This window comes from Suncus etruscus, chromosome 6 (genome assembly GCF_024139225.1).
Source record: "Suncus etruscus isolate mSunEtr1 chromosome 6, mSunEtr1.pri.cur, whole genome shotgun sequence".
NCBI classification, from domain to species: domain Eukaryota; kingdom Metazoa; phylum Chordata; class Mammalia; order Eulipotyphla; family Soricidae; genus Suncus; species Suncus etruscus.
Genome location: NC_064853.1, coordinates 69,501,840 through 69,633,336, shown reverse-complemented (window position 1 = coordinate 69,633,336; position 131,497 = coordinate 69,501,840). Strand labels below are relative to the sequence as shown.

The following is a 131,497-nucleotide window of genomic DNA, read 5'->3' as shown; positions in this document are numbered from 1 at the left end:
TCCTTTTTGAAGGCAAACTGAAACAAAGGCATATGATATAGTAGAAAACTAGCACAAATTAAAAACAAATTGCAAAACATACTCAATGGCTGAGCACTTAAGTAGTAGTCTATGGCACGCAGATGCCTTACCCAGAATATCTGTGGAGATAAACATTAGACCATACAATCAGGCATAATTAAATAAAAAATGAATAACATGGGGCTGGAGCGATGACACGGCAGTAGGGCATTTGTCTTATACAACAACAACACAAGACAGATTCAGGTTCGATCCCCAGGCATCCCATATTGTCTTAAACTTGCCAGGAGTAATTTCTGAGTGCAGAGCCAGGAATAATCCCTGAGTGCCACCTGGTGTGGCCCAAAAACAAACAAAAAAGAATAACTTAAAACATTTGTTAAGACATTATCATAATGAGCACTGTATTATGAGTCCAATGGAACATGTCACTGTAATGTGAAACTAGGGCATCCAACCTATATCTCCAAGGACCACTGTGAACAAAAACATTAAAAGGTTATATAGGGCAGGAGTGGTAGCACAGTAGCAGGGCAATTGCCTTCCTCACGGCTGACCTAGGACAAACCTGGGCTTAATCCCCAGTGTCCCATATGGTCCCCCAAGCCAGGAGCGATTTCTGAGCTTAGAGCCAGGAGTAACCCCTGAGCGCTGCCAGGTGTGGCCCAAAAACCAAAAAAAAAAAAAAAAAAAAAAAGCTTATTAAGACACTAAAGCATTCTAATAGTGAGCACTGTAATGGGAGTTCATGGCTTCCAAACGCATTCTGCACCTGTTTCTGTAGGTAAAAGCATTAGAACATTATTATAGACATCTACAAAGATGAAGTTAGCTAAACACTTGCTTAATGTAAATAGCTGTATGCGTTGCTGCAGGTCTCTTTGAAGTGTAAAAAAGAATATCAGTTGAATATTTCACAGATATAGTGGATATTTCTGAAATTTCTTGATCATCAACCTCTCAAGTAGTGTGTATTGGGTCAGAGGGGAGAGTCTTGTGGTCAATTGTGTCTATTTGTTTTGGGTCACACCTGGTGGCCCTCAGGGGTTACTCCTGACTCTGTACTCAGAAATCGCTCCTAGCAGGGTTGGGGGACCATATGGGATGCTGGTATTGTTTTGCACCTGAGTGTCCTATTAAAGTCTTTCTGCAGTTGTGTAGGGCTCTTCTTGGGGAGGGGGAGTAAATTCAGGAAAGTTAGTGAAAATAATGTTTAAGGATAAAAGATTCATCAGTGGTGTGCCTCTTTTCCTGTATTTTAAGAATTGAGTTTTGAGGGTTCTGTGAGCAATTTCAACTATGCATTGTCCTCGTGAATTATAGGGGACTCCAGTGATATGTTTGATTTGCCATCTTTACAAAATGATTAAAAAGTTTTGCTAGTGTAGGCAGGGCCACTGTCTATTTTTATGGATTGGGGGACATCCATGACAGAAAAACAATGTAATCAATGACAGAAAAACATTATAAAATGAAAGTGGAAACAGCTTTTGCTCTTTTAGAAGTCAGTGTTTCTCAGGAGAAATCTAAATATGTATCAACAACCACATGGAGTAGGGTTTCTTTGGAAAGAAGTCGACATGTGTAATATTCATTTGCCATATTCATTTGTCTATAAACCACGGGGTCGGCTCCAGCTACATGTGTTCTTTTATTCAAAGGCGAACAAATGGTACATTTATAGATTGTTTGTATGGCTGGCCTCCATGGACTATGATAGTTCACATGCAGGCAGCAGGTGTTTATTTGTAGCACTGCATGTTCTTCTACAAGTGACTTGAATACTGGCCTGGCTAAATGGTCAGCAGTTTCATTTCCTTGAGCCATAGGCCCTGAGAGGCCTGAATGGGCTCTTATGTGAGCAATGAAGATTGACTCAAACCCTTTAGTAGAAGAGCTTGTACTTGCTGAAGTAATTCCTCAACCACGTGGTTATAGGCATATGGAAGCAGTGACAATCCCAGGGAAAAGTTCTTCCACATAGGCTGAATCGCTTGCTACATTGCATGGCTCTAAAATATGTAATAGTAAACAATTTAAAGTAACCAATTTCATTTGTTGAGTGTACTTGTAATTTGTAGGTACTGTTGTGGTCAGTGAAGAGTCAGTGATACTGCTTTTTTTGTTTTTTTTTTTTGTTTGTTTGTTTGTTTGTTTTTGGGCCACACCCAGTGACGCTTAGGAGTTACTTCTGGCTATGTGCTCAGAAGTTGCTTCTGGCTGGGGGGACCATATGGGACACTGGGGGATAGAACTGCGGTCCGTCGAAGGCTAGTTCCTTACCTCTAGTTCCAATGCCCAGCCCCGATACTGCTTTTTTTTTGATGATGACCTATCAATGTAATAGCAGTAGAAGCTATTAAGAGATTAGCAGAAGCATCAGGATTTGTACTTCTGAAACTCTCTACTAGGCTTAACATAAAGAAGTAATAAAATTTGAGCTAAATAAATTTTAACCTTTTTTAAAAATTCATACTATGGACACAGAAACAAGAACTATTATTACTCCATCATGGTCAGAACCTATAATTCCCAGATGAACAGAAATACCTTTAAGAATCTGACTTCTTCTCCCTATAATCTAGTGTTTCTCAATTATTTTCTGCCATGCCCCCTTAGAAAGAAGAAAACATTTTTCGTGCCCCCGCCCCATGCAACTGTAAATAGTATCTTTAGCTTTTCGAAGCGGGGTTTGAAGCAGGACACATCAACTCTCAGCTTCAGAGACATACAGAGACATAAACATGGGGCTAAGCTTGTTATGACAGTGTTTGCCCAGGTTGAATGCACCTGCCTTTACGGAGCCCCACCCGCCTTGGGGGGGGGCGCACCCCACTATTTGAGAACCACTGCTATAATCAAACCTGAAGAAAGAGCCCTTTATGCCAGATCTTATTTCGTAAGGTCATCAAGCTGGTATTATGGTTAATTCTTCAGTGCAGGGAATATCAAGGACACAGCTTCCTGAAGTGGCAAGCTTTGATGAATTTAAGCTGTGGCATTCTCTTGGGCCAGGTTGCAAAGTTGAATTGGTTTTGTTTTTGTTTTTTGTTTGCTTGCTTTTTGATTTTTGGGCCATACCTGGCGATGCTTAGGGGTTACTCCTGGCTATGCACTCAGAAATCGCTCCTGGCTTTGGGGGCCCTTTGAGATGCCGAGGGATTGAACCATGGTCTGTACTAGGCTAGCACAGGCAAGGCAGACACCTTATCCCTTGCGCCACTGCTCCAGCCCCAGGAAGCTAATTGTTGATGAAAAAGTTCCCTGTTTTTGTGGGGCCTGGGATTGACTCCTGACCCAGTTTCCCAAGACTGGATGATTATATCTGGGCCTTGAGGAGGGTGGGTCCAGGAGCCAAAGCAGAAAAGGGTGGCTAAAGTCTCTACATATATGTCCTATTTTCCACAGTTAAAGTATCTGACCTGAATTCATGGGTTGATTTTCAACCTCTTTCCCAGTTGTGGTACATGATAGAAGATGAGAAACAATCTCTAGCCCAGTGGAATCCTTTGCCTCACCTCAGGCAAAGTCTAGATGGTCTCCTCAGGTGGAGTTCATCGTGTCCTCAACAGGATAATTATACCCATTTTGGTTCCCTGGATTTTGCCTCTGTATTACATAGATTGATAAAGGAGCAGTTGAAATGCATGTCCCAATATTCCTACAAGCATGTAAAAATCCCTTGACATCTTCTCTCTCCCTAATATGACATAATATAGCCTGACAAGTTTCATTGTCATTTTCAAAGGCTAACATTTTCATCAGGACCCATCGTACTACCGTTGTCTTTTTCTGCCTCCAGATAGTCTCTGTCAGTTTCTCCAGAAATTTTTCAGATGGCTCAGAAACTCCATGGAAAATCTATGTATAACAAACTGCCCTTAAATTTGGCATCAGCATCAATTCTTTCCCCCAGGCCTTCAATGTGAGCTCTCTGATGAGTTCCAAAACAACAGCACAATGTGATTTTTACCTGCTTATTTGTTTCTGAGAACATCCCTTCTCCTATTAACAGCTCATAATACAATTGAATTCCTGCAACCATCTTTCCATAGAGATCTAGGCTACTAAGCTTAGTTGTTTTTTGTTTGTTGTTTTTGTATACTAAGCTTAGTCTTATCTCTTTCAACAAACCACATTTTCCATTGTAAAAGTTGGGAAGCAGTCAGGCAGGTCATAGCCACAGTATTAAAGTCCTAATGGGTTCAATACCCATTGTCACTCCAGGTAGCAAAGAATTAAACACAAAAATGGAGAAAGTGGATCATACTCCAACTTTCTTAATTTGACCAAGATATTTCATATTTAAACCCACATAGATTGAGGTTTAATTGTTTTTTCCTGATAGGAAGGAGTTGGGTCTGTGTCTGTTTTAGTACCAAATTCTCAGGGTTCGCAGTAGGAGGAGAATGGGATTCGCCCCACAGTCTCTATGGAGTTATGGCAAGGGTTGGGTGAGGGTAACCTTATAGATTTCTGACTTAGAATCCAACTGGGGAGCGGAGAGATAGCATGGAGGTAAGGCATTTGCCTTGCATGCAGAAGAACAGTGGTTCAAATCTCAGCATCCCATATAGTCCCCCGAGCCTGCCAGGAGTGATTTCTAAGGGTAGAACCAGGAGTAACCCCTGAGTGCTGCCGGGTGTGACCCCCCCCCTCCAAAATAAAAAAGAATCCAACTGGACTGTCGCTATCTCATTTTCAGTATTTGTTTCAATTAGTAAATCAATGTCAGCCAGTGAAGCGGCTGGCAGCTCCTCTGGCTTGGTGCCAGTGGAGGTGAAGGGTGGCGAATTACCAGCCTCAGGACTTTTGGCTTGAGCACAGGTGACTGCTAAAAATAATCTTTTGTTTTCTGAGGTTGGAGACTTTTCAGAAACAGTAGGGAGCACTTCAGAAACAGTTGAATGCATTTCAGAAACAGTTGGAGCAGTTTCAAAGAAAGGTTGGCTCTAGTTTCTTGCGTTTCATGATAGGGATAGACTATTTTGCCAAGAATAATCACTAGTAGAGTAATCAATATATAAATTTACATCAGTATGTTTTATCTAGACTTTTAGAATAAAGAAGGTAGCAATATATATGAAGGGAGACCAGGGTTCCTCAACCCAAAGCCAACAGACTGCCATAATCTTGAACCAAATAGGAGCTAAATTAAAAACCCACGGCAGAAAAATCTACTTGAGAAACCAAGCGACTACACCAGGAAACATCGCACCAGTCCATAGACGTGGTCTCTGTTCCGGCCTTTGTTTCACTCACCATCCCTCAAGTGCAATCACCAACTCTTTCCCTATAATACAATTTTTTTCTTGAAACTGTTACACCATTCATTAGCTGGCAGGTGACATTCAACAGTAGAAACTCAACATCTCTGAGCTGGAGAGATAGTACAGGAATTAGGCACTAACCTTGCACACTGGTTCTTGTTTCCATCTGTGGTATAAGTAGTCCCTGCAGACTCCTAAACCTTGAACCGAAACCTTGGCTCTGGGCAAAGCTGGGGTGTTTTGAGCCAGACTTGAGGCAAGATAAGTGTCCCAATAAGCCTAAATTTCTCTTTTCTGCTTCCTGTGTCCCTGAAAAGCCAGCCTACTTGTGAGATGGAACTATTTCATGCCAACCCTTCTAAGAACAGTTGTTCTGAATAGACACTGGTAGGATGGAAACTTGCCTGCAACTTCCCGTAGCCAGCCCTACTTGTGCTGGGGGGGGGGGGAGGTTGGGGAAAGCCTGGGATTCCCTTTAAAATCCTCCCTGACACCCACCTCACTGGCCTCCTGGGATAGCCCTGGAGCCTGGGAGGAAGGAAATAGAAGGCTCTTGGGGCCCAAGCCCCTCACACCCCCCACCCCCAGGCTTGATAAAAAGGCCTCCTGTTTTGTTATTTTTATTTTGTTTTTTTTGGGGGGGGCACACCTGTTTGATACTAAGGGGTTACCCCTGGCTATGTGCTCAGACATTGCTCCTGGCTTGGGGGGACCATATGGGATGCCGAGGGATCAAACCATTGTCCGTCCTAGGCTAGTACTTGCAAGGCAGTTACCTTACCTCTAGCACCACTGCTCCAGACCGTTATTTTTATTTATTTTTGTTTTGGGGCCACACCCATTGACACTCAGGAGTTACTCCTGGCTATGTGCTCAAAAATCGCTTCTGATTTGGGGGGACCACATGGGACATCGGGGGATTGAACCATGGTCCATACTAGGCTAGCACTTGCAAGGCAGATGCCTTACCTCTAGCACCACTGCTCCAGCCCCGTAGCCCCTGTTATTTTTTTGTTTTGTTTTTTGTTTTTGATTTTTGGGACCCCTGTTATTTTTAAACTAAAAGCTGTCCCATAAAAGAAACACTTAAAAACACTAGAGACTAAAGAAAAAGTAAAGGAGATAAGTCATCTATCTACCTTGCATGCAGTTGACTTCCAGTTTGATCACTAATATGGCTCCCCAAGAGTGAATTCCAAGCACATTCGGGGTACTGGTAGTACGTGGGGGACCATATGAGATGCAGGAGATTGAACCCAGTTTGACCAAGTGCAAGGCAAATGCCTTATCTGCTGTGCTATCACTCCAGCCCCCATAACTCCACCTCTTGGTGACAGGAGTGACTGAGAATTCATAGCCATTAACCACTCAGAGTTACCCCATTTCCAACTTTACTACCCCATATTTCTCTAAGCGTTTCTGAATTTTCTTTTAAAATACAGGTTATGGGGTTGGAGATACTATTCAAAGAGTTGTGTTCATTCTTTGAATGGGGGAGACCAGGGTGTGATCCAATGGCACTACATAGCTTCCCCAGTGTATCTCACGAATCACATGGAACACAGAGCCAGTGGTAGATACCAGCAAAGTCAGTCACACTCCCTTCCTCATAAACACTTCTCTCTCCTCCCCCCATCTCTCCTTGTAGAAGTAGATTTTGAGTCTTGCTTCACCTCTCTCTGTCTGTCTGTCTGTCTCTCTCTCTGGAGATTTTGGGTTACAGCTAATTCTCAGAACCTAATAGTTTATGGCCCAGGAGTGACCATTGGCAATGCTCAGAGGACCACAGGCAGTGCCAGGGTTAGGGATTCACATGAGTCATGCCCATTGCGTGCAAGACAAATTTCATACCTCATGCTCTCTAACTCATATCATGTGCTTTTCTCTGCTTTAAATTAACCATTTAATTTTTAAATAAGGTTTTCATTCTTTTATGTATCAAATAATGTTTATAAAATTATATGTATATAAAAGTTTATTTTTTGGAATATGTATTTCAGTACCACATTGTCTTGATTATTATAGCTTTATAACATAAAGTTTGAGAAATGGAAGCCCCCTCCCATATTTTTTTCACCTAGGTTTGCTTTAGCTATTGGGGGGAATTTCATTATTCCATGAATGTTTGTTTAATTATTTATTTTTGTTTTATGAGGGCCACATCTGGTGGCACTCAGGAGTTACTCCTGGCTCTGCAATCAGAAATCACTCCTGGAGGCTAGGGTCACCATATGGGATGCCAGGAAATAAACCTGGGTCTGTCCCGGGTTGGCTGCCTGCAAGACAAACAACCTACCACTGTGCTATCACTCAAGCCCCTTTATTCTATGTATATTTAAACAACGTTATATTTTTTTTATTTGGTGTTTTGAAGGGCTACAACTAGCAGTTCCCAGAGCTTATTCCTGGCTCTATGCTCAGAGATCATGCCTGATGCAGTCAGAGGACCATCTGTGGCCAGGATCAAACCAAGGCTTGTATTACACCAGTACTGTCTTCTGGCCCAACCCTCATATTCTTATCCTAAAGATTTTTCCATGGTTTCTCTTTCATCAAGAATAAAACATAAATTTCTCATCAGGGTAAGCAGTATCCTACCTGAGCTGATTCTTGTTACCTTTCCCAGAACCTCTTTTTTTTGGGGGGGGGTCACACCCGGCAGTGCTCAGGGGTTATTCCTGACTTTGTGCTCAGAAAACGCTCCTGGCAGGCTCAGGAAACATATGGGATGCCGGGATTCGAACCACTGACCCTCTGCATGCAAGGCAAACACCTTACTTCCATGCTATCTCTCCAGCTTAGCTCAGGGCCTCTTACTTCATTCACATCAGCCTCTGCTATTTCTCAAAGTTTCTGTCACATTCCTTTCTGCATGGACTGTTCCTATGCTCAGCTACCATGGATTTCTGCATGACCCTCTCCCTCCTCTACTTCTACAGATGCCTAATAATACTTCATTCATTGAAAGGGCCTTCTTTCTCTCAAATAAACAAAATAATGCAGGAGCTGGAGCAAGAGTACAGTGGGTAAGGCATTTGACTTGCTTAAGGCCAACCGAGTTTCAATCCCATATGTTTCTCATGCTCATCAGGAGTGATTCCTGCGTATAGAGCCAAGAGTAACCCTTGAGTATTTCCTGGTATGGCACAAAGAAAAAAATTTAAAAAAAACACAGAGTAATAAAGTATTATATTCCTATGATTATGTAATTACATTTAGCTCCACACCACAGTATCATGAATTTATTTCAAGTAGGTGCTATCTCACCTAAACATTTAATACTATCACATCTATGGGAGAAGAATTTTGTGTTGAATGCTTTGTCCCTACTATAGAGTTAGCAACAAGGCAGCTGTTCGGCTAAGATGTGTAAGTGAGGGCCAAAGAGCTGGCTCAACATGCTGACTCTGCTCTGTATGCAGATGTTCTAAATTTATTCCTCAGCACCACTGGGCTCCCCAGAAAAATCACCAGGAGCAGCCTGAACACCACTGAGAGCAATCCTAAGCAGTAGCCCCAGCACCAGCTGGCATAACTTCAAACTGAAAGAATTTCTATATTCAATGCATTCCAAGCACGAGAGAAAAGACCCAAATAGCAAAAACCAAGTTGTACTAAAAGCCATGGATACTAATGTACTATATGCAGATGTAAAAAGACAATCCCAGACCATTGGTGCACAAAGAAGTGATTGGAAAAGGCAGGCAAGATGCCTCCGGGATAGATCACCTGTCTTGAATGCATGAGGTCCTGGATTCAGTGCCCAGCACCCCCCTCATGTTCCTATTTTACTAGGAAAGTGTGTGGGGTCCAATAGAGACTCAGTCAAGATGACACAGAAGGCTTAGGAGCCAGGACCCAGACTTGAATCACTGGGTCAAGTTCAATAAAGCTTCCTGTGTTTTCCTCTGAAAGATGACCTTTCTCTTCTTTTAAAGAAAGCAATTTGTCTCCCAGTTTCATAGTGCCAGCTGGACAAAATGAGCCAGATTGAAAGGTGAAGCATCCTTGCCTATTGTGAGGTCTCTTGTTTTATTTGGGGCCACACTTGTTGGTGCTCAGTGCTTACTCCAGGTAGTGCCCACGAATGATAGGTAGTACCAGAGATCAAAAAAGGCAGGCTGCATACAAGGCAAGAACCTTAATCTCTATTATCTCTCTAGCCCATAAATCCTCTTTTTAACACCCAAATATTAGTTAGAGTACTTTCTGAAAAGGGTAGAAATTTCAAAGCTGTTCTCCTTAAGCAAGTGCTTCCATGATAGCAAGATAGAGACATATTACCTCCATTCAACCACAAAAGAGTGAATGGATCCTTACTTTTGTTCCATTTCTGAGAGCACTAATTAAAGACTTTCTATTGTGTTGCATTAAATTCTGGAGTATGAGCAGGCCTTGCATTGTGCTGCCATAAGCCAAATAAAGACTCTTTTTTGCATAACATAAGTGTCCAATTCTATGTTTTAGTTTTTATTCAAGTTCCTCGAATGATTCTATTTAAGTAACATGTATTTGGACAAAGGCAAGCAGTGCTCCAGTAAAGGATTCATCTCAGAAAAGAACAGAGGGATTCACAGAACAATGTGATCTCAGCTTTAAAAAATAAACAAAACCGTGCTCACTTCGGCAGCACATATACTAAAATTGGAATGATACAGAGATTAGCATGGCCCTTGTGCAAGGATGACATGCAAATTCGAGAAGCATTCCATATTTTTTTGAGCTAGAGAAAGAAGAAAAAACAAAACAAACAAAACCAGAAGAAATGTGAAATGGTGCTTGCACACTCTACACTAAATTTCTATTGCATTTTCTTCCTCTACTTGGTGGTCATCAGGGGTTTTTAAAATGCACAAGTCTTCTATTTTCATCTCCATGATTAGCATTACCTTGAAGAAAAACACAGGCTGGGCCCAAGAGACATTAAGAGGCCAAATCTTATCCACAATGGCGCTTCTAATAGCCACAGAGATCATTCAAATTTAGCATCACCAAATGGATGATTTAAGTTTATTTGCTTAAGCAATGAATGAATAATGAGACAGGCCAGGCCACAGTTTTCTTTCTCCCTTTTTCTTCTTCTTTGTAATTGTCATGAATCATACATTCCAATTTTCCAGTTTGTGCTTCAGTTAAAATCGCATCAGCCCACTTAGATACTTCAATCTCTGAGCAGTCTGCCAGTTCCCTCTCTGAGAGGACAGTTGTGACTCACAACACAACCAAGAGACAGAGCCTCTGATTAGCTGCATCTCTCAGTGTTTTGCTCCTTCTAAAAAAGACTTTTCCAAAGTCTAGATACATCCTAAGACGATTTAGAGACAATGTCCATATTAGTCATGCCTGTCATTTTAAGACTATAGGGAGTCACACATCCAACTTGGTGGCATGCAAATCTTGCTGAACACTAACCATTTGGCAGGTTGAGTGTCAGTCACATGGACAATAAGGCAAAAAGAGGATTAGTGTGAATGCACTTACAGTTCTGGAAGCACTGATGCTGATGGATGTATAGATCAGAGGTGATCAAACAGGCAATTCAATGGTGTGTGTGTGTGAATAAAAACAATGGTATAAAATAAAGTAAAAAAGTTTAATGAAGATAAATGGCAGGAGGTGGTCCTTAAAGATGTTATCTTAAGAAGTGTGCATTTCCAGTAGTGGATGAGGGTCTTCTCTAATTCCACTGATACTGCATAACTCCACTGGTTGAAAAGTTATATGCACCCTATCTTTACAACAGCAACATTCACAACTGTCAAAACACGGAATCAACCTAAATTGATTCCAATTATTTTTGGAATTGAGTCATTCTATCCAAGAATGGCTAAAAAAAAAAACCTGCTACATATTTGCTAAATGGATTATTATTTTTCATCTTTTGATGGAAGGTGACATCTTGGAGTGGAAGAAAAGTAAGAGTATACTTCTCATGTGTGGGAGAGCTAAGCCTCACCATAAATGACCCCTGAACACAGAACCATGTTCAGTTCCAGAGTACCACAATCAGGGTCCAAAAGAAAACAAAAACTGAACCAAAGTAAGATAAAATCTTACCTTCTATAACAATATAGTGGAATGTGAAATGATTGTGAGAAGCAAAGAAGTTATAAAGTGACGTTTATGGCTGGCCTCACTGATATGTAGAATATACCGTATTTTCCGGCGTATAAGACGACCCCCTATTTTTGCAGTTAATACATAGGTTTAGGCCTATATTCGCTGTATCAGACAGAACATTCCTGTGCTGCAACTGTATGTACCACAGTGAGCCAATCACAACAAGCAAAGGTTCAAAGGTTATACTGTAATAGACTTCCTCTCTGACTCTGGCCAATCTGAGCAGGCTTTTTACAGTGTAGATTCTGGTCCAGAACATTGTCTAATTTGCATGCATCAAAAGCCTGCTTGGATTGGCTGAGTTAGAGAGGCGGTCTGAGCAGCCTTGCAGTGATTGGTGCAGGATCGAGTTGGAAAATTCGTTTTGTGGCAATATTTAGACAATTTTCATTTAGCGGCATATTGAAACATTTTTCGGGATATACTCGGCGTTTAAGAAGACCCCCGATTTTCGGCTGACGTTTTTTTGTTTCAAAAGTCATCTTATACACCGGAAAATACGGTAACCAGAAGATTAATTTGGTAGTGAACGACACTGAAATATCAGTGGCAGGTACTGTGAGTCTCACACACACACACATTTACCTTCATTTAAATTTTTTTACTTTATTTTATACCATTGCTATAGAAATGAAAACATAACAAAATATATATCCCTAAAGAGTTGGCAGAGGGGCTGGAGAGATAGCCAGTGGTAGGCGTTTGCCTTGCTTGCAGGACAGGGTGGTTCGAATCCCGGCATCCCATATGGTCCCCCAAGCCTGCTGGGGACGATTTCTGAGTGTAGAGCCAGGAGTAGCCCCTGAGTGATGCCTGGTGTGACCCAAAAACAAACAAATAAAAGAGTTGACTGATTAGAAATATGTTAATATACCACAATCTATATGACAAATCTGAAACTCTATTTTTCTTAGTTGGCTTTTAGGTCACACCTGGTCTTGTGAGATTAGAGATTACTCTAGTTAAAGTTTACTCTTAGGGTTTACTCCTGGCTCTGCACTCAGGGATCATTCCTGCCAGTGTTCAAGGAACCATATTTGATGCTGTAGGTAGAATCTAGGATGGCCATGTGTAAGGCAAATGCCCTATGCATTGTACTACTCCTTCAGCTCCATCCAAGACCCTTTTAGGACAGTGTCTGTTCTGGGGCAAATTGAAATTGGACACTGCTCTACACAGGCAGGACTTTTCTATGATGTTTGCTCTCTCATATGAAGCACGGCATGGTACAGCCTTGTTTTGATTCTGAATTGTAGACAATAAGTAGGGGTGTGTATTAAGCGGCCAAAGCAGCATAGACATGTAGAGGAAGAATCTGCTTTTTTGGGGGAAGGGAATCATTGATTTAAAGTTAATGGCATGTCATTTTAGTGAATATGTAATTTATCTTATTCCTCCATCAAGAACAATTTCTAATTTCACTTTCTTCTGATTCTTGCTTGACTCCCTGTCCAAAGCAACCATATTTATCTTTCTATCCTAAGAAATTGGTACTTAAAAATAAATCAAACTGGGGCCGTAAAGATAGCATGGAGGTTAGGCATTTGCCTTGTGTCCGAAGGATGGCGGTTCGAATCCCGGCATCCCATATAGTCCCCCATGCCTGCAGGGGCAATTCCTGAGCGTAGAGCCAGGAGTGACCCCTTAGCACTGCTGGGTGTGACCCAAAAAACAAAACAAAACAAAAACAAAAACAAAACAAAACAAACAAAAATTAAATCAAACTATTCATTTTGCTTATTGCTACTAATTTTTAAAATAATTTTTATATTATTTACTTTTAGTTTTTGGGTCACACCAAGTGATGCTCAGGCGGGTCTGCACTCAGGAGTAACTCCTAGTGGTACTTGGAGGACCAAGCATATGTAGGCGATCAAACATGGGTTGACCAAGTGCAAAGTTAGAGCCCTACCCATTGTGCTATCTCTCAGGCTGCTGCTAATAAATCTTAAATGTGATCAAATCTTAACTCATCATCTATTGAAGTTCCTTAAGAGAAAAATATACCCTAAAACTCAAAAAGTTAAGCTATGAGTATCTGGGAAGTTTCTCCAGATGGTCTTAATTCATCTTGATTTTCAATCTAAAAACTGGATTGTGTTAACAATATGGAGGTAGGATAGAAGCATCTACAACTCTAATATAATTGCACTTACAAACTAGTGAGATATTGAGAAACCTATTGGCAATTTTCTTTTTCTACTTTAATTTCTCTCACAAAGACTCTTTTTAGACAATATCTTTTCAGATGTAAATGGAAATTTGAGTTCATATATTTGCCAAAATAATTTTATATCTCCATGATTTCTTTTTTTCAATCAGGAATTTCAGCCAGGGCACTCCCATTAGTATTTGGAGCCTGTAACTTTGGCCAGGAATCAGGTCTCTGCTTAAGACACACCTTGACAAGAGGATTAGATGTTCTAGTGAAAGGCAGATAAATGTCACTCATGTCACTATAAATAAGTCTGGGACTGCTTATCAGCATGTAGGGTTGAGGTCTTACCTTCAACACTCCTAAGTGCTGGCTTTACACCTTATTATCCTTTAAATGAGGTCTTTTCCATCCAGTCCCCTCAGTTATACTCCCAGAGGGAATTATTACCATTCAATTCTTTGAAATGTGAGCCTTCTGTCAACTTTCTGTCTTTTGCTTTACGAGACAATACAACCTGTTGGTCTTAAATGGAAATCTGCCAGAATTTTCTCAACTGTCATATTAGGAGATGAAATGTTGTAGAACCTTTTCAGAGTGTGGAATTTTGGATGTATTTTCCTACTTTACAAGCAAATCATGTTCCAGCAGGCTTTGACTCTTTGGGTTATATTTTAGAGCATAGGATTTGTCATCTAAATCCATGTAATAACAAGTATGGATTTAGATTTGTAGTTTTGCTCAAATCCTTTTTTTTTTTTAAACAAACCTAAGTTTATACAGCTAAAGGTTACTAAAAACATCAGTTGCAGTTTGTACATTTTTACATATATAGAAAATTTCTCAAATAGTATGAGGAATCCAATTTTCAAATTATTTGACCAGACTGTTTTTCATACATTGGGATACATAACTCATGCTTTATGCCTTTCGTTAACTTACAATGTGAGCATAGACTGAAAAAGTATAAATTTCAATAATTTTTAATACATTTATTACTAGGTACAGATTTAAACCTCACAAATGTGTCTTTCACTGAACCCTCCTTTCTGTATATATCTTTTTAAAAAATACCTACATTGTTGTTTTTTAGTCAATGTTCAGGACTTAACTTCTGGTTCGATGCTCAGGTATCACTCTGGAGGGACTCAGATGATCATATGTGGTGCTGAACTTGTGTCAATTATGTGCAAGTCAAGAAGCCCAACCTACTATTTCACCAGGCCTACAATTTCTTTCCTTTACTTTCTTTTGGGAGGGTGAGGAAGGGGGAGAAACAGTCAGCTGCACTTAGGGGTTAATCCCGGCTTGGCACTCAGGGATCATTCCTTAAGGGACTTGGGGACCATAGAGGTTGCCATCCAGGCTACCTGGGTTGGCTGCATCCAAGAAAAGCACTATCTCTCCAGCCCCAAATACCTGCATTTCTGAACTATATCTCAAAGCTCAATAAGAAAAGAACTCACATAAACAATGGCTTTGTGTATTTGCTATTGATGCTTTTTTTTTTTTTTTTAAATAAGAGAACTACATTTGGTGACATTCAGATAAATTTAGGTAGCCAAGAGTACTTAGATCTGAACAGGGACAGAGAGATACAGGAGGTAAAGTTGTTTTAAAAGAAGGAGACATAAGAAGAAAGGGCCAGAACAATGGCACAACAATAGGGCGTTTGCCTTGCACGTGGCTGACTCAGGACGTACCTGAGCATCTCATGTGGTCCCCCAAGCCAGGAGTGATTTCTGAGCACATAGCCAGGAGTAACCCAAGTGTCATTGGGTGTGGCCCCAAAACAAAAACGAATGAACAAAAAACAAAGAAGAAAACAAGAGTAAGTGCTCCAAAGAGTTTTACCATGTTTGGAAGGCAAAGTACAAGCATAGTACATAGGTGCTCTCTTTGCATGTGATCTACCCAGGTTTGATTTCTGGAATTTACTTAGTTCCCCAACCCTGCCAGGAGCAATCCCTGAGTGCAAAGCTAGATTAAGCTGAGCACCCCCAGGAGTGATCTGTAAATACAGAGCCAGGAGTAAGCACTGAGCACTCCCAGGTGTGGTCCAGAATGAAAAAAGTAAGAAAAAAATTAACATCACATAAAACACATAAATATGTATCAAGAGAAACCAAACCTGAGGCACAGCAGGTGTTTGTTTGCTTTGCACTGGGTTTGATCCCTAGCATCCCATATGGTCCCCCTGAATCTGCCAAGAATAACCCCCAAGTGCCACTGGATGTGGCCCCAACATTATTTTAAAGAAAGGGCAGAGATACAGCTCTGTGGTAAAAAATGTGCCTTGCTTGCACAAGGCCTTTTTGATTGAGCTCAGACAGGGTTGAAAATAACTAAAAGTAGTTTGAGTTGCTTTACAAATGAAAATAGTATAGGGATTCTGGGAAATAGTACAGGAATTCTATTTTAATTCTCAGCACCATATGGTCTCCCAGCACCTCTAGATGCAGTCCTAAAGGAGCCCTGCATTGACTGTTGGTCTAATAACCACCAGTAGGGGCTCCCACATCTCTAGAGATAGTGCAAAGGGCTGAAGACAAGCTTGGAGGCCTAGATTCCATCAGGGAATAAACAAAGCATGCTGGGAGAGGACACTCAAGCAATGAAGAATGTGACCCAGAACCAATCAAAATGAAAATATTATTCTTGTATAAAAGCACCCAGAGTAAAATGTGACCAAATATCTGAGTACTGTGTCAAAATGACACTACACCATCACAACTATTATTATTTTTTTTTGGATTTTGGGTCACAGCCAGCAGCGCTCAGGGGTTCCTTGGCAGGCACAGGGGACCATATGGGATGCTGGGATTCAAACCACTGTCCTTCTTCATGAAAGGCAAATGCCTTACCTCCATGTTATCTCTCCGGCCCACAACTATTATTTTTAATATACCATGTTATTTGTAATGAATTTTGCTAAGAATATGGGGATATTTGGGGGGGGGGGGCACATCCAGTGGCGCTCAGGGGTTACTTCTGGCAGGCTCATGAGGGCCATATGAAATGTTGGAAATCAAACCTGGGTGGGCCATGAGAAAGGCAAAACGCTCTACCTGCTCTGCCCAGAACATTTGGTAATTGAAAAGAACACTTTATAAGAAAAAATATTTTTTGTTTTTGGGTTTTTGGGTCACACCTGGTGGCACCCAGGGGTTGCTTTTTGGTTCTGCATTCAGGAATTATTCCTGGTGGGCTCAGAAGACCATATGGGATGCTGAGACCAAAGCCAGGGTGACTGCATATAAGGCAAATGTCCTACCCGCTATACCATCGTCCAGCCCTGATTTAAGAAAGTTTCTTTCAAAGATTCTTTTCTATACTTGTGACATTAAAATAAGTTGATGAATGTTTATAAATATTTTGGTTTCTAAATATCTTATCACTGTAGGCTTTCCTTTGTCCTCCAGAAGTCTAGATTAGGATGCTCCAAAATAAAATGGTATGGACAGTTCATGGCAAATTTAGAATTGAGCAGCCATATGACTCAGCAATTCCACTTTGGGTTATCTACCTTTAGGCAGATATCCAATAATGCACACCATTATTCATTGCTGCACTTAACACAACAGCTAAAATATGGAATCAACTAAGTGTTTAATGACAGATGAATGAATTATGAAGATATGGTTTATAAATACAGTGAAATACTATGCAGTTACAAAGAATGAAATGCAATTTGCTGCAAAACTGGTTGGAGCTAGAAGATATGTTGAGTGAAGTCAGAAGAAGAAAAGAAGAAGAAAGAAAGAAGAAAGAAAGAAGAAGGAAGGAGGAGGAGAAGGAGAAGAAAGAAGGAAAAGAAAGAAGGAGAAGAAAGAAGAAGAAGAAGAAGAAGAAGAAGAAGAAGAAGAAGAAGAAGAAGAAGAAGAAGAAGAAGAAGAAAGCTCCAGGTTTGAGTAAATGGGCATAAATACCTCTTCTTCAAGAACTCTATTCTCTTAATAACAACGAAGCACCAGAAGTCGTCAGAAAACAAAGGATAAAATATAGTTGGTGCAAGGAGAGAGAATGAAAAATGGCCTTTCTTGGACTGAAGCTAAGTATTTATTTAGCTGCTCTATACCTGGCTTTCTCGCCTATTAGGAAGATATTCCCGTCAAAAAGACTCCAATGTCGATGAGAACCCCTTACCGAACTATCACGTTTATGAAGTTCAACTCAACTGCTGGAGAGGAGCTACTCACATTTACTTTACCTACTCACACAAGGTTGACCGAGAAGAGGAAAAGCTGGCTCGATTCCGTCCTGGAACCATTTACAGCTAAATGCTCAGCCGCCTCTGGTGCAAAACACACAAAAAACAGAGGCAAGCACCTTGGCACAAAGGGGAAAGAACCAGTGAGTTTAGATACTTGACTCCCATTGGGGCATTCCTGGAGCCTTGGGAAGGGAGGGATTCCACTCCAGGAGAGCCCGGGGACCGGAGCAAGAGGCGCCCGGGGGTGGGGTTCTCCCGCCGCCTCCTCCAAAAGTTGAGCTCCAGGGAGTAGTGACAGAGTGAGCGCCGCAAGGGCAGGCCAAGCGCTTCCCGCCAGGTCTGAGAACGCGACAACCAAACAACCTCACCAAGCCACTTCCGGGCTCCACCGAGCCCAGCGGGCACCTATTATTTCCCGACTTCCCCCGCGACGGGACCGCGACGTCACTTCCGGCGCACGAGATCACGTGGGCGGAAGTGCTCGAACTAGCGGCAGCGGCGGCGCTTCCCGTTCGTCTCCTAAGTTACGTCCGTCCGCCCGTCCGCTCGTCGGGCCATGGGAGTCCCGGCCTTCTTCCGCTGGCTCAGCCGCAAGTACCCGTCCATCATCGTGAACTGCGTGGAAGAGAAGGTGAGGGGCAGGAGGGGCGCTCTGCGGGGCTCGCCGGCTCGAGGAGCGCGGTGCGGCACGTCTAGGCCGCAGCCTGTCGGGGCCCTGTGCGTGGAGGCGCGTGTGGCCGCCCCTTGCGGCCCCCGGCGGTGCCACCCCGGCCGTCTCGGGTTCCGGGCCGTGAGCGGGGCCGAGCGGGCGCGGGCCTGGACGGCTTTGAAGCTACTTGGCCGCGACCCTCTGGTTCCTCTGGACGCGCCCTGCTCGCCCCGCCCACAGCTTTGTTCGCCCAGGCTCGCGCGTTTTTGGAGTTTCCGCCTGGGGTGGGGTGCACTTTGGGGCCCTGTGGAACCCCCCCCCCCCCGATTCCTCCGCCCCCTCCGCTGTCTATGTGACGTCCGAGCTGGCGGCCTGCACGCTTTGTTGGTCCCGACCCTCCGATCGGTTACTGTCATGCTGAGGTCCGAGTTAGACGCGTCCCCTCTAAGGGTTTGACAAGTCCAGGACCCCAAAGCAAAGTCTCCTCCTACTTGCCTCCTTCTCTGGGTGCTTACACCACCGCAGCAGATATTTTTAAGGGGATTTTTTTTTTTTAACAATTTCGGCCCAGGCTTGAACAAACTACTAGTTTGTTTGGCGCTTCGCATGTCTATGTAGACAAAAATTATTTTTGAAGTGTGCCTTACCTTCATGAATGATCCCCCCTCCTCCTCCTTTCAGCTAGCCTTGGTTTATTTGCCGTCCAGTGATTTGTCTTTTTTTTTTTTTTTAATGATTTAAGGATTGCAAAGTTATTCATGATTGGATTTCAGGCATACAACGTTTCGACATCGATCCCTTCCTTCCCCAAGGGTCCACTTCCCCCCACCCATAGGGTCACCTGTGGACCCCACATTTTTGCCTCTCCCAACCTGTGTCTGACTCTTTTCCGTTTTGTACTGTGGTTTACAGTACTTAGTATTACTGATAGGATTCAAACCTATTTTTATCACCTTTCAGCACCACTTTCTTCTCTTCCCGCCACCATAGTCAGTCCTCCCTCCCTGCTCTATTCCCCAGCCTCCCCCCCCCTAAACAGGCATGTTTCCAATTGAAGACCAGTTCTAATGTTCCTTGATTCCATGACCTTTGTTATTTTACCAGTATTGCTCTATATGCTACATGTGAGAGAGATTATTTTGTGTCGGATTTCATTCACACTAACTTCACTCCTTAGCCTGATGTTTTCCAGATCAACCCATGTAGCAGCAGATTGCATGGTTTTATGTTTTCTTATGGCTGAGTAATATTCCATTGTATATTGGTATCATAGTTTCTTTATCCAGTCATCTGTACTTGGACACTGAGGTTGTTTCCCGATTTTGGCTATTGTGGGTAGTGCTCCAAGGGACATAGGGATGCTAATCTCTTTCACATTTTGTTTTTGGGCCCTTGTAGTATATTGCAGCAAATGGAATTGCTGGATCAAATGGAAGTTTCATTTGTAGTTTTTTAGGAATGCCATTTTATTGTTTGCTTATGAACTTTATATTCTGTTGCACATATTGGTAAATTCACCCAGTGCTTTTTTTTTCTTTCTTTCTGTTTCATTTTTGCTGTTGTTTTTTTTTTGTTTGTTTGTTTGTTTTGTTCTTTGGAGCACGCAGAGATTACTTATGACTCTGCTCAGAAATCCCTCCTCAGGGGTCTGAGCAATACCTCAACAGTAGAGCGTTTGCCTTGCATGCAGCTGACTTGAGTTAATTTCCCAGCATCTCATATGGTCCTCTGAGCCTGCCAGGAGCAATTTCTGAGCGCAGAGTCAGGAGTAACCACTGAGTGCTGCCGGGTGTGGCCCCCAAACAAAAACAAAAACAAAAAGAAATCTACTCCTGGCAGGCTCGGGTGACAATATGGGATGCTGGGGATAGAACCTGTGTCTTTCCTGGGTCAGCGACATAGGGTCCCCAGAGCTAAAAAAAATCAGAATGATATTTTCATTTTTTTTTTTTTGTGGGGGGTTAAATACCCTGAAGTTTAATTGCTTGTTCATATGGTGGCTCTGTCTTTAACTTAAAGAACTGCCTTCCAAAATTTTGGTCATTTTGATTTCTATTCCTACCAACAATCCCTTTTTCTCTTTGCCTTGGACAACACTTTTATTACTGCTTTGGTTAGTACAGATACATTTTGGCAGTCTTTGTATTTTCATATTTCTCTCTTCCATGATGCTGCCCAAGTTCTGGTTTTTGTTTTTTAGTAGATTGGGCTCGGGGCACATCATTCCCTTCAACCCTTTGGGTGAGGGATGTGCCCTTTTATCTTTAAACATTTCTTTTGCTCAGATTGAAGAAACATATTTTGTTTTATGCTTCTTGGTTAACAAGTCCTTTATTGGATTTTATTATTAATTTTATTACACACAAAAAAAGTTTTTATCCTATTAAGTGAGTGAGTAAAGCACATATCTTACTTGCATGAAACCTGGGTTTACTCCCTGGCTCTGTAAAAGTGGATATGAGTTTTCTGAATTTGTCTACTTTAGTACACATGAAACATGCTTATTAGGTAAATATAAAGTTTGAGTCTGAAAATTAGTTTTCCTTAGAACTTTGAAAGTTTTGTCTTTCAGTATTCTAGATGGTGAGAATATTCTAGATGGTGAGAAGGTGAACATCAATATGATTTATTTAACTGTAATTTACATAGTGTTTAACATGTACCAGACTTGCTCTGTGCTCTTATTGATTACTTTATATTCTCATGATAACCACATGATTACAGTTGCTTATTGTTGTTATTATTCATGAAGAAATTGAAGCACAGGGGGATTAAGTGATGCTTTCAGGTCACTTTTCTAATATCCATCATCAAAATCAGTCTATATCCTTAATTTCTGAGTTCTGAAGTCTGTTTTCATTATTTTATAATGTTTTTCTTTTGTTGTAAGGCTCTTTATCCTTGGTAGTGTAAACTTTCAGGATTGTGTGCTTACAGAATCTTTTTTTGTTTGTTTGTTTTTGGTTTTGGGGTCACACCCGGCAGCACTCAGGGGTTACTCCTCCTGGCTCTGCGCTTGGCAGGCTTGGGGGACCATGGGTACCGGGATTTGAACCACCATCTGTCTTAGATCTGTTGCATGCAAGGCAAACACCTTACTGCTGTGCTATTTCTCTGACCCCATTATAGAATCTTTTTTAATTTAAATTAGTTTTCATAGGTACTTGGCTGACTGAGACTATCATTTTTTTCAGTTAAGTTCTTTAGAGTGTTCTCTCTGCACTTCCCCACCCCAATTTTTTCTATGCCGCCTTTGATCTGGAGACTGGTTCACCTAGATTGCTTTATTATTTTCCCCTCTTTTTCTCTTTGTTCCTTTCCTTCTCCCTTTGCAACTTTATTGACTTAGTACCTACAACAAACCTCACTTTGGTTTTGATTTTGTTTCTGGGTCACACTCAGGACTCTTGTAGCTTTATGCTCGAGGATCACTTCTGGTGATAAAAATTCCCTTTAGAGAAAATGGTTTAATATGATGGGTGATATTATTTAAGGGATAACCCCCCCCCCCTAGTTTTTCCCAGAGAGGTTATATCAATTTACATTGCTTCTAGCAGCACATGAGCATTATTTTAGTTATAACTCTTGCTTGTGAAAACTACAGACATGTTTATAATCATAGTGCTTAAAGACACTAGTATAAGAAGAGAAATTAAGGGCCAGAGAGATAGCACAGCGGTAGGGCGTTTGCCTTAGATGCAGGACAGTGGTTTGAATCCCGGCATCCCATATGGTCCCCTGAGCCTGCCAGGGACGATTTCTGAGCATAGAGCCAGGAGTAACTGCTGAGTGATGCCGGGTGTGACCCCCCCAAAAGAAGAGAAATTAAAAATAAATCTTTAGTCCCTTTTCTTTTTTTTCTTCTCTTCCTCTTCTTCCTCCTCCTTTTCCTCCTCTTCTTTTTCTTTCTCCTCTTCATTTTCTTCTTCCTCTTCTCCTTCCTCTTTTTTGTTTTTCTTTTCTCATTTCCCTCTTTCTCCTCTTCTTCCTCTTTTTCTTCTTCCTCTTCCTCTTCCTCTTCCTCCTTTTCTTTTTCGTCTTCCCCCTCCGCTTTTTTTTTTAAATATTTTCTTTTTTTTTTATATTTTATTTAAACACCTTGATTACATACATGATTGTGTTTGGGTTTCAGTCATGTAAAGAACACCACCCATCACCAGTGCAACGTTCCCATTACCAATGTCCCAAATCTCCCTCCTCCCCACCCGACCCCCGCATTACCAATGTCCCAAATCTCCCTCCTCCCCACCCGACCCCCGCCTGTACTCTAGACAGGCTTTCCATATCCCTCATACATTCTCATTATTAGGACAGTTCAAACTGTAGTTATTTCTCTAACTAAACTCATCACTCTTTGTGGTGAGCTTCCTGAGATGAGCTGTAACTTCCAGCTCTTTTCTCTTTTGTGTCTGAAAATTATTATTGCAAGAATGTCTTTCATTTTTCTAAAACCCATAGATGAGTGAGACCATTCTGCGTCTTTCTCTCTCTCTCTGACTTATTTCACTCAGCATAATAGATTCCGTGTACATCCATGTATAGGAAAATTTCATGACTTCATCTCTCCTGACAGCTGCATAATATTCTATTGTGTATATGTACCACAGTTTCTTTAGCCATTCGTCTGTTGAAGGGCATCTTGGTTGTTTCCAGAGTCTTGCTATGGTAAGTAGTGCTGCAATGAATATAGGTGTAAGGAAGGGTTTTTTGTATTGTATTTTTGTGTTCCTAGGGTATATTCCTAGGAGTGGTATAGCTGGATCGTATGGGAGCTCGATTTCCAGTTTTTGGAGGAATCTCCATATTGCTTTCCATAAAGGTTGAACTAGACGGCATTCCCACCAGCAGTGGATAAGAGTTCCTTTCTCTCCACATCCCCCAACACTGTTTATTCTCATTCTTTGTGATGTGTGCCATTCTCTGTGGTGAGAGGTGGTACCTCATAGTTGTTTTGATTTGCATCTCCCTGATGATTAGTGATGTGGAGCATTTTTTCATGTGTCTTTTGGCCATTTGTATTCCTTCTTTGTCAAAGTGTCTGTCCATTTCTTCTCCCCATTTTATTCCTCTTCCTTTTTTTCTATTCTTCTTCCCCCTTTCCTCTTCCTCCTCTTCCTCTTCTTTTTCTTACTCCTCTTCCTCTTCCTCACACTTCCTCCACCTCTTAATTTTCTCTACCTGAGTCTCTGGGACTCCAATGACTCTTATGTTGAGTTTACCAAAGACTTCTATTTTCATCTGTTCACATTTTTTGAGTAGTTTACTCATTGTCTATCATTTGCCAATCTCTTCTGCTGTATGGAGTTGATCTGCATCTTATCCTCTGACTCACTGACCCCATCCTCAGCTGCTGTACTCCCTTGGAAAGGCTTTCCATTGAGATTTCCATTTCTTCTACTGGTTTTTTCAGATCTGTTGTTTGAGTGGAGTTTTCTGAGTTCTATCACTATGGTCTGTTCAGCTCGATCTATGCTTGCTTTGAGTTCTTTGAGCATCCTCCATATTAATACATTAAACTTATCTGAGAGGCTTTTTAGGTCATCCTCATTCTCTATGCATGGTGTTGTCATGTATTGCTTCTCCATTGCAACACTTGTATAATGATTTTTATTATGTGCTGTACGGAGTTTGTCTGACTGCACCTTATTGAGTGGGGCTCTTACCAGGTTTGGGCCCTGGAGTGTTCCAGGCATCTTCTTGTATGTGTTCCATGGCATCTTCTTGGCTGTCTTGGGCAGAAAAGCAGACAGGGAGCAAGGCAGCAGTCTTTTATCGCTGTGAACACTTAATGTGATGAAGCAGTTTAGACATTCTAGTGCAGTGTGTAATATAATCTCATTGTATTTTAATTTGTTTTCCCCTAATAACTAAGGATGACTGTGTTTGTTTGTTTGTTTGTTTTTCTTTTCTGCAGTTTTGATTGTGGCGCCAAACCCCTAATAACTAAGGATGTCTGTTTTTTTTTTTTTTTTCTTTTCTGCAGTTTTGATTGTGGTGTCACACCGAGCTGTGCTCAGGCCTCACTCCTAGCTCTGTGCTCAGGGATGGCTTCTAGTGGGTTTAGGAGACCATACGGGATGCTGGGGATTGAACACAGGTCTGTTACATGCAAGGCAAACTCTCTGTCTGCTGTACTATCTGGCCTCTAATATATTTTTTATTTTCTTAGAGTGTTTTGGCCACACTGGCAGTCAGTCAGAACTTACTCCTGGCTTTGCTTAAGGTCACTAGAGGACCATACACATTTGCAGGGATCAAACTAGGGTTGGCCACATGCAAGACAATGCCTTAATCTTAGTACAATAGTTTATGTAGTTTGGTGAGTGTGTGTATGTGTATATATGTGTTTGTGTATAAATATATATATACACCAAAATAATATATTATACATAATATTATATATTATGTATAATATATACCAAAATTAGCAAAATTAGCTGAGTATATATGTATATATATGTATATATATATATACACTCAGTTAATTTTACTTTAAATTTTCTTGAGAAATTTTACATTGTCTCCAGAAATTATCTTTTGTTGTTTTTGGGTTACACTGGCAGTGCTCAGGGGTTACTCCTGGCTCTGCACTCAGAAATTGTTCCTGGCAGGAATGGGGATTTGAACCACAGTCTGTTTCTGAATCAGCTGCATGCAAGGCAAATGCCCTACCACTGTGCTATCTCTCTGGCCCCTTAACATTTTTTTTAACTTAAAAATCCTATAAATATGGGGCTGGAGAGATAGCACAGTGGCATTTGCCTTGCAAGCAGCCGATCCAGGACCTAAGGTGGTTGGTTTGAATCCCGGCGTCCCATATGGTCCCCCATGCCTGCTGGGAGCTATTTCTGAGCGGATAGCCAGGAGTAACCCCTGAGCGCCGCCGGGTGTGACCCAAAAACAAAACAAAACAAAACAAAAATTCTATAAATAGGGGTCGGTGAGGTGGCACTAGTGGTAAGGTGTCTGCCTTGCAAGCGCTAGCCAAGGAAGGACCATGGTTCGATCCCCTGGCGTCCTATATGGTGCCCCCAAGCCAGGGGCGATTTCTGAGCGCTTAGCCAGGAGTAAGCCCTGAGTATCAAATGGGTGTGCCCTCCCCAAAAAAATCCTATAAATAGGGGGCTGGAGAGATAGCATGGAGGTAGAGTGTTTGCCTTTCATGCAGAAGGACAGTGGTTCGAATCCCGAATCCCAGCATCCCATATAGTCCCCTGAGCTTGCCAGGAGCGATTTCTGAGCATAGAGCCAGGAGTAACCCCTGAGTACTGCTGGGTGTGACCCAAAAACCAAAAAAAAAAAAAAAAAAAAAACCAAAAAAACACACCAAAAATCCTATAAATAGTGGTTGCTCCTGGACATAATTTTGACAGCACACTCATCACCATTGTACCCTTTTCTCTTCCATCCCTCTCACTCAACCAACTCTGTGTCCGTCAGTTTCCTCCTTACCTTGCCTTTGGATCTTTGTTGCTGCCTCTGTTTATCTTTAAGCTCCATATATTAGAGAAATTACTCTTTTTATTCCAATATTTTTTAATAACTTTATCTTTTTGATTACTTGGAGGACAATTTTTTTTTTGCACAGATATTCTTTTATAGCATTTCCCATTTTCCCTTTTTTAGGCTGTTACTGGTGTTGGTTATACAACTGAGTCACATGCATGCGACCTCTGTAGATCTCTCCAACCTTATTTATTTATTAATTTTGGTTTTTGGGTCACACCCGGCAACGCTCAGGGGTCACTCCTGGCAGGCTCGGGGTACCATATAGGATGCCAGGATTCGAACCAATGACCTTCTGCATGAAAGGCAAACGCCTTACCTCTGTGCTATCTCTCCAGCCCCTCTCCAACCATATTTTAATTTAATTTTTTTAATTTCTTTTTATAAACATCATGTTGACAAACGTGATTATAGTTTGATTTCACTCTCTGAGCACAGACTAGGTAGGAGTAAACCCTCAATATAGCCCAAAATCTCCTCTGTCCCTGCATCTCCTCCACAGTACTAAATGAAATAATTACATTCTGTTGTAATGTTCCCTTTCTCATTCCTTATACTGATATTTTTGTCATTTCTCTTTGATGCATTATTCAGCTACTAATTGATCTTGCCTGATTGGTTTCACTGATTTTTTTTTCCTTGAAATCCTACTGTAATATTTTGGGGAGGGGGTTTGGTTTTTGGGTCACACCCGGCAGTGCTCAGGGGTTACTCCTGGCTCTATGCTCAGAAATTACTCCTGGCAGGCTCGGGGGACCATATGGGATGCCCGAATTCCAACCACCGACCTTCTGCATGCAAGGCAAATGCTTTACCTCCATGCTATCTCTTCGGCCCCAAAATCCTACTCTAATTTTTTTATTTGAAAATTGTTTATGTTTATTTGGGGTTTTGCTTGCTGTTTTTCTCCCCTCTTTTTCTGTTTTCTCTCTTTTGTCACTGTGGTGCTCAGTTATTCCTAACTCTGCTAAGTCCTGGGAGGATGTGGGGAACCAAAAAGGGTGCTGGGGATTGAGCCTGGGTCAGCTGTGTGGCAAGGAACGTACCTTATTTGATTCTCTTATTGCTTCCACCCCATATTGTTTCGTTTTAAGGGTGAATATTCCATTGTGTATGTATATATATATATACATATATTTATATATAGTTTTTGGTTACACCATTTATTTTTGACTGCTCTGAATAATGTACCATGAAAATTGGAGTGCAGATATTTATTAGTACAGTAATATGATCTTTGCTTTCAGGGTTTTTGTTTAATTCTGTTTTTGTTTTATCTGGTCTATACCTACAAGTGAAATCGCTCTATCATAAAAATAATCTTTATTTAGCGTTTTGAGGAACTGTTAAGCTATTTTTCCATTCTCTGCCTTATGTGCATTTTTTTTGGGGGGGGGGCACACCCTGCGGTGCTCAGGGGTTACTCCTGGCTGTCTGCTCAGAAATAGCTCCTGGCAGGCACGGGGGACCATATGGGACACCGAGATTCGAACCAACCACCTTTGGTCCTGAATTGGCTGCTTGCAAGGCAAACGCTGCTGTGATATTAACCTTTTATGAGATGGGTATTGGGTAAATACTTTTTCCCATTCCATGGGTAGTCTTTGTATCTTATTGTTACCTTTGAAGTGCAGAAGCTTCTCAGTTATGTAGTCCCTTTGTTTACTCTCCTTCCATTTGCTTGAACAGTGGTGTTTCCTCCTTGAAGATGTCTTTTATTCTCAGTGTTCTCAAGTGTTTTGTCTATATTTTCCTCTATGTACCTCATGGTTTTAGATTTGGTAATTAAGGTTTTTAATCCGTTTTGATTTGACCTTTGTGCATGGTATTTAAGAGAGGTCTGAGTTCACATTTTTGCATGTAATTGACCACTTTTTCAAACACTTCTTGTTGAAGAGACTCTCCTTCCTTCACTTGATTGTATACCTTGGGAACAGTTTCAGAAAACTCAAGTCTATTCCATTGATTTTGAGGGTTTGTCTTTGTTTCAATACCATGCTATTTTAGTGACTGTTGCTTTATAGTACAATTTAAAGTTGGGCAAAGTGATTCCTCCAATTTTCTTTTTTCCAAAGATTGCTTGAGCAATTTTGTGCTTTTATTGTTCCAAATGAATTTCAGGAGTGTTTGATCCACTTCTTTGAAATATATCATGGGTATCCTTAGAGGAATTGCATTAAATCTGTACAATGCTTTGGGAAGTATTGCCATTTTAATAATGTTAATCCTCTCAATTCATGAACAGGATATGTTTCCATTTCTTTTGTTCTCTTTTATTTCTTGAAGCAGTATTTTACAGTTTTCTTTGTATAGGTCTTTCACTTTAGTCAAGTTGACTCCAAGTACTTGATTTTCTGAGGTACAATTGTGAATGGGTTTGTTTTTGTAATGTCTTTTCCCCTTCTTTATTTATATATATAAACACCATGGATTTTTGAGTGTTAATTTTGTAGCCTGCCACTTTACTATATAAATCTATTGTCTCTAGAATCTTGTTTGTTTTTGGGCCACACCCAGCAGCGCTCTGGTTATTCCTGGTTCTGAACTCAGAAATCACTCCTGGCAGGCTTGGGGACCATATGTGTTGCTGGGGCTTGAACCTGAACCTGGGTCCATCCCAGGTTGGCCACATGAAAGGCAAATGCCCTACCACTATGCTGTTGCTCTGGCCCCATCTAGAAGCTTTTTTGTAGAGTCTTTAGAATTTTCTAAATAAAGTATCATGTCATCTACAAAGTGAGAGCTTGACTTCTTCCTTTCCTCTCTGGATGCCTTTGATATCTTCCCCCCCCCCCCATGTTGAATAGAAGTGGCAAGAGGAGACAACTTTGTCTTGTGCCATATCTTAGAGGAAAGGCTTTTAGTTTTTCACCGTGGAATATAATATTTGCCATGGACTTGTGGTAAATGGCCTTGACTCTTGAGAAAAGTTCCTTCCATTTCCATCTTGCTGAGAGTTTATATCATGAATTGGTGTTGGACCTATTCAAATGCTTTCTCTGTTTCTATTGATTATATGATTTTTATTTTTCCTTTAGTTGATATGGTATACAGATACTCCTTGCTTATGACCAAGTTCCTTTTGGTTGTTAAGCGAATTGGTCGTTAAGTGAGGAAATACATGTACTGTATACAGTAGTACAGTATATGCATAGTACTTGACAATACAGTATTCTGAATAAATAAAATAACGAGAAAGATCAAACTGAAAACTTCCACTTGTTTTAATTTGCATAGATTGTGTAATTTATACACAGTACTACAATGTATTACAGGACATAAAGTTAGTAAAGTAGGTACATTAAAGCACCAAAAACCACTGTACTGTACTGTACTGTAGAGTGTACAAGATAGAAAAAAGATATTTAAAATAAAATAAAATAATGGTGAAGAGATGGTCGTAAGTGCGAGTGGTCTCTAAACAGGTAGGTCGTTAAGCGAGGAGTATCTGTATTACCATTGCTTGAGTTGCATATGCTATACTCTTGCATCTCTAATGAATTCTACTTGGTCATCATGTATGACCTTGATGAGCCCTTGGAACCTATTTACTAGAATTTTGATGAGGATCTTTGCATCTGTGTTCATCAGGAATATTGGTCTGTAGTTGTGTGTGTGTGACATCTCTCTTTTTGATATCAGGTGATGTTAACTTTATAGTAACTATTTCTTTTTTTTTGTTTTGTTTTGTTTTGTTTTTGGGCCACACCCGGCGGTGCTCAGGGGTTACTCCTGGCTGTCTGCTCAGAAATAGCTCCTGGCAGGCACGGGGGACCATATGGGACACCGGGATTCGAACCAACCACCTTTGGTCCTGGATCGGCTGCTTGCAAGGCAAACACCGCTGCGCTATCTCTCGGGGCCCTATAGTAACTTTTTCAAAGTGTTTCTTCAATTTCCTAGAAGAGCCTAAAAAGGATTAGCAGTAGGTCCTCTTTAAAGGTTTGAAAGAATTCACTAGTGAATTCATCTGGGCCTGGGTTTTTATTTTTGGGAAGCTTTTAGATTACCATTTCAATTTTCTCAGTAGTGATAGGTCTGCTCATATATTCCAGATCAAAGAGTCCAAGAATTTATTCATTTTTTCTAGGTTCTCTTGTTTTATGCATAAAGTTTCTCAAAATAATTTCTGATTACCCATTGAATTTCTGTAATAATCTCCCCCTTTTCATTTTTGTTTTATTTTTGGACCACACCCAATGACACGGGTTACTCCTGGCTATGCACTCAGAAATCGCTCCTGGCTCTGGGGACCATATGGGATGCTGGGAATTGAGCCCAGGTCTGTTCCGGGCAGCCATGAACAAGGCAAACCACCCTACCGCTGTGCTATCGCTCTACCCCCCCTTTTCATTTCTAATTTGTTTTACTAAGTTTTTCTCCTTGTGAATCTTGCTAGTGATTTATCAATCTTGTTTAACATTTTTTTTTCAAAGAACTAACTTGCTTTCATTGATCTTTTGAATTTATTTTTGGCTTTCCAGTTCATTAATTTCTTCTGCTCTTTGTTATTTTCTTCTGTCTGCCTATATTTGGTTCTTTTTGTTATCTTTCCAATTTTTTAAAGCTCTCCTTTTAACTTATTTAGGTAGGCTCTTTTTTCCTTTCTGATGAAAGCTTGCAAAGCTATACCTTTTTTTTGTTTTGTTTTGTTTTTGGTTTTGGTTTTTGAGCTACATCTGGCAGCGCGCAGGGAGTTACTTCTGGCTCTGCACTCAGAAAGAGCTCCTGCAGGCTCAAGGGACCATATGGGATGCCAACGATCAGACCCGGGTCCTTCCTGGGCCAGCCGTGTTCAAGGCAAACTCCCTACCCCTGTGCTATCACTCCAGCTCCTGCAAATCTATAATACATCTTTTGCTGTGTCTCACAAATTCTGATAATTTTTGTCTTTATTCTCATTGTTTACAGGAATCTTGATTTTCTCTTTGATTTAATCTCTAACCCACTGACTATTCAGTAGTGAGTTGTTTAATTTTCAGGTATTAAAAGTTTTTTCTGTGTCTGTAATTCACTTCTGATATCAGTGCATGGTGATCTGAGGGGGTAGTTGATAGAATTTCTAGCCTCTTGATTTTATGGAGGTATGTTTTCTAACCCAACATGTGGTCTATCTTGGAAATATCCCATCTGAGTTGAAGAAGAATGTATATTCAGCTTTCGGGGGGTGGAGAGCCATGCATATATACAGGTATATCTATGTATACTGGCTTCCTTCAGAGCCAGTATATTCTTGTTGAGTTTTAACCTGGTTGACTTGTCAAGGGGTAAGAGGGTGGTGTTGAGTCTCCCACTATTGTGCTATTATTGATGTCTTTATTCAAGTCTATCAGCAATTGTTTTAAATACTTTGTTGGCTCCTCATTGGGTGAATTTGTTTAAGAGTGTGATTTCTTCCTGCTGTATATATCCCCTGATTATTAAGAAATGACCATCTATTGTCTATTCTAATCTCTTTAAACTTAAAGTCTGTGTTGTCTGATATTAGTGTGATTAATTTGATATTAGTATGTGATTCCCAGCCTTTTTAAGGGAGTTGTTTGCTTGAATGATTGTCCTTCAACCTTTGACTTTTAATTTATGCTTGCTCTGACTACTGAGATGTTTCTATATTCAGCAAAATATTGGATTCAATATTTTGATCAATTTTGCCCCTTTCTGTCTCTTAATTGCTGTATTAGGTCCATTGATGTTGAGAGAGATGATTGTCATGGGATAGAATGTTACCTTTTTTTAGGAATTTGGTGTTATGTTGGGATCAGCCTCACTTTAAAGTAGATCCTTCATGGCCAGAGTGATAGCACAGTGGTAGGCATTTGCCTTACACGTAGCCAGCTGGGGAAGTACCTGGATTTGATTCCTGGATCCCATATGGTTCCCTGAGCCTGCCAGGAGTGATTTCTGAGCTCAGAACCAGGAGTAATACCTGAGCAATACTGGGTATGGCCTAACAAACCAATAAATAAATAAATAAATAAATAAATAAATAAATAAATAAATAAATAAATAAATAAATAAAGTAGAGCTTTCAGCTCTTTTAAGATCAATCTTGAATCTGTAAAGTTGTTGAGCTGTTTGTTTATCTGTGACTCTGCATCTTCCTTCAGACCTAAATGAAAGTCTGGCTGGGGGGAAGTATCCTTGGCAGTACATTCATTTGAGGGTTTTTTTTTTGTTGTTGTTGTTGTTTATTTGAGTTTTGTCACTATATCTTGTCACTGCCTTTGGGCCTTGAGAGCTGCTTTTGATAAGTTTGTATAGTAAGGATTCCTCTTTGTTATTTCCCTTTTTAATCTTGTTGTTTTCTGTATTCTATCTCTATCTGGTTTGTTTTTTTTTGTTTTGTTTTTGTTTTGTTTTTAGGCCACACCCGTTTGACGCTCAGGGGTTACACCTGGCTATGCTCTCAGAAATCGCTCCTGGCTTGGGGGGACCATATGGGATGCTGGGGGATCGAACCTCGGTCTCTCCTATGATAGCGCTTACAAGGCAGACACCTTACCTCTAGCGCCACCTCTCTGACCCCCCTATCTGTGTTTTTCATTATTGTGACTAGTATGTGCCTTGGGGTGCTTTTCTTTGGATCTCTTTTTGCTAGTACTCTTTGGACATCCAGGATGTGGTTGCATGCACTCTTTAGTTCTGGGAATTTCTCAGTAATTATGTTTTGACTATTGATTCTTCCTGTTGGTTTTTTCCTGGGTCTCTAGGACCCCAATGATTCTTATATTGTCTTTTTATCTTCCTTCCTTCCTTCCTTCCTTCCTTCCTTCCTTCCTTCCTTCCTTCCTTCCTTCCTTCCTTCCTTCCTTCCTTCCTTCCTTCCCTTTCCCTTTCCCTTTCCCTTTCCCTTTCCCTTTCCCTTTCCCTTCCCTTCCCTTCCCTTCCCTTCCCTTTCCCTTTCCCTTTCCCTTTCCCTTTCCCTTTCCCTTTCCCTTTCTTCTCTTCTTTGTTTCTGGGCCATACCTGGTGGTACTAAGGGGTTTTATTTCTGGCTCTGTGCTCAGAAATCACTTTTGGCGGGCTCAGGGGTTTAAATGGGATGCCAGGGATCAAACCTAGGTTATCCTGGGTCAGCCACATGCAAGACCAATGCTCTGCTGTCTATGCCATTGCTCCAGCTCTTATTCTGTTTCTATATAGTTTATTTCAGAGTTCTATCGTTGTGTGTTCACTTTTCTTTGAGGATTTTTTTTTCCTTGTCTCTTCTGTTTTATGGAGGTATTACTCACCTCACCTTCTACCTCATTGATTTTGTTCTCACTGGCTGTTTACTCTGCTGATGAGGCTTTTCATGGGGTTTTTCATTCACCTAACATTCACCATGTTTTTCAGCCCTGTTATTTCTGTTTAAAGTTTTTTTCATTTCTACTTTCATATCCTCTTGAGTCTTCTAGGCTGTCTGTTTCATTTCTCTAAGTTTGTTGAACATTCATAACATTTCCTCTTTAAAGTCCTGATCAGAAAAGTTCTGTAGGTAGCTGGTTTTTGGGTCTACAAAACTAGCATCTTCAGTCACAAGATGTGGTGGGTTCTGTGGAGTTCATATTGTGAACTTTTTTGTATGGTACTATTGTTACGTGTTGCGATGGGGCTCCTGCTGAGCGAAGTGGAACAGCAGTGCTCTTGTGGTCTCATGTACCTCACATGAATACAAACTGGGGCTTTTTTCCCCAAACGCCACCTACAACTGACAGCCTCTGCTTGTGGGTTCGTGTACCTCAGTTTGATTCAAACTGACGTGTATTACTTTTTTTTAATTTTTAAAAAAATTTTTTGCTTTTTGGGTCACACCCAGAGTGCTCAGGAATCACTCCTGGTTATGCATTCAGACATCGTTCCTGGCTTGGAGGACCATATATGGGACGCCGTGGGATTGAACTGCGGTTCATCCTAGGTTGGTGCATGAAAGGCAAACGCCCTAGCCGCTTGTGCCACTGCTCTGGCCCCTGATGGTTTTTGTTTTGTTTTGTTTTTTAAACTTTGGCAATTACCTACTGCTGCTCCTCCTGGTTGCATACCTCACCCCAACTCCGCCCCCTACCAACTAGCTGCTTTGTCAAGGTTCATGTACCTTAGTTCGATTCAAACTGACTCTTTTTAGATCCAAACCCTGGCTACTAATTTTGGCTGCTCTTTTTTTTTTTTTTTTTTTTTTTTTTTGGGTCATACCTGGCAGCACTCAGGTTATTCCTGGCTCTTTGCTCAGAAATTGCTCCTGGCAGGGCTCAGGGAACCATTTGGGATGCCGGGATTCAAACCACCGCCCATCTCCATGCAGGACAAATGCTCTACCTCCATCCTACTTCTCTGGCCCCCTTTAGCTGCTCTTGATGGTCACAATCTCAGCTTGATTCAAACTGGGCTTTTCCCCCAAAAAACTGCCCACATCTGAGAGGCAACTGTGTTTGGGTTCATGTACCTCAGATTGATTCAAACTGAAATCCTGACTTTCTACAGCTTACTGGTTTTTTTTTATGGGGGGGAGGGGTCACATTGGTGGTGCTCAGGACTCGCCTCTGGCTTTGTGCTTAGGGAACATTCCTGGCAGGACTAAGGGTACCATGCCGGTTCCAGGATCAAACCTGGTTAGTCGTGTGCAAGACAGGCACCTTCCCTGCTGTATTATCTCTGGCATCACTATCGCTTATTTAGTGACTAAAGGTTTTGCGCCTTCTCCTGTTTTGCTTACTCTCCACCTTAATCTCTGTAACCATCACCTATTTCCTATATGCATGAGCTTGACTTTTTTATTTTTCCTTTTTGTGGTGCTAGGGATTAAACTCAGGGCTTCACATATACAAGTCAAGTGTTTTACCATTGAGCTTCATCTCTGATGATTGTTTGTATTTGGGTGTCATACTCAAGTGATACTCCTTTCTCAGTGTTCAGGGTTAATTTCTGATAGTTCTCGGAAGATCTTTTAGTGCTGGGGTTTGAACCTAGGCAGAGCATGTTTTCCAGCCCTTTGAACTATCTCTCACCCCCTCTTTTTTGAGTCCATGTAAAAGTCGCATCTTCCTAGTTTCATTTAGCACATTCCCTCAGGAATATAAAGATAAAAGAACCAGGAGTATAAATATAAAGATAAAAGAACCAGAATAATAGTACAATGAGTAGGGCAGTTGCCTTGCATGTACCCCAATAAAATAACAATTTCTGAATACATACAGAAGCATCGTTTAGAATAGCAAAATATTTATATCATTCTCAAAAACATTGTGTTGAATGAAAGCCATTAGCACAAGATTTCATCTATATGAAAAGCCTAGAGTAGGGTCAGAGAGTACAGTGGAAAATATGTTTGCCTTGCATGTGCCTGACCCAGGTGAGATCCTTGTCCACTGAGCCTGCCAGGAGTAATCTGACTGTAGACCCAAAAGTAAACTCTGAGCACCACTATGTGTAGTCCCGAAATGGAGAAAAATAAAAACAAAACTAAGCTTAGAATATATAAATGAATAGACAGATGAATTAGCTTTTTTTTTTTCTTCTTCAAGAAAACGTTATTTATTGGTTGATTTATTGATTGTTTTTTGGGCCACACCTGGTGGCGCTTAGGGATTATTCCTGGCTCTGTGCTCAGAAATCGCTCCTGGCAGGCTGGGGGACCATATGGGATGCCGGGGGAAATCGAACCAAGTCCCTCCCTAATCGGCCTTATACAAGGCAAACGCCCTACTGCTGTGCTATTTCTTTGGCCTCTGATAAATTAGCTTTAATTTTGGGCCAGAGCAATAGATAGCACAGAGGGTAATGCATTTGCCTTAGACATAGCCAACCAGGCTCGATCCCTGGCATCCCATATTCCCCAAGCCTGCAACTACTGAGTGCCTGTGGGTGTGGCCCAAAGCACCCCATCTTCCAAAATTAGTTTTAATCTAAGAATAGTATAAAGGAAAGTGAGATAGAAAGTGACATAAATGGGTACACTTATTTAGCAAGTGATGAAAATGAGTGTTAGCTAGTAGTCATTATTGTACAGCTATGTAATGTATGCATATTATAAACTATATACATTAAGCAGATGGACATATGAACATTATGCTATATAAATTATTCAGTAATGCAGCTAAATAAATGGGAACTTTAATTTGAAAAATTAAAAGGAACCCAAGAATGAATTCATAAGCTGCACTACTGCTACTATACATGTAGTGGAATGCCAGATATACGTGAGCATTAAGGATATAGTGCTAGATGGTTACATATATTGAGCCAAAATAAGGCGAGTTGCAGAGTTAGAGATACTATGCCACTTTATGTTTGCTTTTTCAGTTTTTTTCAAGGAGTAAAATAACATTTCACAACTAAAATATAACTTAAAGTTCTTGATTTCCATTCCAGGAATGAAACTAGTTCTTACTGAACCTAATGGGTCACTTTTAGATTTGAATAATCAAACTGCTTATAATTATTACTTCCTTGTAGGCAAAAGAATGTAATGGTGTAAAGGTTCCTGTTGATGCCAGTAAACCAAATCCAAATGATGTGGAGTTTGATAATCTTTATTTGGATATGAATGGAATAATACATCCCTGCACTCATCCTGAAGACAAGTATGTAGCTTTATTTGGGGTTGGGGGGTCACTGATTGCACAAATTACAGAGGAGTTCTGTTCTACAATCATATTGTTTACTTGTCTATTTTAGACCAGCACCAAAAAATGAGGATGAAATGATGGTTGCAATTTTTGAGTATATTGATAGACTTTTTAATATTGTAAGACCAAGACGACTTCTTTACATGGCTATAGATGGAGTGGTAAGTATAAAATAATTTGAAGTCTCTGATTTTGTTTTTGCTGAGTTCCCACCATCTAAAACAGAGATTCCCAAACTTATTTGTCACTCCATCCCTTTTCAGGAAAAGCAAAATCAATCAGTATTCTAAGTACTCTACAAATCTACCATTTTTTATTGTACAAACAGGAAGTTCCCTTGGCTCTGACTGACATCCCTGACATCCTCCACATCCTCCAACCCCAGTGACAGACACACACACACACACACACACACACACACACACACACACACACACACACACACAAAGTTCCCTTGGCTCTGACTGACACCCCCCACATCCTCCACACCCCCCACCCCAGTGATAGACAGACAGACAGACAGACACACACACACGCACATACATACACACGAAGTTCCCTTGGCTCTGACTGACACCCCCCACATCCTCCACACACCCCATCCCAGTGACAGACAGACAGACAGACAGAATACATGTTGCCAGAGGCAGATCTGGGAAAGAAGCCTTCGCCCCCAGTGCTGTAGATTTAACCCAGTCAGTGCCTGATCAATATAGAGCATGCATTTTGCCATTGCATTTAATCATCAACCTCTGCTCTTGCTTTTGAAAATTTGTCATTCATAGGAAAGAGACATAGATATCTGAATGAGATTAGTTTTTTATAGGTATACTTACAGAGCACTAAGGGAAGAGGGAGTTTAGATGATAGAGGGGAAATGACATTCCATCAATTCTTGAAAGTTGGAGTATACTTGGAGATTGGCATGCAATATGGGGATGGATACCTAGGGGTGGGGGGGACTTACTCTGTTATTTTAGTTAAATACATTTTTCTCACTGACACTTTTGGACAACTACAGAGATTTGTAGTAGAAAGGGAATTAGTGTGATGATTTGAGAAAGTCTTCCTTACTTGCCACACTCAAGAGTTGTGTTCATCCTGTAGGAAGCATGCTGACATACTAATAGATTATAAATGAACAGTAAACATATGTCATAGTTCAGGAGACATGAAGGTAAACTATAATCCTGTTGTTTATTTATGTACAAATAGGTATCTCTTTTATATTCAGTTACCTTAATTGGCCAATGAAATAACTTTGAAAATACAGTCAGGTTTGGGTCCAGAAGATTGAGTTTTTTCTGAAGTTTCATTTTTTTCTCAATAAAAAAAGTTTACTAACTGAAAACCTGAAAATTCTTTAAGAATTTAAAGGATTAAGGAAACAGGAATGCATATTAATGGAGCATATTCTAGTTTACATGCAGCCAAATGTTTTGAAGAAAATATGTGACGTATCTAGTTTGTCTTTGTTTTTACTCCTACTTCAAAATATGTGCATATTTTATGTGTATACACATATATGTATATCTATATATTATATATAAGTATTATATACTTACACATATATGTACATATGTATATTTAACACATTAAAATTTAAATGTGGATCTTAGAATTTGGTACATTAAAGATGGTTTAATTTTAGAGGAAAAGTAACTCTTAAGGGGCCAGAGAGATAGTACAGCAGTAGGGCGTTTGCCTTAGACGCAGAAGGACAGTGGTTTGGATCCCGGCATCCCATATGGTCCCCCGAGCCTGCCAGGAGCAATTTCTGAGCACAGAGCCAGGAGTAACCCCTGAGCGTTGCCAGGTGTGACCCAAAAACCAAAAAAAAAAAAAAGTAACTCTTAAAAGAATAAAAAATGGGGCCGGCGAGGTGGTGCTAGAGGTAAGGTGTCTTCCTTGCAAGCGCTAGCCAAGGAAAGATCATATCGCGGTTCCATCCCCTGGTGTCCTATGTGGTCCCCCCCCAAACCAGGGGCAATTTCTGAGCGCTTAGCCAGGAGTAACCCCTGAGCATCAAACGGGTGTGGCCCGAAAAACCGGGGAAAAAAAAGAATATAAAATAGGGTTGGAGAAATAGCATGGAGGTAAGGTGTTTGCCTTGCAGGCAGAAGGATGGTGGTTCAAATCCCAGCATCCCATATGGTCCCCTGAGCCTGCCAGGAGTGATTTCTGAGCATAGAGCCAGGAGTAACCCCTGAGCGCTGCTGGATGTGACCCACCCCCCCCCAAAACAAAAACATAACATAAAAAGAGTATAAAATAATTTAAATATTGACAGTATTTTTAAAATACTCCAACTCCTGAAGTCAGTATAGTACTTTTAAAACTATAGAATTTTTTTTCATTCACATTTTTGATTATTTTAAAATACATTGGACTTGTGAGATGACTCAAAGAATTGGAGCACATGCTTGGCATGCAGGAGCCTTAGGGTGGGTTTTGGGGGGCACACATCTAACTGAGCTCAACTTTTAGGTTTTCTGTTTAATTTCTCAATTTATCATGAAAGGATTCTTAGTTATGTTGCTTACCTTTTCTATTTTAATGTATTATATAAAGCAGTCAAAATAATACAGATTTAGTTATGAATATATTAAAGAGTATTATGTAATTATAAAATGGCTATTTTCAGGCACCACGTGCTAAAATGAACCAGCAGCGTTCAAGGCGCTTCAGAGCATCAAAAGAAGGAATGGAAGCAGCAGTAGAGAAGCAGCGAGTCAGGGAAGAGATTCTGGCAAAAGGTAAACATTATGCATCTGGAAATCAGATGTTTTATAAGATGTATAAAAAGAGATGAAGATAGATGAGGTTTTGATTTTACTAGAATTCCATAACACCCAAGGAAAATAAATGTTCACAGTTGAGGGAAAGTAGTTAATGTGATCTTTCACTCCCTCAGTAAGTTGATTTCCAAATGCTGTAGTTAAAGGGGAAGTGAGTGGAGGAGACTGTAGGGAACAGATTGCCAACCCCTTTCAGGTAAGTGTAGCTGTGCAGCTACCTCTTAGTTATCTGTAAAATAAAAGACATGAGTGTTTCTTGAGGATCAGGGAATATTAGCAAGTGCCTGGCCTGGGTTTGAGTTCTGATACCCCAACTTCCTCTTCCCCCACTCCTCCAGTATCTATACCTGTGTGAGCCTGATGTTTCCCCCTACAATCCCCCCAAATCACAGGGCCCAGCAGTGCCAAATTCTCAAGTATACTCTCACTTCAAATTAGAGGCCACAATCACCTGGATTGTTTCACCAAGCACCAATAGGGAAGTTGTCAAGAAACTACAGCTCTGGGCCGGGAGAGATAGCACCAGCGGCGTTTGCCTTGCAAGCAGCCGGTCCAGGACCAAAGGTGGTTGGTTTGAATCCCGGTGTCCCATATGGTACCCCATGCCTGCCAGGAGCTATTTCTGAGCAGACAGCCAGGAGTAACCCCTGAGCACCGCCGGGTGTGACCCAAAAACCAAAAAAAAAAAAAAAAAAAAAGAAACTACAGCTCTGTAAATATTTTCTGCAATTTTGGGAGTTTGCTTATTACTGCTGCTTCTCCTTAGACTTAATATATAAAGAACCCCATAATATAATCCAGATTTATATGCTTTTATCAAGTCATGCTTGCTTTTAGTGTGGGTCAGGGGTCTCAAACTCAATTTACCTGGGGGCTGCAGGAGGCAAAGTCGGGGTGATCCTTGAGTGCAAAGTCAGTAGTAAGCCGTGAACATTGGGGGTGTGACCCAAACAACTAAAACAAAACAAAACAAAAAAAGATTCCTCTACGGCAGGGCCACAGAATGTTGTACGGAGGGCTGTTTGCGGCCCACGGGCCGTGAGTTTGAGATCCCTGGTGTAGGTTGATATAATAGGCTATATGAAATATATTGAGGAGTCATCAAGAAGTGAATTTACCAGTGATATTTAAGTAGAAGTTGACTAAATATTGGAAGAAGAGAAACTGGTCAGGAGTCTCTTGGTGGACCTGCTGGGCCAAGTTTTCTGCTAAGATCCCAGTGTATCGATGGTGTGTGTGGTGGTATGGTGATTTGCTTTGCTTAATTTTGTTAAATTAGGCAGTGTGATAGATCAGTAAAACCACGATTTAGGTGGTAGGATATTGTACTTGGCAGTTAGGGGAAAAAGCAAATAGTCAACCGAGGCTTCAATTATGGCAAGCTTCATTTTAATTTGCTGAAAGTATGTGAGTATAGTTAATTTAGCTTCATCTTGTAATTAGTACTCAAAATCGGATTGTCTTTACCGTATTTTCTGGCGTATAAGACGACCCCCTAATTTTGCAGTTAAACATAGGTTTAGGCCTATATTTGCTGTATCAGACAGAACGTTCCTGTACTGCAACTGTATGTACCACAGTGAGCCAATCACAACAAGCAAAGGTTCAAAGATTATACTGTATTAGACTTCCTCTCTGACTCTGGCCAATCTGAGATGTCTTTTTAGTGTACATTTGGGTCCAAAACATTGTTTAATTTGCATGCATCAAAAGCCTGCTTGGATTGGCTGAGTTAGAGAGGCGGTCAGAGTAGCCTTGCAGTGATTGGTCCCTTATCATAGGCACCTTTTCTGGCAATTCCCTGGTGGCATCAGTTAATCTCCCCCACTACATGAACCAAACAACACCCCATCCTCAGACCCTAGCACTGAACCACCAACACGGTTAGCTGGGTTTTTGCCAGAAGTGGCCCCCAGATCTCCTGAGTACTGTTTGGGAGCCCCCAAGAGATTTGGAAACTCTGTGGCCTAATTTTTTTTTTGTTTCCTTTAGCGGCACATTGAAACATTTTTCAGGATATACTTGGCGTATAAGACGACCCCTAATTTTCGGTTGACTTTTTTTGTTTCAAAAGTCGTCTTATGGGCCCGGAGAGATAGCACAGCGGTGTTTGCCTTGCAAGCAGCTGATTCAGGACTAAAGGTGGTTGGTTCGAATCCCATATGGTCCCCCGTGCCTGCCAGGAGCTATTTCTGAGCAGACAGCCAGGAGTAACCCCTGCGCATCGCCGGGTGTGGCCCCAAAACAAAAAAAATTTTCGTTTTATACGCCGGAAAATACAGTAATTTTAAGGGTGTTTTATCTTTTAAAGATATATGTTTTTGTTTTTGTTTTTTGGGCCACACCCAGTGGTGCTCAGGGGTTACTCCTGGCTGTCTGCTCAGAAATAGCTCCTGGCAGGCACAGGGGACCATATGGGACACCGGAATTCAAACCAACCACTTTTGGTCCTGGATCGGCTGCTTGCAAGGCAAATGCCGCTGTGCTATCTCTCTGGGCCCCATATTTGCATTTTAAAAAAGAAAAGGAGCTTGTTTGTAATAAAATGGGAGCTTGGGGTTTTTATACCCCCTACCTGGTAAATTTAAAACTTATTAAACAATATTCTAAGGTTTTTTTTAAAGTAACTTGGTACATTTGAATACCTAGCCTGTGTGTGTTTGTATGCATGTACGTGTATGTTTGTGTTCACTGCTGCAGAGGCATTAGGAAGAACATTTTAATATTTTATATAACAATATAGTATCATTTGTATACTGTATTGTTTGAAAGTCAGTTTAAATTTAATTAAATTTGAGAGAAGGAATCTTTATTTTCTTATTCCAAGAGAAAAATATTATTCTTCAGAGGACAGTGTCTCTCCTTTTGTATTTCACATTGTTGTTCTGACATAATTAAATATTTTATCTCACTTTTTATGGAGGAAATAAAACAGTGCTTCTTTTTTGCTAGGTGGCTATCTTCCTCCAGAAGAAATAAAAGAAAGATTTGACAGCAACTGTATTACACCAGTAAGTAGTCTTATACTTAGCTAGCTATAGCTAACTCTTAAATGATAGGTTAATTTATTTTCTTCTGTCGTTTTAGGGAACTGAGTTCATGGACAATCTTGCTAAATGTCTTCGCTATTACATAGCTGATCGTTTAAATAATGACCCTGGGTGGAAAAATTTGATGGTAAGTTTCACATTTTGATACTTCAAAAAGATTAGGGTGATCATCTGAAATCTCCTTTTGATATGACTGATGTTATTTGACTTTTTTTCCTCTCTGAAAATGCTACTTTACTGTCAAAAGAAAGGAAGATTTCAGGATTATAGGAAATGGGATACCTTGCATGGTCCAGTTTTAGATAGTTGAATTTTCTTGTGCCAATTTTGCCCTTTTACAATCATCACTGTGAAATCTTAAATTGAACTCATGATTTTAATGTATATATGAGAAGGAAATTTTTTAAAATAAATCTTTCCATTACTAGAAATCAAAATACACCAGGATTAAAGCTTATGGATGATGGGGCCAAGGGGTAGAGGAATAGGGACAGGTAACTCCAAAAGAACTGGAGTGCATACTTTGCATGTGGAGTACTGGGTTCAGTCCCTGGCACCGAATTTGTGTTATACTGGGAAGTGGCCACAAAACTTAAAGCTCTGTGCTCTTGGCATTAAAATAAAATTAAACAATTTTTGGGTCTAATTATAGATTCATAAATTTGTTTACCATTAGATCTGGTAGATTAAGTTGTTAATGACTAAATTTTTGATATAAACATTTTTCTTGTGGTGCAGAAACTTAGCCTAATGCATGTTAGACATGCATTCTTTTTTGTTTGTTTTTGGGTCAAACCCGGTGGTACTCGGGCCACTCCTGGCTCTGTGCTCAGAAATTGCTCCTGGCATGCACAGGGGGCCATATGGGATACCTGGATTCAAATCACCATCACTCCTGGAACGGCTGCATGCAAGGCAAATGCCCTACTGCTGTGCTACCTCTCGAGCCGCTAGACATGCATTTTAACCTTTGAGTTAGCTCCCTGTCCAACATTTCATGTTTGAAAAATTTTTAGTCAATCAGTATAACAGCTTCTGTATCTAATATGTGTACACATGCTCACCTTATAGGGAAAATGTTCCAATTACATTTTTGTTCTAGTTTCATCTATTTAATGTGTTTTCTATTGAATTTTTGTGTTAGAAAATTTGGAATAAGTTAAAAATTTTAGAACCTTTTTTTTAGGTTATTTTATCTGATGCTAGTGCTCCTGGTGAAGGGGAACATAAAATCATGGATTACATTAGACGACAAAGAGGTAAAGCTCATTTATAAATATTTGATTATCGTATTCCCCATTATCCTGAAGGGAGATGTTTCAAGATCCCTGATGGGTGCTTAAAACTATGTACCAAAGCAAAGTATCATACCAAGCCTTTCAGATGCTGTTTTTTCCTGTAATACATGCTATTATTAAGTTTATTTTATTTTATAATTCAACAGATTATTTGACAATAAGTTAAAATATGTCTCTCAGTGTGCTGTAGTAAAAGTTCTGTGAAAGTGGTATTTGGAATTAACTGAAACCGGAGTAATGGGGTATATACTGTATTTTTTGCTCTATAAGACACACATAGTTTTTAGATGCTCTGGGTGGCATTCGCCCTTTAAGACACTCTTGAGTGTCTTACGAAATGAAAAATATGGTACTATATATGTTCTTTCTTCTAAAAAAAAAAGGAGAAAAAGATAAGACATCATTAAAGATAGTTTAAAATATATTATTTTTGTATTTAAAATTTATTCATATGAACACATTTTCTTTTTTCTTCTTTAGCCCAACCTAACCACGACCCAAACACTCATCATTGTTTATGTGGAGCAGATGGTAAGTTTCTTTCATGGAATTTAATTCTTTTGAATTAAACTAGAGTAAGTCAGTGATTTCTTTGATAGTAATTGAGTATAGAATGTAGTTTAGAGTATTCATGATTATGTGGAAAATATAATTATATCATTTTATGTATGAAAGGGAGTTGTATGATCTGTGATCATGTTTATTTATATTTAACTATCAAAATCTTTAAAATCGTTTAGTATTGATGAACATACTTTAAAATAAACAATGTTGGGGCCGGAGAGATAGCATGGAGGTAAGGCATTTGCCTTTCATGCAGAAGGACGGTGGTTCAAATCCCGGCATCCCATATGGTCCCCCAAGCCTGCCAGGGCCGATTTCTGAGTGTAGAGCCAGGAGTAACCCCTGAGCGCTGCTGGGTATGACCCAAAAACCAAAAAAAAAAACAAAAAAAAAAAAAAAACAAAGAATGTTCCTTTCTGTGTGGTAGACTACATTTTAGGCCCTGATATTCAGAATACATTTTGTTGGCTGAGAACTGCTAGGAAGTTTAATCTTTAGAGCATTTTGTTCATGTGCTTATTTGGACTATGTTGGTGTCTTGTATGTTAGTAAGATCTTTGGACTTTGGTAAGGGTCTTCTAAAAGTGCCACTTGTTCTGTCTTTATTGATTGGCAGCTGATCTTATTATGCTCGGTCTTGCCACTCATGAACCCAACTTTACCATTATAAGAGAAGAATTCAAACCCAACAAACCCAAACCATGTGGTCTTTGTAATCAGCTTGGTCATGAAGTCAAGGATTGTGAAGGCTTGCCAAGAGAAAAAAAAGGAAAGGTAAGAAATTTGAGATGTATTTGCTTGCTTTTAAAAATTCATTTTATTATATTTTTATTGTGTTCTTGCTTTGTGTGTTTGTGGGTTTTTGGGGGTAGGTGGGCTCATTCTTCAAGATTCTTAGGGATTACCTTTGGCTCTGCACTAAGCAGTTATTTTTGGTGGTGCTAAAGGACCATATGGGATACTAGGGATTGAACCCAGGTTGGCCACATGCAAGGCAAGTACCCTACCCATGTACTATCTCTGGCCCCATATTTTTATTGTGATGAAGTATATATAACAAAATATATGTTATATATATTATATGTTATATTCTCTGGTTCCATAACAAAATATTTTAAGTATTTAAAAATACACAATTTGGTGGGCCGGAGAGATAGCGTAGAAGTAAAGCGTTTGCCTTTCATGCAGAAGGTCATTGGTTCGAATCCCGGCATCTCATATGGTCCTCTGAGTCTGTCAGGAGTGATTTTTGAGCGTGGAGCCAGGAGTAACCCCTGAGCGCTGCTGAATGTGAACCAAAAACAAAACAAAACAAAAATATACAATTTGTTGGTATTTATAAGTAATACTACGTAATATTATTAAGTCTATTAAGGATGCCTCCTTTTTTATTTTAAGGGCAGAGTACCTCCCACTTGATGCTCAGGGCCAAGGATCCCACTGATGATTCTTCGCTGACTGGGCCTGGGGATTTAATGCAAGAAATTGAGAATACGATGTTGTTCTACCCTGCAGTGCCAGGGATATTAAGGCCACCCTGGTGGCACTGGGTGCCTTCAGCATCATATTAAGTGGTGCTTAGGGATTCAAAGCTGGGTGGGAACCTCCATTCTTTTTTTTTTTTTTTTTTTTTGCTTTTTTGTGCCACACCCAGTGATGCTCAGGGACTACTCCTGGCTTGGGAGACCATATGGGATGCCAGGGGATCGAACTTTGGTCCATCCTAGGTTAGCATGTGCAAGGCAAACGCCCTACCGCTTGCATCACCACTCCAGCCCCTGGAAACCTCCATTCTTAACATGCTCCTTAACTGCTGTGCCATCTCTAGCATGCAAGAAGCACCATTTGTAAAACAAATGGCAAAAACTGTAATTAGATTTCTACCTAGTTATTTTTTTACCCTCACAGACTTGTATCTTTTAAAGTGTAGAAACCTGGGATTCAACCCCCATATCTGAGAGTTGGCCTGAGTCAGGTATAACAGTCCCCCACCCCTAATCCTTGATAGTTTTCAATTACGACTAGTTTCTATCTATTTGGGTTCACTTGTTTATATGCAGTCCCCTTTAAAGGAAATAGGGCACTTATAAGCAGCAACCTGCAACCTTGGTTTTCTCTCCAGTACCATATGTGGTCCCCTGAGCATCTTCTGGTGTAGGAAAAAAAAAAAAAATTAAGGTGGGACAGATTCTGTTTGATTTAAATTGGAGCTTCTTGAAAAGACATATTGAATAAAAATATTAGGTAAGAAATGCATGCTTTCAGGCTAGGGATGTGGTACCCTGATGAAGTAGATAAACTCGCATGTATGAGATCTTAAATTAATCTCTGGCAGACTAAAAAAGAAATAAAATAAGTTTGCATTTGCATTTTGCAGCACAATAACATAAAGATCTATGTGTTCATATGTTTATAGAGGAAGATCTGTGAGCATATCTGTCTATCATGATAATTCTAGGACTTAGGTAGAAACTAGAGATCAGCAAATTGTTACTGGATTTGACCTGTGAGTAAGAGTATTTGTAATAGGTTGTAAAGGAAAGCAAAATGGCAAAGTACTTAATAGAAGACACGTGTCCTTTACTTGTTAACACCTTTTACTATCTGACTAATTATAGAAGACTGCTTAGGATTCTGGATAGTTTATATATTTAAATGGTTTTTGTTTGTTTTGGGGCTACACTCTGTTGTGCTCAGGTTTTATCCTAGCTCTACATTTAGAGATCACTCCTGGTGGTTATTGGAGGATCATATGAGATACCAGGGATTAAGCCTGATTGGCCATGTACAAGGCAAGCATCCTACCTGCAGCACTATCTCACTGGCTTTTAAATGATTTTATTACTTGCTCTTTAGTTTTGTTGTTGTTGTTGTTTTTAATGTGTCTTTTTTTTGTTTTGTTTTGTTTTTGGAGGTGACACTTGGCAGTGCTTCTGGCTCTGTGCTCAAAGAGTCGTTGTGCTGGGAATTGAACCATGATTTGCTGTATTCAAGTCAGTCTCCCCAGCCCTGTAAATTAGTTTTTTAATTGAATACATGTGAGGTGAAAATGGGCCTTGCTTTAGAAAAAGCCATAATGCTTGGAAAATTTCTGTCTTCAAGAGTAGCCTTCTCTAATCTTGTCTTATCCTTGCAGCATGATGAGCTTGCAGACAGTCTTCCTTGTTCAGAAGGAGAGTTCATTTTCCTCCGTCTTAATGTTCTTCGTGAGGTATGTAACGGTTGTCATTGACTTGGCGTTCTAAAGCACGGAACCTTTTGATAACTTTAACGTGAGTATTCCTTTTCTGGTTGCAGTATTTAGAAAAAGAACTCACTATGGCCAGCCTGCCATTTACATTTGATGTTGAGAGGAGCATCGATGACTGGGTCTTCATGTGCTTCTTTGTGGGAAATGACTTCCTTCCTCATCTGCCATCCTTAGAGATTAGGTATGTGTGCTTGTATGAGTATGTATCCTGTTTTACCTCTCCAGTACAAACAGTTTCTGATGTGTGCTATTTATTTCCCGGTGGCAGGGAAGGTGCTATTGACCGTTTGGTTAACATTTACAAAAATGTAGTACATAAAACTGGGGTAAGTTCACTCTTGAATAATTAAAAAAAATTAGTATTTGTTTTTATCAGATGATCTTACATTTATTTTATCACTTACAGGGTTACCTTACAGAAAGTGGTTATGTCAATCTGCAAAGAGTACAGATGATCATGTTAGCTGTTGGTGAAGTTGAGGATAGCATTTTTAAAAAGAGAAAGGATGATGAGGTAAAGTGCTTCTCTTGCAGAAGCTAAATTATTCCTGTTCCTATAGGCTATGATGGTACTGTGATCGTATATTTAAACTCTTTGAGTACAATTGTTAGATCATTACAGATTTATCAAACACCACTATAATTATGAGTAGTTGGAGCATGCTCTTTTTTTTTTTTTTCGTTTTTGGGCCACACCCGGTGATGCTCAGGGGTTACTCCTGCCTATATGCTCAGAAATTGCTCCTGGCTTGGGGAACCATGTGGGGCGCCGGGTAATCAAACCGAGGTTCGTCCTTGACTAGCACAGGCAAGGTAGACGCCTATCCCTTGTGCCACCACTCCGGCCCCTGGGCATGCTTTTTTTAAAATTAGTGTTGTGACCACTTTTTTAAAATAAGCTTTGTAAACAGCATGGTTTACAAAGTTGTTTATAATATAGTTTATTTGGGCATTCAGTGTTTCAACATTAATTCCACTACCAGTGTGACCTTCCCTCTACTTGTCCCAGTTTTCCTACAGTCCTCCAGGCCTGCCCCATGGTAGGCACAAAATAATTTTACTTGTTTGTTTTTTTATTTTAAATTATCTTATATTGGTTGTTATGACAAAATGACTAATGGGATGATCAAAAAATAGTTCAAACTATAAAAGGATATTTGTAAAACTTATTATATCTCACAATGGAATTATTAAAGGTCATTGTCTAAGGATTTACTGAGCTGTTTGTTGCTAGTTGAGCCTTCTGTGTTACTGTTTTTATTCATTGAATTTGGTTGACTTTTTTGCTACATTTTGTCTGATTTGCTTTGCTCCTATTGGGCTGTCAGCATTATGGAATTTGGAGGTATCATACACTTGATGAGCTCTAGGATCTGTAAAAGTGGGCCATTTCTCATCTCACACCCCTTCCCAAGTGGCCCCAGAATTTTCAGCCTGAAAACTGGTGTGCCTGGAAGTTTCATCTTGGCACCTTCAAAGATTAGTCATGAAGCAGTAAAATGGGGCTGTGTTATAGCAGCCACTAGTGGGATGTGGTGTTGGACCTGCTGAATGTTATTTTATAAAGGTTATATAATTCTTGTTGTGTAAAACTATCTATTACATTGTTTGAGTTGCAATGTAGTTTTGCTCTTTAGATTTTAGGCTGTACTGGTGGTACTATAAATAGACTATTCACAGTTTTATTTATTCATATTCATAGTTTTGGGGACTGTGTAGTACTTGGATGGAATCTGGGTGTCTGCAAAGCATGCGCTCAGCTCATTGTGTTTTTTTTCCCCCCTCTAATATCTTGTGAGTGAGTATCTTTTTTTCTTTTTCTTTTTCTTTTCTTTTTTTTTTTTTGTTTGTTTTTGGCTCTTACCCAGCAGTGCTCCAAGGGCTACTCCTGGCTCTACACTCAGAAATTGCTCCTGGAAGGCTTGGGGGACCATATGGGATGCTGTTCTTCTGCATGCAAGCATGCAAGGCAAACACCCTACCTCCATGCTATCTCTCCAGCCCTAGTATCTTTTTTTTTTTTTTTTTTAAATGCTGGGATCCAACCCAGTCTTCTATTTGCAAAGCATGCTTCTTACCACTGAGCCACGTCCTGATTCCCCGTCACAATTTTTAAAGTTCAAATCCAAACATTTGGCTAAGCAGTAGGATAGTAAATTTAGGGTTCCAAGACTACAAGGATACCTGGATTGAATAGTTGCTCCCATGTTCTTTCAGAAATACTTATTCATGCTCTGGACCTTAAGCTTTGGAACTTAAATTCTGTAGGAATTCAGAGCTGGATTATTTTAAATAGGGGACAGGGTTATAACTGAGTAAGAAATTTAAACATAAAAGAAGATAGCAAAGCATTTTTTTTAAATGCATGGAAATTATTGCGTAAAATAGGATGAGTGCTTAGGTGAGAAGTCCAGATTTTTTTTTTTCCCCTTTTTTGTTTGGGACCACATCCAACAGTGCTCAGGGGTTACTCAAGGCTCTGCACTTAGGATTCACTCCTAGTGGTGCTTAGACCATATGGGATGCTGGTGCTAGAAACTAGATTGCCCACTAGCACCCTACATGCTATACTCCTGCTTCAGCTCCTTTTTCTTGGGATTTTGGGCGCTTGCTTTATTTGCTGGTACCTTTCACTTACATAATAAGCATTGGCAAGGGCTGCAGTGATAGTACTGTGGCCAGGGCAATTTGCTTTGTAAACACAAACCTGGGTTTGATTCTTCAGCAACCTTTATGGTTCCTGGAATCATCCAGGATTAATTCCTGAACACAGAGCCAGAGTTACACCTAAGCACTGCTGGGTGTGGCCCACCAACAAACCAAAAATGTACAAACACTAGGGATAGAGTTGGGATGGGGAAATAGTAAAAGTGGGGTTTCATTCTGAATTACTAGATTTAAGGAGCTACAAGACACTTAAGAAAAATCCATCAAGGCAAAGTCTTTTCAAGAGATTTGAGACCCATAAAACGATCGTCATACTTTGTCATAAGTGAACTGCCAAGCCGTGGTGACTGGTATGGAGTCAGAGCACCCTCAGAAATATAGTCACAGTCCTAGAGAGAAGGGAGAAAAAAATCCCTAGAGAGAGAAGCTGCTGGGATTGTCTGAGATGATTAAGGTGGCTGATTTAGGAAGCCTAGAGCAGACCTGGTCAAAGAGAGTGAGTAGCAATGGGGAGAAGCAGTGACTAGGTTTGTAGCCTATTCATGAGTAAAGGGAATTCTTTGAGAAATTTTTATTAATAGTCATGACTTTCCTAAGTAAATAATATTAAATATTTCAAAGCATGTTAGTATTAAAACATGTCTGTGTTGATAAGAGTCTCTATTTTCTACAACTTTGTATACTGAGAGATTTCTTCTTTGGACATAATATTTAGCAGTGAATTGACTGAACATTCTGTCCAAAGCTTCTTGGTCATTTGTGATGGTAAAACTTTGTAATGGTTGATTTGAGATAGTTAATAATTACTAGAATATGTTTTTAGCAGTTGCAGTGGCTCTAGTTGATACATAGTATGTGTTGTTTGGTATAAAAATTGCCTGGTTTTAGAATGGTCTTCTATTGTTAAATCAGCAGATTTTGTGTCATGAGGAATTGGTGATAATGATTATTGGAGAGTGATGTATTATATATATCAATAAGTAGAAGTTGAGTTTCTGATTTAAGTTTTATATGACAGGTAGAGATGACATTTTTGGGTTTTGACTTTTTGGTGTCCTTACATCAGATAATTCTTTTAACAGGGTTAAGAAATTAGTGGGGTAATTTATGAATCCTCAGATATTTTATGGGAAAGTATCTGGGTATTTTTTTTCCCTTAAAAGTGTGTCTATACAAAAACCAAAAAGGGGGGGGGTACCTTGGAGAGATAGCACAGTGGTAGGCTGTTTGCCTTGCATGCAGCCAACCCCAGACGAACCCTGGTTTGATTCCTGGCATCCCATATGGTTCCCCGAGCCTGCCAGAAGCTGTTTCTGAGCACAGAGCAAGAATAACCTCTGAGTGCTACCGGGTGTGACCCTAAAACCAAAAAAAAAAAAAAAAAAAAAGTGTCTATGAAGAGGTTTTCAGAGGAATTCACAACATAAAAATCTTAAGATAATGACCATCTTATTTTGTTTATATGTATTTACACCCTTAAAAATATTTAAGGGTTGGAGAGAAAAATAAATCAGTGGACTAAACACATAATTTTCATGTGGGATACCTGAGTTTGGTCTTCATCACCACATGGTTTTGGAAGCATTTAGCCTGAAAGTAACCTCCCAAACAAAGCTAACAAACGAAGTATGTATTTAACTGACAAGCAGAATAGATAATAGAAAGGATGGAGCACGTTATTGTCATAAAAAATGGATCAATGGATCAGTTAGATCAGGTATTTATGCTTTTTAATTTTATGAGCTTTCTGTTGCCTTTTATTTGGTAATTATTCATTTTTACACAAAATTTTCTTACTCACCTTGTGCCAAGTAGTACTTTTTCTGTTACTTATACAGCAACAACAACAACAACAAAATGACAAAAATTTCTTTTTTTAAACTTTATTTTATTAATTGATTAGTTTTGGGGTCACACTTGATGCTGCTCAGGGGCTACTTCTGGCTCTGCACTCAGAAATCTCCCCTGGTAGGCTGGGGGACCATATGGGATGCCAGAAATTGAATTGGGTCTCTCCTGGGTTGGCCACATGCAAGGCAAATGCCCTACTGCTGTGCTATCTCTCTGGCCTCGACAAAAATTTCTGACCTCGTGCAGTTTAGGTTCTGGATGAGATGGGCAATAAGCAAAAATTAAGTAAACTGTATAATGTGATTTGTGTCATGAAGAAACTAAATCAGGCAAGGAAATATCTGGGAAAGTGGAGATGGGTTCATTGCAGTTCCAGAAAAGGTTTGATAAAAGGACTCATGGTAGAGTTTCTTTAAATAAAGAAGTACAGAATGGGAGGAATTTTAACTGCAGATCTTTGATGGTCATTTCCAGAACTCTAGGGCAGGAACATAGCCAAGATGTTCACAAAACAGTAAGGGGTCAGTGTGGCGAAAGTAGAGGAAGTAGAGTGAAGGTAAAATAGGTGAGAAATAAAATGTAGAGAGGTGGTTGGACCCCAGGGGTCTTAATAAGGACTTGAGCTTTCATTCTGCGTTTGTTAGTGGAGAGTTTTGAGTATGAATGACAAGGCTTAACACATATTAAAGATCATTCACGGCCATATTGAAACTAACTACATGTAGGCAAAGATAAACAGGGAGTCCAATTAGGACTCTGTTGCCTAATTTTAGGAGGCACTGTTGCCAGGATTTTAGAGCGCCAGCATGAGATCCATGGAGATAAGAGCTAGTTAGATTCTGTGTTTTGAAGGTAGAACAATGGGATTGACTAATAGATTAATTGCTGTGTATGAAGAAGGAATCACATCAACACTTAACCTAAAACAGTTTGTGCACTTAGAAAATGATCTGAGTAGCAGTGAGGAGCAAGACTGGGAGGTACAAAGATAGGAGGAAGATTCCATTTTGGAAGCACTGAGGGTATTGAGTCGAAGTTGGTCCTGACTGCAGAGTCATCATGTAGCTGTGTTTACAGCCTTTAATCTAGTTGATTGCTCTTGGGTAAAGCAGAAAAGCAGTGATGTCCCAGAGTTGCCCCACCTGAACGCCACCATTTGAGCTGGGAAGTTGAAAAGCTCAGATAAGAGCGAGTGAAGAGAGAGCTGGAAGAATGCAGTGCCTTTGGTGAGGAACATGATTTCAGAAGGAAAGAATTCTGTTTGGATTAAAAATCAGCTAGTGGATTTTTAAATCACTAATGACTTAGATAAAGGAAGTTATATTAGAGAAAGGGGCTAAGATGATGTTTTTTAATCTTGTGGGTTTTTTTTTTTTTTAAGTTGGGGGTAAAGAGGTCACACCTTGCTGTATTGTACTTAGGGGTTATTCCTGATTCCACTCAGGTTATTCCTAGTGGTGCTCTGTGTACCATTTGAGATGCCAAGGATTGAACCCTGGCTGGCAGTATGCAAGGCAAATGCCCTACTCACTATGCTGTTGCTCTCTGGTCCTTTGTGTTTGTTTTTTTTTTGTGTGTTTTTTTTTAATTAATTTATTTATTGGTTTTTGGGTCACACCCAGTGGTGTTCAAGGATTACTCCTGGCTCTCAGAAATCGCTCCTGGCAGGCTTGGGGGACCATGTGGGATGCTGGGAATTGAACCTGGGTTCATCCTGGGTTGGCCATGTGCAAGGCATACACCCTATCACTGTTATCTCTCTGTCCCAATTTTAGCGTAATTGTTGTTTGTTTGGACCTCACAAGTCAGGTAATGCTGGGAATTGAATCTTGGTCAGATTCATGCTAGATATCCTAAACTCAACTCCCAGAACCATATATGGTCCCCCAAGCCCTCTCTGAGTTATTCCTGAGCACAGAGCAAGGAGTAAGCCCTGGACACTACTGGGTGTAACTCAAAGAACAACAACAGAAAAACCCAAAACAAAACAAAAAATTTAATCTCCAAAACAAAAAAGGATAATCTACTAATAGGAAAAAGGTCAAAAAAGGAGAAATGAGAGAAAAAAATAAGGGATTTGAAGGATCCACTTAGGAAGTCTACTTTTGACTGGTAAGAATATTTTCTAGAGTTCTAAAACTTCTGTTTGAAAATGGCTTATCAACGTAAATAAGAAAATACTTCAGCGTGATTATTATATTTTAGAATAGGATAATAGAAATAAGATTAAAATCACTTTTTTTTTTTGGTCCCCCAATTCACAATACAGACCAGGCAAAGGGCCTGGGTTGAGGTGCATATGGTCTGTATTTACTGTCCCTCCTCTTTCTATAGTCAGTATAAAGAACACAACCTGTGGTAAGAATTGGGAGACCTTATCTTTTCTTTTTTTTGATTTTTAAATACACACACACACACACACACACACACACACACACACACACACACACACACACACACACACACACACAAACATAAAAAATCCTTCACCAGTGCAACATTCCCATGACCAATATCCCAAGTGTCCTTCCTCCCCACCCCACACCAGCCTGTACTCTAGACAGGCTTTCTACTTTGTGTTTTGTTTTGTTTGTGTTTTGTCCTTTGTGTTTTGTTTTGTTTTGGTATTATAGAAAGTTCAGGTAGCCAGTCCTGTATTAGCTCCTCTCCTAGAAAAAAAAAAAAGCCCAAATTTCAGAGCTACCTCATTAAGGTCTTATTGCCATTGCAATCCTGATTAAAAGGATAGAGGTTTGGTAAGTGGGATGGTGGTTAGTGAACCATAGACTCTTAAACTGTCTCCAGAAACTTGAGCATGGGAGGAGTGCTTCCGAGAGCAAAGTTGTTTCTGAGTGGTCCAATTTAGTAAACGGAACAAGGTCAACCCCAGTTCTGTTCACACTGTTTTCATTTTCAAAATGAATCCCCAGTGGTGGCCAGATCCTTATCCTGTGAATTAAATTAGTCCAAGTAAGCGCATCCATTTGAATTTTCTTCCTTCCTTTCCTTTTCTAAGGAAAGAAAAGGTTCTCATAGTGCACACTTCTCAATCTTTTTGTACTTGCATGCAACAGAGTTAAGCACAAGCCCATTTTAGTTGATAGTGCACTTTAATTTTGAAAGTTGACTTATTACTAACTATATTCAGGTACAGATGAATAATTTTTTGTTTTCTAATTTCTCTGTATTGAATTGAGCATGTATTCACTCCAAAGTAAAACCAAGTGGTGTTGCCTTGATTCTTTCCTGGGATGATATTTTATAAATATAAAAAGAAATTGAAGACCAGATTGTATTTAAATTTATCTTAGGGTGATCTCTTTGCATCTAAAGTTCTGATGGCAGCACTGTGTATATTTTACTGCCTACGTTTAATTATATATCAGGGTTCCTGGTGTTTTCCTTTAAAACTAAAATTGTTTCCTGAATCATTCCTGTAATATTTAACTCTGACATTTTTGTGTAATTATTTGACAGAATATATGGATTTTATACTTTTAGGACAGTTTTAGAAGACGACAGAAAGAAAAAAGAAAGAGAATGAAGGTGAGTTTTGATTCATAAGATTGGCAGTAGCATCTCTTTATTTGAGCATAAGATGTTTATGACAGTAATTTTAGCTTATCCAGTAGGACTGGTTATAGCTTCCTTTTTATCTTAAGAAAGAATTTTGGTGTTGATTTTAAAGAAATCTTTTCTACACTCTGGGCCTAAAAGGAGCAGGAGGTGGTATTTTACTTAACTTAATTTTTTTGGTTTTGGTTTCACACCTGGCAGTACTTCAGGGTTACTCCTGATTCTGCAATAACAAGTTATTGCTGGCAATGCTTGGGGACTATGTGGGATGTTAAGAGATTGAATCTGTCAGCTACGTGTAAGGCAGACACCCTGTTCTCTGTACTCTCTCTCTCTGACCCCAAGAAGTAGTTTTTAATTCTTTAAAAAAATTTTTTAAAAGCGATCTTATATAGTTTTGTAATTTAAAAATCCCATTTTGAAAAGTTACTATACTTATATATACACATTATTTTGGGGTTAATCATGGCATTTTACATCTTATGATTTCGAGAAGATATCACCACTGACTCCTTTCTAAATTCAGTTCTGTTTTTGTCTGGTATGCAAAAGGTACCATAATCTGGTCAAATTCTTGTGACCCAACTTTTCCTCCTGCTGTGTTTAAACAGACCATATTCCTCCTTACTTAAAAGTCTTCATTAAAGCCTCTGGATGGATTCCTGATTACGTCTTTCTTTCCTATTCCAGATAACCTCACCTTGTTTTTATCCTGGCCCCATTTAATTATCCTTTCTTTGAATTCTGGTGCCTTTTGAGTTTGTGATACTTGTTTCCTTACTTATTTCCTTGTTTATTCCTTTACTTATTCCTTGATTTATTTTTTGCCATTTTATTTTGAATTTTAAACCCATATAGCTTCTTACTGTTTTTAGATTTGAGTAATGTGGGAACTTAGGGAAAATATTTCATCTCTCGCAAATTCAGAATCATTTAGATTAGAAGGGGTAACATTTTATTTTTCTTTTTTAAAAAATAATGCTGTATTCATTAACCAAGGCTTCTACTTAAAGCATGTTAATATCATGGAATAAATTCTAGTGGAAATAGAGTATAGTACATTGAAGGACAAGTAAAAGTTGTATTTTCTAAGTATAATAATTTCTAATTGTTTTGTTTTTTGGGCCACACCCGGTGGTGCTCAGGGGTTACTCCTGGCTCTGCTCAGAAATTGCTCCTGGTAGGCACAGGGACCATATGAGATGCCGGGACTCATACCACTATTGGTCCTGGGTAGTCATTTACAAGGCAAACGTCCTACCACTGTGCTGTCTCTTCGGCCCTTAATTTCTAAATTTAAGTCAATCTCCTCACCTTTTTTCCTGCCAGAGATCAAATTCAGAATCTCAACTCAAAGGAGATGTTAGAGTTCTAGCCCTTTCCTGAATCTTTACATTAATACTAATTATATATTCATATAACTTACTCATCTGCAATAGTATTTTTGTCTGCCTGAAATTGTCTTGAGTGGTTTTTTTTGAGATGAAATAAATAAAATGGATTATTAACCTGAGACTTGTGGATTCTCTGTATCAAAAGAGCACATGTTAATTATGTTTACAATAGTTATTAAATATTAGATACTTATTGCTTATTGTATGCATATCAATAAGTAGACCATACATATTGGTAATCTAAATGTCTAAGTAAATACAGTGATGTCTATATTATTTTTTTCTTGTCATTTTACTGTCTGTGGTTTTATTTTTATTTTTACATTTACTTTCATTTGCTAGAGAGATCAACCAGCTTTCACTCCTGGGGGAATATTAACCCCTCATGCCTTGGGTTCAAGAAATTCACCTGGTTCTCAAGTAGCCAGTAGTCCAAGACATGCAGCCTATGAAATGAGGATGCAGAATAATTCTGTAAGTGTCTTTTATGTAGCTTTCTATCAGATGACTCTTGCATTTGTTTGTAAACTTTGTACCTTAACCTGGAAGTGTGGACTTTTGTATAATACTTGTATAATTTATAATTTTTTAACTTGAGTTTTTTTTCTTAAATGACTAAAGATGTGTAAAGAAAAGAATATTCATGTAAATATACAGTTAAGTACCTGCATTTCTTCTGTTATGTGATTAGACCATAGAGCATTTCCCTTCCCAAAAGGTCAAATGGTGATACTGAAAGCATCATACCGAAAGGGGAATATGCAAAATGTATCATAGCTGAGGCAAGGAAGGAATATACTCCTTCTTGCCAGATAATTGCCTCTTTCCTTCTAATGATCAGTTAAGTGTATGTTGCCGAAATGTATTTTTCAGTCTATTAAATACAGGTAGTTTTCACAACCTAAACTCATTCTCCACTCAGCAGCTGAATACATACATGTTTTAAGGTATCTCTGGCTATCCAGAGTTTGGTTGCTTTCTATTTATAAGCTGCTTTGTCTTATGGAATTCTCCTTGTTTGAATTTTGAAATCAAAACTGCTCATACAAATCCACTTGGCCAGCAAAACCGAATTCTCTTTAGTAGCTATTTGTTAGAATAGTTCAGTGCATTATCATACAATAACAGAGGCAAAGAACTAGATCATGGACTATCACTTAAAAGATGGCAGATTGTCAAAGCTATGACTTAATTTTTTTGTTTTGGGCCACAGGGCTTATTTCTATCTTTGCATTGGGGAATCACTACTAGTGGTGCTGCTCAGGGGACCATATGGGTGCCCAGTATCAAACAAGGAGTGGCTGTTTGCAAGGCAAGCGCTCTACCCACTGTAATGTTGCTCTGGCCCCAGCAATTGCTTTGCTTGAGATTAGTGGTATGAGAGAAAATAGAGGGAGGGGGAATACTATATAAGATTTAAAACCCCCCCCTCCCATTTTTGCTTACCAGGTAATGCTTACAAGGTCACTTTACTATCTGGAGGACAATAACATGTATATTCATTTGGAAAAGGAGAAAATTCCTTTTATCCTTCTGGGTTTTTCATGAATGATGATAGAATAACAAGATTAGAGAATGGTGAGAACCCCAAATTAAGTTTCTATGAATAGAAAGCCCACATAGACTTGAGGGATCTGAGGCAGAAAGGTAAAGAGTTATATATGGTATTCTAGCTAGATAATGGGAATAGAGGCTTAGAACTTCGTGGGGAGGAGAGCAGGGTAATGTCCATGATGAAAAAGACTGCTATGTTATAAACATAGGCTATGCATGACAGTTCTTTCTAGTAATGACCCTTCTGTGTGTCACTCCTCAGTTTAGATTCTTTGAGGCATTTGAGTGAATGGTTGCTGCTTTTGATCCTGCAGCACCTCAGTCCTGCAGTTGATTTCACCTTAGAGTAATCTGCTTGAAAAAATGGCTTATTTTGCTAGAAGAGTTAGGATCTCAGATTTAGAATGTTAGAGCAATTAATTCTATTCTCTAGGTGCTGCAGCCTGAAATTCTTTTGTGTATATGTTGTTCTCATTATTTTTGTTTTGTTTTTATATTTTGTCTCATTTTTTTGGTTTTCATTACACCATTAACAGTGGTATTTGGAAGGCCAGATGAAGGAACTTATTAATATGAGAGACACAAGTAAATAGAAAAGGTGATGAACACCATTTGAGTATGGTAGCTATAATCTTCACAGAGAAAATTGATTAGTTTCCTTAAATACCATGTTAATGTCAGAATGCCTATTTTCTCAAAAAAATTTTTTTATTATAACAGTGATTTACCAAATTGTTCATAATACAGTCATGTCAGCATTAAATGTTCAGAAACTAGTCCCACCACCAGTGTGACTCTCCCTTCATCAGTGCTCCAGTTTCCCACCTATTACCCTAGCTCGCCCCTTGTAGTCACAAACACATTTACTTCATGTTTTTGTTACAACACAAAGTTAAATGGAATTACCAAAACTTAGGTCGAGTCAATTTGAAATAATTGTTATAGCTCTTCATATTACTAAAGTCAATCATTCATGGGGCTATGGTTGGTACTAGTGATTCTTCTGTGTTACTGTTCAGGCTCACTGAGTTTGGGAGAGTTCTGTGAAACTTTCCCATCAAATTTTTGTGATAATACTGGACAGATAGATACTACTATGAAATTTTGAGGTGCATAGTACTGGACCCTGAGGTCACAGGGTTCATTCTATAGGCCTGAAACAAAGTTGGTGGTATGGCAGTTTGATAAGATTAAATCGTGGAACTGGGTTATTTCTGTCAGAGGGTATCCAGTGTAGTCCTGGCTGCTGCTTTCAGACAGGAAGGGCACTCTGTCCCTAGCCCTTCTGACAATGTCCCAGAGAGATCAGCCCTGACCAGACTCCCATCATCTTTTCTGGAGCTTAGAGGAGGAGCTGGACTTTTTTTCCTGCCCAGAAGATGGCAGGTTTGGGCAGAAGCTCCTGTGAGTAAGAGATGGAAGATGGGGTGTCTTAGCCTGCCTACATTCCACCTGAGAAAGTTTAGCTACTCTTACTGAGTTCAGTCCCAGAGCTGAACCATTTCTGTTGAAGGATGTTGGGTGTCAGAGTGCCTATTTTTTCATCTCAGAGACAATAAGTTTAAACTTTTTCAGCTATGATTGCATTGAGAAAGGTTCAAATATTACATTCAGTATGTATCTACTGATGAAAAATAATGTCTACCAAGGGAGTAGGAGTGGGAAGATTGTTGATTAGGTTGCTTATTTGATCCTGTCAAAATCTCTTGACAAAATTATTTCTGTGGGTAGCTTTGCCTACAGGGATATCTGTGGCCAGTTTTAATTTGGTAAATTGTCTATACGAACAGTTTTACACACAGAAATTTGGAAGAATTGGTATGACTGGCACGTTTAGGAATGAATGCTTATCTTAGAAAAAGAGCAGAGGAGAATTTAATTTAGCACTAGGAGTAAGCAATTCTATTTTCTTTTATTTTTCCCTCTTACCCTTGACTGCACATGATCTTCATTATCTAAAGATATAGTTTATGGAGCTAGGGAGTTAATTCAGAGAACTGAAGCCCTTAGTTTGGTCCCATGTTATATGCTGTCCACCTCATGAGGATTCATGGGGCTGTGGTTGGTGCTAGTGATCCTTCTGTGTTATTGTTCAGGCTCACTAAGCTTGGGAGATTTCTGTGTAACTTTCCCATCAAATTTCCTGTGATAAAACTGGGCTGATACTACTATGAAATTATAGCTGTTGTGGCCCTTGGGGACACCCAGCAGTGTTAAACCTGGGGAGTGCCACTTTACTGTGCTTGAGCACTGAACTATTTGACCTACACAGCTGAGCCTGATGTGCCCTCTGTACCCCTAAGGTGCTTCCCCCATCCACCTCATCCCCAATGAAGACATTTTTTTATATATTTTATTTTTTTTTATCAATTTAGGAATTTTTCTTTCTGTGAAACATAACTATTTAAGAGGATTTATATGATATTACCCTCATGATTCAAATGAATTCGTGTGAGTCTCTGAAAAATAATAGTGATGATTATTAAATGGTTAACATTTATGTTCCAGCCAAACAGCATGCTGTGGTTGATATTTCACACATGTTTTTGCTTCGTTCTTTTAATAACCAGCAAAGGGCTACAATAGTATGATCTCCATTTGAAGTTGAAGCTGACAGGAATTAAATGAATTTCCCAAGGTTGTATAACTATAGATTCAATTTGGTGTCTCAAGACTCAGGTCTGCCTGGGGCCAGGGAAATAGTTCATTGGGCTGGTTCAGGCTGTGGTACTGCATGGTTGTGCCCTGGTTGTGATAGCCCTTTCCTAGTGGCTGTTCTCCAGCACTGCCATTGGGGAAGTAGGTCCCTAGGTTCATTTTTTAATGATATTTAAAAATGTACATCTTAATTTCCAATTAGTAAAGTCTTCCCAATTTTTTCACAATATTGACCATAATTATTATAATATGTATTTTTTTTTCTTTTGTTTTTTGTTTCTTTTTGGTCATACCCGGCAGTGCTCAAGGGTTCCTCCTGGCTCTACACTCAGAAATTGCTCCTGGCAGGCTCAGGACTGTATGGGATGCCGGGATTTGAACCACCGTCCTTCTGCCTACAAGGCAAACGCTTTACCCCTAGGCCAGTGGTCGGCAAGCTGCAGCTCATGAGGCACATGCGGCTCTTTACACTTTTTAATGCGGCTCTTCTGTGCGCTGGGCGGCAGCTCCAGAAGTCAGGACTCTGTTCCTAGCCTTTGTCAGTGCACGCCCTGTGTGGCTCTCAAAATAAATCTCAATCATGGTTTTGGCGAGATTTGGCTCAGTTGAAAGAAAAGGTTGCCCACCACTGCAGTCTATGCTCTCTCTCTGGCCCCCATAATATGTATTTTTTAATAAAAAATTGTTAGCTGTCACTTTCCTTACCATGAGCAATCTTTTTGCAAAGGTTTTAATTATTGTATTAAAATAGCATACTAAGCATTCAATTTAAAGTTTTTTTTAATTTATTTGAAATTAATTCAGTATACTCATAAGGAGGAAAATATTAACATGGGAAGTCATTTGATATAAAAGTAAAGTTGCATTTTTTGTTTTAAATACAAGTCTACATACACACATGCGCGCACCCACACATCACAACCAAGGGCTATTCAAATTTTGATGACAATTTATTTACGGGCCCCTGAGCAATAATACTTCTTAGGTAGGGTGTTTGCCTTGTATGCGGGTGACCTGGATTTGATCTCTAGCATCCTATAATGGTCCCTTGAGCACAACTGGGAGTGATTCCTGAGTAAAAGAGTAACCTTGGGCATTCCTGGATGTGGCCAAAATAAAATAAGCAAACAAAATAAAACCAATATTTATTTACTATTGATTTATAGTGCTGTATAAATATGGGGAGTGTAGCTCTCTGTGTGTAAAAGCCACTCCCACCATTGAAGTTCTAACTCGCTACAATTTCAGTTTTAAAAACTATCAGGCCTCCTACCATGTTCATTGAGTTAGGCATAAAGGAAGGTAATACTCAATTTAAGTAGTATCCAGATCTTTAGATAACTAATAAAATCTATAATCTCTCTAAGATGACTGATACTTTGTATATTGAACTTTTGAGAATTATAAATAGCTGGCAGAACCTCAGACTATTGCTTTCCAGTGTGGTTATTGTAAATCCAACACTGCCATTTTCAATCAGCTAGTATTGTTAACTATAATAGCCTTATTTTAAAATGTATTATTACCATGAAGAATGTTGGTCATAGCAGTTAGTTGCATTTTCTCATATGAAATTAATAACTAAATTCTTCTACAATGTCATAATTTTCTGCAGAGTCCTTCAGTGTCTCCTAACACAAGTTTCACTTCTGACGGCTCTCCGTCTCCACTAAGAGGAATTAAACGAAAGGCAGAAGACAGTGACAGTGAACCTGAGCCAGAGGATAATGTCAGGTGAAGCCATTTTTTAGTAGTGCTTTGTTAGCAAATTGCTGAAATAGATGCGGCCTAATTAATGTTATTTAGCTTAGAACAGCAGTGCCTTCAGATGCTTGCCTGTGATCTTTTTATCCACCAGTAATTAATGTGGAGAGTTAGAACAGTCAGTAAATTCCAGTGAGATGTATAAGCTATAGCTGTTAAATCTAAGTATCCAGATTAGTATGCGCACAGGTTTTTGTCCTCCAAGCCACTTTTCCCTCTGAGACCAGGCACTAGATAGGCTAGATATGAGGTGTTTAGCTCTGATTATGTGATCTGAATTTTACTGTTTCGAGATTAAATTTTCAAGCAGCTTAACCTAGAAAGTTCAGTTGCACTTGATTACTTAATACAGTTTGCTTTAATTTTCTCAATTGAAAAGATTCTTCCTTAAAATGAAATATGCTAAAATCATTCTTAAGAGATAAATGTGTACGTTTATTAAAAACACATACTTACATATTCACAGTTATATTTTATAATAGATGTTTCCCTTTAGCTGTGTATTTAAAATTTATAGTAATAGACTTTGATTCTTTATCCAAAAATTGGAGATCATTATATAATGAGATCAAAAGCTTCAGGTATAATTAAATCCAGATTTGTACCATGGGTTTCACTCGCAAAAGATTCCCCATTCTCAATAGTAGTAACTCATCAAGAATTTAGCAAAATTGTATATATCAAAGTTAAGCAATAGTGCTCAAAGCTCATTTCTTTTATTGAATATAGACACTGTGTTTGTATTTATGATTAAAAACTTCACAAGTATCATGTGTGGCTTTGTCTTGCAAATAACACCCTTTGAACTTCTATTCTGAGATTTATATTGATTTGTTTTATCCTGTCTGTGCCTCTGTAATTCATTCTTCCTCCTAAGAGTAAAATTTTTGTAGTCATTGTGCTTAGAACATGATATCATTCATGCGATTTATGACATTACTGATTAATGTTGGTATCAAGATAGAAAATGTTTCTATCAAGAAATACCTTTGGTTCATAGCATTTGTTTCATTAATATTTCTGTAAAATATAGGTAGTGCACTTTATAAATAGAGGGCATTTTAGTCAACATTTGTGATTTCCATGTGTATGTGGGAAATTAAAATCGCCAAGGTCAGTTTTTAAACATGGCTGCAGTTAATTTGTTAGAGCTGGTATGTAGTAGTAGAAAACAGTTTTTAGGATCAGAAAGATACGCATGCAACAGAATGAGCAAATGCTTTGCATTCAGAAGGATGAGATTTGAGCCTTTCCCTACTCTCTACCCCCCCCCCCCCCCCCCATGATTCCCTTCCATTGCCAGGAGTGACCTCCAAACACAGGGAGTAGCTTCTCAGGCCTCTGGGTATGAACCAAAAAGCAAAAACGGAAGAAAAGTAAAGACCCTTCCTTAATGGAGAATCTTTTGAGTTTTGGGTTTGTCCTGATTTTTTGGTTTTAGTCTATTGGCTTTTTATCTAGTTTAAATCTGTTTGTTTTTTTTTAAGCCAGTCAAATTGAGCAGTGGGGGGGTTATATACCAACTTCTGTGATAATAATGTTAATAAGTTCTGATAAACCACTGCCATTGGACCAGCCTTTTTTTTTGTTTTGTTTTGTTTTGTTTTGTTTTGTTTTGTTTTGTTTTGTTTCTTTGGGTCACATCTGACAGCTCTCAGGGGTTACTCCTGGCTCTATGCTCAGAAATCGCTCCTGGCAGGCTCGGGGAACCATATGGGATGCCGGGATTTGAACCAATGACCTTTTGCAAAGGTCCGGCCCTTTTTTTTTTTTTTTTAATCTTAAGAGAAGTGAGTACTTTCTGTATTTTGTCATATACTTTAAAATTGTTCTTTGCACTGTATTTTCAATAATTGATAATAATTTGCTTATTTGTTTCCCAGTTTTATCAAGACATATATCCAGGGACAAGTTAGATTGGTGCAGGGGCTCGTTAAGGTGCTTGTCATGCATGCAGCTAACTATGGTTAGCTCACCAATATCCACTTAGCCTCTCCAGCACCACGAGGAGTGATCCTTGAGCACAGAGCCAGGAGTACCTTGAGCATCGATGATGTTGCCAGAAAAAAACCATATATATGCATATGCATGTGTATATGCTTATGCATACAGTATGAGTGTGTCAGCTTTACTTAAGCCAACAACTCCTAAGTGAAAGAGGAGATAAGTCCCAATAGGGAGTCTAATAATAAGGAGATAAGTCCCAATAGGGAGTCTAATAATAGTTTAATTTGTTACAAGCCTTTTTTTTTTTTAATTTTGGGGGGTAGGTGGAACTCTTCCCAGTAGTGCTCAGGACTTACTCCTGGCTTTTTGTTCAGGGATCATTTTTAGTAGTTCTTGGGGACCATCACGGGTAACAGGGATCAGACCTGGGTAAGCAAGCTACATACTCATTTGTACTGTCTCTAGCTCTCAGTTTTATTTTCTAAAATATTACCTGAGTCTCACAGGAACTTTGATTCAGTGTATAAGGCCCTTGGTCAATCCCAGGCATTGCAAAACAAAAAACAAAACACATTTTTTTAATCCTATACAAATCTTTTTTAAAAGTTGTTTGACTATACATGATTTAGATACTGTATATATGACTTTTAGGCTCTGGGAAGCTGGTTGGAAACAGCGGTACTACAAGAACAAATTCGACGTTGATGCAGCTGATGAGAAATTCCGCCGGAAAGTTGTACAATCTTATGTTGAAGGACTCTGCTGGGTTCTTCGATACTATTACCAGGTACAAAAAGGGATAGTTTCTAAATCTAATCATTTTAGGAGATAATTTCTGTAATAATGTGAATTATTGAGTTATAATATGAAATTAAGTCAGACTTGTTTTACTTGTTAAAGTATCCTATTTAGAAATCCATTACCCTAAATAAAGAAATATCCTATTTAGAAATCCATTACCCTAAATAATTGCTGTATATTTTGATGTTTCTTAGAACTAATTTATAAACAAAGCAATTTTTTGTTGTTAATTATTTTAGTGTCAAATAAGTACTTATTAAGATTTATTTTTTTAACATCGGAATAAAAATAAACAGTATTGGGCCGGAGAGATAGCATGAATGTAGGGCATTTGCCTTACATGCAGAAGGTCGGTAGTTCAAATCCCAGCATCCCGTATAGTTCCCCGAGCCTGCCAGGAGCGATTTCTGAGCGTAGAGCTAGGAGTAACCCCTGAGCGCTGCCAGTGTGATCCAAAAATCAAAACAAGGCAAAACAAATAACAGTATTGGTTATTTTTGCAAATACAGTATACATTTTTTACAAATATAGTATGTTTATGTTGTATTTATAATGATTGACTCAACAAAATAGACTTCTACTCATAGAATTTGAGTTTTTTGTTTTTGTTTTTGGGCAACACCTGGCAGTGCTCGGGTTACTCCTAGCTCTGTGCTCAGAAATCTCTCCTGGCAGGCTCGAGGACCATAAGGGATGCTGGGGACTGAACCCGGGTCCGTCCCAGGTTGGGCTGCATGCAAAGCAAATGCCCAACTGCTGCGCTATCGCTCCTACCCCAGGATTTGAAGTAAATTTGAGTGATACAATTTCCCCTGTACAATGCAGTCATGTTATGTGAAGTACATTCCAATTGAAGTAATCTATTGACTTGAAGCTTTTGATAATTGAGATTATCAGATTTGGTAGATTTACTGGTTTTGTGCTTCAAAAATGGAATAAGTTAAATTTTACTGTAATCTGGAAATAAAGTTTGTTAATAAATAGAAAATAACCCACTAAGTATATTTTTACTAAAATACAAATTCTAATTTCGTGTTTCACTTGATTTCAGTAAACTAGATACATTTAAGACATATCAGGAACATTTCTATAATTTTCTTTTGCCTTACTTTGGTTTCTTTGATAGACTTACTTAACTGTTACTATAGTAAAGAGAAATAACATTCATATATTCTTTATGAAGATGTAAGGAATGATAATAGTAAAGTTTGGGTTTTTTTATTCTGTTGTACTGTTATTTTGTTTAGCCCCTTTACATGCTCAGTCAGTTAGCTGCAAAAGCCCTTCATTTCATTTGATGAAAGTATCTGTAGAGTTGGAATGAAATGTCATCAAGCACCTTTTTTTTTTTTTAAGACAGGTTTTGTTGGAAGGTACTGAGGTAGGGAAGGAAGAGAGTAACACAGTCGAATACTTTGACTTTTCCAAAGGTGGAGCTAGACTACCATGAAAGTAGGAAAGTGTACATCTCAGTAGGGTACATATGGGCAACATGTTCTTCAGCAACATGTGCATAGGATGGCAGCACACTTGGGCACAGCACCAACACATGGGTCCAGGGAGCACTAGTGCCTCAAGCACATCAAGGATAAAAATTTTACTAAATTGTATTTAGTATTATTAAAGATGCTTTTTATTTTTTATATCAAGGAGCTATTAATATGAAATTTGAATTTAATCAAAAGAGAATATCAGAACTATTTTTATAAAGAATATTATTGATTAATAATTAATTTTGTGGGCTTTAAAAATATGGAGACCATCATTAACACATTTTTTTGGTTTTATTTTAATGATTCTAGGGATGTGCTTCTTGGAAGTGGTATTATCCATTCCATTATGCACCATTTGCTTCCGACTTCGAAGGTATTGCAGACATGCCTTCTGATTTTGAGAAGGGAACTAAACCGGTAAGGTGGACTATTTAGAGCCATAAAATTTATAGAACTTTGAGTTGGATAAAAAATTGTCTTACCTTAAACCTTTTTTTTTATAGTTTAAACCTTTGGAACAACTAATGGGAGTATTTCCGGCTGCAAGTGGTAACTTTCTACCTCCTTCATGGCGGAAGCTTATGAGTGATCCTGTGAGTGTCACTATTTTGAATCTGTTTGTAACTTGTATTTGTCATATGTTCTACTATTAGTCAACAGTAGCTTTTGCATGTCATAGTTAACAGTAAAGTATAAAAAACTAAAAATAAAAGCATTTTTTGTATGTATTCAACTACATTTTTTGTGCCCTGATTTTCTTATGACACATACATATCTATAAATGAACTTGAAACCTCATCAGGCCTAAAAACTTAAAAGTTGTCTTTACTTGATAACAGCAATGTGTAATCTTTGTTTTAAATCTTTTTCTCCCTGATATAGGATTCTAGTATAATTGACTTCTACCCTGAAGATTTTGCTATTGATTTGAATGGGAAAAAATATGCATGGCAAGGTAAAATTTAGATATTATCTATTTGGTTAAAAAGTATTTTTTGACTAAACTAAGATATGATAATAGGATTTAAAGAATTTATATAATACATTTTTAAAAAATTACATGTGAAGATTTTACTTTTCATCCAGTCTGAAACTAGCACTGATTAATACTAATTTTACTGGTATAATTTCAATATATGGTAAATTGGATTGAAATTTGTACTTTTAGTTTTCATTTCCCTGTGAGAAGATTTGGGATTTACTACTTGTCAGGAACTCATTAATACCTTTGAGGTTTCTGAGAGATGAGGAAACATGGTAATATTTATGTAGAAATTTACTTATACTTTTTTTTACCCCACCCCCCAAGATTTACTTATACTTAAGTTTTCTAATTTTAGTTTAAATATTTTTATTAATTGTTACTTTAAAATGTTCTTTTAAATTTCCCTGACCACAAACTTTGCAAGAATGATGATATCAAATACAAAACTGAGATGCTTGTAGTTTAAAAAATAGTGATAATAACTGACTGTAAAATAATAAAATTTAAGAGTTGTCACTCTGAAACTGTCCACATTCTTGATTCGGAGTGTATAATTCATGTCTTTGCTTCATGAGACCCTCTCCTTTTTTTAGAGAAGCCTCCTTTTTTATTCTCGCTTAAGTTTTTTTTTTTCTCCCTTTTAATAAAGTTTTTAATAAGAGCCCCTTTTAGAAAATTTCAACCTCACACCATATACATTTTGGTGTAATAAGGATTTGGTTCTAAAAAATAAGCAAGCACATAATAACGGGTGGCGAACATGCGGCTCTCGAGCCACATGCGGCTCCTGGCCAAAATGAATTCGGCTCTTTGCCTCTTATCATTCTTTTGTATACTGTGGCTCTTTGCCAAGCTTGGATTTTGTTCTGCTGCTTCTGAGGAGAGATCTCCTAGTGCATAGTCCTGCCCCCAGGCTGCGTCATCCTGTCACCCATCCCTCGGAAACAACTGCACGGGCCAGCGAGGGGGGACCCGTGTGTCACATGTTGTGTTTCTTCTGGCCATTAGTTCTGAGTGTGGAGGACGCAGCACACCCTCACCATCACTGCAGGATTTTTACCCTCAAAATGGCAAAATGCAATATGTGTTTAATAGATTATTGTTAAAATTAGATGCTTTTGTGTGAATGTTTGTCTGTTTTGGCAGGTCACTGCATGGTGTGGCTCTCTGACTCTCACAGTTTAAAATTTTGGCTCTTTGTGTCAACAAGTAAAATAAATGGCTTCAAGAAATCATGTGCAAAATAATAATTTACTAATTAAAAACGATAGATATTTCAGGATTGACTTGGTTTATGCAGTGAAGAATATCTACTACATTAATGGCAAATGCAACTCACTGGTGCTGTGTTTTTATATTCTATAGTCTCGTTACGTTATATGTAGATGGATTGTTGTTTTTTTTAGTGTTAGTCACTGTGAAATTACAAAAAGTTATTCCTGGTTGGCTTTCAGGCATATAAAAATTGATTCAACACCTATTCCTTCACCAGTGTCTACTTTTTACCCAACCATGTGTGTACCTCCTCACCCACTTATCCTCCCATCCATCAGTCTTCCTCTATGACAGACACTTTTTTAAAATAAAAGTTTTGCAGTGTAATTACCAGTACTGTGAATGATGAGATTTCACACATAACACTTGATCAAATTAAACACTTCTCTCCACCATAGTTGTAACTCCTCTCTCTTGTACTGTTCTTCAGCAGACCCACAAATGGGATGTTTCCTACTGATTACTAGTCTCATGGTCTTTGTGTTTGGTTATTTTAAGATGTAGAAGATGCATAATTATTAGAATAGAGTAGGGGAGAGAGGAGGCAAAGGAAAATGCAATGTGGTAGGATAAAATTAAGAATAAGGTAATAAGTGGAAGTGTTAACAAAAGATGTAGTGACATTGGTTTCAATTTTTTCTTTATTTTTTTTCCAAATTTTTTATATCATGACCAGTATTCATTTTTTGGTATTTAAATTATAGCCATAGGCTATATAAATGATAGCCATACCAGTGGATATTGGATATGTTTAAAAAATTTTTTTTAAATACTCTACTCATGGGCCATCCCCACCAGCGCTCTGGTTACACTTGGCTCTATGCTCAGAAATCACTCCTGGCAGACTTTGGTCCTGTATGGGATGCTGGGAATCAAACCCGAATCCATCCCGGGTTGGCCACGTGCAAGGCAAATGCTCTACTGCTGTGCTGTCTCTTCAGCCCTAAGGATGTGTTTTAAATTTGTATTTACCTAATGATGATTAGTCATCATAAATAAGTTCATAGACTACTAAACTGTAAACTTTATTGGGGCTAGCTGATAACAAACATCATGGATAAGGCACTTTATTTGCACATGGCCAGCTGGGTTTGATCCCTACCATCCCATATGGTCCTCTAAGCCCACTAGGAGTAAAGAGCTAGAAATATTCCTGGCATTGCTGTGTATAGCCCAAAAACTAAAAACAGAAACACAAAACTTTTTTTTTTTTTTTAGTATGAATTACTAGAGGAAAGAGATCTACTTTGTTAAATTCATTTATTTTATCTTGTTGGCATTTGACATTACATGAGTCTTTACAGCTCTTTGATATTTGTATGTGTTGTGGAAATGGTCGTAAAGTAAATCTGGTTAACATCCACCATTACTCGTGGCTACAAAGATTTTTTTTAAATGAGAACTTTTAAAATCTACCCATTTCATCTACTTACAGATATGCAGTATGATATCATGCAATAGAATGTGTAATATATTATGTTTATAGGATGCTCCTATAAAATGCTTCTTTAGAGAAGCATTTCTTTAAATTCTTTACCTACTTATGAATTAGTTGTTGTTGTTGCGGAACGATAGACGTTTTTGCATTATGGACACTAGACTCTATGAGAATTATGATTAACATACATTCTGTGAGTTATCCTTTCATTGCCTATAGCTATTTTTCAACCTGTACAATTTTGTCATTTTGATAGTTTATCCATTGTGGTGTTAATATCTGTTTTTAGTTTGTAACAGTTGTCTAATCCAGTGTCATTACTACACTTTGTTTTCTTCGAGTTTTATTTTAATTTCATAGAATTAAGTATGATCTATTTTGAGTTATTTTTTGCTTTGCGTGGTATTATTCAGCAGTGGAGAATAAACCTACTCACTCCTCAGTATGAACCAGCTAGCTCTCTTATTGAAAGCACATTTGTTTATGTGAGGGCTTATTTTCTTAGCTATGATCCTTTGGTCATGGATCTCTTCTTATATTAGTACTATAATTAATATGATATGTTTGGTAGTAAATTTTGAAATTGGGAAAGTATTAAGTCCTCCAAATTTATTTTCAAGATTATTTTGACTTGAGCTGGAGCAGGTAGCACAGCAGATAGGGCTGTTTGCCTTGCACACGGCTGATTCAATACCCGGCATTCCTTATGTCCCCCAAAGACTGCCAGGAGTGATTTCTGAATGCAGAGCTAGGAGTAATCCCTGTGTGCCACCTGGTGTTGCCGAACCCCCAAAGGATGATTTTCACTGTTTGCATCCCTTGGAATGCCAAGTGAGTTATAGGAGAGAGAGAGACTCATCACTTTTTATTATTCTTATATTTTATGTAAATATTTTTGTGTATTAGACTAGCAAGAATGCATATTTTGGGGATAAAATTTAGTTCTAGAAAATTATTTCTCTATGTATGACTTGTTTGTTTATTTGTTTTTGGGTCACAACCAGTAACTCTCAGGGGTTACTCCTGGATATGTGCTCAGAAATCACTCCTGACTTGGGGGACTATATGGGATGCCGGGGATAGAACCAGGTCTTTCCTGGAATGCCCTACCACTGCACTATCACGCCGACCGCATTTCTTAATCTGTCTTTAAAAATTATTGAAAGTGGGTTCCAGAGAGATAGCATATAGCATGGAGGTAAGGCATTTGCCTTTCATTGGTTTGAATTGGAGGTCATTGGTTTGAATCTCGGCATCCCATATAGTCCCCAGAGGCTGCCAGGAGTGACTTTTGAGTATGGAGCCAGGAGTAACCCCTGAGTGCTGCCAGGTGTGACCCAAAAACCAAAAAAAAAAAAATTATTAAAAGTACTGATTAAAATTAAACATTACCTTAAGTTGATAAGAGATAAAATGTATATAGGAATGCATTTGTTATATGTCCTTATATATAAAAGCCGTCATTTGATTAGTGACAGATTTAAACCTAAAGTCTGATACTAGAGCTCACTTGTAAATCCTCTGTATCTACCATTACTTTTGATCTATTTCTGGGTTAAGAGCATTAAATGACCTAATGTTTGTAGCACAAGAACTAAGTATTCATCAAAGTTGTTAGTGATAGTTGTGTGTTTTGTTTCATTTGTGAAATTTTTCTATCAGTTCACTTAATCAGCTAGTGTTATTTGGCTATAAAGCACTCTTTTCTAGGCAGGCCAGAAAGGCCGATTTGTTGCAAAGTAAGTTCAATGCTGTTAACACTGCAAGTTACTTATGAGTTGGACTTAATTTATGTGTTGCTATGGTTGGAAGAAAGTCTGATTTATTAGCTTCTCAATCTAGAAGATGGAAAACAAAATATAGCTGGTGTTTTTCTTGATTTTAAGTATATGATTAAATATACCTTTAAAAACACTCATGTTTTTTATATTTATTGAAATAGCTGGACTTAATATATTAATATCCCTGAAGTTGCTTTTTAGGCTCTTAAAATTCACATAGAGAGCTAGGGATTTGCCTTTCTTAACTCATTTAGAGAGTCCCTACAGTTGATTCCCAACATTGGAGGGCAAAGAAATATATGTATGTGTGTATGTATGTGTTATATTTTATTTTTATTTTCATGTTTGAATATGAGCGGAGTCCTAGTGGTGCTTGGATTACCAGGCTTCTAGCAGTGCTGGATGTAGAAACTAGCATTGTGTGCTGGGAATAGACTTTAGGACCTTGTACATGATAGGCAAGCTTTACTATTGAGCCATATCCCCTGTCCCCCCAAAGAAACCCCCCCTTTTTTTTTGCTAGGGGTGGGGGATGCAGAGGTTTGGGGTCACACTAGGTAGTGTGCCTAAGTGCCAGGCCTTAGTCCTGGCACTGTATACAGGGGTCACATAGGGCTTGCAGGGGTCTCAAACTTGCGGCCCACCGTACAACATTTTGTGGCCCTGCCGTAGAGGAATCTTTTTTTGTTTTGTTTTGTTTTTTAGTTGTTTGGGTCACACCCCACAATGTTTAAGGCTTACTACTGACTTTGCACTCAAGGATCACCCCGACTTTGCCTCCTGTGGCCCCTAGGTAAATTGAGTTTGAGACCCCTGGGAGGGATCATATGGTGTGTCAGGTTTAAACTCGAGTCAGGAAACATTCAAGTTTGAATATTTATTTTGACTTTTTTTTTTTTTTTGGTTTTTGGGCCACACCCAGTGATACTCAGGGGTTACTCCTTGCTTTGTGCTCAGAAATCGCTCCTGGCTCGGGGGACCATATGGGACACTGGGGGATCAAACTGTGATCTGTCCTGGGTCAGCCTCATGCAAGGCAAATAAATGCCATCACTCCTTCCGCCCCTATTTTGACTTCTTAACGTACGATAGCATTTTCTTTGAATATATGTTAGCTGAATACTTGAAAATTTTGAAAAGTATTTTATTTCTCATTTAATCACAGATATAGCACTTTTGATTAGCAGTAGTTTCAAAATTATTTAGCAAATTTGCTGTCGAGTTTTTTCTTAAAAGTTTTGATGTATCCAGTAAACTGAGAATGTGTGTATATAAATATATATGTGTGTGTATATATATATATGTATATATATATATGCTTGAAGAACTTCATACAGTTTTCTAGTAACAGATTCTCTATTACTTGTATACCACTTTGAAAATTATATATGTAGAAACAAAAAAATCAACCTTCATTCCATATAAGTGTTGAGGGCAATACAATACACAGATTGAAAATAAATAGCTGTTGTGTTTATCACCCTCCACCAAGGAAGTTATTTAAGCAAGTTTCTAAACTTTTGTATTGTTTTTGATTTTAAATTTTTATTACACAAGTGCAGGTATAGAAAAAAATATTCCAAGTATTCTAGTTGAACAAACTGATTATTTTATAGTTGAATGATCTCTTTTAACAAAAGCCACATACTAGAAAGATGAAAGGATAAGCTTAAGCCCTTGGGAGATTAACAGACTTGCCTATGTTTATCATAGTGTAAGAAAGAGGAACATAGAGTCCAGGTGGCCACTTACTCATTTAAGGGTTTCTTCATCACAGAGTTAAGGATTAGCAGACATGGTTTTCTATAGGTGCCATTTTAAGTTTAAGAATAGAGAATATGTAGAAAATAAATTTTTTACCACCCTGTGTAAAGAGTTTGCACCCAAGTTTTGGCTAGAGTTCAGTGCCAAAATGCTTTTATTCTAGGAATAATATCTAAGAATGTGTATTTATAACCAATAAGTTGGAATTTAGGTTAATGTGTGCTTGTTTTCCCAGGGGTTGCTCTATTGCCATTTGTAGATGAACGAAGACTTCGAGCTGCCCTAGAAGAAGTATACCCAGACCTCACTCCTGAAGAAAGTAAGAAACAGGTTTCTGGTCTGCCTTGAATCTGTAATGTTGACACTACATTTCCTTAGTGAATTTTGTCTAGGACTTCCGTTGTTTGAGATTTTATTTTTAACATCTGTCACATTTCCCACAGTGGAGGCATGAATCAACAAAACAACAACTTTAAGAATATCCTTTGACCTTTTGATTTTTTTTTTTTTTTTTTTTTTTGGTTTTTGGGTTTGGGGCCACACCCAGTGGTGCTCAGGCATTACTCTTGGCTGTCTGCTCAGAAATAGCTCCTGGCAGGCAGGGGGGACCATATGGGACACCGGGATTCGAACCAACCACCTTTGGTCCTGGATCGACTGCTTGCAAGGCAAACGCCGCTGTGCTATCTCTCTGGGCCTGACCTTTTGATTTTTATATGAACACACAAAAGTAAGTTTTCATGTTGGGATAGTATTAATCATCTATCCTTCCCCAAAATAGTGACTGCTTGAAAAGTTATATATAGATAAAGGTATTTTCCTTAAAAGTACTAATAAGCAATGCTATTTTGAACAAATTTGGCATTTTGTTATTAATACTAGCAGAATTATCTGGGATATTGCAAGCTAAATTCTTTGGAAATGCTTTTAAATCCAGAACAAAACAAAAATTTTTTCTTATTAAAATCGCCTTTTATATGATGCATTTTGTGTTTTGTCAGGAAATAATATTTCTTTTATTGACAAATTAACTTCTATATAATGTCGCTCAAAATTATGTACTTAGGTATCATTAAGCAATGAACTTCTTTGATAATTTTTGATCCTTGAGACTTTTATTTTCAGTTGTTTTATTCCTTCTACAGAAATGCCACACATTTAGGTCTTTCACTTTTAAATTATTTTTGCAAACTTTGTAATGAAGTTTTAAAAATTTAGTTGCTTTTTGCATTCTCAAAAATTGCTGTAGCAGGTATAGTTGTTTCAACTTTATTTTTTTCACTTTCCTTCAGATAGAAGAAATAGTCTTGGAAATGATGTCTTATTTGTGGGGAAGCATCATCAACTCCATGACTTCATTCGAGAGTTATACCAGACCGGTTCTGCAGAGGTATCTCACCAATATTTTCATACAGTATAACTACTAAGAAAACTAATTTTAAAATTTTGCTATATTTAAATATGATTTCCCATTTTAAACTAATGTATTGGCATGATTCACAGTGCATTGGCCAGCATTCACAGCGCAACCATCAGCACTTAAGATTTCTTACATTTTTATCTTCTCAAACAGAAACTACCCATTAATCTGATGGACTTTTGACCATATTTTATTGGTTTTATTGGCCAAAAAAACCACATAATATGTGGTTTCATTTTATATTAAATATTAAAACTTTACAGGTAGGGCCGGAGAGATAGCATGGAGGTAAGGCATTTGCCTTTCATGCAGGAGGTCATCGGTTCGAATCCCGGCGTCCCATATGGTCCCCTGTGCCTGCCAGGAACAATTTCTGAGCCTGGAGCCAGGAATAATCCCTGAGCACTGCCAGGTGTGACCCAAAAACCACAAAAAAAAAAACAAGACTTTACATGTAGATGTTGTGAGAAGGACCATGCTTAGTGAAGTCAGAGGGAGATAGATAGAGATAAAGAATCTCTCATATGTGGGATATAAAGAAACACAGAAAGGGAATAATAAAATCCACAGGCAACAAAACCTGAAAACTGGTCTTCAGAATTGGATTTACCAAGGGCAAGAGGGCATGGAATATATGAGCGGGTATCAAGACAGCATTGGAGGGCAGCAGGCACTCTGGTGAGAGTGTGTTATCAGAATGTTTGTAAGCATGAACCCTGACACTAGTAGTATTGTAAATCTCAATGCCTCAAATAAAATAACTTTTTAAAATATTATAGTAATACACAAAACACTATTAAAATAATGCATTTGACTTGTGCCTCAGTGGTCTGTAAATACTTTTAACTGCTCCACAGTGTAAAAAGTGAACAAGAACAAAACAAAACAGTTACACTAAGTTAAATGGTGTCTCCAGTTTCCTTTCCCTCCTTTCTTTGGTAACCTTTCTTCTGTTTTCTCTCTGAATTTGCCTAATCTTGATAGTGTAAGTCTTCTATGTCTGTTTTATTTCACTCAGCATGATGATTTTAAGGTTCACCATATTGTAGCTTGTTTCATAATTTTACTTCATTTATGTTGAAGAATTTTTCATTATTTGCCACTTTTGTTTGTCCATCTATTGGTAGGAACTTGGTTTGTTTACATCTTTTTTGCTATTGAGAATAATCTGGGACACATAATGTATTTGACCTTTGGCTTCCCATTCTTTTGGAAATTAATCAAGAATGCATTTTTCCACAGCCAGTGGATGTACCACCTGAATTATGTCATGGGATTCAAGGAAAGTTTTCTTTGGATGAAGTAGCCATTCTTCCTGATCAGTAAGCATTCATTTGTGTATATTTGGGCGACTGGGAGGAAGTTTAGCATTTTTTCCTTTCTAATGTCTAAATATTTTATCTAAATGCTTATTTTATTATCTTATTTATTTTTATCTTTATTTTATATAAATATTTTATTTTCTAGTAATTGTGAAATAGTAGTGAAAAACAGACTCCACCCCCAAAATGCTGATGTAAAAGAATCAAATTATTTATTATTTTACAAAACTTATTCTAAACTTAGAAATGATTGCTATATTTTTTTGGTATTGCACATTTTAATAATTTATCTTTTTTTAAAGTCTACCATGGTATTTATTATCAGTTATCTAACAGGTTACAATTTACACATACATGATTCTTCCCTTATGTCTCTTTAGAACTGTATGTTCTCCTGTTCCCATGCTAAAGGATCTGACACAGAATTCTGCAATCAGGTACATTCTCCGAAATTCATGGCCTAGGCCTAGCACACAGCTTTGAACTTGCAGATAAACTTTGATTCATAAAGAAATGGCAACTATTATTTCATCTATGCTTTCTTCTAAGTGTAGAATTTCCGTGTTGCAGACCATAGAGCAGAGCCTCTTGACTTTAGATTATGTATATTGTTAAGGGCACTGATTTAACAAGTTTACTTCCGCTTTTTGGTTTCCTTGACAACTTCTAATTCTTTCTAGATAAAGAAATTGGGAGGTAGAAAGTGGTGTAGTCTCCTGGAGTTCATTAGAAAGCAAATAGACATTATACCCTTTGGAACAAATAGCTTCATTGTATTACAGCACATTATTTTCATTTTGACCATGTGAGATTAAAACCAAAATGACCATGTACTTTTGTTTTTGTTAGATAAGTAGGGTGAGATTTGAAATTGATTCTAAGATGAGATAAAAATTTGTGGACTTTGAAAAATTATAAAATTAAAAAAATCTGTTTCTTTTATCTGAAATATTGTATCATTTATTTTAAGGTGACAGTATTTTATGTAGAGTAAAATTACAAACTACAGTTGTCTACAATAAAAGCTAACACACTAAATATTTACTAATTATATAATTACTTATCTTGAGTTTGTGTTGTTGCCTTCATTTTCATGCAGTACTAAAGAGCATATATGAGTTTTTCAGGATTTTCCTAAAAACCTGCTTGGGAAGGCCATTACTAAATCCTTTCCCATTCATTATTCTTAAGTCAAGAAATATTTTAGATTTAACTGTGGCTTCTCATTGTGAAGTATAAACATGCTTATTTTCCTCTCTTTAGCAAAGCTAGATAGCAACTGCTGTGCTAGAGGGAGTTTTATTTAAAGAGAACATGTGGATTTTTAAAATTATTTTAAATTAGGTGCTTCCCACACATACACACATAATTTGTGCTGAGTCTTTTCTTTGTCTTTGAATTCTTTTGTTGAGTGAATGGAGCTCAGAATGTAAGCCCTGCATTACTGTCTGCCCATCACAGATCTGGTGTGGACCCTGCGTATTAACTTGGGAGGGACTTGCAGTAGTACTTCAAGCATTTAATCCCACCAGTTCTCTCTTTAGCTTGTCATGTATTTGCTTGTGCTCCTCAATTTTTTGTTTTTTCAAGGACCTTCCTGTCCAGACCTCTGGAATTAGTTAATACTACTTAACTTTCTAATTAAGATATAGAGATTTTCCCAGAGGAAGAGCTAAAAAAATAAATCTTAGACTTCTTTTGGTATGATTTTGTTGGTTGGTTGATTAGTTCTAAGTCTGTAGGGCGTTTGGTGGTTAGTATTCACAGTTTGTAAAATCACTATACATTCTTAAATGCTAGCATGTGTTATACATTTAGATATATATTGAAAATACCTTTGTAATAAAATTAATCCTATTTTCAAAAGATTTATGAAAGACCAAAGTTAACTGCTATATGATATAATTTTCATTAATTTTGCTGAAGGATAATTTTGAGTATTATATCCACAATATGTGTTCAGGAATTTTTATTGTTTTTTTCTGGGCTTATACACGCCATTGTTGGATTTAGTTTTTAAGTTGAAATCTGAAAGTGCGGCTTTTGTGCCATTGTTTCTTAATTTTTACTCCGGGCATTTTCTCACCTTCTCTTATCCAATAATGTGTCTCATGGTGTTGGTATTACCACATTGCATATTTGGGATATGTTGCCCTAAGTTGAGTTTAGGTGAGCTTTTCTCATTATATTAGGACTTATTTGTAGAGTTGAGAAAGTATATCATAGACATTAGAATATCTAAAATATTTACAGCAACCCCCGGGGAATACAATCAGCTGTAGCTAGGTGATTTTTTTTTTTGTTTTGTTTTTCCACTTGTGAGTCTATAAATTATTTCATGCATTTAATTCCTAACTTATTTTTCCCCCTGGGATGCCGGGGGATCAAACCTCGGTCCATCCTAGATTAGCACTGGCAAGGCAGACAGATGCCTTACCGCTCCGTGCCACTGCTCTGCATCACCGCTCCGGCTCCATTAAAGAGGTTTCTTAAAATCTGGGTGTTTGGGGTTGAAGAGATAGCATAGCAGGTAGGGTGCTTGCCTTGTACACAGATAACTGTCAGAATCATGAAGGAAGGAGGAGGACATGCAGTATTAATAGACTTGATGGTTGGAAAGAAGGGTTTTAATATACTTCTTCATAATCTAACACTGGTTTCTCCTTTTATTTGGGGGGGGCACACCCGGTGACGCTCAGGGGTTACTCCTGGCTATGCACTCAGAAATTGTTCCTGGTGAGGGGAACTATATGGGATGCCAGGGATCGAACACAGGTCTATCCGGGGTCAGCCACGTGCAAGGCAAATGCCCTACCTCTGTGTTATTGCTTAGCCCCCTAAAACTGGTTATCAGATAAATTAAAAAAAGGCACTAAGTTCTCATATATCTTAAGTGTATTTAAAATGTCAAGTATATGAATTATGCAGTTTATTAGCTTACATTGATAGGCTGACTTGCCTTTAATTATGGGGAAAGATAGTACAAATGAAATTTGATATTTTGGAGTTGTTTGCTTTCTTTGTGACACTTTCAAATAATAATAGTATTTAAAATAGCATATAAAACTTGACATGAATAACACCTGGAAAAGGAATATAAATTCTGTGAAAACTTTTTTTCTAAAGTCTAACCATTTTTTTCTAATTAGTGTTTAAGGGGATCAACTCATTTGCATAGCACTAGCCTTACATGTATGGACACCTTGGCTCAATTTCTGGTATTGTACTCCCCACTGCCCCCCCCCCCAAAGAATTGCTACTTATGATACAGATAAAGGCTTTTTTTTGGTTTTTGGGCCACACCCAGTGGTGCTCAGGGGTTACTCCTGGCTGGCTGTCTGCTCAGAAATAGCTCCTGGCAGGCACGGGGGACCATATGGGACACCAGGATTCGAACCAACCACCTTAGGTCCTAGATTGGCTTCTTGCAAGCGCTGTGTGCTATCTCTCCAGGCCGATAAAGGCATTTTTAATGTTTGTTTTGTTTGGGGGCCACACCACCCGGTGATGCTTAGGGGGCTTACTCCTTACTCTGTACTTTAAAAGGCAAGTGCCCTATTTCTGTTCATACTATCTCTTTGGCCCCTCAAGGAACTCCTGTGTGATAGACCTTGGCTTCCTCCCTCTCTCCCTCTTTCCCTCTTAAGTTAGTTTGTTTGCAGAGATGGGTAGTTGGGTCATACCTGATGGTGCTGGGGTGCTTCTGCCTTTGCTCCTGGTGGTACTCAGGAGACCATATGGGGTGCTGGGGATTGAACTGGTTTGACCTCATACAAGGCACAAGTATCTTAACTCCTATAATATCTCTCTGGCCCTTGGTCTCTGCAACTTTTTGTTTCATTGTCATTAAAATTTAGGGAGTGGGGTGGGAGAAAGAGCAGAGGAATTCATTCATGCTGGTGATTCCTCAGCACTGCCAGGGCCCAAGCAGCATTTCATCACTAGTCCCAGAGGACCAGTAGTTAAAGGAGTAGCTTCAGTTCCCTTGAATGTTGTTTAGAGTTCTCTCAAATGCAAAAATTCTTTTTTATATAATGTGATGAAATTATGTGAGTCTACATATCTCTTAGATGAACAACTTGGAGTCGCTCTTTTATTTGGGAGGATGTGCTTTATTGTCTTTGGCGGTGACTAGTTCTTCTCTCTAGGAGCTTATCACCTTGGTTATTTGCTGCTTTTATTTAGTTTCAACTCTGCAGGATTGCAGGCTTTCTGTAGCATTTATAAGAAAGTGATATTTCTTTTGTTTGCCCAACATTCCCACCTTAAATATACTGATGGTTCTTTCCTAGATCATGCCATTGACCTTACATTTGTTTTTTTCCTCTGTTTTCTTTTTTTTTTTTTTTTTTTTTGGGTCACACCCAGCAGTGCTCAGGGGTTACTCCTGGCTATCTGCTCAGAAATAGCTCCTGGCAGGCATGGGGGATCGTATGGGACACCGGAATTCGAACCAACCACCTTTGGTTCTGGATAGGCTGCTTGCAAGGCAAACACTGCTGTGCTATCTCTCCGGGCCCTCCTCTGCTTTCTAATATCTTTCTGTTAGGAGGGTGTTTTTGGCTACATCTTTGTTCAATTTTAATCCTTTACAACTCTTTCAGCTTGTCGGAGGGGCACGTTTTGGGGTGCTTGGGGCTTACTCCTGGTTCTATACTTAGGGATTACTCCTGATGGGCTCAGACGACCTATCTATAGGACGCAAAGGATTGAACATAGGGTGCTCATTATACAAGGCAAATGCCCTACCTACTGTACTGGTTTTTTTTTTGCCTCAGCTCACAACTTGAAGTGGCCTCACTTTTTAGTCAGAACAAGTCCTTTACAACAGTAACTCAATTTTAGCAACCTCTTACTGCCCATTTCTGACCTTTTCACTTCAATTCAGAGATTAGTGGAGTCTTGTCCTCCCTGAGAATTAAGCCTTAAGAACTTAAAGCATCTGCTCCAGGGGAAGAATCACTTTATGTTCTCTGTTAGAATGGTACTAGTTAATTTGAATGAGTGAGAATATATTAATTTAATCTTGATATCTTGAGAACATTAGTCATTCTGGTAACATTTTTGTAGAACTGACTTCTATGTCTTCTCTGGCAAAGTGCTGCTCCAAGTAGACTGATCTCCATCCTGGGCCTGTATTCATGTTTGTGTTCCATTTATTTCCTTTGTTGTCCTGTTACCAGTTCTGTCCCACACTGACAATTATCTTGAGCCTTACCACTATTCTGTCTCCTAGGCTCTTAAATGATGTTTTCCTTGTATCCTAGTGAAAGAATTCCTTTCTGCCTTCTCTGTACATGTATGCATTTAGCACACACTCACAAAGAGATGCTTATAGAAAATATGTTCATTCAAAGGTTTTGACTTGTTATTTTTGTTTCTGTTGTTACCGTGTTCGACTGCCTTATAAAACGGTTAATTAAACATTTCTAGTTCCTTTATTAGCGGGGATACAGCTGTGATGCTTGTCTATATTCATTCTTCCATTCCTATCATGATACTTTGTGAATAGTGGACACTAAAAATATGTTTGGTAAACTACTGAGAAGTCCTAGTGACACACTGATAACTACTTTGAAATTCTTCAGCTGTTTTCTTGGGGGCTGAAGTGATAGTATGGCAGGTAGGACATTTGCTTTCCACACAGCCAACTTGGCTTTAATCTTTGGTACCAAATATGGTTCCCCAAGCCCGCTAGGAGTAGTCCCTATAAAATACTCAATTGACTCAAAACCAAACAAAAAACATCTTGTTTTCCCTGTTTATGTTGTGCCCTGCCCTTTACTACCTTGCTCAGTAGAGAATTGAAATCAAGGCAATTGACAGAGAGGACTGAGTTAGAAAAAGCAGACTGAGTAAATGGTATTGCTCATTTGCTTTTGAGCTCATGACCTTTTTATTATAAATGAAGCTGGGTTTTGTGGTCTTAAAATACTAAATATTAATGGACCTGGTTTGATCCTAGAATTGCCTAGACCTTCCCTCCTTCACCCTAAACACCAAGCCAAAAGTAGTTTCTGAGCATTGTCAGGTGTGGCCCCCAAACCAACTAACCCAACCTGGGAATGTAATTTAGGAGTACATTCATTCCTCGAATATTTGTATTTGATACCCAGCACCACACATATATCTCTCATTTTTATTATGAAACACACAGAGTAGTAGAACAAGATACTAGATTCAAACTGGGAAGTGTTCACTTTTGGATTTTGCAAATGTTTTTGTTGGTGCTTGCATCTTGCCTTTATTGCTAATCTACCCTAGATGCCAATGGAGGAAAAAGAATATCTGAACAGAATATTAAAACATTTTTATTTAATAATTTTAATACTACATAATTTTGACATTTTTCCATAATTTTGATGGTCATGTTGGAATTTTTCAAGCACTAGATAATGTCTATTTCCCTCTGATCATCCAGTTAGCTAAACAGTATCTCTTCCATTAGAGAATTACTTGATGATTATATGATAGGAATGAGTAGAAGTTTGGCCAAGACAATCTTTACTATACATGGCTTTTAACTAATTAAATATTTTAGTATCAGTGTTTTAGAAAATATTTTAATTTTTTTCTTCTTAAATATAAAAAGTATCTTTTTTTAAATATTGTGGTTAAGACAGACTAATGTAATAAATCCTTAAAATGTGTATCCTTCTCTTCTAGTATTAATTTTAAAGACCCACAGTTTGCTGAAGATTTTGTTTTTAAAGCTGTAATGCTTCCAGGTGCAAGGTAACATTGCTTTTAGAAAATTTGCATTATTTGGGTTTGTTCTGTGTGAAGGATGTTTATTCATATAACTGAATTGTGTTTCCACATGGTTAGAAAACCAGCACCAGTACTGAAACCTGGTGACTGGGAAAAATCGAGCAATGGACGACAGTGGAAGCCCCAGCTTGGTTTTAATCGGGATCGACGGCCTGTTGTGCATCTGGATCAAGCAGCATTTAGGACTTTGGGGTGAGTGGTAGATCTCTACCTTTGCTTTCTAAGAATCACATATGTAGCATTCATGCTGTAGATAGACATCATCAAAGTACAGCTACCTTGAAGATACTTTAATGAATTAGATACATTTGTGCTTTTTCTTTAATTTAAAAAATTACTTTTCTTTCTTTGGTGTATATATGGTTTTATGTGTTGCTTGAATAAATTCCAATATTTTCTCTTAAGGCTTTGCTTATTCCTTACAGTTACTTCAAGAAAACTAAATATTTTATTTACCCTAAAAATTATTTTTGTTTTGGGGTTACACCTGGTTGTGCTCAGGACTTATTCCTGGTTCTCCACTCAGGGATTATTCATGGCAGGCTTTAAGAAACATATGGGGTGCTGGTGATCGAATCTGGTTCAGAGGTATGCAAGGCAAGCAATTTACCCATTGTACTATCTCTCTGACCTCAACCCTTAAAAATTCCCCCCCCTTTTTTTATATTAAATCACCATGAGTTTTGACTACTTGAGGAAAAGAACCTGTCTGCTTGTATCTTCTATAACATAGATACATTCTTCATTTTAAAATTTTAATTTAAAATTTATTCAATCGGGGCCCGGAGAGATAGCACAGCAGCGTTTGCCTTGCAAGCAGCCGATCCAGGACCAAAGGTGGTTGGTTCGAATCCCGGTGTCCCATATGGTTCCCCGTGCCTGCCAGGAGCTATTTCTGAGCAGACAGCCAGGAGTAACCCCTAAGCACCGCCGGGTGTGGCCCAAAAACCAAAAACCAAAAAAAAAAAAAAAAAAATTATTGAATCATGGTGATATAGAGTTAAAAAGTTGTTAGTTAAGCTTCAGTTATACAATGTTCCACCACCCATCCCAGTGTTCATATCTCACCACCAATTTTCTATCCTAACTTCCTGTCATCTCACCCCTAACCTCCCTCCCTCCCTTCCTTTCCCTCTGTCTTCTTACTCCTAAATTCCAGTATTTGCCTAATCATATCCAACTATTTTTGTTATTTTTGTTATCTGACTTAACTGCACCCATAATTTCTATTGTCTTTTAGTATTCTCTCTTTTTTGTTTTTGTTTTTTGTTTTTCGGTCACATCTGGTGATGCTCAGGGGTTACTCCTGGCTATGCGCTCAGACATTGCTCCTCTTTAATGGAATTCTGAGTTTGAAAGATACTTTCAACTTTAATCCAAATCGCTTTTTCTTAGAATTTATCCTGAGAAAATAATTTTAGGAAGTATATAAGTCTATATGCTTATATATCTCTGGTGTATTACTCATTGTAAAATGAATATTAAATGAGAGGGATGGTTTAATAAAACAAGAATCATAAGTATAATTATTATAAAGACCACAAATGGTGCAGAGAATGTGGCACAACTTAAAATACATAGTAATATGTTCAGTTTTTATAGCATGTATTGTTGACAAGGTATGCAAAAGAAAGAAAATATTTTTTTCTAAATAATGAGAAATTGATATAGTAAACGAACTGTTTAACTTTGTTAGTCTTTTAAATTTGCATCATTTATCTGAATTCTAGTTGAAAAAGAAACAGCTGTTAGCATTGTTAAATTTTTGTCAGCTATGATTTGATCTTTATATAATTTCTGCTTGGGGGTGTTGTTTTAGCCATGCTATGCCACGAGGCTCGGGAACTGGTGTTTACAGCAACACTGCGCCACCACCTACATCTTATCAAGGAAACTTATACAGGCCACTGTTGAGAGGACAAACACAAATTCCAAAACTTATGTCTAGTAAGTTTTTACTGATTGATGTTCAATTAAAATGTATAATAGATATTAGCTTCCAGTAATTGCTTAAAGGTTATTTCATATGTGTAAATACAGTTGAATTAAAATATATAATTTTAAAGAATTATAAGGAGCCTGATCATTTTTTAAGATATTTTTATCTTTACCGGATATTATTAATTATATAAATTGGATTTCTAACCATGTGTGTGTGCTTCTAAGTGAACTAGAAGTATATACAATGAAGTATCATTTATTCTAAGAATATAGAAACTAGGATGTACCTCAGTGGTACATTACATACCTATGTATGTATAGTACCTACGCTTGTTTCCCTGGTACTTCAAAGAAAGTATATTGAGGCAGTTAAATCATTTGTACAGCAGCTACACAGTTGTAGCCATTTATAATTACTAGAAAGACAACAATATTACTTCCTATTGTTTGATGGTTTGTTATTGTTTGAGGGGCTATACCCAGCTAAGTGCCTGGAACTTACTCCTGATCTGTACTCAGAGATCAGGTCATTCCTGCAGGGCTTGATGGACTATAAGTGGTGTTAGGGAATGAAGAGGTTGTCCATGTGCAAGACAGGCACTCTACCCTCTGTATTATGTCTCCAGCCCTGCAATAGCAATATCTCTTTCTTGATTCAAATAGTGTCTCGGTACTAGCTAAGATAAAGATATTAAAATGGAAATATCCTTATAACCTGTGGTTTTGTGAAAAATGATCTTCCCAGACATCTTAAATTTGTTTTGTGGACTGAAGTGGCCCAGAATGTAACCTATGAAAAATTACACTGTCATTTGACTTAGTGCCAAAGGGGAGAAAATGGTTGCATGTTAGATGTCATAGTTTATACTCGTTAAATATTTTATTCTCTTCATTATTTTTTAACTTTATTAAAGGCCATGTTCTTTTATTAAGGAAGTATTATGTATAGTTTCAAAACATTCAAATGAGCCCCTGTTTCTACATTCCTAATTGTCATAGTTTCTGTTCAGCCAGACAGTTTTATCATGGGAAATTGGTCAAGAGGCACAACTGTACAGCAAGATGCGAATAACATTTATTAAATTTAAGTGATATACTTAAACTCTTTTTAAGGAACATGTGCAATGCTGGGGATTGAACTACAGTTGGCCACATGCAAGGTAGAGAGCCTTATCACTTGGTCTATCCCTTCCCCAATATTTTTCTTTTTTAATTTTGATTGTGGGCCATACGCATCTGCTCAGGATTTACTCTGGACTCTACTTAGAGATTACTCCAGGTGGGTTCAGTCCTTAATTGAGGTACCCTTGGGATTGAATCTGGGTCAGCAGCATGCAAAGCCAATTCCTTATCCGGGTGTATTATCTCTCCAGCCTCCCAAAACTATTTTTAATTGTATTCTTAAAAGGGGGATCTTATGGTAGTGAGGTACCATCTCACACCACAGAGACTGGTACATATCACAAAGAACAAGAACAATCAGTGCTGGTGGGAATGTGGAGAGAAAGGAACTCTTATTCACTGCTGGTGGGAATACCATCTAGTCCAGCCTTTCTGAAAAACAATATGGAGATTCCTCAAAATACTGGAAATTGAGCTCCCAGATAATCTAGCTATACCACTCCTAGGGATATACCCTAGGAGCATAAAAATACAACACAAAAATCCCTTCCTCACACCTATATTCTTTGTAGCGCTATACAATAGCCAGACAGTGGAAACAACCAGATGCCCTTCAACAGATGAATAGCTACAAAAACTGTGGTACATGTACACAGTGGAATATTATGCAGCCGTCAGGATGGATAAAGTCATGAAATTTTTCTATACTTGGATGTACATGGAATCTTTTTTTATGATTATCTTTATTTAAACACCGTGATTACAGATATGATTATAGTTGTATGATTACAGTCATGTAAAGAACACCCCCCTTCACCAGTGCAACATTCCCACCACCAATTTTCCAGATGTCCCTCCTCCCCACTCCCCCACCCCTGTACTCGAGACAGGCTTTCTACTTCCCTCATTCATTCACATTGTTATGATAGTTTTCAGTGTAGTCATCTCTCCAACTGCACTCATCATGGACATGGAATCTTTTATGCTGAGTGAAATAAGTCAGAGGGAGTGAGAGACACAAAATAGTCTCACTTATCTATGTGTTTTAAGAAAATTTAAAGACATTATTGTAATAATGCCCAGAGACAATAGAGATAAGGGCTGGAAGGACTGGCTCACAATATGAAGCTCACCACAAAGCATCCATCAAATTTCATCCAGTGCTTGCCTTTTATCTATTGATAATGTGGCGGTATCCCTCCTTTTCTATTAACTCGTTTACAAAGAATGATTTATTTTCGATTGTTTGGCCAACCTAGTTTTACTAGAATCATAATTTATTTTTGTATGTTACATTTTTGGTGTGTCAGTGTGTTCTGTGTTGAGGGTTTTCAACTACATTATGAGAAATTCTTATAAATTTCATTGTTCTGGTGTCATAAACTAATGGTAGATGTTTCCTACATTTTTGGTATCTGTAAAGGTTAGTCTTAAGAATTTTGTCATGTCTTAGTCTGAAAAACAATTTAGTGATGAAATCACTATTTAGTGATGAAATCAAATTTAAATAAAGATGAAGAACTTCAACAATTACCTTAAATGTAGGTGAAGCTTGGAGTAGCATAGTGTTGTGGTGAATGGCTCAGTTTCATAGCTCCTGACTCGAAGCCTGCCACTTACAAGCCTGCGATTTCAGTCAGGTTATTGTCAGCACCCCTGTTTTTCATTGCTAAGATAGTAAAGGAACTGTGAAGTAACTCAGGATTAGTTGTATCGCATGCTGGAGATGTGGGTAAGCCTTGGCAACAAATGGTCCTCTGAACCCCAAAGTGAGAGTATACCACTGTGTATGTAGCCAAAAAATTAAGTAGTTTGGAGAATGCCCATTTTTAGTGAGTTTTGGAGTTTGGTTGCCTCCCATACTGTGTTTAGAAGGTCCAGTGAGTGACCCTCCTAGGCCAGCATTTTAGTGTGAAGACATGGTACTGCTCAGTCCTTGCTCTGCTTAGGATTTCCTCTGACCCATAAGGTGTTTGAGATTCTCCAAATTTCACCTAACAATGTTGGAACTGGTGTCAATTGTAAACTACATGTGTGTCTTTTAATACACCCATGCTAAATACTAAACTTTTCTTAAAATGATAAAAAAAAATCTTGATTCTTTTCATTAGTATTTGAACATTAAAATTTGATCAGAAATAATTTGCTTTAGTATAGTATGGGGCCAGAATGATAGTATAACAGGTAGAGCATTTGCCTTGCACATAACTGACTTAGGTTCAATCCCCTACACCCCATATGGTATCCCAGTTTCACCAGGAGTGATTCTTGAGTACTACCAGGAATTCCCCCCCCCAATGCAGAATTTTTTTTTAGTAGAACTAGTATATAAATATTTCTTCAGTCCTTTAAATCATAGCTTTTTTTTTTCATGTGGCACAAAATTATGCTCAAGAAGAGCCATTTGGTCAAACTGCCAACTCTTTGTTAAGTGTCTGCTCTATGTGTTTTTTACTGTTAGTATTTGATTTGCCTTTTGCATGTCAATTTCTAGTTGATGAGTAATTGGATACTGATAACTTGTTGAAGTCAAGTGTGCATCCATGAGTACTCAATGTGAATAAAGCATGTGGTTTCTGCAACCTAAAGAACCTTCTGTTTCACGTCTCTTCATTTCAGTCAGTAAACTTGCCAGTTAGCTGCATTTGGAAAGTGATTTTTTTGATTAGTGCAATCAGTAAACATGGAATCGTCTCTGTGATTGCCACACTGATTAGGTAAATTGTCACTTGAGGATCTTGGTGAAGCTATCATTTAGGTGGCCTTAGAGCTCTAGAAAAGAAATAAGTTTCGAAAGACCAAAGAAAAAAAATAACTAATTTTTCTTTCCTCACTCCCTTACTGAAGTGCAATTCTGTCTCTGATTTTTTTCTCCCTCTCAAATAGATCTTCTATTAGAGCCATACGAATGAATGGTAATAAGTTTGTTTTACCTTCCGACTACTTCATTACTTATCAGCCAGGAAATATTTCTGCTTTACAAATACTTAAGGGCTATATAGATATATTGCTCAAAGCTCTATGAAGAGGTTTGTTTAAAAGTAACTTGAATTTTTTCTTTGATCTTTTTTTACTTTTAAATTTTGAATTGACTGTTTTTTAAAAAGTATTAGAAAGTTTGTGTAGGTTTAACAAAACACAATATCTTTTGATTTTTCTACATATATATATATATGGGTAACAAAAAATCTGGATACATTTTAGACAAGTCCTACTGTACTAATTTTTGTAGTTTTCTGAGTAGGACAATTAAGTTTTATCAGAAAAGCTAGCTTAACGTTTGCTTGCTCCTAGTTGTTTTCTAATTGAAAACCATATATGTTGACGTGTGTGTGTCATGCAGATGAATTGATTGTTGCTCTATTTTTGGGGTTACCTATTTTCATTATCGTTTTCTGTAAGTTATAATAATTATTCAGTAGTTATTTTGGTTCTAGATCTAGGGATCTTTTTGCCCTGTTTTTCTTTCTTTTTGGAGGGAACACCCAGTAGTGCTTAGGACTTATTCCTGTTTCTGTAATCTGCGTTTCATTCCTGGACAGGGTATCCCCTGTCCATGGGTTACTCAGGGTCCAACCCAGATCAGCCATGTCCAAGACAAGTGCCCTACCTGTTAAACTGTCTCCAGATTCTGTTTCTTAAGAGGATCCTTGTTTGTTTTTCATTTTTAATTCAAAATGAAATTGTTTATGGACATATCTGTGATAAACATATCCCCCTGACTTCCTTTATAGGAATGGTGGTTTGGTGGATTTGGTTCACAGAAATGTCTGGTAGTATCGGGTAGTTTGTACATTTAGGGAACTTTCTTCACTTTGACCTTATTGAGGTAGGAGGAAGGGAAGGGACTTTCCATTTTTTGTGGGAGTCTTTTAGAACAGCCATATGGAACTACTACTTCTCTTGTTCTGTCTTCTCCTTTATAAGGATTTGTGAGATTTTTAAATAGCTTTTCTCTCTATTACATATCTCCTCTCTCTCTCTCCCCTCTCCCTCTCTCTCTCCCTCTCCCTCCCCTCTCCTCTCCCCTTTCCTCCCCTCCCCTCTCCTCCTCTCCCTTCTCCTCCCCTCCCCTCTCCTCCTCTCCCCTCTCCTCCCCTCCCCTCTCCTCCCCTCCCCTCCTCTCTCCTCTTCTCCCCTCCCTTCCCCTCTCTTCTCCCCTCCTCTCCCCTCCTTCCCCTCCCCTCCCCTCCCCTCCCCTCTCCTCTCCTCTCCTCTCCTCTCCTCTCCTCTCCTCTCCTCTCCTCTCCTCTCCTCTCCTCTCCTCTCCTCTCCTCTCCTCTCCTCTCCTCTCCTCTCCTCTCCTCTCCTCTCCTCTCCTCTCCTCTCCTCTCCTCTCCTCTCCTCTCCTCTCCTTCCCTCCCCTCTCCTCTCCTCTCCTTCCCTCCCTCCTCTCCCCTCCTCTTCCCTCCCCTCCTCTCTCCTCCTCTCGCCTCCTCTCCCCCCCTCTCCCCCTCCCATCTCTCCTCTCTCGTTGTTTGGCCACATCTGGTGGCAGCGCTCAGGTTACTCTGGGCTCTGCTCAGAAATTGCTCCTGGCAGGCCTGGGGACTGTATGGGATTCCAGGGATCAAACCTAGGCTCATCCTGGGTCATATCCACGCAAGGCAAATATCCTACCACTGTGCTATCACTCTGGCCCCTCCATTTTTTCTTTTCCTTCCCCTCTCCTCCCCCCCCTCTCTCCTCTCTCCTCTCTCCTCTCTCTCTCTCTCTCTCCTCTCTCTCTCTCTCTCTCTCCTCTCTCTCTCTCTCTCTCTCTCTCTCTCTCTCTCCTCTCTCTCTCTCTCTCTCTCTCTCTCTCTCTCTCTCTCTCTCTCTCTCTGTATAGAGGGGGTTGTTCCCACAGATAGGCTTTAAGAAAGTAATTTGAAATCTTCTTCTTTGCTTTGAGAGAGTAATTGTGAAAGCTTGTTTCTAGTTTGTGTCTCTATTAAAATGTGAGCCTGAATACATTATAGTAAGCCTTGTTGTCCTTGGGTCTCTCAAGTCTGGAGGAGGTTACTGTCCTCACGTAGTGAACTCATTAGACAACTCCTGGAACCATCAGTTTTAATTAGGTCATATGCAGAACCCACACTGAAGTGTGGCCACTAGGACTTCAGCCCCATAGACTGAGCTTCAGTTGGTTGATAGCAACTCACTAAGTTTCTGATAACCCAGATAACCTGTGATGTGGGGTGTTCTTTCTGCCTGTTTATGTGGAGCAGTAATAGTTTCTTGCAATTAGATGTTGGTAATTATGTTTTTGTTAGAAAATAAGGTTTAGGGGCTGGCGAGGTGGCGCTAGAGGTAAGGTGTCTGCCTTGCAAGAGCTAGCCAAGGAAGGACCTCGGTTCGATCCTCCGGCGTCCCATATGGTCCCGTCCAAGCCAGGGGCAATTTCTGAGCGCTTAGCCAGGAGTAACCCCTGAGCATCAAACAGGTGTGCCCCCCCCAAAAAAAAAAGAAAAGGAGGTTTAACTATCAGAAAGCAGTTAGAAAAGTGGGCACTCCCTTTATTAACATACCTCTCTGACTTAGATTATTTGGACTCCAGCATTATTTTATAATCATTAAGTAAGTCAATGTTCCTTTTCAGTTCATACATATAAGGGGAAATTTGAGGACTTTTTTGAAGGGAAATTGTTTTTGTTAGGTTTTGGAACCACATTCCAACATGCTCAGATTTATTCCTCCCTTTGCACTCAAGGATCACTCCTGGCTGGCTTAGGGACTCCTTTGGAGTGCCAGGGATTGAATTTGAATCAGCCATATGCAAGGCAAGCAACTTACCTGCTTTACCTATCTTCACGGCCCAAGTTGATTTTTGCTCTAAGCCCATACCTAGTGATGCTTGGGGGTAATTCTCAATGGTGTTAGGGTGCCCGTACAATGTCAGGGGTTGAACTCATATGCAAAGTATGTACTCTAGAGCTACCGTATTTTCCTGCGTATAAGACGACTTTTGAAACAAAAAAAGTCAACCGAAAATTGGGGGTCTTCTTAAACGCTGAGTATATCCTGAAAAATGTTTCAATATGCTGCTAAACGAAAATTGTCTGAATATTGCCACAAAACGAATTTTCCAACTCGATCCTGCACCAATCACTGCAAGGCTGCTCCAACCGCCTCTCTAACTCAGCCAATCCAAGCAGGCTTTTTATGCATGCAAATTAGACAATGTTTTGGACCCAGATGTACACTGTAAAAAGCCTGCACAGATTGGCCAGAGTCAGAGAGGAAGTCTATTACAGTATAACCTTTGAACCTTTGCTTGTTGTGATTGGCTTACTGTGGTATATACAGTTGCAGCACAGGAACGTTCTGTCTGATACAGCGAATATAGGCCTAAACCTATGTTTTAACTGCAAAATTAGGGGGTCGTCTTATACACCGGAAAATATGGTATATATAACCTAGCTCTTAACGATCTTTTCAAGTTACTAGCCACTTAGTTTGTGTTTATGGAAAAATCCCAAATATTTATTTCTTGTGCACAGCATTTAAAATATAAGAAATATTTATAGTTTGTGTATAATCTTATAGGTGATAGTCTCAATTTTATTTCAAGAAATTTTAATTATAACACTATTGGCTTTAAAAAATATTGTTTAACCCTCTTGTTTATTTTTCAGATATGAGACCCCAAGATTCCTGGAGAGGTCCTCCTCCTCTTTTTCAGCAACAAAGATTTGACAGGTAATAGTAGAGTATATAAAATTTTTTCCATATCAGTATTTGGGGTTTGAGTGTTCTCTTGTTTTAAAATAAATTTTCTTCTCTCTAAAGTTTCTCTTGTGCCCATAATCTTGAGGAAAATAAAAGGTTAACATGTAAAAGACTCAATGTTTATATACTTTCCTACTGTTCTTGGTTCTTGGCCTTTATTATTGGGGCTTTTGAGATGCTCTGAAATATGCAGCACAGAGAGCTTAAAATTGTATTAGGTTTTGGTCAGGCTAAACAAATTTCTTTTTAGAAGGGTTGTGCAGCTTAATGAGGCATAACTAATGGTGTTCCACTTTTATCATTTCTGTGCTGGCAATGCAGCATTAGTACAGACCAGCCATTGATTCTTGCTACAAACCTCTTGAAGTCCTAATCAGCTTCTTTGGTGCAACTTTTTCAGAGCTGACAAGCCTATTGTAGAGCAGTGTCACTGTAGGTCAGTAGTTATTAGTTGCCACTGAAAACAGTTTCTTTAACTACTTAAGAATGAACTGAATTAAACGAAGAAGGGACTCAGAAGAGGATTATAGGATCTGCAGTCTAATAAGTACCATGGACTAGGAAGAATGTGACATGGTTTAATAACAAGGGATGTTTGGCATGTGTTTTTTCATTGAGAAGTTGTGTGTTCCTAAGTCAGGTGGTTTCTGTATGAAGAGATAGCTAGGCATGTTATGAATAATTAACATCCATAGAATAATTTAACAAGCAGGTTTAAAATTTATTCTTTAATTAGTGGTTTTGACAGAATTATTATTTACTAAAATGAATTTAGCCTCATCACAGTAAGGCTTCCCTTTTTGCTTTCCCAATCCAAGGAAGTTTTGTTCTCTTTTCATCTATTATTTTATCCAAAGAATTTTTGTTCTCTTTTCATATATTATTTTAGCAGTCTGATCTGCTTTCATCTGAAGGAAGTAGATTATTTTGAACAGGGTTATAACTGTTGTTCCCTTTACAAAAAGTTTTTTTTTTTTTTAGAAATTCTAACATTTTCTTATTTTTTTAAGTAGATTTAAAAACTCATGGTATTAGTGGTGGGAATGGCCCTAATTCACTGTCACTATGTACCTTAAGTATAATTGTGAAAGACTTGTAATGCACATTGGTCACAATAAAAAAAATAACTCATGGTATTGTTTATATCTGTATATAAATTTGTTTAAATACCATGTATAACATAGTTGATCATAATATATTTGTTCCAAAACCAGTCCCACCACCAATATAAAATTCTCTCCGTCATTGTCACCAGATTCTCACCTACTACCAAGCCTACCTACCTTGGCAGGCACAAAATACCTTATGTATTGCTGTTTACAGGTAAATGGAAATGGAATTTTTTAAAAGTACGGTAGCAAAAAATTTTGTGAAAATTAATGTATCTATGTATCTTACAATGAGATAATTAACTCATTGTCAGGTTTGCTAAATGAGTTTGTGGCAAGATGATATTCTGTTATTTGTGTTGTTTTTAAATATCAGGTGACTTTGAATCCATATTGATGTCTAAATTGGTGTGTTCCCACTGAGATGACTGTATTGAAACAATTTGGAGTTGTTACATAGCTGCATATGCAGCTGCACTGTCCAAATTCCAAGCTCTGAATGACATTGCAGGTTTTGTGGGCCATGATTTTAGTTACCAGGATTTTTGGAAGTGTGGAAGGTGGGTTAAGGGGAGAAAGGTGCCCTCTCACTCAAAACAAAACAAAACAAAAACAAAAGCAAATGTCAGCCAAATACTGGTAAACCTGGAGTTTTGGCTTGTTTCATGTCTTTGTAGAGCTCAGTGGTTGAGTGATGAAGCTGGGCCATGGTCAAAACAGCAGTTATGGGTGGTGGGTGCAGCTGACGTGGCTTTGACAGGATAGGTACTTAGCAGACGTGGTGATTGAATTTGTGCGTCATGGTTTCAGCTACCAAAAGAACAAGAAGACAATGGTACGAAAAAGTACCAAATACTGGTATACCCTAAGTTTGGTTGATTTGGCATCTCTACAGAGCTCTGTGGTTGAAGCTGGGCCATTGTCTAAGTGGCAGTTGTTGGGTGGTGGATGCAGCTGTCATGGCTTTGGCAAAGCAAGGACTTTAAATGGCATAATGTAATAATAGTACCAGCTATACTTGGTGCAAGTGACATGATACTATTGATAATGTTTGTATTTATGTAAGTGTCCAGGACCAGATAGTAAAGCAGCTAGTGGGCTTGCCTTGCATACAGCTGAACCAAATATAAATACTGAACACCATTGAGTATAAAAATAAACCAAAAAAGAAGAAAACAACATAAAGATACTTTATGTTCTTCTATTCCCCCCCCACACACACACCAAATTTTTGAGCTGTTCTTCGGGATTACTCATGGCAGTGCTTAGGGAACTATATAGGGTACCAGGGATTGAATTTGGGTCATTTAGATGCAAAGCAAGTGCTCTACTGGCTAAACTCTCTGATGAGTTTACATACTTTATTGCTGCTGTTTTGCTTTTTGAGTAATACTTGGTGGTATTCAGGGGTTACTTCTGACTCTGTTTAAGAAATCATTGCTCACAGACTCAGGACCATATGGAGTGCTGGGTATTGAGCCTGGGCCAGTTGCATGCAAGGCAACTGCCCTACTCACCGTACTATCACTTCAGCCCCAATTTAGGATTTATTTTAACATCCTCAGGAGTTCCATTTTCAAAGAGGTACATAATAAAGGTTACATTTTTTTTCTCAATCAATCTGAACATATTAAAATGATATGGTTTCCAATACTTATAATTCTTCATTTTTTTTGTTAATTTTGAGTTTTTCCTTTTGAGGCCATAACCAGTGTGCAAGAAGTAGCTATTCCCAGGAAGGCATTTGGGGTCATTCTCAGCAGTGCTGGGGCTCCTACATGTAAAATGTGCTCTACCTCTTTGAGCCATATCTCTGGCTCTCAGTCAGTTTTAAAAATTTGGTTGCCTCAGCTTGTTCTCTTGTTTCTCATATTAAATAAAGTACAGGCTATCTTGAAAGTAAAGGATTGAAAAAAAAAAGAAAAGAATAAAGGATTGACTTTCACTCTTAGGCACTATTCCATTCACTTTCTTCTCATTAAAAGTTTTCTTTTTCTTTTATTTTTGGAGAGAACACACTCGGTGGCACTCGGGGGTTTCTCCTGGCTGCACTCAGAAATCACTCCTGGCAGGCTCGGGGGACCATATTGGATGCTGGGAATTGAACCTGGGTCAGCTGCATGCAAGGCAAACGTCCTAACTACTATGCTATTGATTTGGCCCCATGCTCATTAATATTTTTCTAAGATCATCATTTTCTCTTCTGTTGTCCTAGTAATATGTAATATCTTTTCTTAACCAGGTACTGTCATTATCTTGACTGACTTTGTGAACCTAGCCACTATACATTTTGTGGGGTCATTTTGGGTTTAATTTGTTTTTTTTGGGGGGGGGCGGGTGTCACACCCAGCAGCACTCAGGGATTACTCCTGGCTCTACACTCAGAAATAACTCCTGGCAGGCTCGGGGGACCATGTGGAATGCCGTGATTCAAACCACCATCCTTCTGCATGCAAGGCAAATGCCTGCCTCTATGCTATCTCTCCAGCCACTGGTGTTTAGTTTTTGTTTAGAAATGCAAAGTCATGCCTTTAAAACAAAAAATAAATCTGCATAATAGAATTCTGTGTTTTGTTATGATCACTTAAGGAACATACCATTTTACTTAGAAAAAGCACAGCATCCCTAAATATCTCTGTTAACAGAAATACCAGGTAAAACCAGTGCTGTACCAATTATCAGCCTGACTTATAAGACATAAAGAAGAAACTCTGTCTTAGTCATTTTGATTTTGCTGAAGTATCACAACTAGGAAATAGTAAAATTTCTCTAGAATGAGGTATTACAGTTCCTCAGGTCAGTATTTTCCACTACCTTGAGTGTTTGAGAAATCCTATTTTTAAAAAATGAATGTGCATTATTTTCTGAACTGCATTCTTTTTTGAATTCTTTCTGTCCTTTTATGATCCACATGTTAATTCTATTTAAATAAACAAATAGGCAACACCACCCACCCACATTACACACACACCCGGTACCAGTTGTCTCTTTCTTTCTTTCTTTCTTTCTTCTTCCTTTCTTCTTCTTTTCTTCTTCTTTCTCTTTTTTCTTTTCTTTTCTTTCCTTTCTTTCTTTTCTTTCTTTCTTCTTTTCTTCTTTCTTTTTCTTTCTTTCTTTTCTTATCTTTTCTTTTTTCTTTCTTTCTTTTCTTTCTTCTTTCCTTCTTTCTTTCTTTCTTTCTTCCTTCTTCCTTCTTCTTCTTCCTTCCTTCCTTCCTTCCTCCTTCCTTCCTTCCTTCCTTCCTTCCTTCCTTCCTTCCTTCCCTTCCTTCCTTCTTCCTTCCTTCCTTCCTTCCTTCCTTCCTCCTCCTCTCTCTTCTCCTCTCTCTCCTCCCTCCCTCCCTCTTTCTTCTTTCTTTCCTTTCTTTCTTTTCTTTTTCTTTCTTTTTCTTTCTTTCTTTCTTTCTTTCTTTCTTTCTTTCTTTCTTTCTTTCTTTCTTTCTTTCTTTCTTTCTTTCTTTCTTTCTTTCTTTCTGTATCAAACTAATTCAGCATATAAAAACCTTTTTAGAAATTTGTATAAAAGTTGTATAATTTTTAAGTATCCATTTCAGAATTAGTAATTACTTTCTATTGCACACTGCTTACTAAAATAGTAATTTGGAAACTTAAGAATATTGTTGCCAAAATAAGAAAAAAAATATTGTTGCCATATTTGATATCTAACACCTCCATTAAGGAACTGATTTCTCTGGAAAACAAATATCCTTTCTGACAATAAAAAGTGGTAATATACATTACTCTGGTTCTGTTTAATTAAATATTTTTATTTGAAAATATTGCTTTTGGGGCTGAAGCGGTGGCACAAGTGGTAGGGCGTTTGCCTTGCACATGCTAACCTAGGACAGACTACGGTTTGATCCTCTGGCATCCCATATGGTCCCCCAAGCCAAGAGCGATTTCTGATTGCAGAGCCAGGAGTACCGTATTTTCTGGCGTATAAGACGACTTTTGAGATGAAAAAAGTCAACCAAAAATCGGGGTCATCTTATACGCCGAGTATATCCTGAAAAACGTTTTGTTATGCTGCTAAATGAAAATCGTCTGAATATATTGCCATGAAACGAATTTTCCAACTTGATCCTGCACCAATCACTGCAAGGCTGCTCAGACCGCCTTTCTAACTCAGCCAATCCAAGCACGCTTTTTTTTTTTGGGGGGGGGCACACCCAGCCGTGCTTAGGAGTTATTCCTGGCTATCTGCTCAGAAATAGCTCCTGGCAGGCACCAGGGACCATAAAATACTTTGAAATAGATACTTTTTGAAACTCAGTTGAGAGTTTTATTTTTGTAAAAACCAAAAGATAAAATGGATTAAAATCAATACAGTGCATGAATTGAGCTTTTGGTATTTGGGTTTTGCATTAATGGTCCATTTTTTTGTGTGTGTGAGTCTTCTTTGTCATAACACAAATTTTAACTCTTCCTTCAGATAGAGCCCAGAAGAAACCACTACTGGCTCTGAACACAAAGCTATTCTTGTTTAAATAGATAAAAATGCATTACTACTAACATTGACCCCCCCACCCCTCCGCAAATAATTAAAAGCACTGTGTATTTTCACTTTGATTTACTTACAGCAAATTATATTATTTAAACTCTAGTTTCACTGCTAACTGAAGAGTCATAGTGGCCTTTCTTCAGAGAGCTATTTCTGTCTTTCAGCAAATCACACACAGAAATCATTTTCTTTGAGTTTTGTTTTATTTTGCCTTTTCTGAGGGAAAATTCCAAGTGCAGAGAGGAAAGTGCGGCAGTGTAAGAGAGGATGGATCAGTTCTGAATAGTTGTGAGAATAATGCCTTACTTATCTAGTGACACTGACTTCGGGCTTTTCCTCCCACCCACCCCCATCCTCCACCTCATTCCCTAGACCTAGGAAACGAAATTTGTAGGCTTATACAGTTCCATAGCAGCAAGTAAATATTATAACCAATTTAAAATTTAATTGTAACTTCTCCTAGCATTTTAAATGGTCCTAAGTTTCTGATATTAAAATATACTGAAGATTTTTCATTTTGTTTGATCTTCATCATGACCATTCTAGAAAATGGAAGTTGATAAAAATGCCTCAACAGGGAAATATGTCTTACAGTGACTCCCTTTAGAAAATATTTATATTCTACGTGGTTTATATGAATTTTAGATTCTTATGATTTAATATTGTATACCTATTGCTTTGTATCTGCAAAGTTAAAATGTGCGCTTGAAGACAATTAAAACATCTTTTAACTAGTAATCTGGTCTTGCAAACTGGGTTATAATGGCCTTTGAATCTGTGTTCCCATGTAAACTGTACACCAAACGCCAGTCAGCCCTTGCCAATTAGTGCTCATGTTGCTAGGTCACCGTGGTCAATTGAAAGCTGCATCAATAGAACTTGAAAAGGTTTCCTCCCAATCAGACCCTCTGACATATTGAGCAGAATAATGGATGGGAAAAACAGCCAAGTCCCCTACCCTAGATTCAAAATACTCAGCAGTAAGAATTCATTTGCAACCTGCAATTAACTAGAAAGAATGGACTCTAGAAAGGGGTCTGGACATTTGTAAAACTAAAGCTTCATCTTTCTGCCTTGTACTTGTTTATTTACTCTTTGGAAGCATTTAAAGTGTAACCAAATTGATGATACTCGGGTCTAAAGAGGTTATTTTATAACTGAAAATAACTTTAAAATCGGGCTTTTCTTAGTTAAGTTTAAATAGCCTTATGATAATTCCTGATGCTTCATGAAACATGTTAGACTTCACTGATCAATTGAGAAATACAAAGGCTATATATTTATTATATATATAATATAAATATTACTATATATTTCATAAGAAATATTGATATGACTATTCAAATTATCTTAAAAGTTGGGATTGATACTGCCAGTGACAAATTTTTGAATGTGTTATTGCCTTGACTTCTAATACAGTCATGATGCTTCTCCACAGAAATGTGGGTGCTGAACCTCTCCTACCATGGAATCGGATGCTCCAAAATCAGAATGCAGCCTTCCAGTCAAACCAGTACCAGATGCTAGCTGGACCTGGCGGGTATCCACCCAGACGTGATGATCGTGGAGGGAGACAGGTGATACACTCTGAACTGTGGGATAAAAATTTTTGCTCCATTTGTACTTGCTTCTCAGGGCTCTTGGTTTTCTTGGTTTTGTTTTTATTTAGTCACCATAATATTACAAAGTTGTTCATTATTAGGTTTCAGGCACTAAATGTTTCAACGCCTATCCCTTATCCAGTGTCTACTTCCCTCCACTAATTGCCCCTGAGCTGTGCCTCTTTTTCCTCCTACATACCAGTCTATCTGTAGGAAAAGTATGTTTTTACTTTTTTTTTTAATTAGTTTTAGTTTTTTTACTGTGATTTATAGTACTGTTGATGGGGTTTCATACATAACACTTTCCTCCTCCTGGCAGAACAGTTCCCTCAGCCATAGTTGTTCCCTCCTTCCTTGTCCTATCAGCTAGCACTATACCAACCACCACCACCACAACCAGCCCCCACACACATACTATGGCAGGTTTCTTACTGAAGATCAGATCCCATTTTCTTTGTTTCCATTTTCTTAAGTATTCATTGTTTTGTGCTATTCTACCATTAATTTTCATTGTATCTCCCACATGAGAGAGAATTTTTTGTTGATCTCTTGCCTTCTGACTTTATTCAGCATGATCAGACCCATTCATGTAGCAGTGAATTGTATTTTTATGGCCAAGTAATATTCCACTGTGTAGATGCATCAGTTTATTTTCCAATCATCTGATTTGGACACTTGGGTTGTTTATAGTTTTGACTGTTGTGGACTGGACTGCAAGAAACATAGGGGTGCAAATGTCTTTTGTTCATTTGTGTTTTGGACCCATGGGTAAATTTCAAGAACTGGAATTGCTATGGCAAATGGAAGCTCAGTTCCTAATTTTGAATTGCTTTGTTTTTTTAAGGAATGTTCATATTGTTTTTCAGAAATGCTAGACTTTTCAACATTCCACTAGCAGTGGACAAGAGGCTCTATGTTTTCTTTTCTTTTCTTTTTTTCTTTTTCTTTTTTTTTTGGTTTTTGGGTCACACCTGGCAGCATTCAGGGGTTATTCCTGTCTCTACACTCAGAAATCACTCCTGGCAAGCTCGAGGTACCATATGGAATGCCGGGATTCGACCCACAGTCCTTCTACATGCGAGGCAAACTCTTTACTTCCATGCTATCTCTCCAGCCCCAAGGCTCTATGTTTTCATAAAGACATCTCTAGATAAGATATTGATAAAGTAGTTCAGCTAGACTTAGTTTCTCATTAAAAATGGATATAAGGGAGAGATCAGATACAATGGGTCAAAGTCATGCTTTGTAATCAGAATGATCAGATTCCTAGGGAACCTCTTGGCCCTTGAGCATAAGAGAAAGGAGGTCCCATCCTTTCACCCAAGACAAAGACAAGAGTAACCCTCATCAGTGGCATAACAACAAGGTATAGGGCCGGAGACATAGCATAGTAGGGCATTTGCCTTGCATGCAGGATAGTGGCTCTAATCCCGCATCCCATATGGTCCCCCCAAGCCTGCCAGGAGTGATTTCTGAGTGTAGAGCCAGGAGTAACCCCTGAGCACTGCCGGGTGTGATCCAAAAAACAAACAAAAATCACCAAGTTATATATAGGAAAGTACATGCCTTACTTAGGTTAGACTTTGAAACTGCCAATGAACTTTCATTCCCAAGCCCTTTTAGTCAAAGCAATTATATTTAGCTCTAATATGTTAGTCACCAAACAATATTATCTTTATTTTAATAGAAACTAGTTTTCTCGTAATAAGTAATTTTCTAGAAATTATAAGAATCCACCTTTTCAAAAAGCTATCAATTTTATTTTATCAGTTTGTTACTAATTGATAAAGCATCTCAGAAAAAAATCAGTCCTTCAAAATTTCCACATTTTTCCTATCAAATTTAAACAGCTGTTAGTTCAATGCATATAATTCCCAGGCAGATTTTATAGGTGCTAAGTTTTATTTCTTTTGTAGTATCCAGTTTAGCAACATCAAGACTGAATAACATTGGTGCCACAGTGGTAGTACATATAGCATTAGGCCACTTGACTTGGATGTGATTGCCCTGAGATGGATAGGAACCCAGCATTCCATATAGTTCATCCCCTGCCCTCCCCAACACTGCCAGAAGTGATTGCTGACTACAGAGCCAGAAGTAATTCCTGAGCACTGCTTAGTGTGGCCCCAAAACAAAACTTAATGCAATATTTTTGTCCCTCAGGCATTTGAACCTTGCCAATATTTAAGTGCCTCTTTAATCACTTGACCGATAAGAGTATTTATTTTTATAGTATTCATCACTGTGGAGTTTAATACCTATAAGTGATAAGAAACTTTATTTTTTTTTTTACCTGTTAGTATAAATTTTTTGAGGTGCTTTATATGCTAACTTAGATTCTTGTCATGACAGCTAAGAAAAAAAACATTTTTGGTAAGAGAAAAACAGTTGTACTCTTTAATGAACCTTTCTTTAGATAACTTCAAGCTACTTAGGCCCCTCCCACTCCCTTAATCCTCAACTCTTTTGCTGAAGAATTTGACTCTCACAATGACAGATTGCTTTGGGAGTTTTCCCTTCCCCAGAACTTTGTAGTAGCCCAAGTACACCACATCAATGATAGGAGCTGCTCCTGTCTTGTTTTTGGCAGCATAATCTCTAGTCTGCTCACTGTCTGAAGTCCACAGTTCGTCAAAATTGACAGTTGGCCAGAAATCTTGATTTCTCTTTACATGACACCTCGTATCCACTTTTTCAAAGTGGATGATATTGTCTAATATTTGTTAAACTTGGATGAATTTTGTCAAAGTTGATCCTGTGGTGATGTATGTCACCATCATTACCCTGTCCTCTTTGAAGCTTCAGGTATTTGCTGATGCAACCGTGGTCATGGCTCATATAGCCCCTAAAGTTTTCGGTTCTTCCTCAGTCTGGATGGCATGTTGGCTGGAGAGACAAAAGAGAAAAAAAATATTTTTACAGTTTGGAATGTTTTTGCATCTTTCTGCTTATGTTCTATGAAATAGTCATCTTAAATTGTCTTTGACAGAATTTATTACAGTTCATTAGAATCAACTAATAGTATTGTATTTTATTTTGAATATTTAATAGTATTAAATAATATAATTATTAATTAATATAATATATTAATTTTATTTATATTATAAATATATTAATAATAAATATAATAATATTTAATAATAAATATAATATTATAATAAATATATTATATAAATATATAAATATATAATAATAATAATTATAATATCATTAATTAATATAAATATTAATATTTAATATCTAAAATATTTAGTAGACTGAGACTGGTTGCTACAGGTATTCAGTGCTATCAGGCAATATGTAAAATTGGGCATGTAAAATAAGGACATACTTATTGAGAAGAAATCCTGGGCAGTTCAGTTTCCTCAATTTTTCAATTTAGGAATTAAAGTCCCCATACACCTCATTTGTCACAGAGCTGGGAACTTAGCTATCCTGTGCTTCTGACCCATGTTATCATCTTTCCTGCCTACTTCCAAGAGAGATGTTTTCTTTGAATGAAGAACTCTACTCTTAACAGGATGGAAAATTCATATTCATGTGGAAGATAGAAAGCAGTAGATTTTATCTTTTTTTAAGAACCACTTGGAAATGCATTTTTTTCTTTTCTACTAAAATAACTAATTTTTTTTGTTTGTTTGTTTTTGGGTCACACCTGGTAGCACTCAGGGGTTCCTCCTGGCTCTATGCTCAGAAATCGCACGGGGCAGACTCAGGGGATCATATGGGATGTCGGGATTCGAACCACCGTTCTTCTGTATGCAAGGCAAATGCCCTACCTCCATGCTATCTCTCCGGCCCCAAATAACATTATTTTTGTAGTAGTATGAGTTACAGGAATTATTGTTTAACACAATATAAGTGTGACATCACTATTTTTTATGTAATTTTTTGGTTTTTGGGTCACACCCAGCAGCACTCAGGAGTTACTCCTGGCTCTATGCTCAGAAATCGCTCCTTTGCAGGCTCAGGGGACAATATGGGATGCTGGGATTCAAACCACTGACCTTCTGCATGCAAGGCAAACACCTTACCTTTATGCCATCTCTCCGGCTCCTATTTTATGTAAGTTTATATAACTGCCATAAACAAGGCCTTGGACTATGTTGATCTTAAGGGCCTCCAGTCATAATTTAAACACACATGATGCTTAGGGGACCATGCAGTGACAGATCAAAACTTGATCTTCTGCATTCAAAGATACTGCTCCAAGGGCCAGAGTACAGCCAGTAGTACATTCATCTTGCGCACCGCCAACCCGGTTCAATTCCCAGCATTCCATATGTCAGTGCAGAGCCAGGAGAAACCCCTCAGCACTGTTGGGTGTGGGCAAAACTTCCCTCCCCAATAAAAGATACTGCTCTAGCCCTTTAAGATATTTTTGTTCTGTGGTTCATTGTCAGATGCTGGACAGTTAAAGATGAATTAAGAATTTGTCTTAATTTGTACAATATTATTTTTAAGTATAATAGGATATGTGATTGTCGCTGGTAATTATGTAATAATAAGGTGATTGTTTACACATATTACTTAATGCTCTATTATTTATAAGCAGTAAAATATATCTATATTTAGTAGTAGTTTAGGCCTTAATAACTTGGCAAGCTCTAGCTTGCTTTGGTTAAGCAAAGTGTATTTCCTAGTTTAATGTGCCTAATACCATAGGAAGGGCACCTTATCATGGCATGCATGGCTTGGATTGCACTGGGGGTGGTTGGGGATATTTGACCACAGGTATTTTACATAAAGCATTTTAACTATTCATTTATATGCATTTAAGGAGATTTTCTAAATGTTTGCTTTTTTGATTTTCAGTGCTCTATAGCAGTTGTACTAATGTAGAGGTTTGCTATAAATTTTGCTTTGTGTAAAGTTGGACCAAAAATATCTTTTTGAAGACCATCAGGTCCTGTGTATATCTTAAGACATAAGATATACTCAGCTTTTATATGGTGTTTATCATAGAAGAAATGTAAAACTAATTCTTTAAAAGGGTGGTAATTCAGAAAGTAAACTCTTTCTTTTGCTTATTTTCAGGGATATCCTAGAGATGGAAGAAAATACCCTTTGCCTCCCCCGTCAGGAAGATACAGTTGGAATTAGGCTTTTGTAAAGCTTTCCCAAATCCTTTCATCATTCTACAATTTTATGCTCTTTGTGCAAAGATTTTTTTCTCAAGTAGTAGTTTTTTTAATAAAACTACAATACTTTGTGTATTTCTCTTAATGTGTATATTTCTACTGACCTGATCTCACTGTTTTATGTTGCTTTCCAAAGATGTGTGTGGCATAATCCAGTGGATCTGAATTTTGTATTGCTTGTAAAACACATTTGGTGAAATTGGGGTACTGATTTTTCATTATAGTGAAAAATCCAACTAGCTGTGGATTTCAGAACACAGTATCTTCTGCATCAAGGTTCATGCTGATTTTTAATGCACAATAATTAGGTGTAAATTCATGTGCTGGAAAGTTCAACCAAGTAGATTATATATTGTTTGGTATTTTTCTTTGGAAACATTTCATTAATGTATTTGTCTTATAAAATTTTTTGAACTTTAGTAAAAAAAAATACAACAACAACAAAACAAACTTTTAAAGCTCAGGTCTCCTGTGTTCTTATTGTTTTTCTGTATTTCTACTTTGAAAACTTTGACCAAGCATATTGTCTTTGGTAATGTTTCCCAGGAACTAATTTATTTCTACAACTTAATGTCAAAAGAAAGTAATTGAATGTGGATTTTAAGTAAATATGGTCAGCAGGACAGCCTCAGACAACTTGCATATGATTATGTCTGTCTATACTGACTTTGCCAACTTAAAAATTATAGGAGAGGGGCTGGATTGATAGTCCAGTAGGGAGGGCATTTGCCTTGCATATGTGGCTGATCCTATTTCGATCCCCAGAACCCCTCATGGTCTTCTGAGTTTACCAGGAGTGATTCCTGAGCACTGTTCAGTGTAACCCAGAAACAACAAAAACAACAACAAAAAGATAGATATTGTTTTCTAGAGTATGTGATGGTATGGCACTTGCCTTGCATAAAGCCAGTCTGAGTTCAATTCCAAGCACCCATACAGTGTATGGTCTAAACCTGCCAGGAGTGATTCTCGAGCAAGCCCTGAGCACCACCAGGGGTAGCCTAGAGACAAAACAAGAAAAAAATTAGGGAATAAATTTACACTTTATATATTTCATGCTAGTTTGTGCTTCAGTTTTAGGAGTTGGTTTAAAATCCTATGGAAGTTGAAATTTAATTTATATTTACTAGCTATCCTCCACATATTTTGTTACATCATAGTTGACATTAACTTGGGTTTCTCCCCCTTAGGATAGTAGTACACTATTATTCCTTAAATTTATGCTTGGGGCTTACACAGAAATACTATATATTTTCATTTAATTACGACACTCACTTGAAAACCAACTGCTTTGTTTCTATTTTGTCGAGAGGGTTCTTTCTGACTTAATGACATTTTTACTTTAGTATTCAACAAAGGAACATTCTTTTTTTTTTTAAGGCACATTTTTTATTTTATTTAATTTTTTTGAACTAAAATCACTGTAAGACCTGGAACAAAGAAGGTATTTTGAAGTTATCAAATTCATTTCTGGTAGTGGAACAGAGCAGAATCCTTTATTGGATGGACAGTTTGAGTAGGAATTAACAGCCCAATCATAGATTGCCTTCACGTGCTTTATGGCAGTAATGCTTTGTGCTTAATTAATTATTCAGATTAATTTCAAGTGTTACTATGTATGGTCATTTAAATAAGGTATGTTCCCAAAAGGTACCCTCCAACTGTCACATGCACAGAATATTTTCTCATCTTTGGTTTTGTTTTAGCTTTTATTTTATGCTTGGAGTGTGCCCTTAAAATAACTTTTTGATTTGGCCTTGTCATAGTTACCTGTAACCAGTTTCAATACCAAATTCCTTTGATTTCAAAAATGATTTTGAAATGAATTGTTTAAGTGTCTTGAACACACTGAAATTGGGCCCTGAAGGATATCTAACAGACACCCCTCTTGCAGTAGGAACCTAAAAGCATTCCATCCCATCCTTCGTAGTGCATTTTTTTCTCTCCATTTGTCCCCGCTTTAGGATTTTGGGGGTGGGGAAGAAAGCCCTCCTATTTCAACGTGTCAATTTTTTTCGATTTTAAGTGTGACATTTGACGCTTTATTGTTTCCCCTTACATTCTGCTGTAAACAATGCCTATTATTTAATTTGCCCCATTTTCTTTAAATCGTTGGTTTTTCTGGGTCTCAAAGATTCCTTAAAATCATAGAACCTGGAAACCGTCTGGCTTCATTGTTATACTAAGGGCCCTTCAGGAGCAGTTGTCTTCGCGGTTAAGATCCTGTGGGGGTAATGCACATTAAAGTACAAAGCCATCTAGAAACGGTTAGATTGCCATTTAGCTTTACAAAGGCAAATAGGGTGTAATGACCTATAGGTTAATTTTCGCGTGATGACGCGGACGTCGGGGGGCAGGCCGGGCTGCGTCTAGGGGTACCGCGACTCTCCGGTCTTCCGCGGTGCACGGTGGCCGTCTACATCACTGCAGACATAGCTGAGTCCCGGGAGCCCATCGGCCTGGCTTACGTCGTCGGGAGATGGTCCCAGCTTGGGCCGGTGGCCCTCCCGGCGGGTCTGAGAGCTCTGGGCGCTGTGCGCAGTGGAGATGCTGCCCGGTGGTCCCGGTGTTCCAGCGCCTCACCTCGCTCTTTGCCCCACCGGGGCCTCGTTCCCTGCACTCCCCTCGCGCACCCCGCAATTCTCGCCGACAATCCGCAGAAAGCTCAAAACTCCGATCCTGGAGTGGTTCCAAGGCCGCTGCCGCTTCATCCCGCCGCTCCCAGAAAGCGGCGCCAATCGATTTCTGCTAGGTTTCCGCGGCTTCCCCAGGAAAAAGGCAAACCCGTATGGAAACAGTGGAAATGTTCTAACTTCGGAAGCTGCTGTTAATAAATAATAAGAATGTAACTAAATTTAGTTATACACAGAAATAGAAAATTTGGACATTACACATGTCAATTCTGACCATGTCGGCTGGGAAAGCCGACGTCTGACTGCCTTAGGTTCCCTCCCGCTCCGGTCTGCCTACTCGGGAGGAAAACTACTAAAATCCAGCCAAACTACCACAGGCGATATACAGCTCAGCTGTTTTGAACTCTTAATTTGTGAAAAACGAGTAATAAAGTACTAGTGTGGCTTGCTTCCCGATAGTATATTTAAAGAATGCCGGCCAAGACAACGTGCTTTAATTTTCGTGTAAAAGGGGAATAAAACTGGTCACTACCGCAAAAAATATTTTCAGTTAGAATTAGGCAATATTAGTGGTAAAGTTTTGTCTTTTATTTGGAGTCACCTAAACAATTAGTGAAATAAGTTACATAGATATTTTTTAAAGGCATTTCATTCAATTGCTTGTAAACATACTAAAGCCAAAAATAAATAAAACCCCATAACTTTTCCACAAAGTTTCTATCCCTCCTGAATTAAATTACAAAATAAAAGTGATCTCAAAATCGCAATGGAAGAAGAAAATTCGTACTGGGAAGTGGATGCAATTCCCAGCCTCCAAGTATTCTTTGAACCTTCACCATATACTCACCAATTCTCACGAGCAGTAAAAGGCCTTTTCTTTTCCTTTTTAAAAAGTGTTTCCCAGTGTCCTCTCATTGGGTTTGGACGTGGCAAAGTAGCTTTTTTTTTTTTTTTTAAACTAGCCTGAAGTAATTAACATACGACTTCTCCTGTTTGTATTAGAGTTGGGCAGTATCCTTCATACTTCGAATTATATCTGAAACATGTATTTTCAGTTATCAGAAATATGAAATTATCTCGCTAATGCATTAATTTTCCTTATGCACAAATTCATATATAAAATATCCTAATAATGGGTCTTTATATGATTGTGGTTCGCAACTTCATTCTAAAAGAAGGTCTAAATCTTCAGTATTCACTGCAGTTAACAAAGCAAGTCTTTAGAAGGTAAATTGAAAGTAAACAATCAATGGCAAAATGGAGTTTGAGCGCAACATCTGTTGGTAAGTGGGTTAGTTCGATATTAGATTTTAGTTCTAAGCAAAGCCTTAAATTGTTGCATCCCCAGTCTTTCATGTACAAAACTATGTGTCTTACCAGCTCCATGTGTGCGCACACATACTTCAATTTACGACCCAACACAGATTACAGAGAAGTACCTGCCATCCCTGCTGTTGCTCTCTGCAACTTTGATTCTGGGTATTGGTCTCGGTGTTTCAATTGAAAAAGATAAATTTATTTGTTGTAAAACCCCAGCATTGAGGAAAATAACACATCTGCAGTTGGCGTTTCTGAAGCTGTTTTGCCATGGTCTCAGCTAAACTTTGAAGGGGCTTTGTTCCACTCAGACCCTGTGCCAGTCCTCTCTCTTCGTGGGGAAGACACTTATCCTCCTCTTCACTTAATGAGTTTCACCTAGTCTGGCCGTTTGTGTTTTTATAAAAGATCTGCAAAGGACTAATTGCAAAGAAGAAAAAAAAATCCTGTTTTGTATTAAGCAGATGAGGAATTCTATTGTGGATACCTTTATTATCTCAAGAAACAAATCTTACCCTAAATAATGTGCACACATAAACTCAGTACATTCTGACTCTGGTTTACGAACTTGTTCTTTTTAAAGCAGCACTGAAAGGAAAAAAAGACATCCGTACACTAAATATACTTTAAAAGTATATTGTATAAAGGCAATTTTTTCTTGATGATTTTTTTGTATGAGTTCCTTAGCCTAAGGCTTTCATTGTTCTGGAAATAAATTATCAAGGCAAAAATTGACCTTTAGGACTTATTTCTTTAAAACATGTTTCTGGGGTCTTTAGTTCTTAAGCTGTTATTGCCTTTGTTAAACACTGGGTTATAAAAAAAAAATGCTGCAAACCATATGGACTTTGGAACACGCTTCTTAGAAGTAAAATTATCAAAATTCTGTCGCCACTATCAATTTATCAAATCTAATAAGTACTTTGGAATTTGACACATTAACAGTTATGCTAGCTTAATGTTTTTAAAGTCAGTCATTAATATGCAAAGCCCTCAATTGGGGCATTTTCTGTAAATGTATTGCATCATTCCATACTGTTTTCTGCTCCAACTGGTTTTTATGTATATTTGAAATGTATTACCATTTTCCAAAAGTACATTCACATAAAAATGAATCCCCTTGCTTTTTAAGTATTATTCCTCTCTCCCTAAATGGAACTGAAGTATTTGTATTTTTGTTCTAAAAATATAGTTTAGGGAAAGAGCAAGTTGAACTTCTAAGGCATTATGTTCCATATTCAGCAAAACACCTAAACAATGACATGAAATAAAAAGCTTCAGCCTCAAAAGACTTCTAAAACTTCATGTGTTGAAGAAGCTTAAGGTCTCTATATTTGTCTTTATCATTTGTAAATAATGCTTTGACCCAGTGATATCTTTTATTTTTCTTAATCTTATAAATCCACTTCTTCAGCTTTCTTTTACACCAACACCAGGTTTTGAGATCATGAGTAAACCCAGGTCACATCAGGTCAACTACTGTAAAATGATTAAACTCAAACAATACCAATATAATTTTATAAAAGAAATGACCACTTGGTTAAAAAAGTTAGGGTTCCTTTAAGTTATATTTAAATATCCATTTGAAACATAGGAAATATAAACTGGCATATTAAAGAGTAAATACATTATTTGTATAATAAGATACCAAAACATGGTGGGCAATCCCTTTTGTTTTAAATAAGATGAAAAAATTATAAATATTCCCGTTCTTATTCTTTGCATCCCGATTACAATTAATAAATCATCTTGCTCTCTTCCTTCTTGACAAGCCTTGATATATATTAATGCCAATTTAATGCAATCTTACTTGATCTAGTATTTTATCATGGCATCCAAATTTGATTATAAAATACCTTGGGAAGAGTAAGCAGCACTTTTACAGAAGGATAGGGAATAATACTTTATGAATTGATTCTATGAGATGAGATTCGATACAATTACAACCCCTCATTCTTAAGATCAACTGCATCTTAAGCGAACAAGGAAAATCTCCTATACAACACTCCACCAAATAAATGATCAAAACATTAAAAAGTCGCATTACATTAAAAGAGCGATATCCATCCCTATAAGCAATAGTTTTGATTTTTTTTTTTTTTACCACCTAAATGGCGATCAATCCTCTGCAATAATGTTGCGGTGTGCACGATTCAAACCTAGAGCAACAGTTCAGTGTACTGCCGATCCAACATTAATGAAATTGCACTTAACGGGGAGGGGTGTAATCTACCTATATAAATTCTACTGCTCAAAGAATTTGGTAAAGTTGGGTCGATTCTGTAGAACAGCTACAAACATCAACAAAGTTTTCCAACTTCTAAAACTCCGCGGTTTGGACAGGAAGGAACGCGGTGGACGTGGACTCAGCCAGCTTGGCTCAAAAAAGTACGAACTCGCGAAAAGGAGGAAATCACCAGCTCCTAACCTTCAGATACGCTGGATGCCACCTTGTCAGGTCCCCGGGACTATCGCTGTCCGCCACACCCAGCAAAGGGGCTCAGAGTCTGTCTGATACGTAAGTGCTCTCTTTCCCTTTTTCTTTTTGAAACCTCTGTAGACGGACACTCACGCGCACACACACGCACACGCACACACAAGCACAGCGGCTTCTTCTATCCGGTTCCCGCATGTTTGTTTGTTTGTTTGTTTTCACCGTTTCTGGCCGGCTTGGGGTGGTGCCCCGACACCCCGCGAGGTCACCACGTCCTGCCATAGAGCAGGTTCGCTCCGAGCACGCCGCCGCCGTAGTCCCCGGTGGCGTCCAGCGCGGCCAAGCCGGCGCCGGGGCCGTGCAGCGGCGGGCTGGGGGACAGCTCGTCGAGGTCGGGCGCGGGCGTGGGCGCCGACGGCTGCGGGCCGGCCTGCGCGGCGGGCGCGGGCGTGGGCGTGCCGGGCCCGTTCTGGCACGGTTTGCCGTCTTTCACCAGCACCGGCACGGCCACCCGGCGCGGGGACGGAGGCGGCGGCGGCGGCGGCGGGCCCAGGCCGCCGTCCTGCTGCAGCTGCTGCTGGGCCGCCTTGTCCTTGGCCTGCCGCTTCATCTTGTAGCGGTGGTTCTGGAACCAGATCTTGACCTGCGTGGGCGTCAGGTGGATCATGCTGGCCAGGTGCTCGCGCTCGGGCGCCGACAGGTACTTCTGCTGCTTGAAGCGCCGCTCCAGCTCGTACACCTGCGCCTGCGAGAAGAGCACGCGCCGCTTCCTGCGCGGGGCCGCCGCCGCGTGCAAGGGCGCCAGCGACTTGGCGGCGTCGGCGATGCCGCTCAGCGAGCCCATGCCGGTCACGTTCACGCCCGCCGACGGCCCCATGAACCTGGAAACTGGAGGGGAGGCCGAGGGGTCAGGGCTCGGGCCGCCTGTCCGCTCCCGCGCTCCCCACCCGCCGCGACGCTCGAGAGGTCCCCGGCGCCACAGGCCCATCGCGGGACCCTGCGCGCGCCCTCTCAGTCGGGCCTCTCAGAACCCCGCGGGCCACCAGTCCAGACCTTGGGGCCCGGGACGAACCCCTCTAGGGACTCTCCTGGCGCCCTCAGTCGGCTTCCAGAACCCTCAGTCCAGTCCTAGGGGCTTTTCTCGCGCCCTTACTTGGGGCCCGGGACCCTCAGTCGAGTCCTAAAGACTCCTCTCGCGCCCACAGCCGAGTTCCAGGACCTTAAATCGAGTCCTGGGACTCTTCTGGCTCCCTTAGTCGGGTTCCAGAACCCTCAGTCCAGTCTGAGGGACTCTTCTCGCGCCCTCAGTCGCGTCCTGGGTCTGGGCCCGGGACCTTGAATCGAGTCCCGGGACTCTTCTGGCACCCTCAGTCGGGCTCCTAAACCCTCAGTCGCGTCCTAAAGACTCTTGTCGCGCCCTCAGTCTTCTGGCTCCCTTAATCGGTTCCAGAACCCTCAGCCCCGTCTGAGGGACTGACTCTTCTCGCACCCCACAGTCGAGTCCTGGGACTCTTCTCGCGCCCTCACTTGGGGCCCGGGACCCTCAGTCGCGTCCTAAAGACTCTTCTCGCGCCCTCAAACGAGTTCCAGGACCTTCCGTCGAGTCCCGGGACTCTTCTGGCTCCCTGAATCGGCTTCCAGCACCCTCAGTCCAGTCCTGGGGACTCTTCTCGCACCCTCACTTGGGGCCCTGCAACTCTCAGTCGAGTCCTAAGGACTTCAATCGAGTCCCGGGACTCTTCTGACACCCTCAGTCCGGTCAGAGAGACTCTTCTTGGCGCCCTAGCTCGGGGCCCGTCCGGGACCCTCCGTCGCGTCCTAAAGACTCTCCTCGCGCCCTCCGGCCCTCCTCAGTCGAGTCCCTGCGGCACCTCGCCTCGCGCGGGGAAGGATCCCCGACAGCCTTCCGACAACCCCCGGGTCGAGTCCTCGGGTGAGGCGGATGGGACCCGAGCGCTCCCTCCCGCCCTGCGCGCGGCCCGCTTCCCCGCCGCCCCGGGCGCTCACTTGACGAGTAGCGCGGGTCCGGGCTGGCGCCGTACCAGCCGGCGGCCGCGCCGCCCCGCACGCCGTCCGAGTAGGCGGCGGGCAGCTCGCCCACGTTGGCCAGGCCGCCGTTGCAGTAGCCGCCCATGGCGCCGTGCGGGAACTGCGAGACGCCCGGCGGCATGTGGTAAGTGGCGGCCGCCGCCGCCGCCGCCGCTGCCGCCGCCGCCGCCGCCGCCGCCGCGTTGGGGCCCGCCATGGCGTGCGGCGGCGGCGGCGGCGGCGGCGGCAGCGCCTGCGACGAGGGCCCGGGCGGCGGCGGCGGCGCGCGGTAGGCGGCCCCCAGGGGCGCCCCCAGAGCGGACGCGGCGCCGCCGTCCATGGCGCCGCCGCCGCCGAACTTCTTGTAGCTCTCCTCGATGGGGCTCAGGATGTCGGACACGGAGAAGGGCGTCGTGTGCTTGGGGCTCAACGACATGGCTCGGCGGGCGGCCAGGGAGGGGGGCCCGGGCGGGCGCGGCGCTGGCTGCTCGCCGCCACCTGGGCCGCGGCCGCGGCGGCGCCCGTGACGAGCTGTCGGCGCCTCGAGCCCCCCGCCACGAGCTGCGGGCTGCGGGGTTTCTTAGGAGTCAGTCCGGCTCCGGGTTGACGACAGACTCGGGGGGCGGAGCAACCTCCCAAACGAGCAAACAATGGTCACGGACAGCCCTGGCGCTCGCCCCCCTCGGCCCGCCGCCGAGGCCGCCGAGGTAAAAGTTGGGGTGTTCCCTGCCAACCTCGCTCGCCTCGGCGGTGCCCGCCCGGGCCCTCGCGCCCCCAGAATCACGACTCTCCTCGGAGGTGCCACGTCGAGGCCGCCGGTGCAAGCCCGTCGCTTGCCCGCCCGCCCCCGGCCCAGTTTTCCCAAAGTGACATCGGACCCCGCTTCAGTCTCACTACGGGGGAGCAGGGTGTAGCTCTGACTTGGGGTGTGTGTTCACATTCGTTGGGCCACTCTTGCTCCATCTTCTAAAGTATTCATTTAAAAAACAAGGGGGAGTTGGGGTGCAGCCACCACGAGAACCCCTAAAGAGAAGAAGTACAATGACCTTCCTCGGCTGCTGTTGTACGACTTCTCATTTATACGCCTTTACACCCTGAAGCATCATTTCGTGGGTAAACCAAACGGGCTCTTCCAAATTAGCTCCAAGTACCAACATCCAAAGCGACACACACACACACACACACACACACACACACACACACACACACACACACACACACACACACACACACACACTCGAGAACTGCTTTTTCTCTCCGCGGATGAAGGTTGATTCGAGGAGAGAAAGTACAATTTTAACTTGCTAAAGGGTGTCTTGTTTAATTTTCATCTGTAAAGTTCCTTCTTTACCGCTTTCTTTCCCTTTGTTTTGGTCTCTCCTCTCATATATATATATATGCACATATATGCAGATGTATATATATATATATATATGCTTAAAAATGTACATCCATCCATCCAAATTAGGATTCATTTTACCATCACTACCAAGAGCAAATAGACAAAAGAGGAAAATGAAATTATTTCAAGCTCTTTTAAGTTTAGGTTCATTTTGTGGAAAAAATCGAACTATTAAAAGAAAGAGATGTACAAATTAGGCAAAAGTGGTAGTATTTCTGAAAAGTACATATTAACTTAGGAAAAACGTCATTCCTTGATTTGCAAATTTAGCTACACAGCAAAGAAAGACATTTGGGCACTGTGATCTCTCCAAATACAGGACATTATGAAAATAAGACTGGAAAGGTGTGCAAATTTTGAGAACGATTTTGCAATAAATACTTGAGGTTAGAAACAAAGATACTTAAAGTTTTTCTGGAAACTGAGTAACGGGAAGGGAAAATGTTACTTAAAATCTTTCTTAATGAAGTTTATGGTTTTTGAAAAATGAAGGAGTATGTATAAAAAATGATTTCCTTTAGAATAATAGTGTGTTTATTTACCTATTCCTTTTCCTAGTCTGTCTTTTGGCTGAATACCCTGTGTGGTTTTGGTTTTAATGATCATGTTGTTTTTGTTTTGTCTTGTTATTGTTTATTGTAGTTTTGCTACCACCCCCCCACTCCCCTCATGTCACTGGAGTTTTGCTAAGAATCTCTTCTTTCTGCTATAAGGAGTGGGGATTGGGAAGGGACCACTTTGGCCAGCCATGCATGGTAAAATGTATCAAGCAGGAAAGTATGTACAGTAATGGTTTAAAGGAAATAATAGAGGTTTACACACATTGCTGCTGTCGTGTTTTTGACTTAGAAAGATTGGTATTGCTACACTTTTAACTTGGTGCTACTTTTACAGGTCGTTCGTTCAGAACTTGAAGCACTTGGGACCTGCACTAGGATTGCCTGCTTAATTCTTTTGTTGTTGTTAGTGATAAATGAAGAAACAACAACATCTATTTATTCTCTAAATGATTGCTGGAATTTTGAAAAACTGTAGTTTGGTTTTAACGTTTTGTTTCCATTCAAATTGTATTGTTTACTTAGATTAAATTCTGAATAAAGGTCTTTCATTTCAAACTTTCATCAGATACAACGAGGCAAGTAGAAATAGCATTATAACATCTCTGGATTTAATAGCTTCTGTATTTTATTTTTCAAGTTCTCACATGTTTGGCAAATGGGAACCCCTGTTAGAATCATATTGATTAGTTGTTGAAATTGAACTAGTGTTTTTAATTATATTTTATATTCAGATTATTTACTCTATTTCCAGTCAATGCTTTTTTTTTCTTTAAGGTATGTTTTTAGATTTATTTTTTATTTTATTTTTTTAAATTTATTTAAACACCTTAATTACATACATGATTGTGTTTGGGTTTCAGTCATGTAAAGAACACCACCCATCACCAGTGCAACATTCCCATCACCAATGTCCCAAGTCTCCCTTTGCCCCACCCGACCCCCGCCTGTACTCTAGACAGGCTCTCCATTTTCCTCATACATTCTCGTTATTAGGACAGTTCAAAATGTAGTTATTTCCCTAACTAAACTCATCACTCTTTGTGGTGAGCTTCCTGAGGTGAGCTGGAACTTTCAGCTCTTTTCTCTTTTGTGTCTGAAAATTATTATTACAAGGGTGTCTTTCAATTTTCTTAAAACCCATAGATGAGTGAGACCATTCTGCGTTTTTCTCTCTCTCTCTGACTTATTTCACTCAGAATAATAGATTCCGTGTACATCCATGTATAGGAAAATTTCATGACTTCATCTCTCCTGACAGCTGCATAATATTCCATTGTGTATATGTACCACAGTTTCTTTAGCCATTCGTCTGTTGAAGGGCATCTTGGTTGTTTCCAGAGTCTTGCTATGGTAAATAGTGCTGCAATGAATATAGGTGTAAGGAAGGGGTTTTTGTATTGTATTTTTGTGTTCCTAGGGTATATTCCTAGGAGTGGTATAGCTGGATCGTATGGGAGCTCGATTTCCAGTTTTTGGAGGAATCTCCATATCGCTTTCCATAAAGTTTGAACTAGACGGCATTCCCACCAGCAGTGGATAAGAGTTCCTTTCTCTCCACATCCCCGCCAACACTGTTTATTCTCATTCTTTGTGATGTGTGCCATTCTCTGGGGTGTGAGGTGGTATCTCATCGTTGTTTTGATTTGCATCTCCCTGATGATTAGTGATGTGGAACATTTTTTCATGTGTCTTTTGGCCATGTGTATTTCTTCTTTGTCAAAGTGTCTGTTCATTTCTTCTCCCCATTTTTTGATGGGGTTAGATGTTTTTTTCTTATAAAGTTCTGTCAGTGCCTTGTATATTTTGGAGATTAGCCCCTTATCTGATGGGTATTGAGTGAATAGTTTCTCCCACTCAGTGGGTGGCTCTTGTATCCTGGGCACTATTTCCTTTGAGGTGCAGAAGCTTCTCAGCTTAATATATTCCCATCTGTTAATCTCTGCTTTCACTTGCTTGGAGAGTGCAGTTTCCTCCTTGAAGATGCCTGTAATGTTTTTTATGTAGTTTTTAACCTAGGATGTTGGGATAGCACTCCATGCATATTAGGTGATGATTCTGTTTTTCAGCTATATTAGTTCCTGTGGCAGGTGCATTAACATCTGGAAGGTTCCTGTCTTTAAATGAAAAAGTACTTTATCATATTTGGAGGCTCTCTAAAGAGAGTCACTTTTTGACTGCGTGAGTACTTGATCCCAAAATAATACTCCTTCACAGAGGTGAGCAGTTCTGGAGAAAAATGTCTACATTTTCAATGTTTCTTCCTGTTAATTACTTCGGTCTCTAGAAATTATATAACTTTATGTTGGAAACATTATTTGGTTTATAGAGATGATTTTGAAAATAGGCATAGAGTATATATATATATATATATATATATATATATATATATATATATACAATTGCAAAGAAACACAAATGAATATAGTCCTGTTTGTATTCAATTAAAACTTTTCATCAAATTTTTATGCATTATTATGTTGTCTGCCTAAATTATGTATGGAAGCATCTATTCAGTAGATTCTTAAATACTGTTGACTAAGTTGGATTTCATAGAAAATGTTTTTCTGTGTACTTTTTTTGGGTTAGGTTTTTACTTTCCTTAGAAATAATGCTGTTTGGGGCTGGAGTGATAGCACCGCGGTTAGGGCATCTGTCTTGCATTTGGCCAACCTAGGTTTCATCCCTAGTATCCCATATGATCTCCCAAGTTCTCCAGGAGTAATTTTTGAGCACAGAGCCAGGACTATCTCTGAGCACCACTGGGTGTGCCAAGAAAACAAAAGAACAAAACAAAACAAACAAAAAAAGTTCTGGCAAGTGGTTAGGAACTAACTCTGTTAACATGAGCTAAGGGAGTAGAGGGTGGAGTAAAGAAGTTATACAGAGAAAGTATGGAAGCAATGACAGTGAGTTATTTGACTATAAAAAATAATACTGGCACTCAGCAAAAGACAGGCATGCACTATCAAAGAGGGCACAATAAAATAAGTGTCTTTCCTACTTTTCTTAGGTCAGATTTTTCTTCTCAGAGGCACTATTACATCTTTCTTCCATATAGTTTTGGAGCATATACCTTCTTCACACAAGGTAGCATGCTTTTAATGGTTTGCAATCTTGGATTTTTTAAAATAGTTTTGAGGGCATTTTTTTTTGTAGTTTTGTTTTTGAAATTTGTAAACCACACTCTGAGCAATGAAAATGTAATATATGGGTTGTGGCAGATAAAGGAAAATTTCTTAAGCAAAATTATTCAGTAGATTTTCTTGGCCTTATGACAAAGAATGGTATTTATAGAAAATCCCTCATCTGTTTGTTAATCTTAGGACAAAAAATACTTGGCAAGAATATTGTGAAGTAGAACATTTTCCTAGATTGGAGATTTGCTGTACTCAGACAGAAACTCTGAGAAAGAGAACTGAGAGACATTGAGAAATAGTCTAACATTTTCAACAAATACTTAAAATAAAAGGCTTTTTGGGGGTATATTTCTATTTTTTAAAATAATAATTTCTTTATTTAAGCACCTTGGTTACAAACATGTTCATGTTGAGTTTCAGTCATCAAATGAACCTTCACCAGATAACTTCCCCCCCCCAACAATATTCACATTTCTTTCCTCCTCCACTCCCTGCCTTTCTTCAAGACAGGAATTCTATTTCTCTCTCTCTCTCTCTCTCTCTCTCTCTCTCTCTCTCTCTCTCTCTCTCTCTCTCTATCATTGCATTGTAATTGTTAGTACAGTTACTTCTCTAACTGCACTCACCTTTGTCGTAAGCTTTATATCATAGACTGCTCCTTTGACCTACATATCTATTGTCTCTGAGTATTATTACCATACTGTATTTTATTTTTCTTAAATCCTCAGTTAAATGAGACTATTCTGTGTTCTCTCTCTGACTCATTTCACTCAGCATGATAGTCTTCATGACCATTCATGTACAAGCAAATTTCATTACTTAATTTTTCCTAACAGCTGTGTAGTTTTCCACTGTGTAAATGTACCATCGTTTCCTTAACCACTTGTCTACTGTGAGGCATCTGGACTGTTTCCAGAGTCTGGCTATTGCAAATAGTGCTGCAGTGAACATAAAATGCAGAGGGAATTTTTATATTGTGCTTTTGTGTTTCTTGGGTATGTTCCTAGGAGTGGTATTGCTGGATCATATGGGAGCTGAATTAACTGGGTTTTTATTTTATTTTATTTTATTTTATTATTTTTATTAACAGGGTTTTTTGTTTTTCAGAAAGACTAGAGTAGATACCTTTCCCACTAACAGTGAATGAGAGTTTCTTTCTTTCTGCATCCACGTCAGCACTGGTTGTTCTTGTTCTTTGTGATGTTTGCCAATCTCTGTGGCATGAGATGATATCTCATTGTTTTGATTTGCATCTCTCTGATGACTAGTGATGTGAAACATTTTTTTCATGTGCTCTTGGCCATCTGTATTTCTTCTTTAAGGAAATGTCTGCTCATTTCTTCTTTCCATTTTCGATGAGGTTAGATTTTTTTTTTCTTATTAAGTTCTGTCAGTACTTTGTATATCTGAGATATTAGCCCTTTATCTGATGAGTGTTGAGTGAATAGTTTTTCCATTTCCATGGGTGACCTTTGTACCCTAGTTGCTGTTTCCTTTGAGGTGCAGAAGCTTCTCAGTTTAATATAGTCTCATTTGTTTATCTCTGCTTCCACTTGTTTAGACAGTGGCGTTTGCTCCTTGAAGATGCCTTTAGTCTCAATGTCATGGAGTGTTTGCCTACATTTTCTTCTATATACCTTATAGTTTTAGGTCTGATACCAAGGTCTTTAATCCATTTTGATCTGAATTTTGTGTATGGGGTTAGATAGAGGTCTGACTTTGCTTTTTTACATGTGGCTGGCCAGTTGTTTCAACACCACTTGTTGAAGAGGCTTTCCTTGCTATATTTTGCATTTTTTACTGCTTTATCAAAGATTAAATGATTGTATAACTGAGGAAGAGTCTCTGAATACTCAAACCTATTCCATTGATCCGAGGACCTGTCTTTATTTTAGTACCATGCTGTTTTAATGACTATTGTTTTGTAATACAATTTAAAGTTGAGTAATTTGATGTCTCCCATCTTCTTTTTTTCTAAGTGTTGTTTTATCTATTCATGGGCATATATTGTTAAAAATGAATTTCAGGAGTGTTTGATCCACTTCTTTGAAGAATGTCATGGTATCCTTAGAGGGATTGCATTAAATATGCATAATGCTTTGGGGAGTATTGCCATTTTAATTATATTAATCCTCCCAAATCCATGAAAAGGTCTCCATTTGTGACCATTTTTATTTCTTGACACAGTGTTTTGTGATTTTCTTTAGTTAAGTTGACTATATGGTGCTATTGTGAATGGGATTTTTTAATGTTTATTTTTTCTTTTTTTTAACGTCTATTTTTAATGTCTATTTCTTCTCTATCATTATTTGTATATAAGAAGGCCATTGATTTTTTGTGTATTAATTTTGTAGACTGCCACTTTGCTATATGAATCTGTTGTCTATAGGAGCTCTTTGGTAGAGTCTTTAGGATTTTCTAAATATAGTGTCATGTCATCTGCAAACAGTAAGAGCTTGACTTCTTCCTTTCCTGTCTGGATGCCCTTGATACCTTTTTCTTGCCTAATTGCTATGGCAAGTACTTCCAGTACTATGTTGAATAGGATTTTCATGAGGGGACAGTCTTGTCTGTGCTAGATCTCAGAGGAAAGGCTTTCAGGTTTTTTTTTTTTTTTGAGTATAATATTTGCCATGAACTTGTAAATGGCTTTAACTCTATTGAGAAAAGTTCCTTCCATTCCCATCTTGCTGAGAGTTTTTATATTGAATGGATATTGGCCCTTGTCAAATGCTTTCTCTGCATCTATTGATATGGCCATGAGGTTTTTATTTTTTTCTTTTGTTGATGTACTATATTATGGTGATTGATCTATGTATGCTAAACCATCCTTGCATCTCTGAATGAGTCCTACTTGGTCATGGTGTATGACCTACTTGATGAGGTGTTTGATCCTATTTGCTAGGATTTTTGTTGTTGTTGTTGAGGATCTTTGCATCTGTTCATCAGGAAAAGTGGTCTGTAGTTCTCTTGTTTTTGTGGCATTTGGTATCAAGGTGATGTTAGCATCATAAAAACCATTTGGGAGTGTTTCCATTTCGTCAGTTTCCTGGAAGAGCTTGAAAAGGATTGGCAGTTAAGTCCTCTTGAAAGATTTGAAAGAATTCATTAGTGAATTCATTTGGGCATGGGCTCTTGCTTTTGGGAAGACTTTTGATACCATTTCAATGTACTCAATAGTAATGAGTCTGTTCAAATATGCTAGATTATATATGGTCCCCTAAGCCTGCATGATCGATTTTTGAGCTTAGAGCCAGGAGTAACCCCTCAGTGTGACAAAAAAAAATAACATTAGAGAATAATAATATTATTATATCCCAAAGTGTAATAATTTGAAATTTGATTAGTATATGTCAAACTCACTCTTAGACTTGAATTAGTAATTAAAATTTTGGGGGGTTGTTTGGGCCACACCCAGCAGTGCACAGGAGTTACCCTCACTCTCTGGGTTGGCTGAGTGCAAGGCAAGTGCCCTACTCACTGTGCTATTGCTCTGGCTCCCTAATTAAAATATTTTATTTTAAAAATAGTTTGGGGACTGGAGAAATAGTACAGAGGGTAGGGCATTTTCCTTGCACTCCACCTGAGTCCAAACCCCTGCATCTCATATGGCCTTCCTGTACCATCAGAATAATTCATGAGTGAAGAGCCAGGTGTGTAGGTGTACCTATCTGAGACCCGCCCATTTCTGGGAGGGGTCTTGGGAACTGAATATTAGGTGTGACCTTACCTGCAAGACCCCGCCCATTCCTGGGAGGGGTCTTGGAATAGGTAGATAAACCTTTGAGCGAGGGGATTAGGGCTCTCTGCCCTGCTGCGCTTGCTGGCTTTAGGTTCTTTGCCTCTTTTGGTCTCTGACCAGGATGGAGGTCAAAGGAAGGTGGCTGAAAGGAGTTAAGATGCAGGGCCAAGAATAACTAGTGCTTGAAAGGTTATAAGTAGGCCACACACATGTGGTGAATAGGGCATAAATAAAGCTGATGCTTCCTGATGCCTGTTTCTGGATGAGTCTGATTTCGCCGTTCACCTGGGCCTGGGACCTGCCGGCTGGATGGGGGTTGCGGAGCCACGTGGCCTGGGATGGCATCCACTTCCATCCAGCCCCATTGTTAATTATTTAATTCAACAAGGTGTAATACCTGTGTACCACCAGTTGTGGCCCAAAGAACACAACAATAAAACTTTGAGATTATTATTTGGTTTTTAACTTTTTGGCCATGTCCTCAGGTACTCGAGAGGCACTCTTGGCTTTGTGCTTGTGTATCATTCCTGGTAGTACCCAGGAGACCATGTAGGACTGGGAGTCAAACCCAGGATACCAGCCTATAAAGTAGGAGCTTAGCCCATTGAGTTATTTATCCAACCCAAACATAATTCTAACGTTATTTTGAAATAATAAGACATATCAGAAAATAGCAATATAGAAATGTTATAAAATTTATATTTATATAGATATAAATGTATATGCATTTATTGTTTGGGGTCCACATCCTGCAGAGTTCAGGACTTAGTCCTGGTGCTTTGCTTGGGGAGCAGCCTGGCAGGGCTATAAGTGACATATGTAGTACTGGGGATTGAATCTAGATCAGTCATGTACAAGGCAAGCGCCCTACCCACTGTTCTATCACTTTGGTCCCTTCTATTTTTAAATTTTAATATCTTACATAGATACTTAAAATATTTGCATTAAACAATATATTTAATATTATTTATGTTTTACAATGTCAAATGGTTATTTTAGAAGAAAAAATAATCATTTGAATTTAAGACACTATAATTTTTCTGTAATAGAAACAAGCCATATCCATTCTATTTACTAATTTGTGTAAGGATTTAATCACTTTACATGTTATGCCATTTCTCCATATATACCTAGAGTGAGTATAGATAGCTTTATATGTATATTTATGTAAAGACATTTTCATAACTTTCACATGCTCTTAGAATTTTCCAAATATAAGAGTACATTTAACAGGGGTGGCGAACACACAGCTCTCAAGCTGCATGCGGCTCCCAGCCAAAGTGAATGCGGCTCTTTGCCTCTTATCATTATTTTTGTATACTGTGGCTCTTTGCCTCTTATCATTATTTTGTATACTGTGGCTCTTTGCCTCTTATCATTATTTTGTATACTGTGGCTCTTTGCCAAGTTTGGATTTTGTTCTGCTGCTTCTGAGGAGGGACCTCTGAGGAGAGAACTCCGAGCGCGTAGAGTGTGGAGGACGCATCACACCCTCACCATCACTGTAGGATTTTTACCCTCACTCAAAATAGCAAAATGCAATATGTGTTTAATAGATTATTGTTAAAATTAGATGCTTTTGTGTGAGTGTTTGTCTGTTTCGGCAGGTCACTGCATGGTGTGGCTCTCTGACTCTCACAGTTTAAAATTTTGGTTCTTTGTGTCAAACTTGTTTGCCATCCTGACATTTAACATAATTTTTCTTTCTTGCCTATAAATTCCATTATATATGTTTGCATTTGCCATCAATACATAATATCAGAGAAGTATCAATCATTATACCAGTCAAATAATTACTTATTTGTTGTTTTCTCTTAATAAGAGAAACTTTGTGTTTTGTTTTTATAAAATGTTTATTTATTTTATTAATCAATAACATATAATTTAATATTTATTTAAATTATATTTAATAATCTAATAATTTAACAAATTATTTATTTGTTTGTTTATTAAATAATTTATGATTATGTATTTACATTAATTTTTATAATGATTTATTATACTATTTACTCATACTTATTTTTTAGGGTTTTTTTGGGGGGGCATACACGGCAGTGCTTAGGGGTTATTCCAGGCTCTGGCACTCGAAAATTGCTCCTGGCGGGCTCAGCTGGACCATATAGGACGCCAGGGATCAAACTCAGTCTGCTCCGGGTCATCTGTGTACAAGGCAAATGCCCTACCTCTGTTTTATTGCTCCAGCCTCGAAGTTTGACATTTTTAAACAAATGACTACAACACTAATATAAAGAAAAATTTAACAAAGTTTTTTCCTGTGTGCTGCTGCTAATGTTGAGGAGCATTTTGACAGGCAAACACCTGTATGTATTATTTTGCACTTGAGATTGTGCCTGGAGTGAGAGAAGTAGCATGTTTGTCTCAAATACAGGCAGGGAATGAGAAGGAGGGAGTGGGGGCATTGGTGGTGGAAATGTTGACTTGGTGAAGGGTATAAACAGAACACCTCCTTCACCAGTGCAATATTCCCATGTATATACATATATATAAGCAGAACACCCTATATATATATAGTGCCTAGAGGAATGGACTGAAGTTGACTAACAAATTTGTGTCAGTTTTGGCAGCTCTTACATAATTAGTGGTTTAGTAGTTTTCATTAAAGAAAAAATGTACTTACTTTCCTCTTTCCTCATATTACATTATATTTCATTTGTTGATTAAAGTTGCATCATAAGGTTTCCTTAAAACAAAAATCTAGGGGACAGGGTGATAGTACAGTGGTAGGGTAGACCCGGGTTTGATCTCCAGCATTTCATATAGTTTCCTGAGGCTGCCAGGAGCAATTTTGAGCTATTCAGGTATGCCCCTTCTTCCTTCCTGATATGTGCTTGCAAAGCTATACATTGTCCTCTCAGTACTGTTTTTGCTGTGTCCCATAGATTCTGATAGTTTGTGTCTTCATTGTCATTTGTTTCCAGGAAAGTTTTGATTTCCTCTTTGATTTCATCTTGGACCCACTGGTAGTTTAGTAGTAAGCTGTTTAATTTCCAGTTGTTAAAGTTTTTCTTCTGTGTCCCTTTGTAGTTCACGTTTAATTTTAGATACTTGTGGTCAGCGAAGATAGCCTGAAAAATTTCTATCCTCTTGACTTTAAGGAGGTATGTTTTATGTACCAGCATGTGGTCTATCCTGGAGAATGACTCATGTACACTGGAGAAGAATGTATATCCAGGTCCTGGGGATGGAGTACATGACTGAAAACTAACTACAATCATATTTGTAATCAAGGTGTTTAAATAAAGATATAAAAAAAGGTCACGTTTTGTAGGGGAATAGCTTTGGAGCATCCCATGGCTCTATGCTCATGGCATTCCTGGTAGTGTTTCGGGGACCATATGTGGTGCTGGGGGGGGGGGCCAAATCTGAGTGGGACACATACAAGGCAAGCACCTTAACTTCTGTATGGATCCTAAAGTTCACTTTTTGTTTTGTTTTGTTTTGTTTCTGGGTCACACCGGCGGTGCTCATGAGTTAATCCTGGCTCTGTGCTCAGAAATCGCTCCTGGCAGGCTCAGGGAACCATATGGGATGCCAGGATTCTTACCTCCATTCAGCTGCTGCATGCAAGGCAAACACCTTACAGCTGTGCTATTTCTCCGGCCCTAAAGTTCACTTTGTTTGTTTGTTTGTTTTGTTTTGTTTTTTTTTGGTCATACCTGGTCAGGGGTGACTCCTGGCTCTATGCTCAGAAATCGTTTGTGGCAGGCTCAGGGACTATATGGATGCTGGGATTTGAACCACGGTCCTTCTGCATGTGAGGCAAATGCCCTACCTCCATGCTATCTTCCGGCCCCTAAAGTTCACTTTTTAATGGGATAAATAAATTTATGTATTTTAAAGTTTTATGCTATAAGCTCTAGGAATAACAATGCAACATTTTAAAAGGTAATACCTTAATATACTCTATATAATCCAAATACTTAATTATAAACAAAAAGCTGAAATACATGAATGAAAGCTTTCATGTAGGGAGTTTTATTTTTTCTCAAAACATTCTTATGTGGATGATGATTTATTCTAGAATTTCTTCTCAAAATTGTAACATATTCTTTTATTATTTTTCTCAGACTATAGTTAGTTGGACTCAGGTTGTCCAGTGTTGCTTGACAACCACACAGGACTGGCGATCATATAAAAACCCCACATGCAGAGTGTTGTGTTCTAGCCCTTTTAGCCCCTCTCTGACCCCTCCAGTGTAATTTTGTTTGCTTGTTTGTTTTGGTTTGGTTTTGAGGTCACACCTGATGATGTTCAAGGGTTACTCCTGGCTATGTGCTCAGAAATCGCTCCTGGCTTGGGGACCATATGATTCACCGGGACCCAAACCAAGGTCTGTCCTGGGTCAGCTGTGTGCAAGCAAGTGCCCTACTGCTGTGCTATTGCTCCGGCCCCTCCAATGTAACATTTTTATAATTATCAGTGGCAAAGCACAACATATGACTGAACTAACTCTGTGAATATAATTGACAACTGACTAGTTCAGTACAGCTTTTACCAGCTGTTTGCAGAGATTGAAAGGGTGATGGAAATAGTGTTTTTAGGAATTTATTAAATGAATTCCTTCAGGAATACTAGAGGATTGAAGTGAAATCTTGGGCCTTCCAGTGCCCTCTAAAATCATTTTCACATAAAACTCAGATTTATTTAAGTATGCTGTTTATAAAAAAAAGTATTCACTTGGCATAAAGAGATTATTTGGTCATGGATCTTGAACAAATATGAGTATCTATTCTGAACCTATCTCAAAAGAATAAATGGAAAATGTCTGCATATTCAATATACTATATGTGTATAAATACTATTTACTGCATTTATGTAGATGTATTAATATAAGAAGATACTCATAGAGATCAAACTTTTTATACCCCCAAATATAGAATTGAATTTTATTTTGCTTTCTAATATATTTTGCCACATTTCCATAAGGTGGAGTAGTAGTATCTCTTCGCTACATACTTTTATATAGAGATCCATAGAAATCAATGATAATAAATAAAAAAGACAAATTTAATTGTACTTTTATTTCTCTATCTTGAGTCATAGAGGATATAAAGCAGTATATAAATAAATGCAATTAAATTTCTCAAGGAAAGGGTCATTTTCCTGACACTTAGCTCTAACACTTAACTTTGCAAAAGGAGCATCAAATTTATTTGTTTTTGTTTTTGTTTTTGTTTTTTTTGGGTTTTGGGCCACACTCGGCGGTGCTCAGGGGTTACTCCTGGCTGTCTGCTCAGAAATAGCTCTGGCAGGCACGGGGGACCATATGGGACACCGGGATTCAAACCAACCACCTTTGGTCCTGGATCGGCTGCTTGCAAGGCAAATGCCACTGTGCTATATCTCCGGGTCCGGAGCATCAAATTTAAATTCGTAATGCTGTAGTTGACTAAAGTTGTTTCTTTCTCTCTCTGGGCCATGCTCACGCTTACTCCTTGTTCCAGCCCCAAACTATTGTTTCTTAAAGTTGCTTATTATAATGGCTAGTAATCAAAACTTTGAAGCTTGAATACCATATCAGCTAAATAAATATAATTCTGAAGGTCGGGAGCAAAATATGACCCAGCTATATGGCCTTATGATTTTTTTTCATTTTTCCCAAATTCTTTACTGTCAAGTATATATTACAGAATGATAAATATGTATTGTGTGCCTCATACAGTAAATTTACTACCATATTTGATCAGTTACAGAGCATGTTGAAACATCTCATCTTTCGAGTCTACGCTTCAAAATAATCAATTGAGGGGAAAGAAACAACAGAAAGAATTTTTAGAAACCTAGATTTGAAGAAGGGCACAGCCTTCTTGGAGTTTACAATCACACCTGTGTGGATTCACAAGATGCATGCTTGCTTATTTTTCTCTCTGTGCCCATAAGCACATGAGGACAATAACGATCCTTGATTTCTGCATTTGCAAAGTAAGACATGATGAACTAGTGTACGGTCTATTAGCTTCTTCTTCTTCTTCTTTCTTTTTTTTTTTTCATGACTTTATTCTCTCAATGGCAATGTTATTCTCTCCTCTTTTCTACTGATTTCACACGATTGCCTTATAAAATACATTATTCCAACAATTTCTTTCAGGTCACTTCAATCTTTTCACTGTATTTCATGTATATAAAACACATAATATCATTCATAGACAAAGGATACATAAGAAAGGGGGGGCTAAAATAGGCATTAGCATCCTTTAACAGAAATCAGTTTTGCTCAGTCTAATTTTTAGAATTTTTATTCTTTTTTTCTTCTCCTCTCCAGAATATTTTATTCTTATTCAAATAAAAATTTCTTAAAATTCAAACTTGAACTGCAGAAAATTTATGAAGAGAATAATATGACATCCATTTATATTTAAAATTTCAAGATGTGTGATCTAAATAATTTTCTCCTAAAATATTTATTTAAAGATCATTTCAAAATTTTAAGTTGCAGCATGAGAACAAATAAATTAAAGCCAGTAAGCAGATAACATTCTCTTATTTTGAGTCTCAAACTACATTTATATAATAATCTGAGCCCCAGCCAGAGGCATAGCACAGCAGTAGGGCAGTTGCCTTGCACACAGCTGACCGGGGACAGACCCCAGTTCATTTTTTCATATTTCCCTATACTCAATTTACTTATTCATGCTACAAATATTTATAGATATAAATATGTATCAAACATCATGCTGAGAATCATATCTCCGGTGTAGGAAATCAAATAGTACACAAGAGCAATAGATAATAATGTGCTTATTCGTTCTTTTCTCATTGGACACCTGAGATATATTTATTATCTCCACTTAAGATATTTTAGGGAGTACTGTGGATAGGGCATTTGCTTTGCACATGGCTAACCCAGGTTCAGTCCCTGGCATCCCATATATTCCCTTGAGCTTTCCAGGAATGATTTCTGAGCTGAGAGCCAGGAATAACCTCTGAGCACGATGGCCAGGTGTGGTCAAAAATAAAAAACAAAATTAAAGATATATTTGGGGGAAAATGCAGATACAAAATAAACATTTTTTCAATAAGTCATTTGTGGATATACATTTTTTGGTAATTCTTTAATAAAAATAGAAAAGTTGGGACATAGTAGGGGGATGGGTTCAAGCAGTGCTGGAGATTGAATTCAGTTCCCTGGACATGAAAAGCATGTACCTTGACAACTGAAATTTCTCCCCAAAGAAATTGTAAATACTTAAAACAGTAAAAGCAAATCAGATTTTGATTAGTATTGCATTAAATTAGTAGATTAATTTGTATTAAATGGACATATTTATGGTTCTAAATAAATGTTATATTTCGGTCTACATTTTATATTAGAATTTTTAGTATTTTCTCCACAAATGTCTTACAATCTTCAAACATTTACTCCTAAGGGGCTAGAAAGAGAGCTCGGGGTCAAAGGGCTCATGAGACCCAGGTTTTTCTTTTTTTTCTTTTTTTGGGTATAATTATCTTTATTTAAACACCATGATTACAAACATGATTATAGTTGTATGATTACAGTCATGTAAAGAACTCCCCCCTTCACCAGTGCAACATTCCCACCACCAATTTCCCAGATCTCCCTCTCCTCCACCACCCCCATACCTGTTCTCGAGACAGGCTTTCTACTTCCCTCATTCATTCACATTGTTATGATAGTTTTCAGTGTAGTCATCTCTCCAACTGCACTCATCACTCTATGTGATGAGCTTCATGTCATGAGCTGCACCTACCAGCCCTCATCTCTCTTGTCTCTGAGATACTGTTAAAAATGTCTTTCATTTTTCTTAAAGCCCATAGATGAGTGAAACCATTCTGCGTCTTTCTCTCTCCCTCTGACTTACTTCACTCAGCATAATAGATTCCATGTACATCCATGTATAGAAAAATTTCATGACTTCATCTCTCCTGACGGCTGCATAGTATTCCATTGTGTATATGTACCACAGTTTCTTTAGCCACTCATCTGTTGAAGACATCTTGGTTGTTTCCAGAGTCTGGCTATTGTAAATAGTGCTGCAATGAATATAGGAGTAAGGAAAGGATTTTTGTATTGTATTTTTGTGTTCCTCAGGTATATTCCTAGGAGTGGTATAGCTGGATTGTATGGTAGCTCAATTTCCAGTTTGTGAAGGAATCTCCATATCGCTTACCATAAAGGTT

General features: G+C 38.9%; 2 protein-coding genes and 2 non-coding genes across 4 annotated transcripts; 2 read left to right on the top strand and 2 right to left on the bottom strand.

Moving 5' to 3' along the window:
- The first annotated feature begins 9,905 nt into the window (after nucleotides 1–9,905).
- LOC126013115 (U6 spliceosomal RNA) lies at nucleotides 9,906–10,009 on the top strand. Its single transcript, XR_007497447.1, has one exon. It is a non-coding gene; the product is annotated as a U6 spliceosomal RNA (small nuclear RNA).
- An 8,248-nt stretch (nucleotides 10,010–18,257) lies between these two features.
- On the top strand, nucleotides 18,258–106,542 carry XRN2 (5'-3' exoribonuclease 2). Its single transcript, XM_049774328.1, has 30 exons — nucleotides 18,258–18,410; nucleotides 36,366–36,493; nucleotides 36,588–36,699; nucleotides 39,183–39,294; nucleotides 42,289–42,347; nucleotides 42,424–42,513; nucleotides 43,573–43,645; nucleotides 44,165–44,215; nucleotides 44,865–45,022; nucleotides 47,385–47,459; nucleotides 47,546–47,679; nucleotides 47,767–47,824; nucleotides 47,905–48,012; nucleotides 55,518–55,562; nucleotides 57,329–57,460; nucleotides 62,814–62,932; nucleotides 65,561–65,696; nucleotides 67,513–67,620; nucleotides 67,707–67,796; nucleotides 68,086–68,158; nucleotides 74,682–74,765; nucleotides 75,739–75,836; nucleotides 77,109–77,188; nucleotides 77,569–77,625; nucleotides 83,855–83,923; nucleotides 84,017–84,151; nucleotides 85,779–85,906; nucleotides 93,640–93,703; nucleotides 100,781–100,919; nucleotides 105,981–106,542. Exons 1-30 carry the CDS (start codon nucleotides 18,336–18,338, stop codon nucleotides 106,044–106,046), a joined length of 2,856 nt encoding a protein of 951 aa, XP_049630285.1. The 5' UTR covers nucleotides 18,258–18,335; the 3' UTR covers nucleotides 106,047–106,542.
- Nucleotides 54,261–54,391, bottom strand: LOC126012632 (small nucleolar RNA SNORA51). Its single transcript, XR_007497081.1, has one exon. It is a non-coding gene; the product is annotated as a small nucleolar RNA SNORA51 (small nucleolar RNA).
- A 6,191-nt stretch (nucleotides 106,543–112,733) lies between the features above and the next one.
- NKX2-4 (NK2 homeobox 4) lies at nucleotides 112,734–114,944 on the bottom strand. Its single transcript, XM_049774369.1, has 2 exons — nucleotides 114,476–114,944; nucleotides 112,734–113,356 (listed from the first exon to the last, which is right to left on the bottom strand). Exons 1-2 carry the CDS (start codon nucleotides 114,930–114,932, stop codon nucleotides 112,734–112,736), a joined length of 1,080 nt encoding a protein of 359 aa, XP_049630326.1. The 5' UTR covers nucleotides 114,933–114,944.
- Between the last annotated feature and the right edge of the window lie 16,553 nt (nucleotides 114,945–131,497).

Excerpts from the sequence above, each read along its gene's own strand:
- XRN2 (XM_049774328.1), top strand. The coding sequence starts at position 18,336 with ATGGGAGTCCCGGCCTTCTTCCGCTGGCTCAGCCGCAAGTACCCGTCC. Across the intron at positions 42,348-42,423 it reads ACAGCAACTGTATTACACCA|GGAACTGAGTTCATGGACAA; the intron begins GTAAGTAGTCTT and ends CTGTCGTTTTAG. Across the intron at positions 47,680-47,766 it reads CTGCCATCCTTAGAGATTAG|GGAAGGTGCTATTGACCGTT; the intron begins GTATGTGTGCTT and ends TCCCGGTGGCAG.
- NKX2-4 (XM_049774369.1), bottom strand. The coding sequence starts at position 114,932 with ATGTCGTTGAGCCCCAAGCACACGACGCCCTTCTCCGTGTCCGACATC. Across the intron at positions 113,357-114,475 it reads GGACCCGCGCTACTCGTCAA|TTTCCAGGTTCATGGGGCCG; the intron begins GTGAGCGCCCGG and ends CCTCCCCTCCAG.